The sequence below is a fragment of the Orbicella franksi genome, chromosome 13 (genome assembly GCF_964199315.1).
Source record: "Orbicella franksi chromosome 13, jaOrbFran1.1, whole genome shotgun sequence".
NCBI classification, from domain to species: Eukaryota; Metazoa; Cnidaria; class Anthozoa; order Scleractinia; family Merulinidae; genus Orbicella; species Orbicella franksi.
Genome location: NC_138157.1, coordinates 5504642 through 5648820, shown reverse-complemented (window position 1 = coordinate 5648820; position 144179 = coordinate 5504642). Strand labels below are relative to the sequence as shown.

At 38.8% G+C, this 144179-nt stretch overlaps 8 protein-coding genes and 1 pseudogene across 14 annotated transcripts; 4 read left to right on the top strand and 5 right to left on the bottom strand.

Moving 5' to 3' along the window:
- Window positions 1-18036: 18036 nt before the first annotated feature.
- On the top strand, window positions 18037-21084 carry LOC145465790 (melanopsin-like). Of its 2 annotated transcripts, XR_014041699.1 has the most exons (3): window positions 18037-19251; window positions 20268-20887; window positions 20967-21084. XR_014041699.1 is itself a non-coding variant. In XM_081449548.1 (2 exons), exons 1-2 carry the CDS (start codon window positions 18638-18640, stop codon window positions 20644-20646), a joined length of 993 nt encoding a protein of 330 aa, XP_081305674.1. In that variant the 5' UTR covers window positions 18037-18637; the 3' UTR covers window positions 20647-21084. The 2 variants fall into 2 exon arrangements, 1 of the variants encoding a protein (XP_081305674.1); XM_081449548.1 differs by having other exon boundaries at window positions 20268-21084.
- A 14849-nt stretch (window positions 21085-35933) lies between these two features.
- On the top strand, window positions 35934-39199 carry LOC145465888 (melanopsin-like). Its single transcript, XM_081449646.1, has 2 exons — window positions 35934-37417; window positions 38238-39199. Exons 1-2 carry the CDS (start codon window positions 36777-36779, stop codon window positions 38635-38637), a joined length of 1041 nt encoding a protein of 346 aa, XP_081305772.1. The 5' UTR covers window positions 35934-36776; the 3' UTR covers window positions 38638-39199.
- Window positions 39200-43332: 4133 nt separating this feature from the next.
- LOC145465408 (uncharacterized) lies at window positions 43333-76010 on the bottom strand. 2 transcript variants are annotated; one of them, XM_081449190.1, is made up of 37 exons: window positions 75319-76010; window positions 73274-73338; window positions 72105-72343; window positions 71554-71605; window positions 71136-71230; window positions 70249-70398; window positions 69751-69846; window positions 68116-68208; window positions 67614-67734; window positions 66891-67166; window positions 66406-66513; window positions 65842-66034; window positions 64750-64797; window positions 63865-63979; window positions 62614-62708; window positions 62204-62336; window positions 61603-61659; window positions 60785-60851; window positions 60312-60357; window positions 60151-60214; window positions 59704-59769; window positions 59145-59330; window positions 58507-58584; window positions 58074-58184; window positions 57490-57565; window positions 51421-51493; window positions 50553-50595; window positions 50133-50207; window positions 49762-49841; window positions 48750-48803; window positions 48432-48507; window positions 48163-48282; window positions 47062-47206; window positions 46192-46334; window positions 45795-45873; window positions 44937-45000; window positions 43333-44470 (listed from the first exon to the last, which is right to left on the bottom strand). In XM_081449190.1, the coding sequence occupies exons 1-37, from the start codon at window positions 75753-75755 to the stop codon at window positions 44449-44451; spliced, it is 4041 nt and encodes a 1346-aa protein (XP_081305316.1). In that variant the 5' UTR covers window positions 75756-76010; the 3' UTR covers window positions 43333-44448. The 2 variants fall into 2 exon arrangements, with proteins under 2 accessions (XP_081305316.1, XP_081305317.1); XM_081449191.1 differs by lacking the exon at window positions 64750-64797.
- LOC145465411 (beta-2 adrenergic receptor-like) lies at window positions 51502-57479 on the bottom strand. The gene has a single exon (XM_081449193.1). It carries the CDS (start codon window positions 55110-55112, stop codon window positions 54138-54140), a length of 975 nt encoding a protein of 324 aa, XP_081305319.1. The 5' UTR covers window positions 55113-57479; the 3' UTR covers window positions 51502-54137.
- Window positions 76011-76075: 65 nt separating the features above from the next.
- Window positions 76076-81851, top strand: LOC145465412 (glutathione peroxidase 1-like; annotated as a pseudogene). 3 transcript variants are annotated; one of them, XR_014041593.1, is made up of 3 exons: window positions 76076-76137; window positions 77999-78160; window positions 80168-81851. The product of XR_014041593.1 is annotated as a glutathione peroxidase 1-like, transcript variant X3 (transcript). The 3 variants fall into 3 exon arrangements; XR_014041592.1 differs by lacking the exon at window positions 76076-76137 and adding an exon at window positions 76149-77898; XR_014041590.1 differs by lacking the exon at window positions 76076-76137 and having other exon boundaries at window positions 76151-78160.
- Window positions 81852-82589: 738 nt separating this feature from the next.
- Window positions 82590-117735, bottom strand: LOC145465406 (CCR4-NOT transcription complex subunit 1-like). 2 transcript variants are annotated; one of them, XM_081449185.1, is made up of 58 exons: window positions 117400-117735; window positions 116852-116959; window positions 114367-114534; window positions 112795-112849; window positions 112585-112641; window positions 112134-112280; window positions 111672-111747; window positions 110680-110716; window positions 109856-109911; window positions 109481-109557; window positions 108495-108544; window positions 108178-108285; window positions 107852-108019; window positions 106933-107060; window positions 105056-105188; window positions 104812-104919; window positions 104198-104314; window positions 103907-104029; window positions 103610-103758; window positions 102946-103099; window positions 102050-102518; window positions 101215-101399; window positions 100410-100534; window positions 99154-99264; window positions 98861-98996; window positions 98081-98315; window positions 97467-97639; window positions 97034-97213; window positions 96827-96943; window positions 96571-96621; window positions 96297-96434; window positions 96067-96123; window positions 95897-95984; window positions 95519-95670; window positions 94787-94927; window positions 94211-94366; window positions 93384-93524; window positions 92304-92408; window positions 91945-92097; window positions 91261-91446; window positions 90826-90974; window positions 90300-90408; window positions 90072-90167; window positions 89650-89714; window positions 89151-89328; window positions 88795-88887; window positions 88605-88709; window positions 87809-87940; window positions 87255-87418; window positions 86884-87001; window positions 86559-86660; window positions 85867-86040; window positions 85463-85546; window positions 85309-85377; window positions 84678-84858; window positions 84208-84340; window positions 83391-83525; window positions 82590-82829 (listed from the first exon to the last, which is right to left on the bottom strand). In XM_081449185.1, the coding sequence occupies exons 1-58, from the start codon at window positions 117505-117507 to the stop codon at window positions 82751-82753; spliced, it is 7392 nt and encodes a 2463-aa protein (XP_081305311.1). In that variant the 5' UTR covers window positions 117508-117735; the 3' UTR covers window positions 82590-82750. The 2 variants fall into 2 exon arrangements, with proteins under 2 accessions (XP_081305311.1, XP_081305312.1); XM_081449186.1 differs by having other exon boundaries at window positions 95519-95667.
- A 47-nt stretch (window positions 117736-117782) lies between these two features.
- Window positions 117783-118673, top strand: LOC145465413 (actin-related protein 2/3 complex subunit 4). Its single transcript, XM_081449194.1, has one exon. It carries the CDS (start codon window positions 117786-117788, stop codon window positions 118395-118397), a length of 612 nt encoding a protein of 203 aa, XP_081305320.1. The 5' UTR covers window positions 117783-117785; the 3' UTR covers window positions 118398-118673.
- A 2778-nt stretch (window positions 118674-121451) lies between these two features.
- LOC145465410 (PC3-like endoprotease variant B) lies at window positions 121452-135598 on the bottom strand. Its single transcript, XM_081449192.1, has 5 exons — window positions 134985-135598; window positions 131084-131309; window positions 127231-127469; window positions 126566-126871; window positions 121452-124971 (listed from the first exon to the last, which is right to left on the bottom strand). The coding sequence occupies exons 1-5, from the start codon at window positions 135364-135366 to the stop codon at window positions 123866-123868; spliced, it is 2259 nt and encodes a 752-aa protein (XP_081305318.1). The 5' UTR covers window positions 135367-135598; the 3' UTR covers window positions 121452-123865.
- A 5315-nt stretch (window positions 135599-140913) lies between these two features.
- On the bottom strand, window positions 140914-143540 carry LOC145465322 (uncharacterized). Its single transcript, XM_081449101.1, has 2 exons — window positions 143233-143540; window positions 140914-142559 (listed from the first exon to the last, which is right to left on the bottom strand). The coding sequence occupies exons 1-2, from the start codon at window positions 143538-143540 to the stop codon at window positions 141452-141454; spliced, it is 1416 nt and encodes a 471-aa protein (XP_081305227.1). The 3' UTR covers window positions 140914-141451.
- Between the last annotated feature and the right edge of the window lie 639 nt (window positions 143541-144179).

The following is a 144179-nucleotide window of genomic DNA, read 5'->3' as shown; positions in this document are numbered from 1 at the left end:
GTTAAGTCCGTAGTTATGAGACGAAACAAGCGGGAGAACTGAAGTTTCTATGTTTACAATTTTTTTCAGCCAGGATTTCGGCATCTTCTCGATTAAGCTATTATTCAGCGTAGGTTTTATGAGTTTCATAACACTTTTGATCTATATCTATGACGTTGATCCATTTTTTCACCTTCTCTTGTGTCTGACCCAAAAAAACGTCTGTAGAGGAGACTGGTGTCTAACTTGAAGTGTGACAGTCTACTTCTCCCCGTGAGGGGTGGCACTGGTAGAATGTGTTTTGTGGAGATAGTTTCGGTTATAACCTGAGAGACCCCTAAATTGAAAGAGAGTGAATGGTTGAATTTAATCATTTGTCTAAAGCGCGGTCCAAATGAGGACGAAAGTGTATATACAATTTTGCAAAAATGACAGAAAATAAAAGTAAGTGAATAATTACGCAATCGTCTCGCTCATTTGGCCAAAGTCAAATGATTGGAGGTGGGGTCTGTTTTCAGATACATATCTTGGCGCTTAGAGGCTTTGCTACTCTTAGATTTATTTATCTCCCAGTTTTGGGCACATGCATACACATATCCAACTCAGTGCTACGTGTGTATAAAAAAGGTTGATTGTTACACCTCCCAAATACGTTTTCTGATTGGAGGAAAACATGTCACGTGTCATGGGTCAAACCTTACTAGCTCCCCAGGGCAAACAAAGCTCACTTACTCCCTATAGGGAAACAACAACTTAAACTTTCAACGCGCATGTGATCAGGTCGTCCACCTTGAAACCGCGGAAAAACAGATTTCGCCTTACCCAACCTTTCAAAGAAAAACATTTTATTTTAATTTTTCTCACTGATAAATATATCTAATACGACTAAATTCTATAAGACAATTGGAAGGATTTTTTGAAGTCAATTATTTCCAAATTGGACTAGGATGCAGTCATATTACCTGTTAATTATATTGTGTACGGAATTGTCCAAATAACTTGTTAATTTGGACCTTATCAAAATTAGGAATTAATTTAGGCAGTCTCGAAATCGTACTTAATAGAATTTTGAGCGACAAAATAATTATAAAAATTATTAACCTGGTGGGAGGGCTCGGAGCTTTCTTTAACCGAGCGATCATGTGAAAGAAAGTTGTCCCCACTATCATAGCCATTTTTTAGAGTTGATTTTCAATTATACTCTCAGAATTGTTTTGTTGGAAACATCGTCACGCTACAGATAAGTAAAATCTAAACCACGTAATTAAAGAAGTCAAGAATGAAATGTAACAGAGGCTAGATAAATAATTAACTTCTCCGAGTGTTAGGCCTGTGAAATATTCCGTACTCCAGTTACCCGTCACAAAGTCTCTTACGAATTTATAGAGCCCTTATGGAAACACAATATTTGTGCCACTCGCACGGGGCACAAACATGGCGGCCGAAAATCATTGAAAGCATCTTAATTTACTTCTGTTATTTATAGCGGTCAGTTCATCCTCATGAAGCAGTAAAACTTCACATAAACACTTTTCCTAAAATATAAAGTGTCCAGACGGCAAAAAATCACAGCATAAGTCATTCTTTTCAAATTACGCGACCGCCCTCTCGGCAGCCATCTTGGTGTCGAGTAGTGTCAAAACTTCGATTTTAAAACTGCTCTTCTTTCAAACCGAAGGATGTTATCGAGCTAAGAGCTTGCAAGAAAATATATTTTGGAGACCCGTCGTATGGCAGATAAAAGCAAAAACCCCCGAGGTTTTTTTTTTTATTTTAGAATTTAATGACGTCGCGTGAAAACAAAGGGCATCAAGTTCAATTTTTTTTTTCTTTCGAGTGTTTGCTAAATGGAAATGTGATAACGCTATAAAAAATGTGGTGACCGAGACTGAGGAAGTTGTTTCTTTTTGTAATTGATCGTGACACTAGCTTTATCCTCACGGAATTTGTCGTCTGAGAGAAGTCATCTGCATGGTGTAAAGTAGAACTCGGCTGACTGGTTGAACGAATACTTTCTTTGGTAAGTTATCGCTTTAGTGTTTAACTCTCAGGGAAATATGATACTGAATCTGTGGTATTTTGCAAACAAGCACGCGACCTTTGTATCAGCGAATTTCGTATTCACCGAGGGCCGTGACAATTCATTCTATTAAACAGGTCTGCATCATATTTTAAAGTTCAAATTGAAGTGTTGAAAATAAGACGTTGCTTTCATTATGGCAAACTTTCTGGGTTAATATTGCATGCTACGACATACCATTAAAAACCTTGACTTTATTATTTCTCCGATCTAAAAGACAGGATAATTTCATAAGCACTAAAAACGTTTTAGTGTGTGCGGTTTTTTTTTGTTTTTTTTTTCATAAAATGAAATGTCTTTAAAACTATTTTATGGCACGAACAAAGAACACAGTCCTTTTTATGCTTGACACTATGACAAGGGGTGTCGAAAAACAATTGTACTTAGAGGCAGAATTTGTCACCTATATTGTGCTTCAAGAGCTTTTTGCTTCCTAAGTACCAGAAGTTTCATATCAAGTTTTCTTCTTTCCGGTGCCTGAATGGTAAATGAAATGTTGAAAAAAAGAACATCTTTATTAATAAATCGAGGGTTCTCATGCACTTTATCAATTTATATATTCATTCAGTTTCTACATAAATCGCCGTGATGTTACATGTGCCACTCTTTTCCTTTCATTTTTGATTGGTTCATTTCGTGCTTTAATAGTCGAGAAGGGACCTTATCTTAGCCAGAAATCGAAGTCTTATTTACTACCACAAAGCTTCTTCTGTTAGGTTTCTACTGGAACAAAGATTCGCAGGCATGATTCAAGAACTTCTTCAATAAAACAGTCATGTCACCATTTTTGGCAGTTTTCTCTGTTTCCTATTAATCGAGGTCACACCCTTTTCTTGAAACTAGAAAGTTAAGGCTAAATATAGATAAATATAAAAATCGCACGCAGTTTCTTATACTTACTCCATGAAGTCTCATTACTCGAATAGCTTATGCGGAAGTTTTACAAAAAAAGATAACGAGTTAAGCAAAGTATTGTCAGCCTACCGTAAAATCAACACCTGCAATATTCCCGCAATTTACTATTGCTTGAGGGAAGTATATTTTTAAATCTTCGTTGATTGCAGCAGTTTTTTTCTGGCTCTGTTTTTCAAGGCCATGAATTTTATTCGCTGAAGAGCTTATTGAATCGCGCCTCTGTGAACCATTGTCTATTTTTGCCTTTAAAAATGCAGTCGTGTTTCTTCGTAATTTCGAGAATAAATTTCGGTCGATAGCATTTAAAGCGTGACACTGAAAGGTGATCGCCACCTTTTTCATGGGAAAATGTTTTTCTGAAGTACTACCGATTAGCAAATAAACCTAAGAGGCTGTCCGTGTGAGAACCACCCACTCGATTTTCGGCCGAAAACAGAATTTCTTCAAATTTTCTGTGCGAGACAATTAGTCCATATGATAAATAAAAAAAGAAAACATCAGGCTTTTAATGCTATTTTCAATATTTCTGGCAATGCTTTTCGAGGAAGGTCCAAACCCGTTGAAATCGTTTTTGTTGTTGTTGTTTTTTTTTTCTTTTTTTTCGAGTCAAATTTAGGCGTTGCGCTGAAGGCGCAAAAAAATTACTCTGTTACTCAAATACAACAAAACTTACAGGTCATTTTATTTCACCTTCCATCTTTTCATTAATTAATTATAATTTTTTGAAAATGCCCCACAAAGAGCCTTCACAAAATTTAAGCAGACATGCCGCTGGTTGAAGGAGTGTTTCTCAAAAGTATAACGTGATCTGGTGCCCTGACCAATATCCATGTCTAGTAATAAGATTAGTGTACCGGGAACAGGAAAAAATACTTTGGGCTCTAACCTTTGTGAACTACAGGAGTTCGATCAACATAGCTAATACTCAGCTGCGAAAGCGTGCGTGACACAATTTTGCACCGCTTATTGTTCCTAAGTATCCCACATAAATTTTTAAGTTTCCCAGGTTTACCTTGAAGCAGATATTCTCAAAACGTGCTCTTTGCTCGGGATAAGGCATGAATAGCCTTAAATTCATCAAAGAGTTCTCCAAAACTGGGAATTAAAAAGCTAACATGAGCGGCTGCAGTGTAAATTACTGTTATCTTCTGTCTGGCCTAAGAGCTGCTTCGGCTGAAATTGGTTTAAATAAGGTTTGGTCTATATGTAAAAGAACTCTCATATTTAAAAATTAGAACCATTAATCATATAACTTACTGCCTAACTAGAAAGGGAAATTATTTATCGGACATTTATCGCTTGTGTACTTCAGCTGTAGCGAGATCTAAAGAAAATGTAGGTTTCAGCCGTCTACATTGTACGACGCTAGAATGTCTGAGTTATTTTTAGCCTGCCACGGACATTCTTACCGCGTTGTTAAGTCGTGTTAAGTTTTAATAGTAGTGACCGCTAGAATAGCCATGCTGAATTGTACGTTTCTATCTTTGGTTTCATTTTGTCTAAAATAGCGTTTATCAAAATTTGGTGCAGGTTTATACAACGCGATGTATCAATAGAGAGTTCAAATTTCCGGCGAGCAAAAAACAAAACAGACACTGAAGAAAGAAAAGGAATTGTCGTCTGGAATACAATGTTTATTCTGCTAGCCTTAGTTTCCGATGGCGTGGAAGAAAGCAAATAAAGTTGAAAAAGCTACTAATTTAACTCAGCTACACGAAGTTCAGCGATTCCGCTCAATATATTTACAATCATTTCACGCTGTTAGTCACGGGTCCCGTGGCAATACATGTCTTATAAAACCATTTTCGTTCACTTAGTTCATTAAAAAGAGAAAAAAAAAAAGTTAAGCCGTATTTATCACGCCCAATACGTTCTGAAACTGAGACAGTTCGTAAACTTGTTTTCGTAACGGCGACATTCACATGCCTAGGAATGTGGATAGGTTCACTACCAAATTATTATTTCGATCTCTTGAAACAAAGGGAACTTCAAAATATCTAATTAAGTATCTACTTCAGGATAGCTATACTGAAACTGTCTGTCTGAGACTGTTTCTCGTCTCGTGAGAGGTCGCACAGACAGTAGGAATCATAGCAGATTGGATGTCTAGGACTGAGTTGGGCGGATGCGTTCTCCAGTGCCCCATATGCCTTTCTTGTTCTTCCTCCTCTGCGTACACATTCTCTATCTACACCTTTTAGTTTCCCTGCCTTCTAGCTACGTTTGGCTGGCAGTCTCGAGAAGCCTTGCACTCGGCTTGACTCTTCGTTAGCCAGTCTTTTCTTGCAAACATACGCGAACTATCTGGGTTCCTCGCGGTGCTTGCCAAGATGAACATCAAAATGACTCTCAAGCTCACTGAGTATCTTTAACACCATCTGACATCCAGGCTCAGAGTAAAAGGAGAGATCGCTGCTTTGTTCGTTATCACTTGACATAGCTTTATGGATTCTAGTCTCCTTGACTGAGAAAAAGTCTACATCTACAAAAGATCTGTTGGATCTTGGGGCGTTACGATGATGTCTTAGTAGGGAAAATAAAGTTATGATACCTACTGAAACCATCTACTTTATAATTATTTACCTCGAGTAACTTTTGAGTCTCATTTGCTGAGCAAGCACAGCCAGGCAGCTGTGCCTTGATCAGGACATTCGGAAAGCGCTGTACACATGTCCTTTGCAGAGAGAATGTCGTTTCCCTCACTGCAGTATCATCGGATCGCTGATTTCATCGGACAAAGGATCCTGGCGCACACATCTTTTCTGTACTGTGGCTCGGAAAAGTCATACTGCGTGACAATAAGACCAACTCGTTTCCCAATATCTCTTACGGCCACAATGAGGAAATTGTTGAGGTGACAGTCTGCTTTGTCACTCCTGAGACTCACTCGGGTAAATCTGGGGGTGATCCTTTTTTACAACCCGGCCACTGTGTTTTCGATGATTGAGCAGACTGCATACGATCAAAGATATGCCCATATGCTTTCAGCTCAACCTTGCCAGTGCTAGCATCCTTAGTTATGACCGTTGATATTTGCCAGCTAAGGCCTTGTTTTCCGAACCAATCGGACTGCTTCTCGCGATATTTCATTTGAAGAAATTTCATAGCACATTTCATTATTAGAATAGCTGACGTGTCGTCTGCTGTGACCCTATTTAGCCTCTTCCTGGTTCATCGAACATCTTGCTTTCCACAGCAAGATGTCGGACTTTGCGCGGTCAAAGTCAACATATAGCAGATCTTCTCGTTGCTCTGAACTTCCTGATCCGTGTTTGTAAAGTACCTAGAATCTGCGGCACGAAGACCACACGATTATATACCACGCCCATCAGCCCCGTCCTAAACGAAAAAATACTAAACCTTGAACGACCCGCCGGTAGTTGTATTGCTAAGCAACTTTGTAAAACAATGAGCAATTTTATTAATATGCTGTTGGTGATGTTTTAAATTTTGTGTAATATTCTGGAAAAACTATTTGGGTGTCCGATAGTCTTTAAACAATGTACTCCTGGATACGCCCATAGCGCTGTCGTGCAATGACTCATGGGAAAATGAAGTCTGTATCAACTTTAGGGCCTTCAAAAGTAAACAGCAATATGTATGCAGTGGTTACAAAATAAAATCTTCAAACATAAAAATTACGTATCACCTGTAAACTGCCGAGAAGGAACACAATCCCGCCATTGCAAACAGCAAAAACTACGCAAAGCGCAAAAAATAACTTCTCTAGCTCTAACGGAAACTGAGTAAAATACTCTCGACGCTAGCTGTCGACAATTTGCAGAAGTTAAATTTAGCACAAAGGGCTACGCAAAAACAGCAATTCGAAAAAAAAATTTGAATAAAAAAAGGCAAAGCTTGAAAGCCAGATCTAAAATCAAATATCAACAGTAAAATAAGTTGTTAAACAAAACGTGGATAAGGAGAGCTGCCAAAATTAACTTTGACATTCTAGCATGTTTGCCGATGGAAATCTATATCCTCTTAGCTGTACAGCTGAGGTACATTTGCGGTACATTTTTTTTTTTTTCTTGGCACTTTATCAAATAACAAACGCTTTTACTTGTTCAATATGTTAAGTATGGTATTTTTTCATAGCGGAGCCCCATACTCATATAGGAAAGAACAAGAAACCCATGAGTTGATTTTCTCATGGTTATTATGGCTAGCGGTATTGCTCGTGGGCGCGTACGCACGACGGCGACGGGGCGACGGAGTCGCGCAACATGGCGGCCATACTCCAAATAATAGGTTAACAGAGACATGCAGCGTTGGTTTACTGTGAACTTCTTTGATATTGGACATCCATGTTATGATCAATTGACACCTGTCAAAACAAGGTATCCGCTGACCAGTATCACGTGACCATATCACGGGCCAGGAGCCATAATCGGGGACGGAGACCGAGAGCGCGCGCCATTTCTAGTATCGGGGGTGTCCCCATGATATGGGACAATAATTCTATTTTTAGAACAAATTGCGCCATCGCCTGCGGCACACGCGCGTACATACTGCGAGGATTTTTGCGGATGTCGCGCGGGGGGAAATAGCGTCCGAAATTGCCGAAATTTTTCATGTTTTTGGCCCACAACTCAACGCGTTTACGTCTATTGGAATTTTGCTAAAGTATTTTCGTCGTAAGCTGCTCCAGTTTGAGTGAAGTAAGTCAGTGTCGAATTTAGGTATGTTCCGCTGTAAGCTTATATATATCGCTGACCAAGTTGTGTTCCGACGGATGCTTCTTTTACAGAAGCTGTACATTACTCCACTTTAAATTTCACATATGTTGAAGATTAACAGCTTTTCCATTACACAGCAAAAAACTAGCGGGATATATTTAGATATAGCAGAGCTTCAGGACTTCATAGTTTCCTAGCTCCTCTTGCCACACGCTTGCGAGGAATTTGCCAGTCTATCGCGACCGAGAAGTAAAACACAATAATTGCTAGTTTGATTTTCGCTTGAACTGTAAGTAACGCTTGATGTTTCATCAAGGCCCAATAACTTTACGTCCGTAGATACTGCTCAGTTTTATTCGTGTAAAAATCCAGTAAATTCTCTGTTGTCGATGAATGAGAGCGCCCGCCGAGGCGTGTTTTGTACAGTCAGTAAACTTGACAAATTGTACTTCCACCGCACTTTCGTGTGAAAGCGTACATCGAACTCAAACAATAACTCTATAGTTTTTAAAAATGTTTAAGATTGATAAATGTTTGAGAACATATTAAAAGCTAAGCTGAAAATATGTGAATAAAGCAGAAATAATCAGCAAAGTTACGATGACGCTTTCTTTAATCAACTTCGAATAACGATTTCGATTTTGTTGATCGAGTTATCAAAACTCCTTGTCTATTTTCATTTTTGCAGTGTAAAACTTCACTATGCTTATAGTGAAGAAACACACATGATGTTAGTAGCCTTTTTTGCGTTCGTGAAATTTGTTGCAGCATTTCAGCACTAAAGATAACGAAAGAAATCTTTGTCAAGATTTGTTGACGACCGAAAACACCGACTCGGACTTGAAAGTGCACGGGCTGCACTATGCAAATGAGCTAATTGTACGCGTCAGACTTTCCTTTCAAAAACTTTTGCAAACTCACCAAACAAGCAGAAACAATAAGAAACCATCAAAACAGGTTTTGGTTATGATTAACCATTGTCTGAGAAACTCACAAATTAACTCGATACCAGAGTAGAGAGTTTTCTTGCTATATTCGTAAGTCAGAACAAACGCAAAAACATACGCGTAAGCTTACAACTAGCGTGAGCAGATCTTATTATTCATTCCCAGCGCGAGATTGAAGTCTTGTTTTCGACCCTAAAAAAACCCACCTTTTCCGTTAGCTCTGAGCATAAAACTACACATAAGCGCCCTGGTTCGTATTCCCTGCCTTATTCCCTGCCATCGCTGTAAAAAATACGCAAGAGAATCTCTCAACTTTCACCATTTGATCACGCAACGTGACAACATCCACGCGAGAGCCCCCGACATGTGCGTGAATCCGCGCGGATATATGACGTCAGGATGGCGCAATTTGTTCTAAAAATAGAAAAATTGTCCCATATCATAGTTGCGCGCGAATCCCGAGACTTACGGTCTCCGTTCCCGATTATGGCTCCTGCACGGGCTCAAGTTTACAGCTCATCGAGATCACGTGTTTTTTTTTAAGTTGACCGCTGATCAAGTGCTGGTTTTCGATTGGATCGCGGGCTCATGTCAGGTTAGCTTGTTGAAAACAGGGCAGGATTGTTCGGAAGCCGGTTAACGCTAACCCAGGATTGAAAGTTAACCAAATTATAACTTTTTCTTCTATGCAAATGTTTTTTGCTGCTTTGTTTTGTGTATATGGTGATTATTAAAACTCGAAACAGAACGCCAAACAATATACAGAAGACCTCACCGCAAAGTTACAAAACTCAAATCAAAATTCTACCTTTTCTTGGATTAACTTAATCGGGCTCTGAACAACCCGGCCCAGGAGCTACGCTTGTAAGCTGGCCTAAATCAATATATTAGTCCAAACCTTATGTTGACCCAGGCTGTTACCATTTACTCGGAAAAACCGGTTGGTCGACAGTTGTAGTAAATGGGACGCGTCAAATTCCGAATGGAAATTTCCACTAAGATGCGCTCGTGCTATTTCCACGACTTTTTCCTGCAGCTAGATAGGATCAAAGACGATCCAAGCTAAAAGGCCCGGAGCTAGTAAAAACTAGCAAATGGTACGCACATTTTCCATTCGAAAATTCCGTTTGGGAATTTTGGTCTGCCTTTCAAGAAATCCCGTTTTCCGGAGAAAATTTCCGTTCGGGGAGACGAAAGTAATCTTTCCATTTACAATCTATCCGAAATTTCCGGATTTTGGGGGTAAATAGTAAACAACCCCATTTTCAGCAAATAATTTTATACGGAACTTAGGCAACTCACGTACACGCCGCAGCCGCTCGTTTTAGTTTTTTATTTCCAATTTTGCAGGAATATTTGGTAAATTTAAGGCTATTCATACCTTATCTCGAGCAAAGAGTACGTTTTAAGAATTTCTGCTTCAAGGTAATATTACTTTATGCGGGAAACTTAAAAATTTATGGCAGAAACTTGGGAACAATAAGCGGTGCAAAATTATGACACGCACGCTTTCGCGGCTGAATATTAGGTATGATGATCGAATTTCTGTAGTTCAAAAAGGTTAGTGCCCAAAGTTTTTTTTCCTGTTCCCGGTACACTAGCCTTAGAACTAAACATGGATACATGGATACATGGTCAGGGCACCGGATCACGTTATACTCTTGAGAAACACTCCTTCAACCAGGAGCATGACCGCTTAAATTTTGCGAAGGCTCTTTGTGGGGCATTTTCAAAAAATCATAATTGATTTTTCTTAAGCCCGATTTCCAATATTTTAACGTTAATCAAAAGATGAAACATGAAATAAAATGATCCGAAAGTTTATTGTATTTGAGTAAAAGCGTAATTTTTCAGCGCCTTCAGCGCAACGCCTAAATTTGACTCGAAAAAGAACGATTTTAACGGCTTTGGACTGTCCTCGAAAATCGTCGCCAGAAATATTGAAAAATAGCGTTAAAACCCAAATTATTGCTATTCTTATTTATCATATGGACTAATTGTATCGCACAAAAAATTTGAAGAAATTCTGTTTTCGGCCGAAAATCGTGTGGTCGGTTCTTATTCGGACTGCCGTTTAAAACGTACTTAGCATTCTTGCCACTTCTAGATCCTTATTTTTCATTATTTGCTCTAAAACTTCGCACTTCTAAAAATTACAATTGTGTTCATCAACGGCGAAGGGTGAAAACATGTACAGTTCTTAGTTCCTTTAAACCTTCTGTAACGCAACATCCTCCTTTTCCTTCTCCTTGTCCTCCTTCGTTTCATTCTCATTGTCATGCTTATGCTCATGTCCATTCTCGTGCTCAGGCTCAGACTCAGGATACAAAACAATACAATAACCTTTATTTCACCTCGGGTTTAAAGTAGCAAAATTGCTAATATCTTCGAGAAAATGAATAAATGAATGAATAAAATGAGATGGATATGGAATAATAAAATGAGTATACAAAATTACAATATTTGCAATTACGTAATTAATGTAGTGGCATCAAACCATTTACAACTATATACAGAAGGGACAGCAGTCAGTGTAAAATTCTAAGTTATCAATAGTCGATTTGAAAGTTGCAACTGTTGGCAGTGATCTGGTGGTATTGGGGAGGAAGTTCCATAGTTTACTTCCATAGTAAGGTAGAGAGTGCAGGTCATATCTAGTGGTATTAACACAAGGGAAAACAAGAGAATGTGTACCACTAGTACGTAGATTTATGCTGTGGGCTTTATAACTAAACATATTGGTAATATATTCCGGGACCAGCCCATTAAGAGATTTATATATTAATGTTAGAATATAATGTACGCGCCCATTAAATAATGATGGCTGTCCCATATGATTAAGTAATTCCATATGATTACTGTCGTTGTCATTGAAAACGAAATGTAGGCTGCGTTCATTAATTTTCTCCAACTTCTTTAAATTACGCTGACCACAATGGTATCACACGACACAGCAATAATATAAATGTGGCAACAGCTAGGCATTATATAAGTTGGTCTTGGTATCAGTGTTAATTAGTTTCTTATGCCTTTACATGACCTATATCTGAATGCTAGCTCTGCGTACTATGTCCGCCACATGCTCCGTGAAATTGAGATCTTTATCAGTTGTAACACCCAACAATTTCATGCTGTGAACTATTTATATACACTCATAACACTACTACTAAGACCGTAGATAGGTACATCCGTGGTGTTACCCAACCACATGGTAAGGAATTTATCATGCATGGTTAACCGCTAAACCGTTGCTATTAAACCACTCACACTGAAGCGGTGAGAAGATCGCTTTGCATGTGCCGATGAATCAAAGAGGAATCATTACAATGGAGAAGATTTGGGTATCATCAGCATAAGCGTTGGCTTTGGATGATAGGCTAATGAAAAATACGTCGTTAATGTGGATGTTAAACATTAAGGGACCCAATACTGATCCTTGTGGTATTCCTCTAGGATCAGCCTCAGTGCTCGTGATCTTGCTAGTGCTCGTGCTCGTGCTCGTGCTTGATATTTAATTGGTAAAGTGGGTGAAAAAAAGCGATTTTTCAGAGCATGCCTAGACGGCAATGTAGTGAATTTTAACCTCTGCGAATGGAAGAAGACGTACGCTTTCCTCGACCTGAAGCAGGACGCTTTACCGTGTTCTTCCAACAAAACACAAAATAGTGAGGGAGAAAATAGGATCGAAAATGAAGTGAAAGGACAGGCCTATTCTATCTTGGTATCAGGTTTAAAATCTAGAAATTTTGCTTTATATGCCCCCAAGCAAATAGTGAAATACTTAAAAGAAATACTGAAATACTTGCCTCAAAGTGAACGGGATTTTTTTATGTTCAAATGAGGTCCTTGAGACTTTGGCTTTATTTCTCAAGTTCCCATTTCGGGTAAGGAAACTTCAAGCCAATATTTAGCTTATATTTGAGGGTTCATAGACAGCAAAAAGCCAAAATGCATTAAATCGTATGAAATACAGATGTGAGGTTCTTGTAATTAATTTCTACATCGATGTTTGATCCAGTTACAAGTTGCATTTAGCATCCCTTGCGTTTTGTATTTAAGTTCAGAGCGCCTCTCTATTTGAGCAGGTAGCACATTCTTGATTTCACCTTTCTATTTAAAAACCCATCCGTGGCGAGATCCTAGCCATAGTACTGTTATTGTTTGGGTGTTTAAAATAGTTATTTTTATGCACATGTGCAACGTTAAAAATAATTCATAATAGGGACCGAAATACCGCCCATCAGGACACAAGAAATTTTCATTATTTCGCCGCGTCACCTAAAAGTGCTGGCTAACGCAAGTTAACAATAACGCAAAATATACGGCTTTCTTTTCAAATTCGTGATAGGTCCAGGAGCCTGGTGCTTAGTGTGTTACCGGACTTCCAATCAAGGTCATTGTGTTCTTCTTTTTACTAAGACACTTTACTCTTGCACCGCCCCTTGATCTAAACACGCACGTTTATAAATGGGTATTGGTTAATTAAGATACTGGGGCTAACCCTGGGAGAAGAAATACTCCTACTCTCTCCATACTTATGAAGCCATTACGATAAGCTTCAGGGTCACTTTTGGGCTCGAAATCAATACAGATTGACGCGTTTTTGCAGATGAAATTTTCGATCGACTCTGTCTAAATCAGCTGCAAAGACTTTTGAAAGGAGCGACCAAGGCAAGGAACCAATTAGAGCACACGTAATATCTTGGTTGTTGTGTCACGTGTTTCACAAACAATAAGAAAAGAACGATTGGCTGTTTGATTGTGATTGGCTGTAGACCATTTACCACAACTATATTTTGATCAAAATTTACTACAAGCATTTTATTTACCAAATAAATAGGAAATTTTCTTTCCTTGTTATCTATGAGTTATTGAAACACTCGCCTAAGTGTACTAAATCCCCCGCAAACACGGAAACAGACGTTGCCGACGTTGTTTCCTCTGTTATTACTATTGCGAAAGCAGGCTGTTTTTAGATGGCGAAACCTTTTTTTTTTTCTACCTAACAAAAGTTTTTTAGTTTGCTTGCCGCACCTATTTTTAATTTATTCGACGTGACTTGGATTCGACATTTGCCCTAGGCCTAAGTTTTGATAGTCTGATACACAGATGTGGGTTCAAACTAAGCTTAGTTGATCAAATTGATTTGGAATGAAAATGTCCTGGTCTCTCTGTACCGGAAAAGAATAAATCATTTATAAGTAGCGATGGTTAAATGTAAATGTATCGAAGAGTAATGGCGAGTAAAGTAAAACATGCCTTTCCATCATCAAAGATAACGCAAATAAAGGGAAAAACACAATCACGAAAGGATCACAATCGAATGTTAATCGCCTTTGAAGTACTGCTACTACTTCAAGATGATCATTTTTGAAGATATATATTTTTGCCACCTCTCAAGGAATTCCCCTCCTTCTTTTATTCAACTAAAGGAAGAGTTCTAAGGCAAGTATAAAATGGTCTCTCTATGTCCCCGAGCTGACAGAATCTATTCAGAGCTAGTTTTAACACACATTTGAGCTCTAAGCTATAAAGCTGTCAATTGTATTTGCTTCCGCAAAAAGAATATGTTGACGCTGAGTTTCTTAAATAAAACACATGCTTTCATTTACCTAAAACCACTCGTCAGGCCCCAGGCAATGAAATATATGAAAGACTAAACTAAAGCATTTTAGACATACCAAAGTTAAAACATTTCAGATAAAACAGCAAGATCAGCTTCTGTTTTTAACTCTTCTGATGCACATTCGCCGTAGTGGAGAAAGTTAATTTCGAAAGAAGGTAGGAAACATTAATTTATAATTTAAGGTAGGAAACAATAAATTTTTCGTCCCCCTTTCCTTTACGGATACATTTTGTAAGCTTTTTTGTAAAATTTGTTTCTGATAAAAATTTTTGACAACACTTTTGACATAGAAACCAAACTTGTCGAGTGTAAATTACGTTGAACTTTTTACCAGTCACTAAACTGCAAGTTTAAAACTGAAATCACCCAGTGTCATCTATAGTTCATAACGAAGAGATACTACATTCACAATTTGTTTTTATTTTGATCACGAACAAGTTAAACTTACCATTTCCATTAGCATCGAAAATTAACAAAGCGAATGTTGCGGATCGGGAATGAGTGCTATGAACGCCGGTCAGTAAAACCCGAGCATGGCATGAGACAGAAGTTGAAAATTTGAAAAATGGCTTCTTCCTTTTTGCTTACAAACAGTTGTTGAAGGCAAATGGACACTCGATGGAGATTGTTTCCACCATAAACCCTGTTATTTCGAGAAAGATCCGGCGGTTTCCGTGTACATGCTCTTGGCCCAATTTTTACCTGAAATTCCCTACCACCGGTTTCTCGATGGTTTTTTTTAACTCTCCTCGCCTGCGCAATCCAGACTGCACAGAGATGTTTAGACGATTGACAGAAACACTCTATCTAAGCTTTGAGCTTTCGAATTAATTTCGCATTGAGATATCTTTCTTTGAGTCAAAGAAAATGTTTGCGTATACAAAATAATTTTGTATTTCAAATGTATATTTTGAGAGACTCTAATGATTTCAAGTACAAGTTTAAAGCTGTTGTAGCCCTCGTTAGAGTAATACTACGGAGCAAAGAAAACCACGACGGCAACGGCAACGGCAACGGCAACGGCAAAGTCGTTAAACAAAAGGTTTAATGAGCAGAGCAATGGCTGTGCACGTGCGTTATAATTCTTGGTACATTTATTTGCCGTCCTCTGCAGGCAACAAAGTGAAATGACCAAATTCTGCGTTGTATGGAGAATGTGAACCACTACGGCTAATTTTTTAAATTTTTATTTCGAATTTATCTGTGTGTCCTAGATCCAGTTTCGTGATAGCTTTGACAGTGATAAACAAAGTAAATGACTTTAGGGTACCGCGACATTCGCAGGTAAATAATGGTAATTGAACTGACTGGAGTGAAATTTGGTCTGAAATCATACTTGTGATTTCAAAATCGAACGAGCGCGCAGCGCGAGTTCGATTTGAAATCACAAGTATGATTTCAGACCAAAATTGTACGACACGAAGTTCAATTACCACTTTATTAGATCCATTTTGAAATCGCGCAATTTTATCGCATTAAATTTTAGATGTTTGGTGTATTGTTCCAGTAGCCGGTTTGTTAAAAAGAAAGCGGAACCGGAAACGCCTTTACGTCTCATTTAGTATGCAAAATGATGTCATGTGATGAAAACTCATTCGAACATGACAAAGAAACAAGCACTCCTGAAGTCAGCACGAGAATAGTCTACTTCAGGTATAAAAGTTCAGTTCTCGTCGCCTGAATCAATTATGGAAGGCCTTCCTTTCTTCTGTGGTTGAGACTGAGACTTTTCATTGTCTTTGGAGAAGGAATTTGAAGGTGCATATCCTGTGTAATTCTGCGATCGATTTCTTTTGAGTTGTGAAACTCCCTCGAGTGCACGATGCCCAGTGGATAGTAAGTTTTTTGCTTTTAAATACTGTTCAATGGCATGATTTTAAGAGATTCCAGCTCGTTATCATTTCCGTTTCTTTTTGTGACCTCGGCGTAGGACTTAATAATAAGGACCTTGTCAAGTTCTTGGGACGAGATTTGTTTTAACTTTTAAGATATTTCCAAGGTGGCGGGACTGGCACCGGCTTCGTAAGACGTTCGTTCATTCACTATTTTGTGTAGTGTGGCGTATTTTGACTATGTTTATTCACAGCGTCAGAGTTGAGCTCTTTTGTTGCTTCGTTTGAAACTACCGGAAACCTGGAAACATCTACCTTCTTGAGATGGCTCTGAATTTGTTGTTGTGTGGTTTTCATTTGTTTATGTTTTACTGGACTCGGTATCATACGGATCTTGAAGGAGCTCATAAAGGAGCTCATAATCGTCATTCATTAAATTCTTCAATTTTTTTTGGAAAAAAACTACAATAACAAGAAAGTTTTGGCAATAGTAGTTGCAAAATTCTCCACACAATGGCTTTTTGCTTTTCATTTTCCTGAAATTTTATTGATTACTTTAAACTAATCTTGAAAACTGATTGGTTGTTTTGTTTTACTGTCCCATTCTCATTGGCTGAGAAAAGATGCGATTTAGAGCAAAAAATAGTGCGATTCGTGAATAAATCGCACCACTGAGAGCCAATCAGATTGCAAGGATTACCAGCGATTTCAACATGGATTTAATAAAATATAAAATCATTTTTTAATCGACGTGGTCTCTTAATCTCCCCACTAGTTTTGTTGCCTAAGAAGTCATTGAGTTTTATCGGCGCGTTCTCGTTCGATAAAAATTTCAGCTTACCACAGACTTTTTCGAAGCCTAAAGAAAAATCGACGAAAATGTTTTCATTTGAAAATCAAGCATACTCAAGTTTGATTTACATTAAAACAACATGACGGGCTGAAAGCAACAGCAACTGACCAGCTGCTGTAGGATGAGGGGTTAAAGGAGGTTCTAGATCACTTGTGCGATATTTATTACGTATATGTAAACATTACGGAAGACATCAACAAAATAACGGTTCATGACGATTGAAACGGCGATTGTTTATATTCCACGAAAATTATGCTGGAAATCACGGTTCACGACTACCAATAAAATCACAATTCGCGAGAAAAAAACTACCATTCATATTCCACGGGAAAATAAAAAAAAAAGGCCATTTATGAATCACGAGAATACCCTGACAGCCAATAACATCACAGCACTCATTCGAGGCTTAAAGTGCCTATGAAGTAAAAAATAATTGCTGCTTATTTGAAAGGCTTTTCAAAGTAAAGAAGAATGGCGTTTTCCTTTTTGGAATATCTATACGGTTTATAGGAGTATTTTACTGTTTAAGCGGAACTATTTATGACATCATCACTTACCTCATTTGCATAATACAAAAACGTGAATATCTCTAAAACAAAAAGAGATATTCCGGAAAGGCAAACGCCATTCTTCTTTACTTTGAAAAGCCTTTCAAATAAACAGCAATTATTTTTTACTTCATAGGCACTTTAAGATGAATCCCGCTCAGATTATTCTGCCTTAAAAGTTGGTAATAGCTTTCACTAGCGTTTGGTAAGGGGTTGTTAAGTGACGCCCTTTGTTGGGAAATCTTCCTAGCAGAAGGCGCCAGTTATTGGCCTTATTATACATTGTAGTCACCACCTATCTTCTCGTTGGCTAAAAGCCTACAGTTAATTCTGGGAAACAGCGCAACCAACAGATTATTCACTAATCTGATCTGCTAACAGATTAGTGAATAATCCGTAGGTTGCGTGCGCAATGCATGATTTCCAAGAGCAATGTCAAGTTCACGTAAGAACATGGCTTGTAGAGAATAAACTGTGTACGGTGCGATAATGCGTTTGTCGTTATTTCCTTTAAAACAATGTATAATAAAACAAATTATGAGATTCGGTTTTTGTGATATCCGAAATAACCAAGGTCTCGGTTAGTGTTACCAGCCTCAGCCTTCGGCTTTGGTTTGTTTATGATTATAATATATAATTCGTACGAACGCATTTAAAGACATCTCGTCTTCGGTATTTCTTCGTCACCCTTAAAAAAGTTTATGAACTGTTTAAAAACTGTAAGATTGGTACTACAAAATATATTACTCTACAACACTAGCCTCATCAGTTGTTCGCCATATTGGATTCCGTAAATGCGTTTATATATGCAGCCACGAAACGTAATTACTTCACCAACTCAGTTTTAAAACATTTACAGTGTGTCGAGAGAATATCAAAGATCAGATGTCTTTAAATTCGTACGAACGTTTTGCTAATTCTTTCTTAACCTTGGGAGTGGATATTGCTCGAGAATATTAAAATAAAAATAGCTTTATTTCTGTGTAAGAATCCCTCCACTAATAGGGTGACACAAAAGAATTATTATCATTATTAATTATCAACATCTTACTGAGGCTGCTTATGCTTGTGCTCATACGGCTAAGAAAACCAGTCTTAGTAACTGAAAATCCGATATTGCATTTATTTTTCAGTTTTACCAAACTTTATAAAGAGACCTATTAACTAAAGCATCGAGCATGCCGACAAACACCGACCCAAGCTTCAACTGGCAGTCGATTTATTTGGCCTATGCCATCGTGATGTTCCTGATCTTGTTGGTTGGTTTCTTTGGCAACCTATTCACCATTATAGTCTTACGGCAGCGCGAGCATCGAAGTAAATCCATCACCCCACTGATGATGAATATCGCCATAGCAGATCTGTTGATCATCGTATTTGGTTACCCGGTGATGATCAGTACGAACCTGAATGGTAAACTGATGTATACAGGAAGCCATTATTGCAACTGGTCCGGGTTTATAAATGGCATGACCGGCCTGACCTCTATTGCTTCCTTGACAGCAATGAGCGGCGTCGTGTATCAAATAGTCAAAAGAAATACTCCGAATTCTCACGCATCCAGCAGGCAATCCATAATTCTCATTGTGGGTTCATGGTTTTTTGGATTTATAACTGTGCTTCCTCCCTTGGTGGGGTGGAACCGGTTTGTGCCAGGTAAAGCCGGTTTTAGCTGTGCACCTGATTGGACAGCTACTGATAACGCCAGCCTCATCTATACTGTTTTGTTAGTCACTCTGGGATTCTTTGTTCCTCTGATGTTCATAGTGATGTTTCATATCTTGACTTACAGGTAGGCGATGAACAAAACGTGAGCTTCATTTAATTTTTTCAATTTTAGCTTTTACGAACGTGAATATCCAATTTTGTTTTTTTATTATTATTATTATTATTATTATTAACGATTCGCACAGCTATTGATGATATTGAAGCTGGTTTCGTCATTATTATTATTATTATTACCATTATTATTGTTATTTTACACTGACTTCTATAATTACTCGGGCTGTGTAATTGTTTGAGTGAAATCCTTCGGGCATCGGTAATAAAATAAGTTTGATACTGAACAAAATTAGTCTTTTTCTCCTGCTCTTAACCTCCTCCAGCTTTTGGTTATTCTTATTCCTATTATTATTTCTTCACCTGCTCGTCTCCTCCTGCAACTCCCCCTTCTCTCCTTCCTTATCCTCCTACTCAGCCTCAGCCCTGTCCACAGTTTTCCTTTCCTTCTCTTCGTCCTTCCTTATTCATTCTTTAGTTCGTTCTTCTATTGCTATTCTATCGACGATTTCATCTTAAGGTGGCTGGCAACAGTTTCCAGCATCAAGAATTAGATTTTGACGAGTGATTATTACCACTATTTATCAGGTGATGCCATAATCATAGTATCAAAAAAACTGCCCAATTATTGGTGAACACCTTTTTTATCATTTTCGTGACACAGTAGGTTACCATTTAAAAATAATAATCAAAGTAATACTTAACAACGGAACCCAACTCGCCATGGTGGTTTCCAGTGGGGCCCTCAACAAATCAAATTAATTAATTAACTAAATCCAAATTTTTACCATGGGAACAGTATGGCCTACTAAAAACACCCTTAATTTTAGTTACTTCCTCTACTGATGATTTAGTCTCATCAGAATGAACTTAAACCAGTCCTTTCTTTCGAATTTAATCATATGAACCAAGAGAATATAGAGAAATAGAGAAATGGCTGATCCATTTTTGTAGCCTCCGTATGTTATCTCTTTAGGTGTAATAAAAATTTCTCTGAATTTAATCCTTACTACATTTATAATTTGCCAGATTACTCAAACGTCCACCGGTGGCAGGAGATCCCTTCATCCAAGCTCGACGCAGAAGATACAAACAGAAAATGGCGTTTATGACCACAGCAACTATCTCAGCTTTTCTGCTGAGTTGGTCCCCATACTGCTTTGTCAGCTTCTCGGCAACCATCACAGGACGTAATTTGCTCACACCCGCAGAGGCAGAGATTCCTGAGCTAATGGCCAAAGCCTCTGTTGTTTATAACCCCATTGTTTATATGATTATGAATGAACGGTTTCGACGGAAACTCTGGGTCATTTTGTCTGGAAATGGGGGGCATGTGGTACCTGGCTCTTCAAGAAACAGGACGGACAATCTTGCGCAGTCAAGGATTGAGATCTCGACGAATATGTAAATAAAATATCATAGGCCACATAGCGAGTGCTGAAGAAATGGCAGGGATCGAGTGGGCACGGCCGCCGTGCGAGAGCGAGAGGAAGCACTCCCTTGGGTACAGTACAGACGCAAGGAAAACTTTGGTCTCCTATTTCCGCGTACCTACCGCTTCAAGTCGCTCCCTATTACTGAAGCATATCGAAAACATTCGTCTGTGGGAGCGAAATGTTCTTGAAGTAATATATCAAACACGAAAGACCGTGTTTGACCACATTTCCAAACACCGGGAAGAGAGTTGAAAATACGGCGCGTAGCGGAGTATTTTTGACCAACCTCGAGGTGTTTGGAAATGTGGTCAAACACTGTCTTGAATGTTTGATATATCTTCTCAGTCGAAAACTAAGGTGAAAACGGGGAAATGAAAAGTAGTATGCCAATTAAGATCAGACAACCAAACACTGCATGTCGCGGTCGTGATTTCCTTTGGTTAAATTTGTGAATTATTAATGAGTTTCAGAAGAGAGCATCCGTATTAGAACTTGAAATGTAAAAATGTATATGTGATTTTGCATTTACCCGAGTAACAGAAAAGTAAAACGGCTCTCAAGAACTCGTCATAAAGTCTGCGTGCATTGAAATCGAATCGCCTTGTGGCACATTTCCATTTTATCTTGATGCATGAACAATATAACTATATAATATGTTGATTTATTCCCGTATTTTGATTGGTGTTACTTAAGATCAATTGGAAGACAGACAAATAGATGACGTCCTTAGCATTTTTTGTTGTTACTTTATTATATAAACAAACAGATTCCATATTGCCCTGCGTCTGTTCAGGAATATATCACAGATGACGTCAAAATGTGGTAAGAACATCAGTGACACACTCAGCTATGGTCTTGCCTGCCACGTTTTTGTTCTTACCACATTTTGACGTCATTTGTGATCAATTAATGAACGTACATACGGCGACTTGGAATGTGTTTGTTAACAAGCTTTCAAGATTCCTTCCGTGAGTACCTGTGTTGTTTCATGAAAATCGAGAAATGTTTTACACGCAAAATTCCATCTGCTTAAAAGCTTAACATGTGCTTTTATGAAACGGGAAAGGTGATGGGGTGAGGCCCAAAACGAAACTTTTGAAAGGAAAACATTGGAAGTTGGGTTTTAACAAGCAATGTATTGATTATACGTAACGCGCGAAATTTTTAATATAATTACCATGTAAAAAAAGAGGCACGTAAAAATTAAATACAATTGTTATCCAATATGTGTGCAGTTAATACTTATATTTCCGCTATTGGAGCTGACCTTGCAATATTTCACTGGTTGGAAATTGTAGAGCACCTATATCCCGAGCTGGTGTTGCGCAGGCAACCACAACCCCATCTCAGATGTAGATAGGGACCTTAAGCACAATCACGAAGGCAACGGCAACGAGAACGTCACCAAACAAAAGATTTTATGAGCAGAACAATGGCTGAGCACGTGCGTTATCAATCTTGGTACATTTCTTAGTCGTCCTATGCAGAACAACAACGTGAAATAGCTAATTTTTGCGTATTTTGAAGAACGCGAAAGACAGCGGCTAATTTTTCGCATTTCCGTTTGGAGTCACGGCAACGCTGGCATTTCATATTTAGCTTGAACAAGGTCTGACACCAACAGGCGCACTGAACAGATCTAGACAACTGCGAAATTTGAAGGTAAAATAAAAATGCATTTTTTACTAAGCGTTGTCATTAAGGTCGCCATCATCAGCTTAAAAGCTCCGTAATAATTAATGTTTCGTTTTTTTGCGCTGTACCATTCTAAGCCAAGTACAAGATTGTTTCCATGTTTTCTAAAAAAAAAATTATGCACTTTTGATGCCTAGACAAACTGCTGAACGCACTCGAGTTGTGCTCGTACGTCCACTAACAGTTTTTTAAGTCCTCGAGGGTGCATTGTGTTATTTTATAGCAGAGTTTCGTTATAACGCGCGCTCAGATTGGTTGAAAGAGCGTGCTTTATCAGAGTACAGATGCACGGGAAACTACAGAAAGCTGAATTTGTTTAAATTTTTGCTTCGGCATTTTTAAGAATTTGAGCCAAATTAAACGTGCCCCGCGACTCAGACAAACACAAACGAAACGAGGTCTTTGTCTGCAATAGACCATTTTACAGTTGTCTGCTCGGTGAGCTGGCCTTTGTATGGCAGCGAGGCTAGAGTTGACCTTGTTTTGATACAGACCTCACTGCTTTTGTCATGTAAATGCACCTAGTTAGCATCAGAACAACTTATCTTACACAACAAGGCCAAGTCAGTGAGCAGACAACTGTAAAATGGTCTATTGTAGTTTGGTCTAGACTTCAACGGTGCATTATTTTCTTAGGGCATGGAACATCATCTTCTATTTGGTAAATCAGGTGATCCAGAATGCTTACGCGTAAAATTAAGCAATTGTGAACTGCACGGGTTGCACAAATAAGTACTTGTAATCATAAAATCATCGTTTCTTCCAGTTATATACCAGCAACAAGTAAAAAAGAACTATTCAAAAAATGAAGATGTAATGCAAAGTTGTTGTGAAAGCTTGTGGTAAAGTTTTATTTTATTGTTTATTTCATTTCACAGTATCTCCGTTCCTGTAGCCAGCAGCCATGCAAATTCATTGGGGAAAAAAAAGACAGTTTTTTTCATAAGAAAAGAGCACTTGGCCACCGTGTTCAAGTATCGCGTTGGGACACCAATATGGCTGCCGTGACGTCATGTGAAAACACTCTATACGTCCTGGGCGTTAAGCATACTACAAGTACTTGTATTTCTTTGTCCAAAAGCTGTCAACACTGAACGCTCTAATTACTTTCACCAATAAAATCAACGGTTCTTGTCACAGGTAAGAAGAATGTTTCAGGGGGTGGGTGGTAGAGAATATGGTGTGAAACGGTAGAAGATCTATACATCAACAAAATCTTTTATTTAATTTCGCTGGAGCAGAAGGGCGAGAGAAGGGAGAATGGTGGGAAGAGGAAACAACCTGGTTGTTTACCGTTTACAAGGAGAAACCGGTTCGTTTGTACAAGTGGTAATCCAAAATGCCTGATGTTAAGTTCCGTTTGTAATGGCCATTTACCATTTGCTCAAAAATCCCCAATTTACCGAAAGACTAGGACAAGTTTAACCTGATCCTAGTTCCAATTACAGGATGGCAGCGAAGAATTGCAAACGATAAGCGCATTTTCCATTCGGAAATTAAGGTTGGAGGTTTTGGACTACCTATCAAGACGTTCCGTTTATTTCGAAAATTTCCCGTTCGGTCGATCCAAAACTGTCCTACCATTTACATTCTGACCGACACATTTCCAGAATTTTGGGGTAAATGGTAAACAACTCCTAGGAACGACGAGGCTGTCGAGACCCTTGAGTTTCTTAATTTTCGGTACGAGCGCCATTTAGGCAAAAAGGAGCTGAAGTGTAGGTATACTCTAGCTGAAAAAATATTAAATGATATAATGAGCATGACTTTAATAGTTAAAAACTTTAAAGTAGTACCATGATCAAATTTTTATCCCTTGCTTTTTTAGGAGTATCACATAGAATTCCATGAAAGAATAAAAACGCCGTTTACCGTTTTCAAATATCTGCATTAGTTCCGGAGATATTTAAGTTTGAAAAATGCGTATGATATGCAAATGAGATGACTGATGACGTCATACACTCAACCCAATATTATATTAAGTATGTAAACTGAGCTATCTCGGTCAATTTGCAGCAGAATCCATTGGCACTTGGTAGGCTAATAGTTCTACAGGAAACACACCTACGGCTGTAAAAAAATTCTGTTCCCATGGCAACTCACTCTTTTCCAGTCCCCACCCACTTGATTTCAATATGTTAGTGATTTTCAGTTTGAAAAACATTAAACAAGGCCACGAACTTGAGCTATCATATTTATATGCTTGCTGGATCGTGCATATGAGACACCATTAGCTAATATCAGAATGGATCGCCAAAGGTGGCCAGAAATGCCTTTAATATTGGGGAGGTCTGGAACCCAGTATGTTGCCATGGTAACAAAACTGTAAGCTCGTTTTGTGGAGCACATTTAGTAGAGTGTTACTGCAAAGAATCAAACATTTCTGATACAAATTGGCTGAGATATCTTTCTTCATCATATTTGATCAAAATTTGGTTGAGTGTATGACCTCATCATTTGGCCAATTTGCATATTTTAAAAACTTGAATATCTCATTTGAGATATTCGAGACTACTTGTTTTTGTTTTAAAATGGCTTAGACAGGAGAGATGCGATTTTCGTCATAGTACTACTTTAAAGACATATATTAATTCAAAGAAACCTTAAAACACTGCATGACCTCAAGAAGTAAAAAAACCCTCTAAGACGACATGTGGTTACTGGTCAGTGATGATGATGATGATGATGATAACCACCATGGTGCAAAAAAGAGTTGCAAGTATTTGTTTTACTGCAAAGTAATGTTTTAAAATTTGAGTGCGTGACATATATATGAAGCAAACATCCTGATCTGTCAGTATTTAATGAAGAATCCAGAATTTTCGTTTGAAGAAATTATGCCAACGATCTTATCAACCCGGTTCAGATGCCTTTTTGCCAGCAGAGCGTTTTAAAATCCTGTTGAGGAATCCTGACTTTAGGTGAATATTGTACAAGAATAATCGTGGAGGAACGATATCCTCTACAAATTGAAGACTCTGTCTTCATTTTATCATTCTTCTTTATTAATTATACAGCAACGTTATCTCTTACAACTCTTACGCTTCTGAACCTGATATTCTGCTCTCGCTCTTTTATGGTGACCTGGTAGAAACTGTCAATCAAGCGAGTCAAACTGACACTGCCACGAAACCCAGACTTAAGTAAGGGCTTGCGCAGTCCACACTAAGCAGTACTACGCTTGCGCTCGAGAACCATTACCATATATTTTCCTTCGATCGAATGACAGCGTCGAAATCTTTTTCATTTTAAATAAAAAAAATAAATGATATTTGTATAGCGCCAAATCCATTAATTGTCTATGGCGCTTTACATTTTCTTTATGATTCCAAGGGAGTCCAGCCAAACCAAAACAACGAGAGCAATATAAAAATTACAAGAATTGTTTTCACAGAATTAAATTAAGATATTAAAATGAACAGAAAAATTCAAACAAAGATTGTTGTGCAATCCCTATCAAACAGCAACTCAGGCTGGCTTGTTGTAGAAGAAAGGCTGTCTTACTGGCGGCCCTTTTTCAAAATTTTAATATTTAAGTAGTCATTAATTCCAATAACAGAAATTAATTCACGAAAGTGTTGACGTACCTATTACCAGAGTTCCTTTGAAGGAAACCGACTTCTAAAAAGTTTTTTTTTTTGCGAATAACATGTACACCTTTTTTCTTTTTTTAATTAAAGTGTTACTGAGGGATATTTAGAGTTGGCTAAAATTGTCCTTCGGCAATCAAGAGTGTGAGAAAACGAGTCTGTAATGTTCGTTCCCGTAACTCTTTCTGTTAGTAAACTCGCATTTTTTTCACTACAGTCATAAACTGTAGAAGCAGTTATTTTCATTAAAACTCGCGTTTTAAACGTGAAAATCGATTAAAAGAACTCAAATCTAGAGGTGTTTTCGGTCTCACTTCGTGAGATTTCTCCGAAAGCTTCCAACAAGTCATTTTACTCACTCGATGACATAACGGTAACTGGCTAAAGCCGGGTCAGTAACCACAAAAACTTTAAATTAAATTGAAGAAATATTTTAATTCAAAGAAATCTTAAAACTTTGCATGACCTCAAAAAGGGAAGACTTTTCATTCAAAGAATAGGGTAGGAGTTTGCGTGTCCGGCTTTGCCGCATGTAGGATGCTTTTTGATGTATCTCTTATCCACTTTGTGGTAAGCTTAAAGTCACAATTATGCCTCGACCTTTGAGTGTGTTCGGTGGTGTAGTGAAGCCAAAATAAAAAAAATTCAGACATATTTTCATTCATAGCAAACTAAAAACACTAAAGGACCTCAAAAGGTAAAAACTTCAAATACATATTTTCATTCATAGTAACCTAAATGCAATCCAATTTTTCTCGCATTTTGATTGGTTCTTACTTGTAATATATTGGAGGACAGACGAATAGATGACGTCATTAACGCTGAATTGTTTTTGTTACTTTATTATTTAAAACAGATAGATTCCATGTTGCCGCGCGTCTGGTCAGTAACTGAGTACAGAAAATGTGAAAATGTGGTCAAAGCATCAGTGACACACTCGCCTAACGCCTCGCATAACGCCACTTTTTTGTTCTTAGCACATTTTGACGTCATCTGTGATCAATTTCTGAACAGTCGCACTGCAACATGGAATCTATTTGTTAACTTCCTGGAACATTCGGAGACGAGAGTAATCGGTCATAATTTTAGCACTGTTTACGCCAAAAATGCAAAATCACCGTAATACTCTCCTTTCGAGCATATCTTCTCCATGGATTTTTGGCTCGTCTGCACTGTTTCCAAGCAGTATTAATTAATAATGATGTCAAATGTTTGTGTGGGTGTTTTATAAGTCAAAGGTCACGAGGTCTTCAATTGACTTCATTAAGAAAAATCAAATTTTAATCTTTAAATATACCAATATAAATTGATGTCTCTGTTAACCGAGAGATTAAAAAATACCGAACAGCAAAAAATTCATAATGAAAATCTATTTCTGTGCCCTTTCAAGCCAGACGAGAGGTAATAAATGGACGTCCGTGATTATCTATTTATGAACAACCCGCAAATGTAAATTTTCTTATCCGGATTTAATTTTTCATCTCAAAAATCATAGCCTTCCCAGAGCGGCCTAACTGATCAAAAGGTATGTTCAGAAGTTTGAAAAATCGAATCTTGTTTCCTTTCACTGATTTTTTTAGAATTGCTGGCTTCATTTTATTAAATAATATTCAAATAGGGGGGAAATGTGCAAATATCAAACGATTTTGCACTACAGTAACAGAATGCTGTGACTGGAAATGAAAAACCAGAACTCTGAAACCTGGTCCACTCCTCGAAATCGGTCTAGATTTCATTCTATACGTATTTCAGAGTATTGAATGCGGAATCCAAGATACTTGCGGATTTCGTCATATGGAGCGATAATGGTCAGGATACCTCTTTATATTTGCCACCGAGCAAATTTTTTTTGCGGAGCATAATGACAGGTATCTTAATGCGCTACCAGAAGATGAAATCCTACTAAATCGATTAATTTTAATAAGGTATTGCTCTCGAAGTCGTCTTCGTCAGTTATCTCTTAAAGCATGATTGTTCAGTTCAAATATTCAAGTTAATCCAAATACATTTATCCCTCACTTCATTAATTCATGGATAGAAGTAAAACCCGAAATTGGCCAGTTCCAAGTGTCCTCTAATTAAACTCACTGATAAAGCATTTGCACGGAAATCATAAGGACTGTGCGTTCAGCTTCCCCTCAAGACTCTGAAGACAGAACTATCTTCTTAAGCTCTCTTTTCATCGGTTTAAGTTGAAATATAACTGCGAACATCTGATTATCCTTTATTCTTTCCATTAAATTCTAAACCTCACGCATGGGTCGCTTTCCATTCGACTGAATATATTGCTTTGCATTTTCGAAAATTTCTAATGGCGAATGAAATATCATGTTCTGGTTGACTGCAGTGGTCTGTAGAATAGAAATATCTTTCACATTATCTAATTTCACACCTAATACACACAAAAATTCGAAATCTTCTTCCTGGAAATTTCCATTCCATTCAATGATATTTTTAAAATTTCCGAAAGATTTGACTGAGTTCGTAAATTCGTTACGGCCCTTTCAATTTGGCCAAAGATTCCGGTCTGAATTTCCGAAAACATTCAGTGGTGAATAGAACAGCCTTTTCTTGAATTTCCAGACAAGACCGTGAGATTTGGTTAAAAGCGCCCATAGTGTCTGGATTTTCTGGAGACATTTTCCCTGGAAATTTCCTTACCATTTGCTTTCGCGTCAAATGTAGCCCACTGTTTATTTCGTATGAGTATATTTGATTTGTTCGAGACGTTTCCTCTAGTTTCCAGTGAAATTAATGTATGCTATACAGTTGATTAAATAAATATATGTTATTATATGTTTTGGTGTTTAGTATCGCTGTATATTTTTACGAGTTGTGCCGTATTTTGACGAGCCCGTAAGGCGAGTCAAAATACAAACAACGAGTAAAAATATACGGCGATACTACACACCAAAAACATCTAATAGGAGATTTATTATCCAACTGCTGTAGTCAATAAATTTATCAATGAAAGAGGGAGAGTGTGACAGTTTCGCGTGCGCGCGCAAACCTGTACGGCAAACAGGGTTTCTACTGTACAAATACGGCAAACAGGTTTTCTATTGTACAGTATCGCTGTATATTTGTACTGTTATTTGGACGGTATTCGCTGCAGTTGGATAATAAATGACATAACTTACCGAGAGTTAAGAGACGTGGTCAGTTTTTAAACTTGTCTCCCGCTAGTGATCGTAAGTATCGTAAAAAATAGTCAATTTAGTCGAAGCCAAGTAGATACTCAGACTATACTTCAGTAATGAAATAATTTGAAATTCAAAGAGATTAGTTAGACAAAGAGACGGAAATGGCACTGGTATTGACAACAAAAACTGACCAATGAGCGCGAGCAAAATGTGATATTATTGTTAACACTACTTTTGCAAAATTATACCAAAAACTGTCGGCAGGAGATTGATCTCCGAGTATTAGTGTGACAGGAGATTTAGTCAGTAAATCATTAGAAATCTGGCTTGACTTCATTTATCACCTGGCAGGTGTGACAGCAGATTTAGAGAGTACATAAGACGATTTCAAGAGTGTTACAGTTTTGGCAGCGAAGTGTGTCAAGAGTAGTAAGTGACCTTTAATCCTGTGTACATTGTTACCAAGCAAAATTAACAAGCAAGGAAGATACAACTAGTTTAAGTGAAATTTTTGGTGTTCGATGAAGCAAAACTGGCGTTCCCTTTAGCAAACTCGTCTTAATAGAGGCTCTTCAGATCAGTACCAAGAACCGGGACATTTTGAAGAACCACAAACACGTTTATGGCGTTTGCTCTCGCAATTCAGATTCAGGAAGCATTTATTAAGCTTTTACCCTCAGTCAAACTGCAATCAGGATTTTCTGGTTGGTCACAATTTTGAATGCACTTATTCAGAACAGACAGACCTCGGATGAACGCTGATCCAAAACCCGCGGACTCGCGCCATTGCATGACATGGCCTGGCCAGTTTAGTTTCTTTCGATAAAGAAAAAATGTATGTTTTTTGGCGAACTCTGGAAAGGGAAGGGAAAGAATCAAGTCAGGATTTGCCATTTTTTTAAGAAAACAAGTTTTGAAGAAGGGACTGAAAACGAATTTTTGGTATGTTAGTGTTTTGAACATTTTGCTCATCGATAAAGAAAATATGTCGGGGATAGTTTGTGAGACATATGTTTGGTGTTTGGAGATTCAGTGAAGAGAACAAGCCTCAGTTTAAGTCATTTCACTTTGTTTTTCATCGACCAGACAACTCGTGTTTTTCTAGAGTGTTTGATCAGGATCTTTCTTGGTTTGATATGTTTGAAACAACCTGGGTGTTTTGCAATTTTAATTCACGAGCTTTCTTTACAAAGCTACCCAGAATCTAACTTCGCACACACTGCAAATGTCTGGAAATTTACTTTTTCGTTCGGAACGAACATCTATCAAAAAGAAAACAAGCTGTCTTTTCTTCTTCTTGGAGTATCACGGAAAAAGCAACATAAATTATTCAGCTGAATCAGGTGAATTTTCTTAATGGAGTCAATTTGATGCATTTGACAAGTAAAGATTTATTTCTTTGAACTTTGGCATCATTTCAAGAAGAGCAGTTTACAGTTATTGTTCAGAGTTGCCTCATCGTCACAGTAATTTGCAATCAACAGGAAAGGAATTTTACCCATAAACTTATGCCTTTGCCGGTAGGGCTATATTAATTTTTCAGGTTTTAATATCCGGAATATCGCCCTTTCAGGCTAAATATTTTGCTTATTATGCGGATATGTTCTCGCGACTCAACAGCGCTGATTGCGACCAGATGTTTACACTGAAAAGATTATATTTATGCAGAATTTACATCTGCAGACGACATTTTATTAGCCCCGGAGCTAACAACACCCAATGAAATATTTCGAACGAGAAAAAGAGCTAAAATAATCACTCGTGATAGTTCTGACGATCGTTGAAAGAAGAAGAAAAAAATCAAGCCAGTTTTTTTTTTTTTTTTAATGTAAAACAGCCGTATCAAGGAAAACGACTAATTATAAGCGTTGGAACAGTTCCGAATACGCAAGCTTAGCCTTTGGCGACCCTCTTACCTAGCTAAAATATTTAAAAACATGCTCCGGGCGCGAATAGACGAAATTGAGATTTTAAAACCTCGAAGATTCGAGTTTGTATTCCGGCATTTAACATTTAGCCCTTCGAGAGCGGCCCTTCTGTGTTGTCTCAAAATTCCATTTTTGCCAATTAGCAAACTTTTGTGGCGAGATAAATTTCTCACTTAGTTCTGTTTCTTTGTAGTCAGAACGAGGCATGAAATGAAGTATTTACTGCCCTTTCAAATTAAAAATTGATTAACATTTGAACTGCATGTTTTGGTAACCTTTGAGAAAAAAGAATATGACCATTGATTTTTGAACTGACTCAGTTAATTTGCAATCAGTCATGGATTTTTGAAGGAAAGAAGATAACGGACGTCAAAGTTATACTAATCTAAATCACATAAATGCTTCACAATTGTTTTGTATAATCTATGAACCTTTATTTCATTTTTCAATTACTGCCAAATACACAAGCTCGCCTGATAAGGTGGGGAACTTCAACATGAATTCGCTATCAGTTTGTAATTTAATTTTATTACTAGAAACAAAACAGTTCACTGTCCGCAAAAATTTCCATTTAGAAACAAAAGCTTGAAGAAAAATTAAAAAGCCGGTCAACAATTCACTTTCTTCGTAAGGTCCGCGGCAGCTGGCTTTTAAAACCCATTGCATCATGCGTTCTCAAGTGCTCATCAAACTCAGTGGCGTTTTTCAATGAAATGTCGTCTTCTGTTGACAACATCGACTGGCAACTCTTGCGATATACCCACGTGCATAATTGACTATTAGAAGGCTTTAATCGCGCATTATTCACAAGCTTTTAACGTGCAATTCTGCCATTACTCGACCATCATAAATTCACAAAACCCCTAAGGGCTCTTTAGGTTTTTAATTTTAAACTTGTTATTGTCGCATTCGATCGCTGTAAATGAAGTGAATTGAAACCATGTCCTCAAAACCAGTTATCACTTTCAAAAGAAAAAGAAAAGCGACTCTTATGGCTAGGAAGAATCGACAGAGCTTCTTCATCCTTAGCAACGGACAGACAAACTAGGACATTTTCCAGCCCTGTTAACAAAGTCTCTTTGAAACAAACCCTTTCAAAAGCAGTCGATGCAAATTGCCATTCGGGTTTGGAATCCTCGCATCCTTGAAAACAAAAGGGAAATACACAGTTCATCTCTTCTCCGATCCAATTATCTTTTCAACAAAGGTGAGCCACTTCGAACATTAGGTCCACTGTACTGTGACTTAAATCTTATTGCGAAGAATTGTAGAGGAGTTTGATCCATATCCTAATGCTGTTTGTTTGTTTCAGTTTCTTGTTTTCTTTTTTGTTGTTGTTGTTTTTTTTGCTTTTTTTCACTTCCATGGAAGTAGTGCAAAATGTCGAAATTGCTGCTGACGGAGACACGTTTCAACACCTTCAGATCACAAGTCAAACGAAGGACTTTTTCTCTGTTGGCCGAGGCACTGATTGATTTACAAGGTGAATCAGATAGTCGATTACTTACTGAAGTGTGGTCAAAATCGAATTTTCTTTGTTGAAATGATCTAATTTCTGTTTCACCAGATAGTTTTATCTTGCAAATAGTATCCAGTGATTTGTATTTTTCGATGGATGAAATAGAAACTGATGACTTTTATTTTGTACTAGTATAAAGAACATAACCGATGTTTGAAAAAAAAATTAATAGTGAACTGTCAAAAGTCAAACGAAAGACCTTTTCGCAGCTTGACTGAGTTACTAAGTGGCATTCAATGTTCATTTTAATCGCCGAACACTCGAGCGTGGTCAACATCTTCTTTGTAACGTCGACATGTTTTCAAGCAGACGGGTAAATGATTATTTGTCACTATACGGGTCGCTGAAGGCCGGGTTAACCGTAGGATTAATCCACGATAATAAAAGGTAGGATCATTCTGAGCTAAAGATTTTAGGATCTTAAATTTCCAACTGAAGGGCTACTTAAATGCTCTCAAATTACAATAATATATTTCTTTGATTTGTCATGAGCTATACGAAAAAAAATTTCTTCAAGTAGGACATTTTTTACCCTGTTGTAATTTCCACTGCTGCATTATTTTACGCGTGTCAGCGAGCGTGAATTTTAATTGTTTCGCTAGCGTAGAGTATAGCGTCGCTTTTTGCCAGTTAACGAGAGTGAATTTTAATAGCTTTACGTGCGTAAAATAAAAGAGGGACTTAATAGTAAAGTTGCGTGTGCGGAAAATGTTGAACCAGAGTCAACTTTTTCGCAGAATATATATTTCCTTTTTTTATTCTACGCGCGCAAAACCATTAAAAATTACGCCCTTTCACGCACTTAGAAAAACGCGACAAGAGAAATCCCGTTTATCAGCTGTGGCAAAAGCTGAACCATACTTAAGTTTTTCCGTAGAATGATAAGCCGTCTAATGCATCTGGTGTAATTTATTTCACACACGCAAATTCGTTAAAATTTATGTCTATGTAAGGGTGTAAAATGACTCGGCAATGAACAATGCAAAAATGGAAATTCACCTTGAACGTTCGAGAAAAGTTAAAAATGCGGTTTTCAAGGCATAGATGAGTGAAATTAAAATCGCTCAAATATCTTCCGGAAATTCTCAAAAATTCTTCTAAATATCACAAAAAAAAAACCCTAAATATATCTTATTTTTGTCATAAAAATACACCGATTTTGAATCGCTTAGGCCAAAGTTTTATAAATTTGCCTCATCAGCCATTTTGGAAATTGCTGCTTTAGCGCTATTGGTGATATAGAATATATCACCAAGTGGATTGTTTCTGCCACAGAACTGAGTATTTTTTTGAGAGTATCGTAGGAAAATACGGAGTTAAGCCCAAAAAACCTATAAATATTCCTGAATATCCCTAAATTTTCTAAACATTTTATAAATATTTTCTAAATGCCTCGGAAACTTCTAAATATCCCAAAAATTATTCGGATGTTTGTGCAAAGGTTTATTTCGAAGACTGGGTGTGTTCTCTGTGCTTGTGTTATCATTCTAAAATGAATTTGTGGACAAAAAACGCTTGTGAAATTTACGTTCCTTTTACCAGATCGCGATAAAAACACGCAAAAACCGTAAAACACGAGCTAAATTTGTGATTTCCCGCAACTGCGCGATAACTTCTTAACCGTAAACCGCCAGATAAACTGATGTGGACGTACCTGCAAACCGGCACTGTTGCGATAATGGACCCATAATGGTTTTCAATGCTCGTTTAAAACTTTTTCGCGCGAATAGAACCACCAAAATATGTACACATCCATTAATTCATTAACACTGCTAATGTATCATTTTGTCATTTTCCAGTTCCAGAACTGCAATATTCATTGAACACCTTATAATTCATGAAATATCACGAAACTATGCACCTAAATCTTGCCGGGATTTTCACATGTGGTAGCTAGGCCAGACCAGATTAAGAGCTGAGGGAGTTGTTTACTAAGACCGAAAGCCAAATCGAAAATATGTGGCACATGGTGAAAAATCTTCTTCATATTTCGTCCTATGGTAGTTCCATAAATGTGGCGGAATTTTTGTCTTGAAATATTTTTCAAGTGGATTTTCAACCCGCCAAAAGAGATCATAGTTAATACAATTAACAATTTCAATTGCACAGATTGAATGTCGGTCTATAAACGAAAAGATATGTCTTACAGACGGAAAATTGTTGGTGCTCGCGTTTGAAATCTTTTAAAATTTTCCTTATAATTATAAGGGTCGAAAAGGCATGTTGGCATTAACGTTTTGTTACTAGTAAATCTTTCGATTTATTATTCTTTTTTTTCCATTTTTGGTAACGTGTAATAAAACCTTTCAAGTGACCATTGTGTGGTAGGACAATTTTAGTCGACATCGGACGTCACTGCATTCGACGCGCAAGAGCAGAACATGCGTATTTCGCTTTAACGAGCAAGGAACTGACGCTAAAAGGTTTCACTTCTTTGATGGATTGCTGTTTTAAAACAAGGGATGTTAAAGTAATGGATTATCTTGGAGTCATTAGCTGAATGTCAATATCAGTAAAGGAGATGCTGCACTTTGCCTTCCTACGCGTAGAGATCGCTATCGTACAGAATTCTGAATACACCAGCACTTAATATTTGAATATAACATCGTACAGAAGGTGAGCTAAACTTGACTTTTCTGCTATGATTTAAGTCCAAATACCGAGGAAATCAAATACAAGAAGAAATTTTCACGTTTCTTTTGATTATCTGGTCAGAGGCACTCGCCTCAGTATTGTTTCAGTTCCTAGAAGATTAGTGCTGTGATTATAAGGATTTTTAAGCGTTAATACTCAGTGCTCATAAAAAGCCCGAAATTAATTTCTTTTATGAAGTTTCACAATGAAATTTCTTTTCTCGAAATTTTAGAATTTCAGCAAGTTCGGTGTTTTTACTGGGTAGCGAATTTGCCTCTTGAAAACGTTTGCATAATTAAGAGGTTTGATTTTAATTACAGTGGAATCCCAATTTCTTGAACCCTCAGTTTTTCGAACCTCCCGATTACTCGAACCAAACCTCGTTTCCCCTCCTCAGTCAACGCTGGAATTTTACCCCCGATTTCTCGAACTATCCGATTTTTCAAACCAATTTTCGTTCCCCTTGGGGTTTCGAAAAATCGGGATTCCACTATAATTTTAAATGGTGATTTTAAGCGACTCGTCATGACGTTGAAAATTTACCCAGAGAGGTATGATTGGCCTCGAACGAATTGCCAACCACTCAACAGTAAATTTTCAGGCTCAAAGTGGAGTATTATGTGATGCGGTTTTAACAGAGCGAAATTCAATATGAGAAGGCCCGATGGGTTACATTTTGTGTCTTTTTCACGACAGATGGATTTTTGTTGGGCTTTTTTTTTTACCATAGTTTCGTGATGTTTCATGAGTTATGAGGTGTCCCATAAATATTGCAGTTCTCCTCCGATTTTCACCCGGAAAAGGACTCAATGATACAACAGCAGTTAAAAGTGTCAATGAATCAATTGATATGTAAAAATTTTGCGTATACGTGTTTTATACGTGCGAAGTCGATTTGTAAACGAGCATTCAAACCATTATCGCGATTCATAAAATTAAGAGGACCTTTTCACGGCCGGCTGTTAAACACTAGTGATCGATAAATTATCCCAAATGGAAAGAAATGCTTTTCGGATCATTTTAATCGCATTTTAGTAGTATTAAAGGATGGATAAGTAATACTTCTGGTAGAAAGATGATGAAAATCTATTTTGGCGTCCGTGATCAAGTGAACCGTTCTTTGTGAGAAAGCCTCTATTAAAAATACGGATTCCGACTCCGACTGAAAACCATCCTTAAACACTTAACACTTAACGACTGGCCCTAAGTGAAACAGTGAGTTTTGTTTCCCCGAGATCCTCAATGTTCCCCAAGGCGAAGCCGAGGGGAATATGCGAGGATCGCGGCACACAAATCGATTTGCCGCGAATTCAAGGTGCACAACCTGATCACGAGCGAGTCGAAAGTTCAAGTTGTTGTTTCCCTAAGGAGTTAGCGAGTTTTGACTCAATATGACACGTGACATGTTCTCATCCAATCGGAAAACGTATTTCAGTTGGGAGGTAAAATAATTACATCTGTCTCTTTTTTCCACAGGGAGGTGGAAGAGAGAAAAGTATTTCAACAGCAGTGCCGCGGAAAATATTGACCTCAAACTTCAATCGAGTTTTTTCAGAGTGATCGACCTAGCAGCTTGGTTTAAACGGAAAATCGATGGATAACAATACTTCGGGTGAAAACAATACCTCGACCGAAGGAAAGCCATTTCAATGGCAAACGGTGTACCTGGCATACGCCACTGTCATGTTCTTTGTTTTGACTGTCGGTTTCTTTGGCAACGTTATAACTCTCATAGTTCTTCGTTACCGCGAACACCGGAGAAAGGTGATCACTCCATTGATGATAAACCTCGCCGTGGCCGACCTTGTAATCATTGTTCTGGTATACCCCGTGATCGCCGCTACAAACCTGCTTGGACTACCGCTCGAGGAGGGTTCCTTTCGATGCATGTGGTCCTCATTCGCTAATGGCGTAGCTGGTATCTCGTCTATAGCATCTCTGACGTCCATGATCGGCGTTATGTATCATGTCTTTAGGCAGACTGTACCGCATCCAAAAATCCACACCAGGTACATGACTTTGATAGTCACTGGCACGTGGTTATACGGGATATTGCTCAATCTTCCTCCTATGATTGGCTGGAGTAGGGCTGTACCCGGTAAAGCCGGTATAAGCTGCGGCCCTGATTGGGCCACTTCAGATACCGAGGGCATCGTCTATATCGTCTTCCTATTGATGTTTGGTTTTTTTCTTCCCATCACGATGATTGCTACCTTCCATTACTTGATTTACAGGTAATCACAGTTATGTCCACTGGCGACGCCTATAATGGCACATGAATAACCGAAATTTTGAAGTAACTAAAAAAAGAAGAGAAATTAGTATAGGTAATCGTATGAACGCGAGGGTAGTTAATTAAGGATTTACACTACGCGTGATGTTTGAAAATTTTCTCACAATTGCGCGAACCCCTAGGAGAGTACAACTTGATAGAATCACAGGCATACGATTACTCTGCATTTGTTGTATGATAGGCTAGAGAAAATTACGAACGTTAACGCGCGTGCAATTATTTTCACTTCGTGCAAATTAAAATCAATGATAAATATACCTGCTTTCAACCAATCACAGTGAAGTACTTAACAATTAGTTCAAGTGACTAAGATTGACCTCTGGGACGTATAGAAAAGGTTGGGCAAAAGGAAAGGGTGTCAACAATGTCAACCTCAGTTTTCCTCCAGTTTTAATCTTCGTGGATTGTACCATTGACACATTTCGGCTCATCAAAAAATGTGATTCATGATATCAAGCAAAAGTGGTTTTGAGGTGAGCTGATGGGCGGTTTTCATTTGGGTGTACAAAGTAATCAGACTATTACTTTAGTTTTGGCTTTAGTTTTACTACGGTTTTAGATAAAGAGATGAGCTGAGTAGTCTAATTGGTAAGTAATTTAGTGGTTTGGTTTTGGTTTTACGACGTTCAATTGAAAACCGCTCTAGATTTTCGTATTGCTCTAGATTGTCAGAGTTAAGAGTAACCTGTATGGGTTACTGCAAAAATATAAGACTATGTAAGCTACTAATCTTTTTCCGTTTTGGTTTTTCCTTTGCAAAGGTTGATCCGTAAAGTTACACTACCAGGCAACCGTATGATCCAAGCCAGTCGAAGAAAGTCCAAACTAAAGCTAATACGCATGACATGCGTGACGATAGCCGCTTTCCTAATGAGCTGGTCGCCATATTGCTTAGTCAGCATCGCTGCTCTCATTAATGGTCGTCATGTGCTTTCATCCGGGGAAGCAGAAATTCCTGAACTGTTGGCTAAAGCTTCTGTCATTTATAACCCCATCGTGTATGCTGTCATGAGTGGTGCCTACCGAGCCTCGCTGTGGAAAATGGTAACTGGCAATAATGCCCCACGGGTGAATCCTTACATTGTGCGGAAGAGTACGACAAGAAGCAGCTATGTTAATTCCGCAGCGACCAATGCGAATTTTGAAGATACAGCTTTTTAAGTTTAATGGCATATCACAGTTCTTTAAACATTCCCAAACTTATGAGGGAGCAGCTTGTTAACTCAAGACATCTCACAATGCTTTAGAGGCATTGCTGTCTTTGGTGTTAAATAACAGCTAAGCCAATGATACGGTTGAAGATAGTTTAATGTCAACCACCTTACCTTCAATTAATGAACAGATGTCTCAAGATTTATTGTCATGGAAACGTCACAAAAAAGAAACAAAAGTACTATAGGGCGCTTTCCATTCGACCAAAAATTCCGGTGGGAATTTCCGGAAATTTCCATGGGCGAATGGTACAGACTTTTCCAGTGTGGAAAACGACAAGCCGCACAGTTTTGTTCGCTTGGAATTTTTCAATGACTTGGAGGTTTAAATAGCAAATATAGAAGTAAACAGAACACTGATATGTCGACATCGTGACTTTTTATAGACCACAACAGCATGGACCTTATACAAACCACAACGGTGGGTAGCGAAAACGTCTCAAAACAAAGGGTTTAATGAGTCGTACAATGATTCTGCACGCGTTAGAAATCTTTGTACATTTCTTAGCCAACCTATGCAAAACAAACAAGTACACTACTGGGGCATTATTTTTAAAAAACGCTTTCTTCACGAATTTAGCTGTAGCTAGTATTTATCGACATATAAGTGGAAAGATTCTAAAGTATTTCAATTTTCGAATACGCGTCGCCGTCATTCTTGCGTGAGATGTCCAACTCGCTGTCATCGCGGCCAAAAGAACTAGCGCTGAATAGAAAATTGCGAATTTGCATAATTTCCGAGAAAGATGGCAACCTCGTGAGGTATACCCAAATTTTCGAACATATTTTACTGGAAATTTCCGTTCCATTTGATTTTCATCCCGGAATTTCCAGAATTTTCGGTTGAATGGTTCGCTTTTCGGAAATTCAACAATTTCCGGATTTTCTGGAACTTTTCCCTAGAAATTTCCGTACCATTTGTCCCCGTTTCGAAAATTTCGGAATTTTTGGTCGAATGGAAAGCGCCCTATGACGACCATGGTGTTTTTCACTGGGAGAAAATTGCATTTCAAAATATAATTGGTCATTCAACTTCGTTGAAATACTTCTCTCTTTCAGTTTAAACGGCATACCTGAGAACTAGCTTGGTGTAGCTAAGCGCATTGTCCACTATAAACAACAACATTTGAACATTTGTCGACAATAACGACCTTAAGCAAACCACGACGGCAGTGGCAATGAGAACGCCACAAAACAATGGCCGTGCACGTGCGTTATAAATCTTTGTACATTTCTTAGCTGTCCACTGCAAAACAACAACCTGAAATGACAAACCCCGTGCACATTACGCCGGAGGAATTTAAAAACGGAGGTTTTACACTGAAAACAAATCAAATGTTTTCCGTCCAAACTACGCCGGATGAACGTAAAGTAGGGGTTGACACATTATGCCGGCATAATTTCGAGCATAACACTATATGTGGAGCATCGAGCATAATGCCGGCATAATAGTGCATTTTGCCGGCATAATAGTGCTTTTTTGGCGGCATAATAGTGCCATTTTGCAACATAACAGTTATTTCCTTTTTTAGAGCTACTATTGTCCATTTATTAAGTTAAAACTACAAAATTTCAAGCTATTTTAATGTTCTACATGGTTTCCATTACTATTATCGCACTTCACGGGGGTCCCGGAAAAAAATTTTTACGGCACAATTATGACTCACCGGGATCCGGGAAAAAATTTTTTACGGCATAATTATAACTCACCGGGGTCCGGGAAAAAAATTTTGCGGCATAATTACGATTACAATAGTTACAGTCGAGCATAATTTGGAGCATAATAGTCCGTTTTGGGGGCAGTGCCAAAAAGCATAATGCTCGATTTTAGGAGCATTATGTGTCAACCCCTAACGTAAAGGCGAAACAATCACCGGCCATCTTGGATTTGTGTTTGAGGAAATCTCGGTCAGGGAAGTCACATGATTATCGTGACATCATCGTTTTCGAAAAGCTCCGTTTTCAAAATGTTTGAACTCCACACGAAAACGAAAAGCCGGTTTTTTAAATTCCTCCTGTTTGAAGAGCGTTTTGAAAAGCTCCGTTTCCGTGACGAATTACTTGTGAACGGCAGGTCTAATCGAAGAAATAAAGCTCCGTTTTAGGATTCCTTTCGAGTAGTGTTTTGCGTAGAAAGTTTTCCGTTCTATTTAATATTGTGCTGCTGTATTTTTTATCGATATCGTGAGAATGCTACCAAAAATACCTCTGAAAATCTTTGAAAGAAACTGTCTCAAGCCCTTCCTTTTGCCGTAATCGATAGGAAAATGCTTAGCTTGATATCATATGAGAAGACACACATGGCTTGTATTGTAAGTATCCTGGGGAACTCCATACAATTCCTTATATTTTTAGTACTTTTCTCATGGTATAAGAAATTTGGAAGGACGATCTGAGGCCGTTCCGGGTTTCTTCACCTATGATACCGACGAGGCATTATAATCCGCTATTCTCTATTTTTCAATTGCCCGTAATTCACTCTGTTTGCCCCCCCAAATTTTGCATAAACTATTGTTGTGAAATGCTCTTGGGAGGTCTGCATATTCCCAAGAGCATTTCACAACAATAGTTTATGCAAAATTTGGGGGCAAACAGAGTGAATTACGGGCAATTGGAAAATAGAGAATGCCGACAACCATCTGTCAGAATTCGAAAAATATTTTTTGAAAGTAAACCTGAGACAAACAGCGGCGCTTATCGGCATGTAAAGTTTTATAAGTTGTTCGGTCAAGTCGACCCGCTCTCAAATGATAGTGGACTCCGCCGACGTCCAAATCTGAAACAAATGCAGGTCATTATTAGATCATGTGTGAGGAGTGGGGAAACAAATGGAAGGAAAAAAGACTTGAGAGAGAAAGGGCAACGAATGTTGGAATTACGGCGGATAGGACGGAAATCCTACCCACCATCCATACCATTCCATATTTTTTGATCGGGATCATTTGCGGTCCAAAATGGAGGTCATTTCCGATCCGGGATCATATGCGGTCCAATTTGGGGATCATTTGCGGTCCAATTTGGGGATCATTTGCGGTCCGGGATCTTTTTCGGTCCCGGGATCATTTGCGGACCCATGCCTGTATAGACAGCCCGTGTCATTTTGTTTACATTCCAAAGGCGGCTCTAGAGCAACATTTATGAGAAACTCAGGCAAAGCCGGCCTACTTAAAACCAGTTCCCCAGAGACAATTTTTGTAACTATATGTTATTGGCCGGCTGGGAGGTCCGTGTAGAGTCCGGATGAACTGCCCGCTCCAGGAAGCAATCAGATCGCAAGAATTGTTAAATTCCGCCCGTTCACGAGCTGAGAAAGAGATAAATATCCTAACAGGCGGGTGTATAGTTAACCCGTAGAAAGTGTTTTTATGGCATTTGAAGTTATAGCCCATAGAAAAATATGGCTATATTCCAGTGCTATAGTTCGCTTGCAAAGCATCGCCAAATTCTGCGTGTCTGTTCGATCTCGTTTCGGGCTCAAAACTAACTTCGATTTATTTAGTTTTCGTTCAGTCATACCATGAGGACCTGAGTTGAATATAGAAATCATTGAAAGATTCTCAAGTAGCTGCTTTCCGGTGCGCAATGCGATCAATAATTCGAAAATTTAGCATAACCGGAAGTAGATTTTGAGCCCAATAGGGGCGAAATCGTTTTTCGCAAGAAAGCTACATTAGCAGAAACCAGTAACTGTAGTCCGTTTCTTTTCTAGCTAGGGTCTGTCCACGGGCAAAATATGAGCAAAATCGATTTTTCGGCTTGTGCCGCAATTTAGTCGATTTTAATAGGAAGTGGCTCTTATGACTCGTGCTCAGTAATAGGTCTACATTGGGGTAAAAAGCATCACCTATCGATTGTGTTTATCACTATTTCTTCAGCATGAAGTGCTTAGGTCTATTTATACTCTCTCCTAAATGGAATGTACGTCCATCGCGGGGGTATTCCCGAGAATTTTATTCGTCACTACTAAGAGATTATCAAGGTAAGAGAGTGAATCCCCCATATAGGCCTTCTACCCAAGGTAATTCCTCTTAACTTTCTCCACACTGAGACGAAATGGCGGGAAATGTGGTCAAAAGTAATTTGCTTTGTTTTGATTTCCAAACGAAGTTTCATAGCAGAGATGTTTTCTGCACTCTTAGCCTCTTTTTTGTTCGCCTGGGCTTTCGTTTGTTTTATTTTTTGATTTATTGTTTTATTATTTTTATTAAGCGTGCGTTATTTTTTTTTATTTTATTTTTTGTATTTTTTGTATTTTATTGTTTTTAAGCGTGCGTTATAATTCTTTGCTCATTTCTTTGCCGTTCTTGTCAAAACTAATTTTTAAAAATTTCTTGACCGCTCGATCTGGAGGCGAGTGGCCTAGCCTTCTAGCTGCTCCGACTCTGAACAGGGGCCGATATTTTATATACTCAATCAGTTGGCAAGTAACAGAGGAAACATGGCATCAATAGCTCAAAACAAAGCCCTCCCTTTTTATGTATGGTCCACAACTCAAACACAACGCGTTACTCATTAACATGTTATTTATTTTCGCAACGTTAAACAATTGACCAATTTCGATATATTAAAATTCAGCCTAACACAATAACCTCAGCACGAGGCTCTGGGGAATAAACCCCCACAAACGCTGTAGTTATTCCTCAGAACCTCGTACTGAGGTCTATTGTTTTAGGCTGAATTTTGATATATCGAAAGTGGTCTATTGCCCTTCAAATTACCCTGTGAAATGTTGTTATACATTGTCGATAAAACCACTTATTACTACTTTCTAACGTGTTGCCCTCTGTTAAACGACACTCAAAACCTCCGAAAGGAATCCTGGAGATAAACAACTTTTGCTTTCGTCTTTTTAAAATCGAGCCATTCATTTACTTTGCTGGCTCTTGTCTAACAAGTCGCACAGGCGAGTAAAACACCTCGTCATACTCATTACAATCATGACTACCACGTGTCACGATTTAATACCACGTGCTCTCACGTGCTCAGTCCACTAAAGCACAAAATTAAGGTGGCAGAATTTGGCCGTTTCCGAGTTGCCTTTGCCTTTGTTTCAAAGTGATATCGAGACCCTGACTAAAACCTTTGAGCGAAGATTAATCTTGCATGTAGACAAAAGCCATTTTTTACGTAATAGGTTTTGTGCCAGGCCGCACTTTTAAACCGAGGTAGAAGCAATTCGCCAACGGCGCACTTGCTAAATACATTTTTTAACTCATAACTGCTTCCAACCAAACATCTTTTGCAGGTTAAAAATATGTTCATAGTTCTTTCAAGTGGTGTAATTCTGACAAAACAAGGCATCAGCAATAAGCCAACGGCCTATGACATTTTCCAACAAATAACTTCGTCCTATATGAAGCATTGTTTTCAAGTTAAAAATATATTCACAAAATTTCAAAGTTACGATCTGGGCAGTCAAGTTTTGGGCAAAAAGGTTTGTAGTTTAATTCACCAACGTTTTGTACAATAATAATTTAAAGGAGAATCTGCCTCAATAATTGTTTAAAATGAGAATAAACCTCAAACTGACAGAACAATGATTCTCCGTTATGTCAATGAACATTGTCAATGGCAGACATTCAGTGACAATAAATATGGCAAACTTTCCCTTTCCACCGAGGCTAGTAAAGCAGCCATGCGAGATTTGGGGAAATGCCATCCATTTAGCTTGTTCTATTATCTCCACACGAACAGTCATTCAGTTAGGAAAGTCCAGTCACTGCAGGTATTCGGAACCGACGCTGTTTTCCTCGCGAGACTGTCATCCCTGGAACGCCATTACGCTTGGAAAATAAGTAAAAAAAAAAGTTCAATAACATATTATGAGAGGTGATCAAAACTATTCAACTCAGTTGCATGTACAAATTTCATATATCTAGTGGCGAAAATTGTGTGAATTAAGAGGGTACAAATAAAGTTGCTGTTATTGTTGTTGTTGTTGGTGTTGGTGTCGTCATCATCCTCATCGTGGTCGTCATGTTGTTGTTTTTGTTGTTGTTGGCAGTGGTGGGACTCGGAAGTTGCCTACCGCTGACTCGCCCGAGGATAACAAAACGTCAAACAAGAACTACCTATATTCCAATCAGGGATTAATCATTTGCAAAGTTGAAAGGCTATTGCGGGAGTACGCTATTTGAGAATGTGACAGTAAATGAGAAGTAACATGTCTCATTTACAAAATCAATTCATTTAAAAAGACGGGTCTGACCTCTACTTGACCACAAAATTAAGTTTTTAAACTGCACTTACTTCGCAATTGCCTTCTGTTCTGTATCTCCACACCTAAGCAGTTCTTCTCGAAATACAGAATTACCTAGAAACAATACCACAAATATTCAACGGAGGGTCTGGATAACAGTTTAAATTTCAACCATAGCCTAGCTGTCAATAAACTTTGCAGATCTCGGATCTCATCTATAAATTTATAAAAAAATGCCTCGTTTCTCGGCTTCGACTAAAATTTTGACTGAAACAAATTGTATCCTATCTAGATCGTGTCAACAGGTCGCAAGAGCTCGCTATTTAACTTTAAAAAGTTACAACTGTTCCCCGGTTGTATGCATTATTTTTATTAAATGACTGTTTATGTTTCTCTGTCAAAATAATATCAAGTAAACTCTAAAAGGCATTCTCTATCAACTATTTCGTTCTTCTGTTAACACCGGTTAAAAGGCAAAAGCTGGTCTGCAAAGTTACACTTGCTCCCATGCTCCAGCGACTGTTTTCCCCAGCTCCTCACATACTGCTGTGATTACGATACCTTTATCGTAGGTCAGTTTTACCGTAATCAAATTCGAAATTAGCCAATCACAAGCCCTGTCCACCGTCCTGACATCCTGCGATATCAAGTCACTGACCTGATATGGCAAGTTTTACGGCCGAAATTGTGACGGTAAAATACCTAGCAGTGCCTTTTCGCTGCGATTCGGCGAAATATCAGGCGCATTTGGTGTCACCAAAATATGAGCCATGGCTCGACCAAACTCGCCTGATATGCCGCCGAAGCTTATCAAAAAGGCCCTCTTTTAATTGTGAAAGAAGTCTCTTTCAAAAGAAGTGTTTTAATTGTAAAACACAACGTACTCATTCAAATAAAACATCTCTAACCTTCGGCGCTCCTCGACTGGTATACTTGATTAATTTGACGTAAAAACTCGGAAAATAACGTCATTAGAGCAGTTTCATTCTAAAACAAAAAGAATGAGAGAAGTCGTTGTGAGTAAGGATACTATTACACCTTTTTAGAATAACTTTCGTGTTCTAACCACGAAGACAATGTTGAGATCGTAATACGGTCTTGCAAAAGGAAAGCGACTCTTTTAAGAGTGCAGCGAGATTCTCTAAAACTAACTTCCCTCGTAACAGAAGGATACTCTTGAAAATATTACTCTTAAAATATCTTTACAGTTGTTCTGGAAGGAACGAGGTACATGGAAGTTAAGCATAGCTCAAGAGAAGTCAAAAGCTTTCCGTCCAATTTACAGTTTAATATTAACATTTGTACCTCATTTTCACCCTCCCAGCTGTCCCAGTCAGAAAACTCTTCATTATCAGCGTTTAGTTCTGGACTAGGTAGCCGTGTTGTGCCCCGACTGCTTTCATGTGACGTGTCCAGAGCCACTGACTCTTGCATTAAACGACCAGCATCTATGGACACAGCAAAAAGATAAAGGTCACGCGTGTCTCAAAAGTCACCTCGGGTTTCTGTACCATGAAACAACTGACAGTGTTTTTACTTCACCCAGACAGGAAACTAGGAACCTCCAGACTGAAGAATGACACGAGTGCAAGAAAAGCTCTTAAAAATCTAAGGCGTGTGCTATTAATCAACAGGTGTCACACCAATTTCGTTCCCAGACTGCAACTCATAGCTTAGTGGCAGCTAGGAGCGTGGGTTCTGGGAACAAAATGGTTTTGAGAGAAGAAAGTCGTACTAGCATTCATTCTTGCACTGTCGCGCTTTGATCGCAAGGATTCCCCCTTAGGTCCACTCCAAGACTTTGCCACGTTGCCTTTCTTATGAACAATTTAATTAACACAGAAGTTTTCATATGCCCAATTATGGTTCTATATCTTCAGGTTACTAATGGTCAATTCCTTCTAGGAGACGCATCTACAGGGAATCATGGTAGTTGTATTCATCAAAACAAATATCCAGTCAAGGATGATGAATTCAACTAACATGATTTCCTACAGGTGCATCTCATACAGGGAACTGAACACTTATTTTTTTTTTAATGTTTGCATTTCATTTCTCACTTTTGTTTCGTGAGACCCAGTCACCAGCCATAATCTCCAAGTATTCATATGGTGTGGGGCCTCATGCGCTCCCTGGCGCAAAGAACATGCATGCATGGTGCATTGCAATACTTACCGGGGTCATCTTCCTCTTCGCCTGTTACAACAAGCTCTTCCGTGGGACTGGTGGGGATATCATTGGACAGAATCAACAAGTCCGGTGTCTCATTCAGTCTGCTGCTACCTTCCTCTTCACTCATAAGACGGACCAAGTCAGGCTCCTGAACACGTGACAAAACAAAACAAAACAAAAACAAGAACATTTATGCCATTTTACATAAATCTTTGCTGATAACTCGGGAGCATCTTGAACATTGTCACATAAGTGTGATGCAGTGCAACTCACTAATCACTCTTCTATCCTCTTTCGCTTCACTCTCTTTCTGTTATACGTAAACGAGACGAATAATACACCAAATAGTGGAGGGAGCCGCCAGCAGTCGAGTTTATCACCTCACAAGAATACGACGAAAAGACATGCTGAATACCGTTTACAAAACAGAGAATAAAATTATACGTAAAGTGCTATTTTACACAACGATAATTATAATAAGGAAAGAAGAAGGGCCTCGAGTGAACTGGTCGGCGTCAAGTGGTGTGGTATTCACAAGGTGAAGTCTGCATACGAGCCAATTGGCCCATCAGGCAGGAGCTTATCCCGGTTTCTGTAGCATGAAGGGACTAGGAGTATTTCTACTTCCCCCTGGATGGGATGCTAGTTCATCGCAGGGTTACCCGTGCATTAAGGTCGCCGGTACCCATTTATACCCCTGGGTGGAGAGAGCCACTGTGAGAGTAAAGTGTCTTGCCCAAGAACACAACACAATGTCTCCGGCCAGGGGCCCGTTTCTCGAAAGCCCCGGAAACCTTTCGGGCCCGAAAAGCCATTTTTAGTTTATCTGTATCTAAAAACAGCGAGGTGTATAGCCTGAAACTTCTTGTATGAAGGGAACCTCTGTTCATATTAAGAGCATGTGAATAAAACAGTTCTGTAATCAAAAGGTTTGAGATTTTGCTACGGCTTTCCGGGTGCGAAAACTTTTCGGGACATTCGAGAAACGGGCCCCAGGACTCGAACCCGGACCCGAGCGCACTAACCATGGGGCCACCTATTCACAAGGAGTGGTATATAAAAGAAATACATTTTATGTAAAGGAACCACATGTGCGCTACTTACGTAATCGAGCCTGCTACTAATGGCTTTGAATACGAAGCTGAGAAACATGGGTTGATCAAGAAAGATACACACTCTAACAAACACCTCCAACACCTCCCGAACCACTTGTAACTCCAGCTCCTGTTGACAACCAAATAAAACATATCAAAACTTTTGTGTGCTCTATAAAGACATCCCTTAGACAAGATCAAGGAGAATTCTGCTCCTTTTTCATTCAAATTCTTAACGATCGTTTGGAGAAAGAACTAGAAAAGCTGTTAGTCTAGTACCTTTGTATTAATCACGTCTGCTAGGCCAAGAAGAGAGAAATCCAAATACGACTGCACCAGTGAATGCAATTCTTCTCTGAAAATCACAAGAAATAGATGATTAAAATCAAGACCGAAACAGAGATCATTGAAAACTGATGAGCGGCGAAATATTTTCAATTGCATACATTCCAGTACTCCTTCCCCTCAGGATAGTTCAAACTTCACCGTCGTTTTTCGATACCACTTACGGGTTTATTTTTTTAATTATAAAAATACTTTCTTGGCTGGCAATTAAACATGAATTTGATATTTTAAACATTAACAAGGCATTCTTACCCTGTATCCCCTTGCATGTGTACTTCCTCCACCCGGTATAAAATGATGAACAAGCTGAGAAGACAATCATGACAATAGAATTACTAACAGCCAGAAATAAGCATGAAGCTCATAAGGGAGGGGCATTTTACAAACTACTGAGTCATCAGTAATCAATGTTACCCTCGTAAAATAAAGTGTTATTGTATTATTAGCCACTTAAGAAACAAGAAGAAAGAGTCTCATCGCGCAGTCCCTTGTGTTATCGTTACTCGCATATTAACAAAAATTAATCAAAAAATAACTATTTACTTAACAGAACGTAACGCCTTGCTAAACAGTTCTCGTCAACTCATCAACTACTTCGACGAAACAGTAAGGTACTATATGCCACCTTTATTTATAGAGCTGTCACATTTAAGTGACCCAAAATATCTGCAGCATTTCCACCGAAACTCATATTTTCAAAGACAGCGTTGCAGCCAAACAACAGAAGATTCATGTGAAATATTTAATTCTAGCAGTCTTTGAAGGAAACGTAAAATAGAACACTTCGTCAAACCATGTACATGAAAGGATCTACGTTAGAGAACAGGGATGGCGCAGTGTTGTGAGCGCTGGCCTCCCACCAATGTGGCCCGGGTTCGAATCTCACCCCTGGCGTCATAAGTAAGCCGAGTTTTTTGTTGCTTCTCGTCCTTGCTCCACGAGCTTTTCTCTGAGTTCTCCGATTTCCTCCCTTCGCAAAAACCAACACTTTACAAATTCCAATTCCATCCGGAAACAGTGGAAGTGCCATTGATTATTCCCATTTAATGTTATGATTCACGAGAAGATACTTCTTGCGATGACCAAACTTACGTACAACTTAAATAGAAGTTTACTAAGACAGAGTAGCTATAGACAGATTAAAACAATCGAAAACGAAACAAGGATGGTTAAGATTGGGCAAGATTGACATGGATTGCGAGCGAGAAACAAGAAAACTACACGGTATATTTTAGCGGAAGGGCTCCTGTGGTAACTAACTCACCCGTCCAGTAGCGCTCTGCATATGGTAGAATCTTCAAAGAACTGTCCGATGTGATGAACTAACACGGGGAATATCATTATCTGTTTGGACAGGAAATAGTTTGTAAGTGTTAAAGTCTTCAAGATATCTTGATGGCTTAATAATGGTCTTTCAGCTTGTAGCATCAAAGCAGCATAATAGAGACAGCAAAAAATTAAGGTAGAAACACACATCATTACAAGTAACTATAAAGAGTGTTTTTTCTGGAATTATCGTTCTCTGTTTTGGATCTTTAACAAATCTCCCCAAGTTTGTATTCCCTCCGCCCCCGGGGATAAAGAAACCCTAATAATTTGAATCTACCCTCCTTCCACTGACACATTTTTTCTTACCAATTGATCCGCATCACAATCTTTCAGGAACCTTGCAAGGACCGGGTGCACTTCAGAGATTAGAAACTTCCCAGCCTAAGGAGAGAAAAGATAGCTTTTAACAGCCCTCCTTTCAGTTTGAGTGAGAACTAGCTTGTTGCAGCTAAGGCTCGGGTTAAACGTCGAACTTCACACCTAAATAGCAATTTGAGTCGATGCAAACGGGTAAAGCTCGACCATTGGGTCAAACGTTGAACTTCATTCGAATTTAGATCGACAAACGCGATCTATCATCTGCTTTAGTGGAGTCAAATGTCGAACTTATCATGATCTTAATTCGCTCAGTTTTAGTTCGCCTCATGCGAAGTTCGACGTTTGACCTGGACCAAAGCGGATTGACCGCCATAAACATTCAGCGTTAAACAACATTCAACAACAGACCTGTTGTGCATGCTGCTGTGTGGTACATGCTCTCGCTGAAAAACTGAAAGCAAACGAGGACAAAGTCAATAAATTGTTACCAAATAAGTCAAATTATCCTCTCATTTTGATTGGTTCTTACTCATAATCAATTGAAGGACAGACGCACAGATGACGACATTAACAGTTTTTTGTTTTTTTTGTTTATTATATAAAGACTAATTCCATGTTGCCGTGCGTCTGTTCAGTAATAGATCACAGAGGACGTCAAAGAGGACGTCGCCTCATGGGTTACTGATGTTCTTACCACATTTTGATGTCATCTGTGACCTATTACTGAACAGACGCACAGCAACATGGAATCAATTTGACAGTCATCTGAGGTAAACAATTGACGGTCAATTTTATAGAAGAAACATTTCTAATATACTGCGATTATCAGTTGAGTAAGGCGGGACGAAAGTTTGGTCACCAAGTTTTAACGTAAAAATCGTGTTGTCACGAGCAACTGGCTCCGTATCCACTGGCAACTTGTCGGCCTTTGACGTCATTGGCAGCAAAGCGCGCGAAATTGTAGGCGACGCGACAGGCGATGCACGGCTGTTGATATTGTTACCAACGGAAACGAGGTAAGTTGCCCGTGACAACACCATAATTTTAAGGCCAAAACTTCGTAACCAAACTTCCCTCGTGCCGTACTCAACTGATAATCGTAGTACCAAGTATTTAGCAAAATGCATTTTGACAAAAATCCAGATAGAATTGAGCTGCAAATCATTGGCTAATCCTAAAGTAGTTGTGCGTTGAGTGATACTCTCATAGGCCCCATATCATGGCGGCTAGAAGCGGGAATAATACTTCCACATCAACAATGACTGTGGTTACGTACCTAAGAAAACCTTCCGACGGCGGAATAAAAGGCGAGTGAGCCTCTGGACTTAATTTTTTTCTCAGGACAACACCTATCAAATTAAACAGATACAACATGTAAGGTGAGAGAACACAAGAAGGAGAACACGTTTATAATCTGTTTTGAGAAAGGTTGTCCAGCGACAATGTCGATCAGTATTATACGTACATACAAACTTTATTTATTCCAGATGCAAACTGGCTATACAAATTAAAATTAAGGAAAAATAAAATGAGGGAAAAAAAAGAAAGAAAGATGCATTAAGAAAAGGTAGTAAAGAGGTTATCCCTATGTGAAAAATCAAAATTAAATTCAAAATTAAAATCAAAATTAAGACCTTTATGGGTAATGGTGGTTCACGGTTGCCTTATTGAAGCTCAATGTTTTTTTTTTTGGTTTTTTTTTTTGGCGTAATAAAATAATAGAGAGAATAATAGCATTCTATTCTCTTCTGTATGTGGGCATTATACTGCTACTTTGTTTTCGTTCGCGTGTAGTTTTTTCTATTGTTTATAGGTACCTTTTGTAATTTTGTTGTAAATTATCATTACTTTTTGCCCTGTCCTTTTTAATATAAACTCTTGCCCCGGTCTCCATTAGTTCTGGAACTGGTTGCGGGGCCAAGCAATTGTAACTGTATGCAAGAAAACAATAAAATAAAAGTTCAAGTTCCAGCTCAAGGAAGTAGCAAACACATGTATTCATGATTTCTCCTTCCTTCATGCTGAAACACCATGAACTTCGATCGCGCAAGCCAAACTCTTACGACCCATAACAGTAGCAATCCGCATTGTCGCATTTCTTTACGCTTTTGTGAGGCAACCTCTGTCGAAACAGCTGTACAACTTTGACATATTCGTCTGTAAAGAGTAACGCTCTACAGATATTCAGACGTCGAATGGCAAACTACAATAGTTTGCTGAGAGTAGTATTAAAGCGAATCAGGTGAAAATACATGCTTTGGTTCATTTTTACCGTTATGATGGATTTAATCAAGGTTACTGATATGAAGGAAAGTAAACGCTATCATTGTTTATTTTCCGGCACGGAGTGTATGTATTATCTGCCTGTGTTGATAACGCATTCCCAACGGCTAGGATGTGGAGATGCATAACGCTGAAAATTTGCCAAAATGACTTGTTTCAGCTGAAACTACAGATATGCTTGTACTCTGCCGGAGGGCGAGTGACACACTCTTGAACACAGAATTACGACAGTTTTCGATAATTTTTGGCTATCTCAATTTGATGGCCTCCGTTTAATTTACCTAAGCTGAAGGTTGCTGTCTTATGCGTTTCAAAAGAAATCGATATGAGACGACAATGTTCTTATGAAATGAAGATGCGACCATCGCACTCATTGTAATCGCAATCTGGACTCACTACAGTAATGCTGTGAACTCAATAAAACGGCCTGCTTTCAATGTCTGGGTCTTCATAGCTCAGTTGTTAGAGCAATGCAGCACCAACGCAGAGACCACGGGTTCGAATCCCGTTGAGGCCCTGAAAATCTTTTCAGGGCTTAATTTGCAATGGCTTAAACTGCGATTACAGCTGCAACAGTCATATCTGCATTTCGTTTGTATTTCCGCAGTTCACACCATTCTCATGTTATTGAAAAAGTTCTTTATTCGTCATGCAAACATCAAGAGCTTTTAATCGTCTAACGCGAAACAACGTACAATCACAGAGAACAACGGATGGTTCAAAATCAGAAAAAAATTATGCCGGTTTTTAAGATCGAAATCTGAGTAAGCCTATGGGCTTAAATTTAGATTTAAGATTATATTTGCATCTCATATCTTTTGGTGTGACATTTAAATTAAAACTCTTTCCGTCTAAATTAATTATGGATTTAAACGATCTTGTAATTAGTAGCGGTCGTTAGAAAATGAACAGGTTGTTTTACAATTCATTTATGGATTGCTGGTTGACTGCCAAAGATTAATTATTTTGGGGCGATAATGGACAAAACAGACCACATTTACTGCATTTAAATCGAAATTTCCTGTTAAATGACACACTGAACTTAACATTATATTTCTCTCAGCTCAACATAATGATGGCCGGATATATCGCTCTACTTGTTTTTCTTTTCTAGTTTTAGTAGTATAACCCTACGCGCTTAACCTATTGTGTAACGTCTTGATTAAAACAAAGCGCAGCGGACTAAGGGGAAAAAAAATACGTCCAGTTGTTTAAATTTAATACAGCACCCATTCTGGCACTAATGCAACAGTTTTCCTTTTGAATGTGGTATAAACCCTACGCGCTTAAACTATGGTGAAACGTCTGGGTTAAAACAAAGCGCAGCGGACTAAGGGGAGAAAAAATACGTCCAGTTCTGTTTACATTTAATACAGCACTCATTCTGGCGTTGATGCAACAGTTTTCCTTTTGAATGTGGTATAAACCCTACGCGCTTAACCTATGGTGTAACGTCTGGGTTAAAACAAAGCGCAGCGGAATAAAGACAGGAAAAAAATAGTCCAGTTGTGTTTACCTTTAACGCAGCACTTTTGGCCTTGATGAGACAGTTTTCCTTTTGAATGCGTTACAAACTGAAGCTGAATTCAAATAAATCTTCGATCTCTGATAACAACATTTATCTACCAATCTCTGACTCTCTAACACCTCCCTCCTCCTCTGAAAACGTCAGCCCTCTCAATAAACTCTTGTGTGAGTTTTAAATGTATATTAAAGAGAAGTCGTGAATTCACTTGAAGTGCGGGCCCTAAACCTACGAAAGGAGACACTTCTGCGGCGCCTAGACATGTTCCGCAGTATGTCCATGATAGCGTATCGAATGTGTCTCATTTTCCAGCAGTATATTATCGGGTTTAACGATGAATTTAGAAACACCAATGTCCACGAGTAAATCAAAAACGCTTTTAAAGCTGTATTTGGTTCAGAGATTGCAGTTGCAACTAAGCTAAAAGCTCGAGGCATATAACAAAGCATTAACACGACATATATGTAGAATATACCGAATGCAGATTTCAAAAGACTCGCCAAATTCGCCGCGTCGCTATTCTGTGCTCCTTGCCGTACTTGAAGCACTTGAATCTGTTCTTGGTGGTGTCGGAAAACTACAAAAATCCTGCCAAAAAATAATGTGGTAAAGAAAATGCAAATAATTCCTACAGCAAACACAGTTAGAGAGCTCTCACTCGGATACCACACCGTTATCAAGGACAGAATTGCACTAACAATCCACACAGAGATCACCACAGCAACAACTCGATTGTGGGTGACGAGTTCCCGGTATCTGAGGTGCAAATGAATGGCCAGGAATCTGTCCAAGCTTATGAGAACAACACCAAAGAACGAAGCTAAGGCGAACAAGCTCATAACCATGAAATACAACTTGTAAGCCACACAGCCTGGATTATCTCGCTGCAACCACTTGACCAGAAGCGAGATACAAAACGGTTGCACCATTAAACCAACACCGAGATCAGACACAGCCAGACTCAGAAGCAATGTTTTCAACGGCTTTGGCAACCACCAAGTTTTCCTTATCGCGTGGATAGTTACAGCGTTCAACGAAACTGCCGTGTAGGATAGGAAAATGTTGAATAAGCAATTGACGAAAAACGTCCAACGAAGATCTTCAAGTTCCGTGTTTGAGGGTACATATTGCCGCACGGCTTCACACGAAGACTTCTTCATGACAACGATTCGTGCAGAAGATTATTCATAAAAAACAATTCCCTTTTCTCAGCGCACGGAGGGGAACGGGATTCGACGTCAAGATTTTTTCCACGCTGCAAATTTCTGATCAAATAAAGAAATCAAAATAATATTCCTCGACTAGGCCTTCCCAATATCTTGCACACCTGATTTCTAAGGTTCAACTGCTATTGTCGATTGATTCGTGATCGGCGCAGAGGAAGTCAAACAAGTTCTGTCTTTAAATACGTCATAATTTAAACAAATGGACAAAAACGTCTCAATACTGCTTTAACATCGAGTAAATGATATTAATGTCAGCATCAAATGAAAAGTTGCAAAACCCAAAACAGGAATCTAAAACCGGGGTATTTGAAGATAATCAATCTCGAGGCAATTCAAAACACGTAATCTAGATTTGTTTTGCATGAGAGTATTAATGAAATTGTTGAATTTGAAAACAAAACATTACGCATGCTAAGCCGAGCAGCACACCTGCAACTAAATAAACTCTATTACAAGTCATTTTCATTTCCTGTGTATGTACTTTTTCCTAAATTTGAAATATTACGTTCTTTAAGTAACAATATGGTTGACAATGACTAAGTGGAAATGACTTGAAAAGCGCTGTTAGCTACGATACCATCTACAGCAACTACTAACGAAAAAAAAAAAAAAAACTGCCTGCGAGCAACATTTAAGCACCTGCAAGCATGGGAAAACAAGAAAAGATATTCCGAAAATTACGTTTCACACAAGAGCCCACGTTGGGAAAACGAATTTGCTTATGTATATTGAGATAGGGTATTTCCAAGTTGTGTACTGCCTCTGTTTCGCGACGAATCCTGCCGAGATATCCGTATTTACTTAAAATGTTTTGATTTGCAAGAAAATAAATTTGGCAGAAAACTCATTTTCATATGACAAGTTTTGCACTCAGAGGCAAAAGGAGCTAGAAAATGGCCAATCGCCTTAATTGACATCAGTATTTCAAAAACGTTGTTATCAAATGGGCCTGCCCGCGGTGCAAAACTTGCGTTATCGTCAAAGTCCATCTTTGACCATTAACTGAAACGCTACCGTAACTCGACCTTTTTTTACAATTAAAATGGCCAATTAAATACAGCTGCATTGCTGTCGAGCTATAATTCAGCGCAAAAAGACACTTGTCCTTGAGAAATTCAGATCAACAATCTACACTTCTAAATTAGCATAACGTATGTAAGTTCGCCTCAGGGACGAAAACATGTATTGACAATAAAAACATTTCTGTAAGTCTCAGCAACTATTTTTTTTAGCCCTTTTCAGCCTTCCTCGCGCGAAATATCTTTTGTCCTTTCACCTCCAACTTAAAGACGTATGCATCCATTGTTTCCGCGCATCCTTACTACGCACGAAATTCACGTTGCAACGTCACGCCACGTTATACATCAAGCGCACGTAGGGCTTGGTACTGGTTGCGTTAACTTCACCTGCAGTTTGCTCTCTTTGATGGTCGGTGACCTCCTCTTTTCTTTCCATAGATCACTTCCTTTACTGATTTTTCCCATTTTATCAAAAAAAAAAAAACCTGTACGTGAGAAGTTACAAATATTTCGCCTTTTCTCCTCTCGTGCGACCGACGTTTTCTTCGAGTGTGGACGGGCAAGGCTAAAATGTTCTCTTTTTCAAGGCCTAATCTACCTCAAGGAACTTCACCAGCTGCAAATGTTTACTTGATCTACTTAGTTGTGTTGAATTGAGGACATTGACCTGGTCTAAATTTCACCACTGTAGCTCCTTTATTGCTGATAGTTGTAGGCTTAGATCATCTTAAAATAACGCACGCTTATAAAATCGCATGGTCTTCAACGCGCCTTATCTCGAAAACGAGCCCGGTGACTCCCCACTTTTATGGCTTTTTGGTAAGAGTTGACCTTTACCTTACTGCATGGCAAGTTAACAAAAATCTGTACGCGGGAACATTTTGGGAGCGAACGTCCTTAACATTGCAGACATCTCGCCTCCATTACGATCTCGCTGTTTATTCATGAAATACGAAGTCCGGAAATCTTTTCCGCGAGAAAGGCTCAAAACGATGGAGATGCATATGAACCTGACTCCAAACACTTTCATCTTCTCAGCCATTTGTTATTTTTTCTTTCTTTCTTTTTTATCCTTCTTCTTCATGAAAAAAGCCAATGTTAAAACAAGACTTTTAGAGACGCCACTCGTGGTGGTCGATAAAGCAAAGTTGAAACACTATCGTTTGTTGTTTGTCTACTTTCTTGTTGGTTCACTTGACGCGCCCGCACAGTCAGATGCAGGATTATCCAGTACAAGAAATTATGAGCTAAAATATAGTCAGAGACAGACAAAATAAATAAATGTGACCTACCTAGAGGACTGTCTGGGTAAGAATACATGTAAAGAAACAGAATCTTGTTTAAAACTATTTCTTCTTCCCTAAGTTTCTGTAAGGAGAAGAAACGTATGTTATACATATTGCAATTCATAAAAACTCCACTCAATCAACATTTTTACTCTATGTTAGAAATATTACAATTAATTTCACTTCCTGTCACACATTTGAATTGAAGAATTCTGTTAAGAATTTGGCAATTTGATGAGATGACTAAAACATATCTGTGAATTTAGAGTATTACAACAACTGACCTAAAGAGGAATGGGAAGTTTAAGAACAACGTTTAATAGGGCCACGTTCGATGCATCAATAGTCCAACAAGGCTCCGAGGCTTCAGGAAAAACTTCTATCTTTGGTGGTGTTTTCCTTGTATCCAAGTCTCTTTTGGGAATTGAGGGACAAAAGAAACTTAAAAAAACTTTTGTCTTGAATTTTGTCGTGAAAGCCTCGGAGCCACGTTAGAATACAGTCTTGATATATCGAACGTGGTCTGTTGTAAACTGAACAATGAATCAAAGTTCAGAATGTACTGTATGTAGGTATACATGAATTGTAACCTGTTCATAGTCATCGGGGTCGCGAGGAAAACAGATGTGGGACATCATGATGGTTTCCATAGCAACAACTGATAGCTTATCAAAGCAAGGATCTTTCAGTAAATCTTGAACCTGCCAAAATGAATTTAACAAATGATTAAACGAAATGATAGAATAGCTCAGAATATGCCCGCCGGAATTCTTTGTTTAGACAGAAACAAAGCTAAATCTGTCATACGTTTAGAAGTCTACACTAGTAAATGTCTTGCTCAAGAATCAGACAACATAATGACACAGGCCTGAGGTAAAACACTGCATACGTCAACCGCAAGGCAACCGACATTCCCACACATCCAGGTAGCATTGTTGCGCTATTTAGGATTTTAATTTTCTGTGGGAACACCCTGACGTTTTACTCCAGACAATCTTTAGAGCATTGTTCTTACATCATTACCTGTTTTAGCCATCTCTTCAGGCCTCGCTGAATCTCTGCTACAACTGTCAAAGCAGCGCGACCACAGCTCTCTGGATCCTAACAACAACAACAACAACAACAACAACAAAACAACCAACAGATCAACTTGAAACAAAATTTGAGGCAAATGAATACAAATGAGAAAAAGCCTGACTCTCGTGTACCTTCAAAACCTGGTTGATATGAAGTTTATGCAGGACTCTATAAATCACAGCTACGAACGACCCCTAGTTCACGGAATAGAGCGGTTTTCAACCAAGTCCGGTAACGCCAAAACGAAAGTAATCACTCTGGAAGCTGGTAGTGAGTGGGGAGCACGCGCGCGGGGAGCGATGGGAAGGAGAAAACTAGAGAGAGAAAGCTTCCCATGCTTCCCTACGCCCCTCCTCAATAGTAAATAGCCCATTTTCGAGTTGTCTTAAGCCTCTCTATCAGAGCGAGGTCTGGTGCACAAACAGAATGACTTTAATTGGCATGTAAACGAAATCTCATTTTCATATGAAAGGATAGGCACCAAGGCTCGCTTTGAGAAAGAGGCTAAAGGTAATTCGGAAATGGCCTAACTATATTTTTTCCTATCGCCCGGGCAACTGGGGACGAGGCAGGGGCAATCGTACCTTCCAGCTCGGTGGTGGCTGTTCCAGGAAATGCATTAAGCGGCCAGCATGAAGGATGGAGTATCTAAGAGCAATACAGCTGCCGTAACACAACAGTGTGTGCTCCCGTGACAGATAACTGTCCCACAGGATTTCCAAGGGCTTCATGTCAAACCATCTCACTACTTCTGTGGCAAGTGGAAGGACCTGAGAGAAAATGGAAAAGGCCAGTCGATCATCCCAAAATTATATCTTTCTAAGTAAATGCAATGTTGCTTCACGCAACACTGATATTAGAAGCAGCTGGAAAATACTTTCAAACCATGCTACGAATTACCACCGTAATTACGTTGAGCTGCTACTGTCTGACCCCGTTGCTCAGTCGGTGGGGCAATGGTGGTCTTATAACCGTCAAAGAATTTTTCTTTACCTCGTGTGATCCTCCATTTCTTTTCGAGATATAACGTCCAGGGGCAAGTACTTGAGTGTTTCCAGCATTCCAAACATTCCATTGCTATACTATTAATTCTCTACTCAATTTTTGTCAATGAAAAGATAATGTTACACAGTACCGACTTACCTGCTGTCCCATCCTTCGTAGTTCCCACCTTGTATCCGCTAAACATTCGATTGTTTGAAGCACTACCTGGTAAATTAAACAGCAGAGGCAAATTTTAAAAATATTCCGGTAACAATGATTTAAATTACTAGAGAGGAAAAACCGCTTTCGACGTAAAGCAAAGTCATCAAGTCATTATCAATGACTATTTTCCGTTTTCATGCACAAGGAAGGAAAAAGGAAATTGCCAACGATAACTAACTTAATGACGTCTTCCTTAAAGCGGCATAGTTTTTAATTGAAACTGACTCATTAAAAAAGAGGTGGTAGAAAATTAAGAACTAGGGAAACGCCTTATTTGTAAATAGCAAGTAAGCAACCTATTGAAAAAGGAATTCACATCATATGTAACCACGCAATGCACTGAAAGTTAAAAGTACAGGACTCTTAAAAACGATGCCTTCTTACTTGAGATAAAACTGACGACAAAGTCCCGATCTGAAGAACATTTGTCCACTGAGGCACGTCGTCTCTGAAAGTTCAGAAAACACAGTGTAACATGTACAGAGGTTTGATTCAAAATACTGCTACTAGTGTTCAAAATGATCAGTAAGGAAAGTGAAACTCACTCCAATGTGGATAAACTCAGTGACACATTGTTAGATGGCTCGTCTCCTAAATGAAAAACAGAAAATGCTGCCAATGAAATAAAAAGTGTCCGAAGACTATTACCAAACAGGCTTACTTGCAATCGAGTGCAAATAAACGTTACATTTGTAAGCTCTCAGCCGATCTAAATGGAGTAACGTTTTCAATCGAACGTCACAGTCACTAGCTTTCTGTCATTATCTACGCTTACGTTACAACAAAGATGTCAACACCCTACATGCAATAACATGATATATAGCTGTATAGCATTCCTCATACCTTGTTAGTAGACTTACATGTAGCATTTTTGTTAACGTTATCTACAGCAGACTATCTTGCAAACATGCTGTAACCACATGTGCATTTACACGTTTGACAATCAGCATTTCAAACACAAGATACATCACAACACCAAATAAGAAAAGAAGCAACGTGAGACTTCAGAATCGAGTACCAGATTGTGAGCTGCTCCATCCAAACGGTGATTTTAAACTCTGGAAGATAACTTCATCAGTAAGATCCTGCAATTAACAAAATGTAAATAATGTTAGTATTATAAGTTTTGTTAGTATCGTTAAATTGTAAGTTACGTTACCATTGTAAGTAGAGTAGGTAATTTTTTGTATGTAATGTAATGTTATTGCAATAAAAAAAAGTAAGAACCTGCAATAAATAATAAGAATCATCACATCATATAAGCAATCACCGAGCACAGTTTACTTCCCCACAGCCGTCCGTACACAAAACTTAGTTGGTAGAATTGTACACTGTATACTAATGCAAATGCTATAATCCGATTGGCCGAGACATCGCACACTATCACCCATTAGTGTGCAGTGGTTTGATGTGGTCAACAAGCTGGAAACGTTTATTTTTTTCCCTTTCTCCGACGTTTTGATAGGCTCGATTTCCGCTTGACAGTTTAATGAATTTAGAAACTCGAAATTGTTGAAACTGATTAGCGTGTGTACACAACTGCAAATTGTAAATTAAAATTCAATCTGTGGGATTTTTCTAGAGCGTGAAGTTTCATACTAAGACGAGAACTGACTGGGAACCGTTATCTGAAGAATATTAAAGTTAGAACTCTACTAAAGCAATTAAATTACTCGCTCTCGATTTGTATGAGGTGATAGTTGAGTCGACCCTCAGCCTAACAGAAATCTAAAGCTTCTAATCTAATTGTTGATTAGTCTGTAATACATGTATATAATTATATAGGGATACGCTGTATAACAATACATTTAAAAGTTGAATTTGATCTCATTGTACCTCATTAGACGACTGTTCTGAATCCAAAGATTTTGTCTGATTGAGTAATGAATTCCCCTGAAGAAAAAAATATTCAAGTCAGTAACATCTGTCACTATTTACCAATAAAAACAAATATAAACATGATAAACATAGATAAAATTGAATATGATAGCAGCAGTATGGCAGGCAAGCTGACATGTAAAAAACATACACTTACTACATATATAATAAATTTCAATCTATGGTTTCATCTATAGCTCTCTGCACACATTAAATGCCTATAATATTAGAATTCTAGCCTTTCAGGAAATACGGTATCTTATTAGTGGTACAGTGGTGATCAGTCTTTTTTAACAGTGTGGTTAGCTGTTTCAATTCTCTCACCAGAGAAAACGCGCTCGTTCGTGGAAGACTAAAATTAATAGTCTCTTGGGAGAGATCTGTGGTTTGGCTACAGAGTACTGTCTTATATGTATCTTGTTAGTGGTAAAGTGGTGTTTAGTTGGTCAGTCTTTTTTGACAGTGTGGTTAGCTGTTTTAATTGTATCTTGTTAGTAGTATAGTGCTGTTAGGTTGTCAGTTTTTTTAATAGTGTGGTTAGCTGTTTCAATTCACTCACCAGAGCAAACGTGCTTGTTCGTGGAAGTCTAAATGGTCTCTTTGGAGAGATCTGTGGTGTGGCTACAGAGTACTGTCTTATCAGCTGCTTTGTATGTGTGTCAGCATCAACAGCAGCACAGGAAGCTGCTCTCCTGTGTCATAAGTAAAATAACGTGTTAATCATTTAAAAGCACAATTGTCACTGGCCTATACTTGCTGGACTAAAAATACAGTGAAACCCCGTTAATCCGGTCACCAACGGGTCACAAAAATCTGGCCGTATCAACGGGGCGGTCGTATTAAAAGGGTTCTGTAAATAAGAAAATGACTGACTGTGCCTTTTTTCGCGCCAGAATAAAGTGGCGGTAATAACAAGGTAACCGTATTAACGGGGTGGTCGTAAGGCGGGGTTCAGCTGTAATGACATACATTGGTTTCTTCCTCATTGTAAAGTTGCTTTCTCTGCTGTAATGAATCGTTTCCGTTGGTGTGTGCTTGTTGTCGGTGACACCACTCTCCCCTTCCTAAAAGAAAAAAAAAAGAAAGCACATGAAATTTACCTTGTTAGCCCCTAGAGAGATACGTCTTTCTCAGGCCTTCCTACAGTGGTTGATACCAGGCTTTAAGCCAGGATTTGAAAAGTGGCCATCCAAAATGTGCTATAGGGTCTGCTCTTGAAAATGAACAGGTTATAAAGCAACAACTGACCCTGGCTAAATGCCCTTAAACATTACCTGTTCACAAAGGAACAGATGAGAAACAGATACCGTCCAAGGACAAATATGCGTAAATATTTTTGATAAATTTCAGAGCAGTTCTGTCACACAAAGTTTAAATTGTAGGGAATATAATTCCGGAGATATCACCAGATTTATCCCAGTTTTGGCTGAATCCTGTCACAAGTTTGGAACAATTGTGCGCTTGAAATATAATAGCCTCTTCCAGGCATTCAATTACTTAAGGCATAGCACAAAGAGGCTAGAAGTATAATATTACTGGATTATAATTAGCAATGTAGTTTCTCTCGCACAAGTGGGATGCCACTCCATTCCTGGTTAACCGTCCCTGGCCGGCATTTTCTCAGACTACTCCAACAGCCAATTCACCAGTACCCATAAGTTCAAAATCCTACAACAGAGGTAGCCCCTTCCTGTACCCTTTACTGCCAGCTCCTACCAGTTCTTAAATGGTTGCCAGGCTTGGTGCTCTATCTTTTGAAAAATATTATCATAGTTTTATTCCTTTTTTTTCTCTTGGTTCCTCTGATAGTTCTGCCACATTGGCAGGGTGAAAAGAAAACAAATTTTCAGGCTTGCTCCTCAGGCAAACTCCAACCATGATGTACCAGCCTGAAAATAAAATCCTCATCACTAGTCCCCCCAAACGTTTGTCTCCTGCAGTACTTTCCGTTTTCCAAGCATTTTCCAAGAAAGTGGACAGAATTCACTAGCCCAACTGGAAAGTCCACAAATCCTGGCAAGCCTTTCTTTGTATGCTGCCTTAGGAATACTACTTCCTGCCTTCTCTTCTCCCACCTCCTATTGAGTTCCCACTCCATATACCCACTAGTTTCCCCTGTTGTCACCCCTCCACAACAGATGATGTCATCTTTGCTTAGCAAGGCATGGTTCAATTACTGTAGACACTTGCACATAGACATGGCAGTAACCTTCACCATACCTTAATAGTTGTTGTACTGTAGAGTGTACCAGATGTAGTGGAGTTAATGATGCCAATACTATTGCTCTTTGCACACAATGAGTGTGTATTAGCAGTTAAGATGTCAGAATTGGACCTATAACAAAATTGATCTTTCAGTTTTTGAGAGATTAAAGTAATAACAAATTCAGAGTTACTTAAACATTGCAGGTTTCAGTTTCCACCTGTTACAAACAATGTATTAAAAGGAAAATGAAACTCGGGTTAATGAGCATACAACAAATGAAAAGAGAAAGTGGACTTTTACATGTTACAACAACTCTTATAAATTGGGTTTTTATCCTTACAGGTACTGAAAACAATGCATACAATAAATAAGCTAGGCAAGTTACAAGATCAAAAACAGAAGATAAGACGACCGAACAGTTACTTTTACCTTTGCCATTAATTAGTGAAAGTACAATTTTTCACCATTATGGCAGTGCTGGAAATAATTTTTATTACGTAGCAGACATGTGCTTTCAAATCTCTATTTTGGCTGGACATACTGCCAATTTGGTCAGACATTACGTAATTTGCAAACAAAATGATGACTCAATCCATAGGCATGCATGAACCAATATGTGCCCTTAGCATTGCATTTTTCAAAGCAAATGTTGTTATGAAAGCAAAACAACCCATGGATCTGTATGATTTGTGATTTTTAACATGTTTCAATGTAAACATACAGTAGTCTAGGAACAAGATCTTCACGACCAAAAGCTAAATAGTTTTGGTGCTCAGCCTGATGGTTGAACAATGTCCGAGGACCCGTTGTCATGTCCAGCACTGCCGTTAGTCCCTTGTTCTCTGTGCCAAATAGTAACAGGAAGACTAGATACATATAATTTATTTGTGTTTACTTACCTGTCTCTAGTAAACAAAGATTGATTAGCAGCACCTTTGTTTGACAAACTAGATGCAAAAAGATGTGCAAGAAGCATTAAAGGTGCAAGTTAGATGGTTACATGCATAGAAATGGTCAGCATGTCAATATGTAAAAGGCACTGTGCATCAAAATTCATGCCTAGCATTTTCGTCAGGGAAAATACTGTGGACAGTTAGAGTGCATCAATTAGAAACATTACTGGGAAGAAAGCTAACATCAACAGCAGAGCCTTGAGAAATTCATTACATAACAGACCTTTTCTCTGATTGAAACTGAACAGTACAACTTGATGACCCAATGCAGATGTGTATGTATTACTGTAGCTACACAAATTAGCATGTACAAAATATACAAGATTTAAAATGTAACCAAATAAACAAACTCATTAAAAGCAAATTTCAACTAGAAATTGCTAATTGATTAACAAAACCACTCAATACTACAGTTATTTTTAAAATTATTGTGCTTTCAATCTCACAGAGAAAAAAATTAACACATTTAACAAAATGTTCCAAACATTGACTAAACACATTTCCATCCAGTTGTGGTACATGTCAACAGAGCAGATTTCAGTTGCATATCATAAAATCAGACTGTCCAGTGAACCAATCAATACTCCAAGAAAACACATGACTTGTACAGTTGAAGCTGACGAGAAGCACGAGAAAACGTGGACCGTGAGCGAATCACAGTTGACGTTGGTTTCACTACTGATTGAATGACAAGGTGGTGGAAGTTTTCTAAGCCAATCACATTGTATGGTAATGTAAAAACCGAGCAAATATGAATTACTTTCGACATGCAAGTGAAATCTGCTCTAATGCACATTTACATGTACATGTAGACATAGATGCACGAGCACACGTAGACGTTCACACATGTGGTCTACATGTTTGTCTTTTTAGGACAGACCTCAGTTTCTTAATTTCACTATTTTATTAAGATTTTTGGTCTCTTGATTGTCATTTACTCCAAGACAATTCATCTTAAATACAAAATGTTAAAGCTGATGGGGGTTTATGTAAGAAAAACCACCACCAACCCCAATTTAATGATTAAGTCTGTCATACCTACTAATCAGGGTTTCGTCGACTGAAGATGATGTTGCGGAACCTTTAGACGTTGGTAGCACATACGTGGGAAACACATAGTGGATGTGGTTTGTTATTAAAAACTTCAATATGAGCTCATAAGCCAGAAGTCTTCCTTCTCTCCATTCCCAGCTCTCTGACATCAAGACATCAGCAGAGGAAGAGGCGCCCTCTGACCGAGAAAAGAAATTATGTTGCTCCAAAACATACAATGTATGTTGGCGCTAATCATAAATTTAAAAGGCGAGTAAATGTACAGAATGTACTGAAAGCATGATTCTGTATACTGCATCATTCACAGCATCTTTATTTTTAGCATTGAAGAACAAATGCATGAGAAACAGCAAGCAGAGCTGGCAGACTCGTGAAGCTCAGGGGAGTGCGGACTTTTTCACTTGGGTCCAGGTTTTTCATGATTTTGTTTTTCACACGTTCAACAATCAGTGAGAAAGATATGAGAAAAATACAGGCTGTCAACAATCTAGACAAGACAAAATGTGCTGCATTACTGTGGTTCAAACAGAATAAAACGTTTACATTTACCTGCAAGCGCCTTTGCAACCTGACGAATGCTGGTCCTTGTTGATTTGTAAGATTGTATTGGTGATGTTCTACTGTGACCAACAGATAATGCTCCATGGACTTCAGTTCCTTGAAAGCCAAAATCAATATTAGCATTAAAAATAAGACCTTCATCATCTTGAAGCTGGGTTTTATTAAAGTGCTGTTTAGAGACCTGAGCCCAAGTTTTTCTCTTTCTTGAGTGGGGGCACAAAATTATATAATAATGTCAGTTTTCTGAAGACCAGTATAATGAAGCCCTAATACTTTATTTTCATTCCAGAACTCTGGAGCCCTTTAGATCTTTCAGACAGTAACCTATCCAAGGATGTGAATTCCAATGAGACCCTTTTATGTTAGTGAATACATATAATATGTAAGTGTGTGCAGCAGCTGCTTGATAAATGACCAAAATCAACAGACACTTTGGACTAGGCAAACAAGAAAGGACAAGATGCATAGCTCACCAAAACTGCTTAAAGAGTCAGCTGAGACATAACAGAGATCAGGACTTAAAGCTGGACTTGGACTGCGCTGAAATGGAGCTTGGGTTTCAGATGATACATGTTTGCCAACGCCATCATCAGAGCTGTGGGAAATGTTTGATGTAGATGGCTTGGGTTGGGCAGAACCCTGAGACGATTTTAAGTTTGCCACTAACAAGTCCTTATCAACCTTCCAGTCAGCAGCAAGACCTTGAAGGACTAGCTTTAGAAACACAGGATTACTGCTGTCTTTGGCAACTATAAACAAGCAAAGCAAACAATAATAACTATTTCTCACCACTGGAACCAATCAACAAATCTGATCAAACTACAACCAATGAAATGTACATGTAACTGTTCCCACGGTTAACATCCCAAAGCCAGGGCGAGTTCATGAACATAAGCATATCATCTCGCAACCCTGACAGAACAAGCCATGTTTTTGCTGATTTCCACTGTCTGGAATCATGACTATAAATGAACCAGAGACAGAGAAACCAAAACTGTCTAGTATGCATGTGCTTCGAACAGTAGTCATTTGTTTTTGTCCCTGCTGTGGGGAGGCCAATTTTGCATCCCAAAATCAACCATCCCATAAAATCTCACATGACTCCATTCTGCATTAGGACTGCATTCTCCTTTTTGTCAAATGCAATTACAGAATAAAGAATATGTTAATAATCATAGGAAATGGGTCAACCTTACCTAAATATTTAAAAGCAACACTTGTTGCTTGTCGCACAGTGGAGGCTGGGTGCATCAGATAGAGGTTCAGTGTTGAGAAGTAAAGAGGCCACTTGGGTAACAGAAACCCTGGAGGAATGTGCTGAGGATAAAAATATTCAACTCTAAGATGATACCTCAACACCTGTTAGAAGGGAACTATTAATCACCAAAGTACAAGTAGAGTTTGCAAGAGAATCATTTGGTATTTAAACCCAGAAACTTACCCCATAACTGGCTAAAATAACCCCATAACGAGAGTCATAGCTTCTAGCCACCCAGGTGTCTAAGTTGGTAGAGGTGAGTTAAATGTTGGGGTTACAATCTACATATCAGACATACAACACTGTGATGGACTAGAGCAGGGGTATCCCCTAATTGTAAAACTCCCAGTTGAAAAACCAGTAAGGACTAGTAGAAATAATCTTAGTCACTTCACACTTCAGAAACCAGAGATAACTGAATTGTTGGTAGTAATGCTCACCTTAATCAAGAAAATACAGACCCCTAGCAAGCCTTCAGCCTCATGAGCTTTAAGGAACTTGAAATGTTCTCTAAACACAGCATGGTGAGGTAGCTGGAATTAGAATAAACTCAACGTTTTTAGGCGCTACAATGTAAAATTCAAGTGCAGCTGTATCTTGCTTGAATGTACAAAATTTGTGTATTGTACTATAAAAGATGATGTTTAACACTAACACATTTACCTTAATGTGCTTGCATAGCAAGTTATAATATAGTTAAATGAAAATTTAACATAGTTAATGACTAGGAGCTAGTCTGGTCAGTAGCGTTTTTGTAGGTGGTTGTTAGCGTCTTGGCCATCTGTTAACGTTTGTTTAGTGTTTAGTGCGTTGTGTAGCGTTTGATATAGTAAAATAAAATTTTACATAGTTAATGACCAGGAGCTAGTCTGGTCAGTAGCGTTTTTTGTAGGCGTTTGATAGTGTCTTGGCTGTCTGTTGGTGTTTGTTAAGCGTTTGGTGTGTTCTGTAGCGTTTGCAGCAGTCATATGGTCATGGGAGCCCTGGGGCTGACATTGTCCAGCCGTATTCTTGGTTAGTACGTGCGTTGTCGTCCCATGTGCTTGCAGTGTGTTCGCTGCTCTGTTAGCGTGGCATTGTGGATTGAATTATAGTAGTTTAGCAGTTCTCGGCGTTCCCTCCCTATCCCCCCCCTCTATTCAGCATCTGGCTTGAGTGTGACGGGTGCCTGTAGGGGGCCTGACGCGGGGGAATGGTGGCTTGCTTGCGGGTTGGGCAGGCCAGTCGGGTGTTCTAGCGCCTTGGGGATGTGACTGCAGTTGCAGTCCCCGGGCTTCCTAGGCACCTTCCCTCCACTAGCGACTTGGGCGTTGATTTAAATTATTTACATGCTACTGTTATATACAGCATTTACTTGAAGATACATTCAAAATTTAAATGTATCTTCAAGTAAATGCTGTATATAACAGTAGCATGTAAATAATTTAAATCAACGCCCAAGTCGCTAGTTTAATATTAACACATTTAATGTGCTTGCATAGCAAGTTACATTTTTATTTAGATGCTACTGTTATATACAGCATTTAATTTAAGCTATTTAAAATTTAAATGGAAAAACACTTTCCTTGTTTCTCTGAAGTTACATGTACAAATTTAATAGAACAAAAGCCATAGATGAGAATTTCCACAGCTTTCTCGAATTTCTTCCAACGGTCACAATAGTTATTTGTGTTCTATTTTATATATTTTGAATTCATTGTGCATACATGTAGTTTATATCTGTTTTATACTTTTATTTAGGAAAATGCCATAGGGTCAACCTCTAGTTTTCCTTTTCAAGATGCACTTTTTCATATATTTTACTTTTGTCACCTTGAATAAAACACATCGTCATCTTGTGATCATCAAGTGAAGAAAGCATTTTCTTCTTTGCTATGCAATTCCAATTCAAAAAAATACAGAAATAACACCCTTTTGTGATAATCAAGATGTACAATGTAAATTCTCGTTTCTCAAGACATCCAACCATTTTGTCAACAGCTTGCACTACTTCCGTGTTTTTATTACTAGCATGGTTGAAATCATACAGATGTATGCGCTATTTTAGATCATGATAGTTTCTAAAATAATTTTACCTTGTCGATGCCTTCAATGACTTCCTGACCCTGGCCATCCCCTTGTGTTCCATGACAAAGTCTGTTAATAACTTCTTGGAACGAAGACAGTGCAACCTTCATGAAAATAATTTGAGTGAACTTTCAGTTTTTGATACCTTTGAGTCGTTTTCCTATTATTGGGAGACTCAAAGACTACATGTAAATGCTATAAAAACTGTTATGTACAATGTCTTTTTTCATTACTCCCTAGCTTGTGAACAACTGTAAATAAATTAATGCTACACTGCTTGCAGCTGGTCTTTTCTCTGACATGTAGGTACATGTACATGTATAACAAGTGTTTATCCATGAAGGAGAATGAAAAAGGGCAGTATGGACACAAGATGGGATTGCCCAAATCTCTTCTTGCCTAGAGCCTCTTGCTCAAACTTCTTTACTTAAGAGAAAGACAGATTACAATCTAGTCCACATGTGGCTCATACAATCCATCATGTACATGTGTAGTGACTGCCTCACCTCAAACTCGCATCTTGACAAGATAGCTGACAGTGCTTTCGTAGCATGTTCCCTGATACTCAGCTGAGGGTGTGCGAGCAGTGAGAACAGAACAGAGTGCACAGAGGATGTAATGAAACCTGGCAGTGCTGTCAGTGCTTTCAGGCCAAACTGAAAGAAGAAATGTAAAATATTTCAACTCAAATGTAAACTACCATACATGTTATTTTCACGATTAAATCCTGGGCCCCAAAGCAAGTACCAGGGTTCAAATAAATACAGGATCACAAGGCCAAGTGTAAAACAAACACATCCAATGCTTACATTAATAAATTATTATTGAGAAAATACTAGAGAGACATTACAGGGTACACATAAAGGAGAGGTAAACTGTATCCACTTTGTACGAGAGATGTCCACTAAAAGAATAAAAAACCTTTAATTACCAGAAGTGATCAAAATGAAATTTCTTGTTACAAGATCAATACATTATCAAGCAGGCACGTGAAAGGGTAAATGAAAATCATCAACTCAGTGATACTGTCGTAATGTACAGTCACCAAATTATCAGAACTGACATTAACAGGTCTGCATGGCTGTCACTACGAAAAAAACAAAATTTTGAACTTGGGACTGTAAGGGTTAAGGGAAGAGTTTGCTTAAAGAAAGCCACACAACAGAGAAAAGTTTTAGTTACAATAACATGTACATTTATATCCATGTACTTTTCCCCTCAAAAGTAAACTTACCAACATCTTGCGAAAAATGCTACACTTCCCAAGGAAATTACTTTTATGCCTGGGGAGAAATGTTTCTTGTTTCTGTAATCGTAAAATATCACAGAAGCATATGCACATGTATGTACATTTACTGTATATGACCCAAAGCTACAGAGCATCGCAACTGACCTTGAGCATGTACTGAGGTCCTGTAGACTGTGACTTGTCCTCACCAGATGGTGCTATTCCACTCCAAAGAAACTGGCACACTATAGCAGTCATGCCTGTTGAATGTACAGAAAACAAAACAAAAACAGCAAAACATCACTGATACTCTCTTTTTTATTACGCTGATGTATGACTCTACAACAAAACGTCTATCCTGCAGTTCCATGATTGAACAATGTACAGTATGGTTAAAAAGAGTGTACACTGCCCATGGGAAAATGTCGTTAATTTTTTATAAAAAGCAATTTTTACTTTTAAAAGAAACAGTGCATACTTATTATTAAGGTAAAAAACGTAAAAATAAATAATGGATAGTCTGCCCCTCAGTACAGTCCGTATTGTGTCAAAATGATGAAAATGTGTAATTCTAAAGACTTACACATGACTGCACCCTCTTTGGCCTGCCAGGAAGTTTCCTTTCCAATGCACATCTGCAACCAAAACAACAAAAGTCAACCACATGATACGGCTCCAAAAAAGTGCTGTCTAGTCATCCTGGACAAGGAGAGTCAGGCAAGTAACTTTTCATTCTCACTTGCCCCATGGGCAAGGGCTCAGGCAAGTTGTCTGGGAAAGCAACATTTGAGAGCTGCCTGTCCAAAGGGCAAGCCAGACTTCAAGTTTTATTCGAGTCCTGCATGTACCATATAAGAATGATGACCACAACACTTTATGTTGTACGCAAGATGGAAACATTTAGGCAGCAAGGCGTGCACGACCTATTTTCAATGTTCACTTGAATTTCAAAGACAGTTTAATTAGATTCTCTCACCCTTGGGGCCTATGGAGTAACCCACCAAACAAGCTAGAAACCATTAAAAAAAGCTGTGTAACTGTTACACTGACAAAGCGAAACATGTTTCTTTAGAAACTAAATAATAACTTTGCACAGTTTATTAAAGGTAGTTAATGGAAATTACATAATAGTACCTTAACCAAGCTTCCATAAAAATCCTCCAGTTGAGGCAGTGTGAACAGTTCCAAAAGCTTTGACAACTTGGCTACACATGTGTTTCTGATAGCTGACCAAATATCAGTAATGCCAGCAATAATAATGTCCATCACTAGAGGAAACACTTTACTATTAACTCCATTTTCAGAGCTAGCCAGCTTCAACCAGTCCATAATGTGAACAAATGTTTGATTCCTCACCACTGGCATGTTGTTTGCTGAAAAACGAATTGGATACCTTTGATATGCCTGTATGCACGATACTACTGTGATTCTCCCCACTTCACTGATGCAGTGACTGTAATAAGAGCTTATCTCGCTTTCTGTAGCTTGAGGGAATCAAGAGTATTGCTGTACACCCCTGGTTTTAATAGATGTCCATGTACAATGTACACGTCTGTTGCATGCTACCCCTTGGAAGTATTTCTCAGCAGGGTTGTCCCAAAGTTTTTTTTTAACTCAAGTACAGTGTTCACAGGTGGCTTTATTGTTGGAAGTACACAGCTTACTTTCCAACATCATGAAGTACCTGTATACCATAATTTTCGTCAGCTACTGTTAACTTTTGACAACCATGCTCAGATTGCCCTTTAGCTAACAGTTCACTTGTAGCTATTTATACTCCAAGCTAGAGACAAACACTGTGAGAGTAGGGTTTCATGCTCTTAGAACTCGATACAAAGGTCTTGGCCTGAGTGCCTAAGTCTGAACCATGGATCATGTGTACTAAAGGCATCTGTGGTCGAGTATTGATCAATACCTAGATCGACCCTCAATCGACATCTCGATCCACATCTCGACTGACATCTTGACACACCCCGACTCATATGTATCAACCAACACTCGATCGTGTATCTGTGAAAATTAGTCAACTCTGGACTGACTGTCGACTGAGATGTCAATCAAGTATTGACCAAGAATTGATCGAGATATCGATTAAGGGTCAATCAATGGGTATCGGATGCCATGATTGCAAATCCTTTGGTCACCTTGCATATCAAGTGCCTCTTAGTGACATCCTGGAAGTACATGTAATTTATTCTAATTTAAAACTCAACATACAATGCGCTAGCCTCTTTCCAAACTCTAAATTTACTTTCACAATGGATGGCTGGTGTCAGCTAACCAATTTTTCAGACCTTACTTACCTTTAGCAACTGTATATTTAAAGCTTTTCAGAAGATGTTCAGTTAGTTTAGCTTGAGCAAGGAACCTGGTGAAAAACAATTTCATTTTAGAATTCATTTTACGCAAACAGCAAACATCTTGCAATGTCTGGTGTTAATTACATTGTATATGCAGTCTAACTAAACCAAACATTTCTGTTAGCTTTGCCCTGATGAACTAGCCCTACCAAGATTTGTGCAGTGTCTGGGATTGATTGTTACTTGTGTGAAACATTTTCATACCATGCAACAGCCTGAGGCACACTGCTGTCTGTTACTCAAAGAGCAAAATTCATTTGCGCAGGCATGTGAAAAAAACAATATTTGCAGACAGTGGCTAGATAGACGTAAAGCTTTTTAATATGACGTTTCTGTAGCAAGAGCCTGGATCAGATGCTAGTCCATTGTGGGTTTCTCCCCATCATTCTGTAAAGTTGTCTCAACAATTTGCCGGTGCCCATTTAAACTCCAAAGTGAGAAAACTTCAGACAGGGCTCGGGGGTGGGGAGGGAGGGAGGGGTGGGTACTCCCTTATTTGGGCTACATATATGGGGATGTGCCACTGGACAGGGTATGGTGTTTTAGCCTACCTGTCCTGAACAGGGTATACAATTTTACTCGCCTCTGTCCTAAACAGGGTATGGTCTTACGAGCCGAGAGACATTAACTGGCCATTACAAGGTTATCAATCAACATCAAATCATTTCTGGACAAGAATGCTATTGTTGTCGGTATCCTTTATTTTAAATAATTTAGAGCTTAACGCTTGAGGGTCTTTTGTTTAGTTCAAGTGTACAGACACAATAACTGGGTTTTAGACATATCAAACACGATTTCTCTGATTGGAATGGCTTATTAAACAGTTTAAATTCCTGTGAAATGAGAGTGTGTTTTTCATCTCCTGTCCTAAACAGGGTCTTAATAGAGGATGTTGTCCCACACAGGGTAGGGTTTTTAGAGTATTTTTGTCCTAAACAGGGTCAGGATTTCAAACCCTCGGCGGCACCCCTATACCCAAACATGGGTCAAGAAACATGTCACATCAGCGCCACTATTCAGCCACTATTCAGGCTAAGTGCTAATTTACACATTTTGTGGTGGTGTCATTAAAGACACCATGTCCCGTGGTTTTCCTTAGACATTGTGAGAAACATGTGGGAAAATACGGAATGCACATGTGATCAAGTGAGTGAAGGCAAACTAAGGGTACAAACGTTTGAAAATTTATCAATTTTCAACTGGTAAATAATACCTGACTTAATGTAAAGGTCCCCTCTCTGGTGCTAGTATCGATTTTACACTCAGTTGAGTTTAATTTTGAGCCATTCGAATTTGCAACCACCATTTTGGCGAAGGGTCTACCCTGAAATACCAAAATGTCTCAAATGTCTCTTACCTGTAATTTTAATTTCTAACGACAAAAAAAAAAACACTTTTGTCAGACCAGACTTGCTTTTTGTCAGGTCAAAAACTTGTCCTTGACCTGACAAATGACCTGCTTAAATAGACAAAAAATTATTTCCAGGCTTGGGTGTCTGTAAACTGCATTTGGTTAAACCGTTTTAATAATACAGCCGTGAAATGCAGATGACGAATAAACTGGTACAGATTGTGTTTGTGTACATCTAAGAAACACGCACTCTTCATGTATAGTAGCAAAATGAATGAGTGTCGAACTATTTAGATGTACTGTGTATGTAAAATGTTTAAATTATGCAGGGTCGATTCAAAATGTGTAGTAAATCAAGTTACATGTAAATCGAAGTCGCTAAATGAACATGGGGCTTATCTATCAGATCGATGTCGCGGTCTGTTTATCACAGACTTACCAGAACAACCCGCTCGCTCAAGCTAAAAATCTCAGATGTCAATGAACTTATATAGAAGACCTTGATAACCAAACCGATCATCACAGGACAAAATAAACTAAAGGATTACTCTAGGTTGATGATGTTAAAGATACTGAACAATCTTTTGTCACCTCGAACGCTACTGCTATGAGAACCAAATATACAAACACTACCTACCACTTTAGAAATTCGTCCAGCAACTCATTCAACTTTCCTTTAAATTTGGATTCATCCTGCATTCGTAAAGAACCTGATGATCCTCTCCGACCTAAATGTTCATCTGCTACAGAATAGTAATCATCCAAATTCGCAGTATACTCCGACCAGCCAAATCGCCGTTCGAAGAGGTAAAAGGTGAATGAATCCAGGTCTTCTTGCAAAAGGATAAAACTTTCCGGCGATTCACTCGGGAAAGGATTCCTAATATCGTTCAAACCTTTCCGCAGCCATTCTTTCTCACAGTCGTCCTCATCTGAAGACGCTTCATCGCCAGCAGGAAGGAGGGCTTCTCTCAACTTTTGCAAAGCAAGAATTTCCTCTTCCGCACAAGAAGCATTTTGCAAAGTGGAAAGTCGAAAAGAAAACTGTGCCGAAGGGTCTTCGTTGTCAGTCATCGTTGAATGTTTACCCAGATTGAAGGCTTGGTTTTCATTATTATTAACCAACGGGAGATGTCTACAATAACCAGGTGTCTTAATGCATCCTAATGCATATGTCACTTTTGTCTCAATATAATTAATAGAAAAGCAGAAAACCAAATCAGACAAAATAACAAAATACCGCCATTTTTCGTACCAGCGAAGATTTATTTTGCCACGTGATCCGATTCGTAACGAATATTCACGACAAATAATCGGCTGTTGCTCGTCTATTGTTCGGTTAACGTTCGAAACAAAGGTGCAGACAGGGGTGCTTCCTTACGTAATTATTTCCCCGAATAAATAACATTTCCGTTTGAAAAGCGAGAATAATCAATAATTGTCTTGGCTCAGAAAGGTAGGTTTGTCTTTTGTATGGAAAACTGAATTGCCAGTAGCTCGGTTCGTATCTTTAATTGTTCAAGATAGAAAGAAACCTAGGAGGAGCTAGAAACGACCAGTACCGAACCTTTTTTTGCCCTACTGCTAGTAAACAGATGGCCGGTTCGTGAAATTTGAGATGACGCTTGAGAACTGATCTGCGCGACGTTACAAGTGATTGCGTAAATTAAGTGCTGTGTTAAAATCGATCAAGCTCGATCATCGAAAAGCTAATTGATTATAAAGCTTACTATAATTCCAAAACCGAACGCAGTGGATGATTATTGAGTCACACGGGAGTTTACACGCTGCTTAACAACCGAGGCGCGAAGGCAGCTGTAGAGTGGTTGGTTCATGTTAGAGTCCAGAGATCGGCCCTGCTTCATTGATGAAAAGACAAATTTTTTCGAAATGTATAGTAACGAAAGACATCACTGATCTGTTTTCAGTCCCTGCAGAACGTATGTGAGTTTTTAATGTGCAATGAATAATTTTGTCTTTGTTCCGTTATTTAGGCTGCTTTTGTTGTACCTTTGCAGGGTATTTTCTAATAACACTTTTGCTGTCAAATTCTTTGAATTAATTGTGTCATTTTGACAGGAAATGCAACTAACAGTTATTGATTTTAGCCATTATTTGAGAACAAATTTTGTTATTGGACGAGCAAAACTTTTCGCTCATGTCTTTTTTCTTTACTTAGCCAGTATTTGAGAACAAATATTGTGTCAAAGGACGAACAAAACATGACGCACGGTCATTGTCTGTCATAAAAACAGACAGGGAGCTTATTGCACACTTTGTGAAAAAATAGCGCATGTTGAGAACCAATCAGAATCGAATATCTTGATAAGTAAAATATTATCTGATAATTCAATCACAGCAGCTGACGTGACACGCGGAGACTACAAAAGACCTTGCTCTCTGCACGTGATGTTGGCATGACAGTTGATAATCTTTGGAAGTTTGAAATTGAAACAGACCACCTGCAGAAAAAAACTCACTCACATGATGTTTGTTTCAAGGTCTTACAAGTTTCTACCCTGCAGCTGCAAGCAGAGGTCCCTTCGATCTTCCTAGAAAAGTCGGGAAGAGGAAGAGATCTCTTCCCGACTTTTCTAGGAAGATCGAAGGGCTCTGCTTGCAGGGTAACAAGTCTTTACAGCCATTACCCTGGAGATATTTGACAGCGCAACTGATAAAACATAAATAAAACGCAAGTTAACGTGCTGACTTCAACAATTCACTAAGGGTGCGTTCCTTTGGGGTGATCTGGATCAGGATCAGTGATCCAAGATCACTCGGATCATGGTTCATCTAAGGAACCGATGAATCCGTGACTAGAGTGGATTCATCGGTTCCTTTGATGCACCATGATCCGTGTGATCTTGGATCACTGGTCCTGATCAAGATCACCCCGAAGGAACGCACCCTAAAAGATTAACGATCATTAACACACTTCATTTAGATTAAACCGCAAAAAAAGTGCAGTCAACCAATCAGGTCATTTTTCACTCGTTCCCGGCAACAATCACGTGGCATTGAACACGAGCTTGCTACAATATATGTCTCCATATATGACGTACTTACAACGAGATCGTTTTGCTCTAGTTAAGGATTTTGTTCGTGTCAAATTAGTTTGTAAGGGCGCTATTTTCAGGATTTTCTTACGACCATGAAATTTCGCCGCCACTTTCAGATCATCGCTTCTTTCGGGGGTCATAATTTTCGAAACCTTACGGTGATAAATGCTACATTACTCTCATTTTCTCTGTCGCTTTACTCTGCAGTCTATGTTAAAGTGCTCACAGGCAAGTTTTGTGTTGTCTGCTTCTCGACAGTGTCTTCAGAAACAAGTGAGAACAATGAGTCAGTCGATTTATGATTTCACCGCTAAGAACCTGAAAGGGGATGAGGTCACCTTGTCAAAGTACAAAGGGAAAGTGGTGCTGATTGAAAATGTGGCCTCTCTCTGAGGTACAACTGTCAGGGATTACACCCAGGTATGTCATACTACAACATAAACCTCCTTATGAGGTAAACTACAGAGTACAGGGCTATCAGACATCTCATTGAATCACAAAAGTGCCTACTCTGTTTTGCTTCGTTCTACAAAAGGTTTTGACACATGTAAATGAGGCGGTCCAAAGTGACCCTGCGTTTTGTACTTTAAACCAGTGATTTGTTGGTACTAATACTCTAGTTTTTCAGTACTTGACAGCATAGTTAGTGTCCCCTCCACTAACTATGTTGATAGTAACAGGCTCATAGCTAGACTCAAATAATGGGGTCAGTGGTGAGTACAAATGGGTCAGGCACCACCCCACTGCACCCTGTAACAACACTATTTGCGTGGTGGAGTGCTAAATAACATGAACAGATACTGGTACATACCAGTGAAAGATTTATGTACTGCGAAATGTCATCGCTATTTTCAACAAAAACCAGCCATCCTAGGCTTGCCAGTCAATTTGAAATTTTTGTTCCCCACCCCCTCCCCCCCCCCCCCCCCCACTCACTATTCTCACCTCCACCCAGACAACACCCAGGTATCTGACATTTTGAATCTCAGGTGGTGAAATTTCCATCCCTTGGACCAAAAATGGTCTGCAATTGCCCTACCTTAGAGTTGTACGGTTGCTCAACAGACAAATATGAGAAAAGGAAAAGACAAAATTCCACCCTCTGTTCCACTTTGTCCCAAATTTTGTTTTTGTATATTATTAAACTCAGAAGTGATAAGTTTTCATTGGTAAAACTTAACGTTTACTTTCAAACCGAACACAATGCTAGTGAAGGCCTTTCTTTTCAAGCCAACACTTTTCAAAGAACAGTGTTGTCTAGAGCTACATGATATCTTGGTTCACTCCAGAAATGTCTACCAGTCAGTGGCTGGTCAGGTTTTTCATAGAAAAAAAAAAAATCAAGGTAACAAGTTATGCTATGATTGGTGCAGCGTATACAATACATATGCACTGATTGGTCCATGTAGAAAATCTGGCAAACATTGGGAAAGGAATGTCAGTCTGAAGAACCCACATATGGATAAGGAACATTCTTTCTGGGGTGTAGACAATTCCTTGATCTTTATTGACGTGTTATTGAAATGTGTTAGGTGCCTTCAGCATATTCCTTTGTTCCCTGTCTTGGAATTTTGCTACCCAAAGAGTCACTGTACTCTGGTCACTACAGGTGACTGTATTCAGCAGGAGAAGGAGCCAATTTCTTTTGAAGACCTAATTACCAATACTAAACTAGTTGTGTTCCCTTCCAAATGTGAAGCAAACTTTACTTAATTGATCATTTTGCTTATCGGCAAAAATGTCCCACACAGGCACTAATGTTCATTACCCCCTGCCCCATGAAAGTCCAGTTGACATTAAGTGCCGCGAACAAGTGAATATAGTAACGGCCTTTACATTCCTTGTCCGTTAGGGACACTTTGAAAGTTCCCTGGTAGCTGAGCATTGATAGTCTGTCCACAGATGTTTATTTAAATACTTTTGCTTCCGATCTCAATTTTTACGATAACTGCAGAAATTCTTGCACAGTCGTTGGCTAATTTTCATTGTCGATAAGCAGACAGGCACATGTATTTATAATTTATATGATGTGTCAACAAGTGAGAGCATAGAATTTGACAATTTGTTATCATAAAAAACAAATTGACATCAGTTGTTCATGCGTCTGTCCTGTTATTGGCAATGAATTTCATCATAACATTGTCAACTGAAGTAGTCCGCGGATCCACTCAGCTATCATCTCATAGATCCACAGCTACTTTGGCAATGTTATGACGAAATTCATGATCAATAGCTAGCAGGACAGACGCATGAAAAACAGAGGTTAATTTGTTAACTTGACGAGTTCAAGACAACATAGGGGATCTGTAGACGGACTAGAGCATTGAATTCTCCAACACCAACATTGCCATCATAATTTAGCAAGTGATCTGCTGAATGAGCCTTTTCTCTTTCATTAGTTTTTAAATATATCTGTTTATTCTTCAGATGAACGAGCTTATGGATAAGTACAGTAAGAAGGGGCTCGCTATTCTGGGTTTTCCCTGCAATCAGTTCGGTCACCAGGAGAACTGCAATAACAGTGAGATTCTCAATTCCCTGAAGTATGTACGGCCTGGGAACGGGTTCGTGCCCAAGATCGATCTGTTCAGTAAAGTCGCAGTCAATGGCAAAGACGCACATCCTCTGTTTGTCTTCCTGAAGAAGAAACTGCCACACCCAGTCGATGACGAGGAACATCTGATGGGCGACACCAAACTGATAATATGGAATCCAGTACTCAGATCTGACGTGTCGTGGAATTTTGAGAAGTTTCTTATCGATTCAAATGGTGTACCTTTTAAGCGATACAGTAGAAACTTCCTCACAGCGGACATTACGCGTGATATTGAAACTCTATTGTCCAAGAAGTAGCTTCCGAGATATAGGAACGTACGTTAACCTGAGAATGTTGTGAAAAAAAAAAAAGGAAAAAAAAACACCAGGGAGAAATGACTACTTATCAGATTCAAAATATTTCCATGTCTGTTATAAGGCATTCAGGATAATTTTTGCGGAGCACAAACGTTTTTAGGCAAGCATTTAGTAATTGTGTTTAGAACATATTCAGTAGGGTCAAGACGAACAAAAAATTGAGGTGAGTCCGGCGAGCGAGGCTGTAAGTCGCGAATCAGGGATCTGGATACCAGATATTTTGCCCACCAAAACTGGATTCGGAGTGCTCTGTGGCACTTTCGAGAGACTTTATTCAGACACAGCACGTGCATTCAGGGATGTGTTGCCAAGAAACGTCCACATTTTGAGCAAGAAGTTGACCTGTACCAGGTATCTGGCTCATTGAGGAGCATGCAGCATGAAAAACCGCAAGAGAAAAAACAGGGAAGGATTGCAGCGCGCTTTTTCCTCCCCAGAGCCGCCTGTCCCTCTTAGCCGAAGGGGCTTTGAGCAGACCGTTCTGGGGACAAGAATGTGCAATGTTGGAAAGGTTTTCGCGCCGATCCCCTCCCTTATTTTCTCTCGCAATTCTTCTTGCTGCCTGTACTAACCGAACATCTGGGACAGGCTTGCTAGAAGTCATCCGCCAAGTTCTCTGATTACTTTCAGAACTTTCTTGATTACCTTCAGAACGCCATATTCATTCACCCAACACGTATTTACGTTTAAGTTTTTTTTTCAGCTTTAGCAAGAGATGTACCTAATACATTAAGAAGTTATTGGCAAAATTGTGTTTAAAAATGAGAAAAGGGAATACAAATTATCTGGAAGTGAGTCATTACTCCCTCTTTGACATTCAGTGAAACGTTATGGAAAGATGTATTGTATCAGGTTAGAGGTTCACCACGTAAATTGCGGGAAAACACGCCCACTGGCATTGGTCATTGAAGATAAGAGAATTGAAGTTCACTGTTAGGGTTTGTGTTGTGCATGACGGCTTACACGTAAAAATGTTAGTGTACGCTTGATGTTAAAACACACCATGTATGTTTAGAGCGGTTTTAGAGAGCCTGACGCCAGCAAGTGTACGCCCTTGCGTGACATTATGATGGAGCTGATAGAAAGAGTTTTTTAAAAAAAGTTGTCAGATCTTGAAGGAAAGCATGGACTCGTCCGTTTGGGGTGAGGTTGGAACTTGCTGGGTGAAAAACGAAAAGTGGGCGTGTCAGTTCCCCGTAGATTGTAAAAAAATATTAAAGAAAAGTTTTGGACGTTTGTGTTTGCCTTACTGGATAAAAGTTTATACGCACTGTCGATCGAAAGATGTAAAACGTTTAAAGGCTAGGAAAACTCCAAACTCTGGTTGACTTGTCATTAGGCTATTTTCCCGCTCTCTTATGTTCTCATAGACTGTTCACAGCCTCTATTTTTCAACGCACGCGAAAGAAAAAGCGAGCCCGAAGCACGCGGGGATGGTGGTAGCCTGTTCCAGGCTCTCGGTCAGTGGGGACGATCGAAATAAAGGGCGGGCGACGAGCGGGATCAACCACCCCTCTTGTCGCCCGCCCGCTTTTTCGATCGTTCCCACTGACCGAGAGTCTGGCACAGGCTAGCGTGGTGGCGCTTCAATAATTACCCTGTCAAGTCTCCCGTTCTGCACTGGCATCCATTTCTCTCGCGATTTTATCCGCGCGTTCAACGATTGAATAAAAATACGAGAAAGCAAAGGGCTGTGAACAGTCCAATGTTCTCATTACGTTGACCACGAGTAAATTACACCTAATGACAAGGCAGACGTTGGTCCGGTTGCAGGTGATGCCGTGAGTTCTGTTTGAATACAAGGTGGTTTCAAGAGACTTTGTTCATGCTGCTTAGCGACATGATTGCCACTTCCAATTTTAAATTACACTGAAAATAGCCAGCGCGCAGACAACTTCAATACAGTAACTAATGAATCTAACGCAAAAAACTCAGAATGCACTCCAAGGCGTTCGTTTATTCCACGATAAAAAATTATAAATTCAGCAAAAATTTTTCATAACAGTCTAACAGCTAAATTGAAGTACTTGACTGCGTCTGTTTACTGGCGTTCAGCGTCGTTTCATGTACAAATTTTACAATAAGATACAAGTGTCTTTACTCTCTGCTTTCAGTGGTTTCTCTGGGAGGCGCCTGTTTCTGTTGCATACAGCTCCGTGCAACAGACTCGAACAACCTACAAAGACAAGGCAAAGATAAAGCATGACATGGTGGGAATTAGCTCAGTAATTTCTACTTGAATTACTTTGCTAAAGGAACAAATATCACATTCTCCTTTTGCCCAATCATCGGTTTAGGATTATTTTGCCCAATCAGAAACTTGCACGATGGCTCGCATTCAATTGGGTTTCCAGAGTTTCCTTTGAGGTAGAGAGAAAGGGCCTTGAAAGCGAGGGTGTTTCGCACTTGAAAAGTTGTGACCATGAGGTAACGTCAAATTGTGTGCTCCGTCAATTCTAGCCTGCGAGCAGGTTCACCTTTCAGTCACGCACGCTAACAGCGAGGAGCAAAGAAGCGATCCGGCGGGAAGGAGTCTGGCGTTTACATGCCTTCTTCTTTAACTTTCGTTACAGGTCTAGAGTCGAAAAGGCAGGAATGGCTTAAAGAAGAATCATTAAAATTCTAACCCGCGAGACTTCAAGTTTTGTTCTGCTTCACAAAGAGAGCGTTCAATGTAATCAAATGAAGTAGACCGTGGTGTTCACCCAAACATTTCAGCAAGGCATTTTGTACTTACTTTTCAATCTCAGGAGCGCAGTGGACGAACTCGTGCGTCCAAAACTTGTATTGATGATTCTTGATAAGCTCGATAAAGGTGATGAGAAGACCCCACGGATGAGGCCTGTTCACAATCAGTCGCTCTAACAAAACCCTACAAGAAAACATATAACGACAGTCAGAAATGGCAAGATGAATGAAGAGATAAATTTACCAATTCCCAATTCTCATAACTACCATAACAAATTCAAGTCAATCTTCTGGGAGAATTAACATTCTGAACTTGGAATTTTAGTGGCATTAAGGCCTCGTCCACAATACGCCAGAGGAATTTGAAAACGGAAGTGCATCAAATGTTTCCGTCCACAGTGCGCCGGAGGAAGTTTAAAACGCAACAATCACCGGCCATTTTGGATTTGTGTTTGACGAAAACTCGGTCAGGGAAAAGCTTCGTTTAATTTTCAAAGTGTTTTCCGTCCACCCGACTACGAATAGCCCGCGTTTTCAAATTCCTTCAGTTTGAAGAGCGTTTTCGAAAAGCTCCGTTTTGGTGACGGATTAGTGTGGACGATAAGCCAAACCGTAGAAATAAAGCTGCGTTTTCTCCGGTGTAGTGTGGATGCTGCCTAAATAGCCTTGTGGAGAGTAGGACATTAAGAGTAGGTCATTCGACACGTAGCCGAGCAGTACATGCTAAACAGGCAAAGACAGCGGGCCGAGACCAACGCGCGATTCGCGAAGCCAAACCAAAATGTGCAGTTTGTTGGGTCAGAAGCCCGATCTAAGTGAAGGTGAAGGACATTAATTTTTGGATTTAAACCTTATGGACGCCTTACCTTGTGATCTGTTCCTGAATGGCTTCTGTGTTGGCTTCCGCAAACAGGTACAGCAGAACACAGCTGAAGTAATGCGTGTGGCTATTTGGATAGCGTAACTGGTTTGCAATTGCATTCAGGAACAGGTATCGCCCTGGAAATGACAGACAATAAGGTCGCTGAAAGAACCATCAAGGCTTCTCGCTTCTCTCTTACCATCCTTTTTATTTAACCCTTTGCGGCTGTCACTTGGTGTAGAAGACACAGTTGACGTAAAACAATAGAGAACAAAAGGACAAAAGAATGAGGAAAACAATGACAACAATAGGTTTGTTGGACGGTATTTTATTGTGACTTGTCCTGTGTCTTCTACACCAAGGAGTCCCCTTTGCTGAAAGCGTGGAAATGAAGCGGTACTAAACGTCGAAGATATTACAAAAGACAACAGTTTAGTCGGCGCTATTTTGCCAGATTTGTTGGTGACTTTGTACCTTCAGTATCCAGGTCCACAGCCAAGTTCTGGAAGATGTCCATGTGAGACGAATGAGTGATGGTCGACATGGAGGGGGTGCCGCTCTTGCTGTGTATGTAGGTGATGGCCTGTGTGCCGACGTACAGAACTAACGCGTTCATCAGAGGCACGTTGTACCGTGTTCCAGGTTCATTAGATACCTGATAAAACGGAGAGAACATTAAAAATTAACATGAGAACAAAGATTGAATTGAGGAGAAAACTCATTCAGTTGTTCATGATTTTAACGCTAATTTGTCCATCTGCTATCAATGCGTATTCAAGCAGCCGAAGAGCTGAAAGAAAATCATGGACAAAAGCACCTTTTCCTGACATACGTCCAAATTCTCGGAATTAATTTAAAAGAAATACATGATAAACGTTCAGGAGAATTACTAATCCAGTTAAGAATATGAAAATAACTATCACTGCCTCACTGTAAAACATCAAAATCTGGTCGCCATCATGACAGGCTGGTGAACTGACCCCTTCGTCTCTAGAGTAAAAATCTCGTTCAGCACGCTTAGATTCTACATTTATGATCTCGCTTTTATTTTTTTCACTTGAAAGAAGAAATAATGATAACAATAAAAAGAAACAGCACAGTTTACCTGCAAGTGTGTTCTCAATTCCGTCAGGAACGTCACTGGAGCGCGAGTCTTCAGATACGAATCTAAATCCTAACGAAAAATAAAAAGAACACCCGTTGTTCTACTACCACATTCACGTTTTGTTGTGTCGATCGAGAGCATCACTGAACTGTACCTTTTTAAAGCTGGCGGGCTGGATAGCCGACGCGAAGTTGGTCAGAATGCGCGGTGAATGGGCGATGTCGGTCAGCAAATCAACCTGGGTTGGAAAAAAAAAAGTCATCGTCGCCATTGTTAACTATCAATATTGGTTAAACGAAAATGTTTTACCAGTGAATATATGAAAGATCATATATATATTTTGTTCATAACAAGCATTTTTTCCATGGTTAACTGCACGTCCCTGACAAGCGTAACAATAAAATACACGACCCTTCGTGGAAAAAAAAGGAATTAAAAGATGCTTTGGTTGGAAAAAAAAAAAAACAAAAAACAAAAAACAAAAAAAAACAAAAAAAAAAACCCGAGATAAATGCCCGGTACCGAGAAAATGTAGTTTCAATCAGTCAGAAACCGTACCTTGAGGTTTGGCGTGAAGGGGTCTGGGAGCCTCATGTTCCGTGGAAAGGCACTTAGAATTAGGTTTCGCATCTGAATGCAGTTAGGAGGAATGACGTCACAGAAACTGAAGTGATAATCACACAAGAATTCTGGGAAGTCGTGGAGTAGCACCAGTAATACGCGCAATGTTCCCTGGGAACAAAAATCAACACAACAGGTTATGACATCGAAAGTCTCAATCAATCCTTTACAAAAGTGACATCGAACTACAAAACTAGTTATGTAATTCATCAATGCTAGCATACAACTCTGATATCTGCAGTACGTAACGTATAGTAGTAGACTGTTCTTCTTACTTCCCTGATCAATAAAGTGAAGGGGATGCTTACGACCCAGTGTTTAAGTCAGATTTCTCTAACAACTCGCTCGTACCCATTTACACTCCTGGGCGGAGAACACAACACAACAACCCAACCAGGGCTCCAACGGCAGGATTCGAAGCCTAAGACGCCAACTCACAAAGCATGGAATGGTGTCCCACCAAATTTATAAAATTGACAAAACCAAAGCCAAAACCCTGCACAATTGTGCACCCTTAAAGCCTTCTTTCTGCTCTAAATCTGTTCGGCTTTTGTGTCTAGAAATAATACGTATTTAAAAGGTTAGTTTCTTTTCCTTTTTCCACGAAGACGTGCAAGACTGCTACTAACCTTGTAAAGCAAATGTGTCTGTTTAGCCAGCTCTGCGTTCCTCAGGAATGGAGCCAAAAACTTGAACAGGTCGATCAACAGCTGTTGAAACAAAACCCAGCCCTGCAAAAACAAAAACTGCGGATTAGTTGGGGGGTTACCTTCGATCTGGAAAAAACATTAAATGAAATTGAGTAACTGCCACAAAGTTACAACGAGAGGATATGACGTGCTTATCATTTTTGATCGCCCTGTCCGATACCCATTGTGGCCCTACTTGCTATGAATATACGATCCGTCCCTGTTTAACCTAACCTATAAAGCGGCGGGGTGAGCACAGGCTTACCTTCTGCTGAGGTGTGTTCAGTAGAAGCTTGGACATCAGGAGACGATGCGAGATCAGCTCGAGCCAGGCGTACGCGAACCCTGATGCACGGGAAGGCCGAAGGGCATGGAACACAGTGCTGCAAACAAATCATGCACTAACAAGTTTAGTTAATGATGTCTTGAATTTAATTATCTAGTGATGACAGGTTGCAAAAATATCAATTAACGACGTCTATATCAATTACAATAGCGAGTTGCATGAAAACGCCCTGCATCATCATGTAGGGGTGTGGATGTTAACTTTATGCACTTGCAAATTCTCAGTATTAGCATTGCAAGAAATGTATGGTAATCAATAGGGAGAATTAACATTTTGAGCTCTAGTCTCACCTAAATGTCTGTAGGACCTGGAAGTTAATGGCTTCTAGGATGGGTTCTGGTTGGTTGAGCTCCACCAGCAGCATAATAAATATTCGGTGATAAGGCAGCTGTTGAAACTCCGTGTGACGAATCTCGTGATCTTGAAACAACACGGTGGCGACTGTACCAAGGACCTGTAACACAACACAACGTACGCGATGTTATTGGTCACGCTACAGTGGTTTAACTGATTTTGTCACGACCCAATTCTGTCACGGTAAACATGTTTTGTGTGCTATGTTACAGCATTTGTCGCGCAACTTTAAGCGACTCTATCACAACCATGCAGCTAACACGATAAATCAGCTGAAAGTCGAGTCAAGTGAAACTACGTAACAATGTTATAACGAACGACAAAGACAAAAGGATAATATTGAAAAACCTTAGAATAACAATATGGGTATGGACATCACACTTACGAAAATAAAACGATTTCGTGACAGCGCCCTGAAGTGTTTTGCTCAACGCCCTGAACCATCTGCGTATCTGTGTGTACCAGCAGGCTAGACAGTAATTATACTCACCCTACTGAGGAGATTAATCTTTGTCACGTTATTAGAGGCATCTCCTGAGTGACGCACCAGAAGAGCTATTAACCGACAATACGCATCCAGGGTGTTATAACACTTAGCACGTGCCATGGTTGGACTGTTGGGCTGAGGAACCAAAACACAGGAAAACAAGTGCCAATCAGTAGAAATCGCGATAATATTACTCATAGTTGATACCAAAGGGCCAGGTTTCTCCGCCCACCCCGACTACTCTGCGAGAGGCAAATATCTTGAAGGAAAGAGGACAACAAGGATGGGTTACGAAGGCACCACCAGATTCAAAAGGCCAAATCCACTACAGTGGGTCTAGCTTTCAAGTCTGTGGACAGAACCTGGTGTTGAGCTATTCAATGAAAGCTACTGACCGACACGTTCCTGCGCCGTTGGCTGGGCGCGGTTGTTCACAGGGTGGATAACACTATCCAGTGGCTAAGAGTTGACAAAACAAACTACGCTATCCACTGGATAGTGATTTACTCGGTGAATAGCATTATAGACCCTTTGGACAACCCGGGCTTAATGTTTCTTATGCTCAAATTTGTACAAAGAAGCTCTTACTTAGAAGTCTATTCATGAAGTCGAAGTGTGTGCCCATTTATATAAAAGTTATTGAGTGGAACTTCCAAGTAGCACCAAAATTAACGGGACACGCCAAAGTGTCAGGAATCAGGAGGATACAAACGCTGGGACTGACAATGAAAACCACATATAGCGAGTTGAAACTGAAAGCCGACAGTCATGTTCCCGCGTATTTAATCTATTAACTTACGTGATCTCCCAAAGCTCTGTATGAAACCTCCACACACAACTCCGTGCTGATGCGGAAAAACCTCGTGATCAGATCATCCGTTCGAAGAATTCCCTGCTGGTGAAGCTGAAATGAACACAAAAGAACACATTAGAACATTGCATCAAATGCAGAGGTCCGACACACGCACACAATATAGAGGGATTCTCACCAGAGCAACGAAGGTTGAGAAGGCCTTTTCGCTTTCTTTTCCGGCTCCAGGCTGGTGGCACAGCCGAACCCATTCTCTCAACAAGTACTCAACCTACAAAATAAATCAATAAAATAATTAGTCAACGATCGATTAACGAAAGCACCAACAAGGAAATAGTAGTCACAGGTTATCCAACAGATACCAACTCCCCGAGAACTCTGAGGGATTTGTTTCTGCGAGTCGAAGAAAAATAGATTTAAAATGCTCTAACAATTAGTTCCCTTTATTTTAACATTATCTTTCTCAACCTCAGCTCCAAGCATCAATCATTATCATTCATTCATGACAATCGGAACAATAACTGTCCAAGATACCTTCTCGTGCAAACCAGGTGGATCCTCGTAACCATGGAACGTGCTGCTGACGCCTGAGGACACCCCTGACGTCAGAGATGTGGGCCCTCCAGGCGCCTTGTTGTCACCCATTTCATGGTGTGCACCGACAGACTGCGACACAGGACCATTGTGTGTGGCTTCCAATAACGACGACAAACTAAAGATTGCGATAAAATAAAACATTATTGGAATACTTATCTAACAAGGATAGTGTCAGGAAACAGAGAGTTGTATGACGAATCAGTGAGCAATTTAAGGAACACGTCTCACTTCAAACTACCAGAGTACACACACTTCAGTTTGTTTTCATTTGCAGGCAAATAGTGTTAAATATGATGGATTAAACTCATCCACAGAATTCTAGAAATTAACCTAACAATGGCACTACCCCACAACTGTGTATTCAGACGAGACCGTATTTTATTCTAATATTCAGCAACAAGCAGACAGTACAAATCCTGGAGCATGCTGGACGTACCCTTCAGAATTCTGCCTGCTGTGAGCTATTCTCGTCAGAGCTTCAATGGTGTGATAAAGATCATTCTACAAATAAAAGGAGTAAAAAAAGCACATAAAAACACACTTGATCCACTTTAATTGAACAAAATCGAAATCCACATGAGCAGAAAAAAAACAAACTCCCTTGTTTCTCGAAGCGGGAAAGGAAGTTAAGTACACCAATGGTCTACGCGATAAGCAGCCAATGATTTTCGTTTCAGAAGTTTGATATATAATTTTGCCTTGACAATATCGATACATTGCCAAGTAGAAAAGTGAGGAGAATAAAGAAATTCATCAACCAGTGGATGTTGTCCTCATGTAATAGCAAATTCTCAGAAGTAGCATTTAATGAGAAACATAGGTACTCAGTGAGGAGAACTTATGCATCGAGCCGCTTACCTCTGTGACATGTGGACTGTGTTTTTCGTCAGTCACGTATTTAGCAAGCTGGATGGCAAAGTGAAGCGCCTGCAGATTGTGCCCGTTGTCTATACACTGAAAACGACACAAAAAAAGCACACAATGACAAAAAGTATTTAACAGGGAACACTGACGAATCTCTGTGTCTCTACAGTGGTAAACGCCAATGGGACCAGGTTTAGAGATAAAAGGCACAAAGTTTCATACCTGTACGAGGTGAAGATCAAATTCTCTCATGTTGAGCAAATGACTGCGAATCATAATGTCAATGGCGTCCACGTTAAACTTCAGCTCGGGTGGACAATCACACACGAACCTAGAAAACAGAAGATATTTATTGATATATCACAGGAAATATAGTGAAAATTAAACTTCAGCATTCAGCGAGTTAAATGACCCCCGACCCCGATCCCCCGTTTTCCCCCGCTAAGCATCCGTTTATGTTTTCCTGTTCTAATCATCAGTCACGTGTTTTTCCGCACTTGGTATCGGTTACGTATTTCCCGCCCTTAGCATCAATTACGTGTTTTGCCGCGCTTGACATCGATAATGTGTTTTCCTCCTCATCAGACATCCATTTTTTTCCGCGTGCTTCTGCCGGTCACTTGTATTGTTTTATCACATGTTTTGCCTTTTTATTTGTACTTTGGTTTATCATGTTCTAGGTGGAGGTCTTGGTTTGCGAAATGAACAACAGCGCTTTAATTTCACATTCTCATGTCTTGTTACTAACTTGGTCACGTGTCTGGCGGTCCACATGGGTCCGTATCCCCTCGGGTCCTGTAGTCCTCTCAGTACTATCAGGTGACAATCACGATATCTCAACGACAGCTCAGCATCACTAGCCAGTGGGCCAACCCCTTCAAGGAGACCTTCAACAGCCTAGGGTAGAAACATCAAATAGATCAAATTCAAATACAAGGAAATGAAATCTCATTTTACGCTTTGAAAGTTCTCCACAACTGACTGTAACAGATAAATAGCAACTGGAAAACGGCAAGAAAGTCGTGTTGTTTTTACTAGGTTTTACACAAAATAACAAACGATTCAAAAGCATAGTTATGGTGAATGATAATGGCAATAGTGTCAGACTACTGAACAACTAAACGAACGAACACCAACAACGTATTAACCGACTCAGCTTTAAACGAACGACTCTTCCACTGACCTTGTGTAATAGTCTCAAGGCAGCCATGTTGTCTCTTGATATGCGCGCCTGCACTACAGCGTCCAGCAGACTGTGTATTGTGACGACATGTTGGTTGGTAGGAGGTGCGATGATAGCGTGAAGATGCTGTTCAATTTCTGCTGCGCACTTGCTGAGAATCTGTACCACTTCCTCAGGCATGAAGGCCTGTATTCAAAGATAACAATCAAATGTGGGCCTTCAATAGATAGTAAGGCTCTTTGTCTTTTAGGGAACAAGTTTAAGACGTTAATGCTGAACAGGTTCGGATATCTCTTTATAAACAGTGTATACACAACACTTATTGACTAGATTTACATACAGGTCATTTCTGAAACACAGCACTAGTATCAGAAAGCAGGTTCCCTGATACCCAACCAAAATCCGGTCTCTTACTGGCTATGCAAATGTACGATCCCTAACATAAATTATGACCATCTGTTCTGTAGTTTTTTTTTCTTTGAAAAAGATGTTTCATTTCATAAAATACTTGTCTTCGATATACCTACATTTGGCTAACGATTTTTTCGTGGTTTCTTGGCACTTTTTAAATTGTCTTATTTGAATGACAAAGTAAAAGGTGTATCACGTCCTGAGGCAACTCAGGAGTAACGTTACTTTACACAGAACATAAGTAAATATAATATCAGAAGGCAGTCAACTCACCTCAGCATTGCCCAGTATTCCATGTTCATACTGGACTGGTTTTGGCAGGGGTGGGGTGGTGATAGCCTCCCCTGTAGCTGGTGGCTGGAAGCCAGGAATACTGCGAGCAAATTCCTCATACACAGCTGTCTGGCTGGCATTCACACCACCAACCTGTCATGGATGAGTATCAACAGTTTAAAAGACGCTCGATCCAAAATGTTCTCGAGTAAAAAAAAAAATGCAACTACGCGTTCATAATTTATACTTTCCAAAGACACGTTGAGTTTTACTATGGTCTGCTAAAATGTGCTTGTTGATTAGGCTTTGTGATCACAAAGTTTCGCCCAATCTGAAGCGCGAGAGATAAGAGAACTCACCTTCAACCGGATCTGTTCAGGCATGCGCTCTGCTTGGTATGTTAACACCACTGGATCACAGTACCGCCGTCCTTCACTGCGGGCATGGCGACGAACATCAAACTCCTAAAGACGCCATCAGCGATATTTAGTTACAAACTTTAGTACTGAACTTAGTAATAAAGATCCTTATTCTTGACTACCACTGCCATCTTAGATACTAAAACATTTTTGCGGTGAAACTACTGTATAAATAAAAATTTAAGTCGTTCTTCCATCTGTGAAGTGAAGTGAAGTGAAAGACTTTATTTAATGAGGGTGACCCGTGACAGTAACTTAAGTTACTGATAAACTTGGGGCCCTCAGCTTAAAATAATTAGAATGCTAAAAATATATTATTTACAATAAAATACTTAATTAAGTTACTATTAAAAATGGTTACAAATAATAAACTGGACTTACAATTTCAAACATACTACGAATAATAAGAGTTAAAAAATTCCATTAGTTTTCTTCTCATAATTTTCCCTGAGAAAGGAGCGTCTCAGAGATTACAATTTAGTTGCAAAGTCCACCAATAAATACCATCTTTTAGGAATTAAATTATCCATAGCTCTAGGGTCTTCCTAAACGACGAACCACTGTTTTAGCCCACTCCGTTCTTCCAACCTCGTTTTCTTCTCATAATTTTCCTTGAGAAAGGAGCGTCCCAGAGATTACAATTTAGTTGCAAAGTCCACCAATAAATACCATATTTTAGGAATTAAATTATCCATAGCTCTAGGGTCTTCCTTATCAAACTTAAGGTTTGGAGAAGCAAATATTTTCATGTATCTTTGAAGCGGAAAATGCAATGAAAGACAAAACTGATAATACCCTTTACAAGGCACACACAATAACCCGTCACACAGAGATTTAAGTTCGTACAGTGTGATCGTCAAGGTGAGGGTAGATCTGATGTCACCAACTACAGTTCTTTTCAGAACTATCCTCACCTAGACGATCACAATATATGAACTACTGATACTCATGGGTTCAAACCATTTACTATGCTACAGACTTTGAAGCGCAACTGTTCCTATAAATCTACGACCATCTTACTGTAGTCAGACGTTTGTCCATCTCAGGTAGCGCCTTTTCCACAGCTGTTTTCTGAATGAACGCGCAAGCCAGTTCTGTGTTATCCTCACTGATAACTGATGCAGCTTGTTCAATCATATCCTTCTGCTGCGGGTTTGCACCCTGGAGAAAAACGTTGAGAACCACCGATTAGCAAGCCATAGAAAGCCTCTTTTAACACCTGGCCGGGTTTTTCGAAAGCCGGTCAACATAGGATTAAAAGTTAACCGAAGTATGAATTTTTCTGCTATAAAAATGTTTTTCGCGCTTTGTCTCGTGTAATTTGAGATTATCCAAACTCGAAAGTGAAGGACAAACAACATAAACAGAAAACCTCATCGAGGAGTTACAAAACTGAAATCAATGTAATCGCTAATTCTGGGTTAGGATAATCGAACTTTGAACGACCCAGCCCTGTTGTAAAAATCAACACCTTAATCGAGTCCAGGGAAGGTAAATAACGCAATGAAGACCTGTGGTCACATTTTAGACCACGAAACCTTGCCACTTCTCATTGTTTTTTGTTTTTTGTTTTTTTTTTTTTTAAATTCGTAATGTAAACATAGCTTCAGTTCGGGCTAAAACTCCGTGACGTTGTCTAGTATGGTGTAAAAATGTACTGTTTCATCGTTTATTTAAACCTTCATCCTGTTCAGGAGTTGCCTTGCGTTGCATCATTTCAAAGGCAAGGGAGGTAGGTGCATATGTGAAACAAGGCAAATATTAGACGGCTGCATGCAGGTCAGAGTTCAAGGCTTACTGTCAGCAGAAATTTAATTTAAAAAAATAGTTATTTATTTTCTCCTCACCCTGAGAGCGGCCAGGAAGTTCGATCTTAGATTGTTGTTGATGCTGATTAGAAGCGGTTCTCTGCACGTGATCAGCGCCATGCCAGCTGTCATGAAGCGTACCATGTGATGAGCAGCTGCTCTCATACGGGACTCTTCAGGATCCAGGGCAAAGTCCTACAAAAAGAAAAACCAAAACGATACGTCTTTGAACTTGATTATACTAAAAGAAAAGAGTAATCTAATGATAGATTTGCTTCAATTTGTTCTAAAAACGGTTAGCTGTAGTACACTGTTCACATTGTCATTTACACTTCTCGTTGTGCGTAAAAACTCCATTTCTCATACTGCCCTGACAAGTACGTCCCGAGATTCAAAAAGTATCCGCTGGAGACGTTGGAGTATATAAAGATCTGTAAAACGCTTAGCCATCTGATGTAAAAAATTTCCCATACTCTCTGCAGTAATTACGAACCATCATGACTTGAAATTACTTAAATTCCCCTTGGTGTAAAAAAAAAAAAAGATTCGTCCGCTGGTCGCTATACTTAGCTAGTCACGCAGAAGCGTTTTAGACTCTTGTTGTCAAAATCTCACCTTTTTCACAATCATCTCTGCTGTGGTAAGGCAAATCTTAATGGATCTCTCAACTACAGGATGAACAAGTTCTTGTACAGCTCTCTCAATAGCTGGACGCACAAACTGCTTCAGATGAGGATGTTGTTGAAACAGTGGGATCTGCAGAAAAAGATATAAAAATAATGTTCGCACCTACCTATTTGTGTACTTGAAAAAATCGTCGTCATAGTAAACACTATAGTGATAGAGTGATAGTGCGAAACCATATGAAGACATGATTGATCATCGCAATTATATACGTGTACAGCTTAAGAAGTTGTGAAATTAAAGCCTGAAAAAAATTCGGGCTTGAACGCGATTTGAACCCATGACCTCTGCGATACCGGTGCAGTGCTCTACCAACTGAGTTATTACGCCAACTGGGAGCCTGTTACATTGTAAGTTAGTAATATACCCGTAGATGGTGAAGATACTAGTGAATATATGAAAGTTCATATATTTGAACGGCGGAGTGTGAAACAATGTTGTGAGGTTCTTCACAGGAATTGCTGTATGATAACCAAGATCTACCAAGTGACGAAAAATTACAAGAGATAAGCGGCTGCATAAAGACTGGGGTAGGGCAAAATACGTTGCCATTTTTCTGTTACATCTGATTTTTTCTTTCGCTCAGCAATCACAGCATGAAAAGTGCAGGATCGCTAACGTACTTGTTTCTTCTCTCACTGTTTTATAGCCCAGTAGACATACCTGTGAATTGACTTGAATGTGAGGTGCCAATCCAGCTAGAGAAGCTACATTGATTTCTTGATACGAATACTGAGGGGGTGGAGGTGCCACGGGAGGCTGTCCTTGTTGGGAGGATGCTGTGGGGGTAGGGGTGGAGCTGCTGCTGACAGCTGCTATAGGGAAACAAACATAAAGAACTTCTTAGCATGTCAGTTCATACCATATTTAATTATAATTAGCTTCTCGCTCAAGGTTTGGACTAAATTGTACTAACTAACTAACAGACAAAACGAAATGTAAGCACTTGCAAACCACGGCAAAAGCAAAAAAAAACAATTATGAATGATCCCTTGATATTCTGCAAGTGGCAGTGTGGCAAATAACAGAATGGAAACTTACGTTGCTTGTCTTTCTCTGGGGAAGATAACTGGTGAGGAATGTGCTTCAGTTTTTCTGGATCCTTCAACAGTTCAGATGCTTTGATTTCCTTGAAAAAAAAAAGCGAAAATGTTGAAACATCTCTACTAACAAATTGCAAACAAGAGAAGTTAGATTGGATTAGCTTTTACCTTCATCTCAAGTGACAGTGTATTGCACAGGACTTCAACTTCAAATTTGAGATTCAACTGCAAGAAACAACGTCAACGAAAGAAATTGAGATTAATAGTTATGTTGATAGGAAATAAAACCCTGACGAAACCAAACTGAGACGGAAACAAATAACTCGACATTTTATTGTAGGGATAATGAGAGGTAGAATAGCAAAACACAAGTAAGTAGGCTAAAGATGTCAACTTACCTTCAGGTCAGGCACTTGATGCAGCTCAACTAACACAGCCATGATAGCCATGACCCAAGGGTTGGGTGGCTTGAACACTTTACTCTTAGCTGATGATTCTATTACTTTAGCAACAAATGGAACAACATACAGCATCTCCTACAAAGGGAGTGACATAAAATGTCTCGTAAATATAAGAGAGAGATATTCACATTTAGGAAAATTAATCAAACGCTGCCAAGATCCTTGTTCAGTGTTAAAAGCAGTTATGGCACTAAAAAGGTTAATGACAAACCTGCTGCCCTTTGAAGTAAGCTTCAATAATAAGTGACTTCAAATCAAGATCCTACAGGAAAGATAAACGACCTTTCAAGACCATACGCAAAACTCAACATAACTTGTGCTGCAATGCTATGCTTGCCAGCAGAATTACCTGCAATTACCCGTAAAGTTTCCTATAAAGTCCTAGAATAAACATCAAAAACTGCAGTTTGCTTTCAAGAGAGCATGTATAACCTTCGATAATCATCAAAACAGACATCGTTTCTTACCTTCATAAGGATCGGCTTGTTCCTTGCCAATGTCTGCAGTCCCAGCCAGTGACCAAGGTTCTTCAACAATGAGCGATCAGAGAAGTTCGCTGGAACTTTGTCAGATTGCAATAACACCTGAGACGTCACCAGAAGAAACATAAGAATTATGACACACTACCGGTACTGATATATTTACTATTTACTCAAATATTCACATCTACAAACCTTGATATTTCTGTAGGTTTCCTTCATCACTTCTCTTGCAAAGTTTGTCAGCTCTAGTGATTCCATGAACTCTAGGTACAGCTGGTGAAAGTTAGGTTCAATACTGGCCCTCTTCATGACAAGATACTGTGTCACCCACATGATGTGCTCATTTTGGATGTGACTTTTTAATTCTTCAGCCTTTGGTGAAAACGAAGAACAAAATTCAACATTGGTACAGGCAATATTTTTAGCCCAGAATTTGGTGTACGTGTCAGTTTATAGGTACTTTACTCTGGTATTTTCTTGTTAAGAATTTATGTTGCTCTGGCTTGCAATACCTACCTCGCCTTTGTTCAGCACATAAAAGCTTTCGATAAGCTACTCAAGGCCTTCAACACGCTTGCAATAAAACGTGACAGACTAACTCTAAAACAATTTCTTTTTATCTTACCTTTTGCTGTAGATTCGTTGAAGAAATGTTGTTGAAGATGAAGTGTATTTTATCTTGAACAGCTTCTGGTGGTTGAACTATCTCACTGGATTCCGTCGCACCTAACAATGTGTCAATATTGTTGGCAGTAGCGATGGATGGTTCCTTGCCTCTCACAGGCGATGCTGCTACATCTGTGAAGGAATGATGAAAAAGACATTGCTTTGGTACATCCCAGAAATAACGTACTTCATAGAAACATGAAACGAATTACCATTGTCACATCATTCAAAATTAAATTCCAGTTCAACCTGGATGGAGGACCTACGTGAAAACCAGCCAGGACTGATGTGGCTTCCTCTCTAAATATTGTAATTTTTAACCATGGAATTCTGATAACAAACCCTGGGCTTTTAGGTTGGACATAACGTTGGAAGGATTGTAGCTGAACTGCTTAGGATCCCAGTTCACAGTTCCCAACGCTCGTCAGTTGGCGATGAGGTTAAAGGAAAAAATTTACAAAGAACTTATGTTATGGTCCACAGATGTAGCTGAAAACAAACAGTTCCTTTGTCTCATCGACACCCAATGTCTGGAGTTCAAAATTTAAGTGAGAAGCTTCCAAGAACTCCTACCTGTTGTCGTGGTGGTTTTGGCAGACGACACTGCAGTACTGTTGGAGGTGACAGTAGGAACCAGAGGTAATGATGAACCCAAGGCAGGCACGGAGCTTGGACCCAATGGAATGGATGGAATAGAAGGCCCAAGTGGGACAGGTCTGCTCACTGCCGTGCTGGTGAAGGTTGAGGTACCTGATACACTTGTCAGAGTTGGCGTAGCTCGGTTCAGCAATCGTGATGTCAGAGGGTCCTGCATAAAATGAGAAAATACCGTAGTTTCTAATCCATTTTCATTTGTTGGATAATTAATTATAAATATACCCTTACTGCTGTTGATGAAAAGAGCGTTTGTTGACTTGGTCTGGTGGACTTTTATATGCTAAACACGATTTTCTGTCGTATGAAGCAACTCAGAGTATTACAACTCCCCTTGTATCACATACTTAGATCCCAGTCCTTAGTCAAAGAGCACCTTATTACTTTTATACTTAGCTATTTCTCAAAAGGTAAATTAAAGTTTCCAGCATTACCCCCGGGCTTTCATTAACGTTTTCAGCAGCAGGGCAACTGATTTTCACAGGCGGGCAAAACGTTTTGAACTGAACTTCTTTATATGAAAAACTTTCCATTCGATGGTCAAACCACGCAGGCAAAATCATCCCCACAGCTGGTTAATTTGCCCAGTGCCTGGTCCTTAATGAAACTCCTTCAGGATTACCCTTTGTTAGAGCAAAGTGGTTGGCGCAGCTGTACTGTACGACCCAAGGAAATATTTCCTTTCTTGCTGTTACTTACCTGAATATTTCTGCCACCTAGAATTGGTTCCCTGGATTGTTGACCATATTCAATGTACTCTATCAAGGATGGTGGAAACTCCATGAAATGAGGGATTGAAGCAAGATGCTGACAGTAGTGTGGATAATCTTTGAGCCTGTGAAGAAAACAGCCACCATCACATCAGCAATGAAAAGATCAGAGGAGAAAATACTATACCCTCTGACTCAATAACAAGCTAGCATACTCAAAATTGTAGTTACACTTGGAGAAAAACTCTGTTAATTCAGCCAATGCAAACTAAGGACACCTACCTTGTCTTGAATCTATCCAGTGCAGCTATTCCAAACATGTACATCTTGGATCCAAAGGGTTTTCTCAAAGCTTCTAAAACGTACCGCAGGGCAATTCCAAGGGCCATGTATCTAAAAAGATGTTAATAAACGTTTGCGGAACCAGTATGAAAAAAATGTTTTAAAAATGCATGTTTACAGTTTTTTATTTCTTGACAGAAATAAACAAGGATCTACTTTTAAGAGTTTGGTGATCGAGAAATTCTCTACTGCCATTGTTGTTGCTACTCGACTGCTACTGTTGCTGCTACTGCTACTGCTACTGCTGTTACTACTGTTGCCGCTACCGCTACCGCTGCCGCTGCTCCTGCTGCTGCTACTGCTACTGCTACTGCTACTGCTACTGCTACTGCTACTGCTACTGCTACTGCTACTGCTACTGCTGCTGCTACTGTTACTGCTGCTGCTGCTGCTACTGTTACTGCTACTGCTACTGCTACTGCTGTTACTACTGTTGCCGCTACCGCTGCCGCTGCCGCTGCTCCTGCTGCTGCTACTGCTACTGCTACTGCTACTGCTGCTGCTACTGTTACTGCTGCTGCTGCTACTGTTACTGCTACTGCTACTGCTACTGCTGTTACTACTGTTGCCGCTGCCGCTGCTTCTGCTGCTGCTACTGCTACTGCTACTGCTACTGCTACTGCTACTGCTGCTGCTACTGTTACTGCTGCTGCTGCTACTGTTACTGCTACTGCTACTGCTACTGCTGTTACTACTGTTGCCGCTACCGCTGCCGCTGCCGCTGCTCCTGCTGCTGCTACTGCTACTGCTACTGCTGCTGCTACTGTTACTGCTGCTGCTGCTGTTACTGCTGCTGCTACTGCTACTACAGTCTACAACATGTACTACTTCTCCTACTACTGCTACTGTTACGTTTATTGACATAAAGGAAGAAAACGCACTTTTACCAACCCGGTGAACCAGGCATTGGCAAAAGTACTTTAGGTTCCTGAATGTTAGAACCAGCACAAGTTGTAAATCTCTGTCATTATTGCTATCAATACCATTTCCTTCATTGTTACAAATGTACTTGGCTTGGTCTAGTGAAATTACATGCACTGTACTTGATAATAAATGGAACTAAGTTTCCATCCCACTTCCTTACAAGGTAAAATTCTCCATATTACACACACAGTTTCAATCCCTCATACAAGCAAAAAAACCTTAAGTTTACAACTAAGTTAGACTTGCAGTATAAGTGGTTATGTTTCACTTACGTAACAAGTCCCTGTTCAATGATACCACCAAATAGGCAAGCAGTTGTATGAAGCTCTTTGTCTGGATACTGAGGAAAGAATCTGTACTCTTCGAACAAGTTACGAAGCATGCACAGAAATATGTCCTGAAAAAACAAGTCACATTGAAAATGGTGGATGTATGGAATAAATAAGGTAGAAAAATATCTAATAAAAAACGATTTCGAAAAACATTTAAGCAAGAAAATTAACGTCAGTAAAGTTACATGACGTTTCGAAGACTTCAGGTCATCATCGTCGGATGAATAAATTAAAAATAACGACAAGGCATATTTATAGTATTTAATATGTGAGAAAATAAATTAGCAAACAGGACATGAAAACATTCAGGTAAAGAGTTTTGCGCAAATGGAATCTGCTTGCATGTTCAGTTTCTTTTTCTTCAGAAAAAGATCTGTCAATTATATTTTGGTAACTTTAGATTTCAGTCACACTAATTTTGATGATTCAATTGCAGACAAACTGACATGTAATAATAGTCAAAAAAGTCCTTGAAACGCATTAAAAACTATCACCTATCAATCCCCCCCCCCCCCCCCCCGCACTCATCCTTTCATAAAAGTATGTTAGGCATGGGAAGAAAAGGGAGAGGAAGGGAAGAGGGGGGGGGGGGGGGCAAGCAGAGGCAAAGATCATTAGTTGGTAAAAAGTTGAAGTGTTCCTAGCATTTGAAAAGAAATCTTGTGCAATGTACATGTATAATCCTTTGTCTTGGTGTAAAACAAAAAAATATTTTTTTCTTCAGCTGTATGCTACTGTTACTTACCCTCTCCTTTTTTACAGGTGAATCTTTGAATTTCTTCAGCATCTCCAGCACCTCATCAATACTGATAGTGGGATTTGGTGGGTGATTGTAAATCCTCTGGAAGTACGAGTTTGCCTCATCTTCCACCTCTTTTGTAAATGACTGGTCCATACCTGGCCACACTTGAGATACATCTGCTGTGGAAGCTGATAACAGGAGTTAACAAAAGTATACGTAGTGCGAAGTATAAAACTACAACACTTCAAGCTGAAGTTTCCTTAATCTTAATCAGTTAACAATGAACGATTCATGCTCTCAGTACGCATGACTGAAATATGATGCATGCAGGAAGTTTGGAGAGCATGAAAGACCCAGCAGAGTTGCTTGAGGAACAGCCGAGAGCAACTCTAGCTTCCTGTGGCAGAGTTGGTAAAGTGACATATCAAAACCAAACTGGACATCAGTCAACACTGTCTGGTGCTAGAATAAACTGATGATACTTCAGCCATGTGTGGAGGTGCCGTAGGCCTCACAGTTAGCGTGCTTGTCTCCAGATTGAGCAGTCTGGGTTTGAGCCCTGGCTAAGGACATTGTGTTGTGTTCTTGGGTAAGAAAATTTACTCTCATAGTGCCTCTCTACACCTACGTGTATAATTAGGAACTGGCAAATTTAATGCTGGGGGGTAACACCGCAATGGGCAAACATCCCATCCAGGGGGGAGTAGAAATACTCTTAGTTGCTTCATGCTATTGAAACCGGAGATAAGCACGAGCCTGATGGGCCGGTTGGCCCGTTTTTCTTACTTCATCCATGTCATACTCTTGAGCTGAAAGTGTTTGTCTCGTGCTGTCTTACCTTGACGCAGTTTGTCAGCTTGATTCCTAGACTGGGACAAGAGTGCTGTTTGCTGTTGCTGTTGTTGTTGCTGTTGCAATAAAGAGCCCCCAAGCTGTTTGTGAATGCCAAGACCAGCCAATAACCTAGCATTGTCCATTGCTGATCCACCAAGTGATTGTCCTAGCCCACTTGCTTGGTGAAATTGTTGCAACAAGGGGTTCTGAGAGGAGCTGAAACTTGGCGACTGCATACCAGAACTTGAAGTGGCTGGCGTGGTAAGAGGAAGCTGTCCGAGCTGAGATTGTGGCTTCTGTACTGCCTGTGACAGACCTGAGCCTATGCTACCAACAGCTCCTAGGTTGTTTGATGGTCCCAGTACAGTGCCAGTGAGAGGATGGGGTGGGAAGGAGGGTAGCTGGGTCGTCGGTGTGGCTGGTGTGGGTGGCAGTGAGGATGAGGGAATGTTCAGTCCTGTCAATGGATCAAGCTGGAAAACAAAAAAAGACTTAAGTTAAATTTCTTAAAATCAGTTATGTGACCTAATATTTTAACTTAGGACTTGAAAGGATTATTAGGTGATGTTCGCCTCCTATGATGATGAACATACTCAAATGCATTCCAAAGAGCACCCAAGTAGTGCATCATCCTTGTACAACATACGAAACAGCACCACATATGAATGGTCGCATACTTGACTTTTTTCTGCGAAATTGTTACGTTAGACCTTTGTTACACAGAATAATAAACAATACTGCATGAAAAAGAAAGACAGTAGCCTCTACTTGAATGGTCACATGCATGGGTTTCATCCACGAAGTGTAATAAATTTGATGTTTGTTAGAAAGTGACTAGACTTATTAAGGTGCATTGTAGCATAAGGGGAAGGCTTACACTGTACGTGTAATTTCACCTACCTGGCCAGACAGGCCTGATGGCAGACCTGCATCCAAGCTTCCTTGTCTCTTAAATGGAATTCCCACCACAGCAGCACTGGGGCGAGCCTTAACTAGGGGACCATGGTTTGTCAACATCTGACTGATGGTTTCTGCTAATTCTGGAGATGCTTGACTGCGAAATGAAATTGTAAATTCCATTCCGTTTGTACTGGTGCTTTTACTATTGCCCAACAATGGCCAAAAAAAATCACTCAAAAATAAATTCTGATTGTCTTTTACAACAAATGTGCACATGTAGCAGCAGGTTTTGAGAATTTGGAAAGTGGTCCTAACTGACTAGTCACTACTTGACCACGAACTGACCTTAGGTGCATCTGAGACAGTCGAAGAAAGAAGCACATTTTTATTCAAGGCTTTAATTTTTCATTTTACTCTGGCTGACGTATTTGTATTGAGCCTACTGTTTTCATTTCATGACAAACTATACATATGCCAATCTCACTAGCTGTCAATTCTTAAAGGCAAAAATTTAAAAAGCTATAAATTAAAAAAAATCACCCTAGCTGGACTTTCCATTTTGATATTTTCCACAACAACCCTTATGAGTATTCATCCTTTAAAATGATTTTGAATAAAAATATTGATTGCAGTGTGTTGAAAATATGTCTTCAGAATGTCTAACCTCAGAAATGACTGAAGACAAGAGAGCATAGTAACAACTGTCTCCTGAGGTAACTGGACACTCTTTGGAAGTTCTTTTTCTATGGATACGCCCAGCAAATGGGGACAACGACGCCTCAAGAAGGAGATACAGGCTTGAGCAAAGTCCTCCTAAAAAACAAGATCACACATTACATTACCATGTGATTTATCAGTCAGCCATCAGTTCGGACACTACCTCCCACAGAGAGAACAGAAAATAAGTTACAGTGTATCATCTTGAATATCAAGAATGATAACCTGATGATCTCTATTTTACCTGATGTTCTTTCAGTTTATCTTTTAACCACTTGTCCAGCTTCAGATATTCCCGACGTGAGGCCAAAGCAGCAAGGTCAATCACAAACACAAATGGTGAGCCACTCAGTAACATGGACAAGGCCTTGAATAATAAGACATAAAAATGTTTTAACCCGCACTGCTTACATTGTACATGTAACTTTGGTATTCAAGGAAAAGCACACAGAAAACACTGCAACAACATCCTTTACAATTAAAAACAAGCTTTGCATAAAACTCTACAGTGAGCACAAAACATCATGATCCTTGCCTTAAGGTCTTGAGCAACATCTAAGATTCTGGACAGTCTTCCTTGGTCCATGTCTCCTTTCACATACCATTCTGCCATGGCCTGCATCACAAGTTGACGAATTGATGCTGACTGACCCTACAATAAGTAAAAACATTACACTGTATATCAACAGTAGTGCTTTCAATATCACTAGTGGAAGGAGTCACAGACACAAATTGAAAGCTAAGCAGTAACATCTTGGCAATTTTTGGCCACAGTCTGCCTAGAATTTAAGAAAAAGCACAACACTGATAGTATCATAGAAGACAGAGTGAGGCAGGATTCTGGAAAAGATGGCTGGACAGGATGGACAGACCGACAGACAGATGGATAATTGGGCAGCAGAGGAGGAACTTTTGTGAATGAAATGCCAGTTTTTAACATCAACATTTAACATCATCATCACAGCAATCTTAATGGTGTAAACAAATAGTGAGCGACATTTGTTTACAGTGAACAAAAAGTCATCCCCCAAAGATAGAGATTTCAGCATTTGAGAACACTTTACATATGGCTGTCATTACCTTACCCTACTTCATAAAAAAAAAAAATTTAAAAAGAAACATTCTTGAGTCTCTTAACTTGTTACATACCTGTCCATGCCACACATAATGTAAAACACTGCCAGAGTTGGGATGGTTGGCCAAGAACACAGGGATGAGTTGTGACACAAGCTCATTCCGTAATGAATGCCACAGAGGCTGTGCAGAAAGAATAAAACAGAAATAAGTCTATTTACGACTGATGTAATCCAAGGGAAGTTATCAATGCAGAAATGGCTATATCACAAGAGATGGTTTATAACAAGTAATCTACAAAATCTGTTTTATTACTTACATTGATCTGCAGTAAAGCAAGGAGCAGCACATCAGGGCAATGCTTAAGAGGAAAACTGAACAAGGATTTCACTGTCTCATAATGACCAGCTTCTGCTAACCTTAAAAGGGTTTCTGAGAGGTTGAGAGATTTCCTGCAAGATTTATAATGCTGTTACAAACATTAAATTAAAAAATAATAATAATGATAACAAATGTTCATACATCCAGTACATGTACAAGTATGGGGATTTCAGATATTGTATTTTTAGCATGAAATATGTACTGGGTTACTGTACTATGTACTAGGTGTTTCAGCCTGCAGAACGGGCGTAATTTTTTTTTGCGTATTTTAGGTGAACAGAGGAGAAAGGGAGGCAAGCGCGAAGCGTAAGTCGCACGTGAGGGGAAGAACGCGAAAAAAATAACATCTGTACACATACCATTGTTCAAGCTGTTCTGGCATTACATCACGTGATCCTCAAATGTTTTTCAAATACAACATGGCAATTGCATCATAAAAATAACCTCTGAGGTCAAATTCACTGAATGGAAGTCGGCTTTACAACAAAAATTCTGCCTTTTGTAACAACATACCACCTAACGTTGCCTAACTTCAAAAACATCTTGCTGAGCAAATGGCATTTAATTCAAAACCAACCATTGCTTAGAGAAATATTCAAAGAACCTCCTCTTATCCCATATAAAAAAGGAAAATCTTTAAGAGATACTTGTGAGAGCAAAACTATAACGAGAGGTCACTATAACTAGAGGTCACTCTTCACGCCACAAGCTTATGAGTCGTGTCTGGCCTGTCAACACTTTACTTCACAACAAGAAATCAGATAATTTCTTGGCTGCGCGTTGAAAATAATACAGTGCAGTGAATGACAATCAAAAAGACAAGAAAACAAGCCAGTTTTATTAAGGTGAATCAAATTTCAACCGTGTTAAATTAGTGCCCACTTAGTTCTTTTCTCAGGAGTTCTGTAATAGCTGGATAAGACTCAAACAAATATATTTGAACGAAGCGAAAAAACTAAACAAACAAACCGTGGAGGTCCCCATAAATCAATTATGCAGAAATCCATGTTCAAATAAATTCTCACACTAAAGCGAAAGATTGAGTTTTTACCGACAACTTTTGTAGTCATTTTATCAGCTGTGGCCTTACCCATCATTCCAGAAGTTGAATTCAACTTCCAAGTAATACTGCACATTACTATTTTTGCTTTCTTAAGTGCAGGAAGCAGCTTTAAATCCACAATCTGTTATCAAAACTCACTTGAAAGCGCACCGATTGTCATGCTTTCACAGTGGTTGAAGGAAAAATTCTTCACCAGAAAGGTTTGAGGACTCTGTACACCTTGACATTCCAGTCTGAGGCCACCTAAACATTGATTTGTGTTTTTCCTTTCCATTTTAAGTCCCAAAGAAGTAATTTCTCCGTTTTAGGGATGAAAACAAGACCTTGGAAGTTTGTAGATTTGGCCCACAAAACAACAGGATTACCACTGCTTTTGTAACACAGTGATTGGCTGGTCATTTAGGGTGTGTCTGGGGGCGGAACAGCTTGAACAATGGTATGCGTACAGGTGTTATTTTTTCTCACTCTTCCACTCGCGCGTGACTCGTACTCGTCTCCCTTTCACCTCTGTTTGTCTAAAATACGCAAAAAAAATTACGTCTGTTCTGCAGGCTAAGGTGTTTCCAACATCTTCCATTCCTCTTTCCTGTATTTTCATTTTCATAAAATGCTTTTCCCGAAGCAAAAACAATTAGTTATAAGTGAACTGTTTTCAGCCTACTTTCTTTGTACTTAGACTTTGTGCTCCACAGACAACTCACTGGGGAACTTTAAAAGACTTATGAGCTTATGAGTTACTGAACAGTGGTTACCATGTGGCAATTTCTCTGTTATCATCTTCTGGTGCTGTTTTCAGCAAGTCTATCACTACTGTGTGACAAGGGTAGTCAGCAAAACAGAACAAATCTGGACTGGACAAGATTTGTTGGATCCAGGAAAGCTGAAATGGGGAAAATGAAAGATGTTCAAATTAGCTTTGAAAGAAGATAATTACAGCACTCCTGATGTCCTATGGATGGTAAGTATTGACCTAAATTCAATACCACTTAAAGTCGGACAGGACTCTAAGTCAGTGCTATTCACAATATAAAAGCCCCTTGGGTTCATAGCTCAGTCAGTAGAGAATAGGTTGGAATCCCACCAAGGTCAAAAGGATGGTTTCTTTGCTGTGTGTGGTCACCCATTTCCTTTCTGAGAGCCAATGCTTAGATGGAATTCAGTTATTTTTACCAACCTTACATTACTATAGGGTTCCTATAAGTTACTATAGGGTTGTGCATGCCGTATGTGCTTTGCTTGCCGTGTACTGCTTGCTTGCTGGCTTCATTGTTTGGTTTCCCCTCTCTCTCTCTCCCACTTTTTTCCACACACAGTTTCACCAGTGTTGTGTTGACAGGTGCCTGGTGGACTGTGTCTGGACTGCCATGGGGACCTCCTTATTGCAGAGGAGATTGCTGCTCTTCCTCTCTGTTACTGGCACCTAACCTTCGATATTTCAATTCGCTTAAAGTTTAAGTAGTCATACATACTGCATGTTGCAAGAAAAATAAAGCACTGTCCATGTACACTTGAAACTCAAAAATGTTGTCACAAGGTTTGTCCCCACATGGCATTGCAACTGGATACGAGGTTGAATTTGCATCCTACCCCATTCTCGCTGCACATGTGTCAACTGTTTCACAGCTACTCTAAGTGCAAACTTCTATGTATACCAAAATAGCCTCAGTTTACCTGGCCTTCAGTGTTAGTCCATGTCCTGTAGAGAACATCCACTGGAAAAATCTCCATCAATCCCCTGTGACAGGCTGTAAATAGCAACTGAAGCCCTTCACGAGTTGCGACATGAAACTCAGGGTAGTCCAACTCCTGAATTACTTGACGCCAACTTAGTAAAGGAATCTTAAGGATGAAAAAATAACGTAACTATCATTTTGAAAGATGGCAAGTTACATGTACCTTCTTTACATGTAGATAACATCCAAAAAGAGGGGGCAGAGCCTGGGCTCCTAAACCACCCATGAATAACATCATCAATTGTCTGCTTTTCCAGCACTTACCAATTCCTTCAAAGCCTGGACAAAAACTTCCACATTCCATGTAACTGGCCCTGGAGTTAGCTCACTGAGTCCCAGTTTGTCCAAAGAAACTGAACTAGTTCCATAATTCTATAAAAACAATCTCACCATCAACACTTGCATGCATGTTTTCAACCCTTTTCTTCTAGGGAAATGCTGTAGGGTTCAGATCAGCTATTTTTGTCTTCATTTTCAAGATGCACAGAAATTGGTGAACCTAAAAACTACACACACTACAACCTACAAACTACCTGTCTTGAGGATTACTGGCAGCTGTCTCAACACAAGTAAGAGCTTACCTGTATGGTAACATGTTCACCAAGGCCAAACACAGTTTTAACCATCATACCTAAAACAAACAAACAACGATTTTATTTTTCAGAATATCAGTAAGGATAGTTTTACTGACACTCAATAAAAAACTATTTCAGGTTAAATAACCAGTATACATGTCCTCTCTTGGAGGAAAAGGTACATTTTGTTCTCTCAAGATTGTTGATCAAAGCTAAATGAAAATGAGAAGACTCAACCTTAGAATTATTTCTATTCATTATTAATTTTATATTAATAAATGCGGTTAAGGTTATTCCCCAGTATTGCATTGTGCATCCCTACTGCGCATAATTTCACGTGTGATTAGTGCGCGCACGCATTAAAAATGGTGGCTTTTTCTTTACAGCTGGACCTCGCCATAGAGGTAAATCGTCATTTTCTCACAAACGAGTATGGTGACCTATCATTTTTTTCTGTTGTTTTAAACTGAGAAATAAATTCATCTGTGTAAAATAAATATGGACCAATTCTCAGTGTAGAACAAAAAGCAATCGTTGGAAACGTGAATTTAGCAAGCAATCATGGCTACAATCATGGTGCTATTATAAGGATTTATATGGGTATAAACAACGTGCTATTGCTCCTAAACGAACATGGGGACCCCTCATTGTTATTTCAAAATTTAAGTTCCTGTAATATAAACAATCAACAGGCAAAGTTTCACAAAAATCTCAGTGCAGGTTCTATTTCAGTGGAATGATCTTAAGTCTTGTATTCTCAAGTATATATCATGTGAAAGCTCCCCCAAGAACATAAAGGACAAATGAGATCAATCTTGAACCCTTTGATTGTCACTAGGATTAAACCTTAAATTTCTCAAAACATTCTCAATTACATTGTTTACTACTATAAAGGTGACAAAAATATATTAGAGAACTGTGTTGATCTACCATTAAATTCTCACACCTAGCTTTAAGGGAAATGTGTTGAAATCAGTAAAGAGAATTCTTACCAAGAACTCTAGCCACTGCAGCTGGAGTGATGTCTTGAACACCAAACTGAGCTAGGGTACTTCGACACTCTTCAAAACTGAAGGGAAGAAATAAATGTAAATTGTAAAAAATCTAAATGACAGTTAAACTTCTCTGGCTAGAAACTGTACATTGACTAATAATGTCACAATAATTTTATTACACAATAATACACAAAAAATGCCTAACAATTACAGTGCAAGCACTTGGACTGCTCTACTTGAGACAAACTTAACCAACCAAAGCATTTAAAAATGAAAGAAAAGAGTGGTGTCAGACCTTATCTGTAGACAAACCAATAAGAAAAGTAAAAAAAAGCCCTAAAAGAATGCCAACAAATGAATGTGTCATCCTACCTTGAGCAACTAGAATACCCTATTTCTTGCATAAGATCAGCCAAATCATCTTCCATCTGATAATAAAACAAATAATGATTTTAATTAATGTCAAGAGAAAATATTTCTTTCTCCAGCTACATTTTAGCAAATTCTCTACTGGTTTGAACACCATTTTTGAGCTACAGTATGCAGAACTAAGAAATAGGTGATAATTACTCAAATTATACCTAAAAAACTGTTAGCAAATAGCTACCATTGTGCAGCAAAATGTACATGTATGTCAACAAAACTGTTGTATGTATCTTGGGTTTTGATAGCGATCTTTCCTCACAACAGGTGTTCTATGATCTCCATGTTAGAATGATTTTGAAACAAACAATTCTGACAATTGCAGGCGTGATAGGATATGAAGTATAATTTGATAGCATCTATGCCATTTTTAGTCACTGTACCAAATACTGTAATATAAAAGGCGGGTGTACAATACTGAACTAGATAATTAAAATAATTTATTCCTCTTTTAAAAAATGTCTAACTTACAGATGTTTTTAAGGTTATGGCACATACAGGAAAACAAATGTCTGTAAATTTGCAAATTTTAAATGCATTGTTGGCACAGCCTACTTGACCAGTATCCTTCCAAACTCCACAGCATAAATAAGCTTTGAATGCACAGATTTTAAATCATGTGTCATCATTTACAGGTATCTGTTCTTTCATCAAGCAAACTTCACAATTCAAAACGTACACCATGTTAATAATTGTGTATGTACTGTAACAGAGATTGCTCTTAAATAACAAATCTTTAAAATCTAACAATTACAAGATCTATACCACCTTACCACTATTTTTGAAGGAGTCGAAGGCTCTGGAATTAAGCTGAAAAATATGACAGAGGTCTATATGTTTCTATATTTCAGTAGTAAATATTTATTACAACTTCTTATATAGCACTGCATGCAACAATAATGGAAAGTGAAATGTACTTTGTCTGAGAAATTAAAGCCAAGTCATTTTCTTATTTGATATTTGTTATCAATAACATTATAAATTATTTATAATAATTATTCATATTCTACAGCTTTTATAACATTTTTTTGTGACTGATGAATGTTTACATTATACGTTCAAGTGTTCAGCTTGACATTAAATCAAGTAGGCCACAGTATCCACAGAAGGCATTGTTATTAGGGTACACGTAGGTACATGTATGTAAGTGGAAGATGGTCATAAATGAGCGACTTTGTCCAAAGCAGACATTCTGAGTTTCTTTATAGCTCAGCTGTTAATCTTTAATTAACACCCATTTTGGCTTTCCCCTTTCAGTTTCATAACACCTCTGGTAGAAATAATTTTTTTGATACCGTAACATTCGCAAACTCATAAATATTTCATCAAGAATAAACAAAGGAGACCACAACCGAGAAGGTGTTCCAATGGATACCTAATCTTAGTTAGTAAGAATTTTATGATTTATTTCTCCATTTTCTCCTTAGTTTTAGTTTTGACTGGGACGTTAAGATAAATGTGTATCAAACACTCAAGACAGTGTTTGACCACACTACAAAACCCCTTGAAGTTTGTCAAAAATACCCTGTTATGCGTGATACTCTCTTTTCAGTATTTGGAATGTGGTCAAACACAGTATTTCTTGCTTGATATAATACTTCCTGCAATATTAATGTCTAGCCTCATCAGGTTTTATTGTAAGAGTGCAAAGGATAATTATACTTCATTTCTAATGCTAAGTCAAACTACAAGTGACTTCGAGGGGAATCAACTGTCAACTGTCGACTGTCTTTTGAAAGATACTCTTCAGTTACATCAATCTCACTTTTCTGGTGAAATATCCTGGGTTTCTGGATAAAGCAGTGGTGCAAGAACAACAGGCACACGTTCTTTGGGAAAATCTGTAAAGAGGAAAATTAAAAAATCAACACCCAGAGTCACCCAGGTTTAGCTACAAATCGTACCTGACAATCTATGATACGGTTTGAATTTATTTTTGGTTTAAAATTTTTTGCCCCTCTTTAATTTCACCTTTTTGTATGTCAATGATATTCACTTTCATAATCTACAGTATTAGACATGGGAAGATCACACTGGTTGGGGAAAAAAACATGTCACATATCACCAGATGCAGGACATTTCTAGGCTTCTGTGGCATGAAAGAACCGGGAGTATCCCACCACAAAAAGGTTCCCCTGTGGTAAGCAGTTTGCCAAGACCCATTTATACTCCTGTTTGAAGATATGTGTTGCACATGCATGCACAAAAAGTAATTTACGATACAAACCTTTTCTCAGTGTTTCCATGAAGGCTGACACTTGGTCATCTCCTACTCCAACCTGATCCCTTGCGCCATGGATCACGTGCGACAGAAGACGATGCAACACTTCTATGGCGACGTCAGTGAGGCCTCCTTCCTGAACACCACCAACATCTGACAAAAAAAGAAATGAGATTAGTGAAACTGAAGGCACTAAGTTTAGGTGATGCAATTCTTTTACTTAAAAGAAAACTTTTTCACTGGCTTTTTCTTCATTTTTAATTTGATAGCCCTAAATTTTACAGCTTATCTTTATCTATAAATATATTTCATAAATAATTTACTACAAATTTATTCAAAACATTCAGTCTCTTACAACTGCTGTTTAAGAATGTTGTCTCAATTTTACACAGTCAAAGCAATTCATTATTTTCATTTTTTTACTTAAAACCTGCCACTTTAAATGCACTTGACTTACCAGCATCTATGTATGACCTCAGAAGATCAGGCAACTTGTGCTTCACAAACTGGCCAGCTACAATTGAATTTAAAACAAGAATGGATGTCAAAAACCAATAATGTGTTCACAAATTCATACATGTAAAAAAAACATGCACAGTCACCATAAAAATTTAACGTTAAGTACTCAGAAATCTTCAAATAACAGTGGGCCACATTAACTCCATACCATGGTTTTTTAACTCTTCATTTGAGGAACTCAAAAGACTCAGCCCAAAGATCACCTGCAGAGTAGACAATAAATTAAAGCAAGCATGAGCAAGGCAATCTTTAAAAAGTACATTTAGCAACCAACTAATAAATTATCTTCAAACACCACATTTTATTTATATAGAGGGAATAATTAGTTTGGTGCAGTATCCCCTTAATTCTCAAGACAAGGTGGAGATTCTCCTGGCTAAATTGATGATTACTTCTTCTGGTAAAAAAATATATATATTCCTACCTGACGGAAATAAATAACCTTTACTGAGAGGTTTCAAATTTATAATCAAAAGATCCATAGCAGCTGGTGCTAATGCAAAATTGTCAATCAAAACAATGACTGCAAGCATTTAAATGGTTGCCAGAGACTCACTTTAATTTTATAACTTGAAAGGTTTACAACATATTGAATACTATGCAACAGCTGCACATTAAAATGCATGTTCAAACCTTGACACAACCTTTCAGCACACCTTTGCACTTCAGAAAATAGATTTCAAATCTTATTACTCATTTCTCAACTTTACTCGCCAAAATGGAATGCTATGCTGCACAAACATTTTTCAATCTATCTAACCATCACAAAGTCATCACAAAAAACCATAATAGATCATAGAAATTTGTCTTTTTGTGATTTACAAAGAAACTATTGTCTCAGGTCTGTTTTACTAAATTTTATTTCAAATACATGAAGTTGAACATGCAGTTTCCACTTAACCCTGTACAAAACTTATTTTCCAGAATTCACCAAAAATTTACTTTCCAGATCAGGCAAGTATTTTGGTCTATGACAAAATTTAAACTACAGTGGCAAGTGGGTGCTGTTGAATAATAATTGAATACATGATCATGTACTGTATAAATTAATGTTTATTTATTTTATTCCTGATGTGGTTTACACGTTTAATATAAAGCAATAGATACATGTGCACATGTATGCAATGTAAGAATCACTGAATACTTTCACCAAAATATCTAGTAAGTTACTCCTGTTTGTAGAGTTTTCATTAAGGGTTGGGCACCAGGCACCTAGCAAATTTACTGGCTGTGAGGACAATTTTGCCAACCTGGTTTGACCATCTAAAGGAAATTTGCTATTATACAGATGTTCAGTGCAAACAGTTTTGCCTGCCTGTGAAAACCAGTTGCAAATTTTCACACCATCACTTTGTTTGGATCAAACTGAAATGTCCACGTTATCCAGTTGTGCGAATAATCTAATGAAACAGTTATTCCATCTGCCCTAGATCAATAGGATATGAATTATAGCAAACTCAGTACATAGCACCTAATTTATTTATTTACGGTGTATCACCTTGTATCCAACACAAGCTACACATATTATTTTAGAATTGCAAAATTGTTCTGAGGAATATTAATCGTTAAATACAACATAGATCTATAAACAGAGGATAAAAGATTCAGATTAAATAATTTTCTCAGATTGTATTATTTAGTTTATGTATGACTGTTCAATAATTAAGCACCCGATCTGAATCTTAACTTAAGGAAAATCCTTTCATATCGTCAATCCTACCTCTTGCACTTTGTTTAGCTTCAAAACTCTGCTGATATTCGGAAGCAATTGAGCAGAAGGTCTCAAGGTGCGCTGCTTGTGCTCCGGTGTTTCAATGGCATAACACAGAATGGAGGAAAAGTTGGGTTTTGAAACAAGCATCTGGCATTCTTGAATCAGGAACTGGCACTAAAGGAAGAACAGGAAGTCATTCAGACAGTATTCCAGACAATGAATTTTTCATTAGGTCTTTTACTATTGTATTTATTATCTCTTTCATCAATCCTGTCAAAGCACTGAATAGAAGAAGTTATTCATCCTAACAAAAATGGAATCATTTATCTGAAGTAGATAAAATGATTACCAACTGAATGATAACATAGGGATTCATTGTCTACATGTTGTATACATTTAGTATTGATTGAAGCTATTAAACTGAAGTACTGATTTTAGAACTGATAGTCACAGTTTACATATTTACATAAATTCATGCAAAAGACTCCGGACATCTGTCTTGTGAATTATATCTTATAATACATGTAACAGTGTTAACAGTAAAAATAGATTTAGTAAAAATCTGTGTATCTGAGAGAAAAATTTCCTCATCTTAAGGTTGGAACATTAACCTTCAGCAATTTCAATTTGATTTGCTAAGGATACTACAATTAACTACAACTGTTTGCTCAAAAGCTACCCTCTTTTCCAAATAAATATCATTTTATTCATACAAGTATTATTATGTATACCTCCACATAATTTAACTAGAGATCTGCACTAAATTAATATTATTTTGGTCGTGATAATTAAGTTGCCAAAGGGAAAAGATTCTAATAATAATATCAGCATACAGATAGATCAGAGAAGATAAGTAATGTGAAAACCCAAGAGTTTTTGCAGACCTGTATTGACTTTCCAGTCAATTATATAAGCTCCGTACGGAAGTTACCCAGTTACACCATCAGATTACTTTTTATAGCAGTGAACAGTACAACACAGGGGTTTAATAACATTTTCAACAGGAAGGCAGTTGGTTTTCACAGGCAGGCAAAATGATTTGACCTGATTTCTTTAGAAAAAGAACTTTCCTCTTGATAGTCAATCCAAGGAGGGGGGCAAAATTATCCTCATAGATGGTCAATGTGCCCAGTGCTTTGCCCTTGAATTCATCCCTGCCTGCTTGAGAGAGGGGCCAGGCTCCTACGGAAAATCTAATGCACATCAGAGTCTATTGTGCCCAACAGGGCAACTGCGGGCACATGAAGTATAAATGATATCGAGTCTGTAACATGTATGAATCAGGGATCATGTGTGCTAAAGGCATCTGCAGTCGAGTGTCAACTGATATCCTCTATCGATATCCTCGATCGACCCTTAAATCAATACTCAATCGACACTCCATCGACACTCAGTTGGCACTCCATCGACATCTTCGTTTACAGTTAGTCAAGTGTCAACTAATTTTCAATTAATTTATATGAGGCAGTCGACACTCGGCCGACTATCAACCAACTGTTGATCAAGTGTCGATAGAGTGTCGACCCAGTATCAATCGGGATGTGTATCGAGCATTGATTGAGATGTCGAGCGAGGGTATCAATCAAGAGTATCGATCAACACTCGACCACTAATGCTTTAGTACACAAGATCCCAAATTAGCCCTGTACAAAACCACGTAGTGAAAAGAAGAAGCAATTATTGTCAAAAGGACACTAAGTACAAAACTGTGAAAACCAAGCTGAAAAATGGCACCAGGTTGTTTAAAACAAATAAAGGAATGTAGAAGCCAGTGATAGTAATGCACCTATCAATGGTTTGCCCCAGGATGGGGGGGTTGGGCATCCCAGGGGAAATCTGACATTTTCAGGTTTTCAAATGTAAATTTCCAGACTCTTGGGTCTCAAATTCTCACCCCTGGGGACCACAGACCTTGCATAGTATGTTCAATGAAATGATAAGCACTTACAACAAGTTTATTGCAGCACTCCTCCAGCTGAGGGAAAAATACCTTATGTTACAGAACTTTAAAGACAGAGCACTGATGGGCATGAAAAAAACATTTTTGCTTAAAAAAGCAACACAATACTCCTTACCTATAGTTCAGCCATCCTTGGACATGGGAAACTCGCTCAAATGAATCCTGGGTATTTTCCAAGATGGCACACCACTTATCACCCATTCCCAGATCCTCTCAACTTTTCAAGATGGCGGTCAAGTCAAATTTCCCACCCTGGGGACCGTTGTGGATATCGAAATCCCAACCCACTTGCACTTTACAAAGTCTAATTCCCCTGGGTTGCCCGACCCCCCCCCCCCCCCTCCGATCCCGAAACAAACCATTGATAGGTGCATAAGGTCCTAGAGATGAGATGTATACATGGCACAAAGGTGACTGACCATATTAGTTCAAAAATGCAAAAAAGAAAACAACACGAAAATGTTTCTAACCTTAAGAATGAGTATATAAAGTTGCCCAACTACCTAACCACTTGACCTTAATAATAATCACCTGCAGAAAGTCCTTGCCATTATTTTTGCCATCACCAGCAAAGTCAATGAATGAAAATAAACAACGAAATAAGTGGCGCTCTGCTTCATAACCATGCTTTTCAATCAGCTGCAAAATTAATCAAGGATTAAAAAAATTGGTTTCTTTACAATATTGAAAATGCTCCAGTAATATAGTCACTGTCTGCTGGATAGACATATTTTCAAAATAACTGCTGTACTATATGTGTATCTCTGCTACCTGGGAAGGTTTTTAATACATAATAATTATTAAACTTTCAATTTAAAAAATTGGTGATCTTAAACCATATACTAACTTCATCTTTACTTGAAAAGTGAAACAAAATCCACCCTGTAATGTTCAGCCTTTTTTCTGGCTGCTTTGCTACAGATCTAAAAAATTACTTTTGTGTCCTAAATAACTCCTGACTTATCAACAAATAAGCTTACATGTACAGTATCCAACCATCAGTTATGCATAACAAGCTTGTTACATTATATATGTCACTTGCACGATTAAGACGAGAGGCCTTTTCAATTGAAACTTACCTCGTGTATTTCCTTCAAAGTCGCTTTATAATTTTTCTTTGTTAAATCGCTAACTGCAAAGCTAATTTGCCCAAGAGCTAGAGACAAAGAGTCCACGCAAGTACTCATTTTGCAGAACACCAAATCACACCCTTACGAATTAAATCTTTTTGTGGCAGCTTTACAACAATAACACTGTCATCTTTTTTGGTCATTGCAGAAAGAAAAAGTTAACGTCATTATGACAGCATCTATTGCGCTACCGCCAAAAGAAGTGACACAATTTTACAGGATAGGGTTGACAATACAGAAAACGGAATATGGCCGACAAGCACAATGTAATCCCACAATGCACTACGATTTCCTGTTATGTCAATGCATATTGAGCAGCGGTAAGTCATGTGATTATGCGCACTAGTAAGAGGGAGGAGAGATCGGGAGGAGATCGTTTCCGCCATTGGAATTTGTCTTCTGAATTTTTAGCTGAATTTGTCTTCGTTTTGGACAGAACAATGGCTGCAACTTTACGTCCTTACCTTAACGCCGTACGATCAACGCTCACAGCATCGATGTGCTTGGAAAACTTCGATTCCCAAGTGGTGGAAAGGCACAACAAACCTGAAGTAGAGGTCCGTAGCAGCAAGGAGTTGCTTTTAACACCAGTGACCATCAGCCGAAATGAGAAAGAAAAAGTGCTCATCGAAGGCTCAATCAACTCGCTGAGAATAAGCATTGCAGTGAAGCAAGCTGACGAGATTGAAAAGATCTTGTGCAAGAAGTTTATGCGTTTTATGATGATGCGGGCCGAGAACTTCTTCATCCTTCGAAGGAAGCCCGTTGAAGGCTACGACATTAGCTTCCTCATCACCAATTTCCACACGGAGCAAATGTTTAAGCACAAGCTCGTCGACTTTGTGATTCAGTTCATGGAAGAAATAGACAAAGAGATCAGTGAAATGAAGTTGGCTGTTAATGCAAGGGCGCGTATCTGTGCCGAAGAGTTCCTAAAGAATTTCTAGATTTAAAAACTTGTACTGCATCCATGAAGGTTGAACAAGTTGAAACTTTATACAGAGTTCTTAATATTTAGTTTTGTAATCTTCATGTATACAGCGTAATCTTGTAAAGTTATGGATTGTCTCAAACTTTCAGTCGCCATGGACTCATTACAAGAAAATTAAAGTTGATCTGATTGTTTAGTTGCTATATTGTTGTTGTCAATGTTGTTGTTTTTATTGACTGTCTAGAGATAAATTTGACCTAGAGTTTGTTCCTTTCGATTCTAAGTGTATATTGCACAGGGCTCTCATTAAGCGTTGGCCACCGGCAAAATAAACTGTCTACTTTGATTTCTGAGCTGCCTACTATTTGTGAAATATACATGTGCAAGTTGTAAACTGTAAATTTTAGGGAAAACACAGGTTTTTTGGAATGGGACTAAATCTTGACTGTCTCCATCTCAGGACAGTCAAGGCTTTAGCTAGAGAGGGCCATGGGTTCAGGGTGTGGTGTACATTTTCAATTATGCTAGTGCTGTAGGATAATTTGGAAGAAAGTATTTGTAATCCTTTAATATTCTCTGCATTTTGACCTTTTCCAAAATTGATTTTTGAGGAAACGATAATCTCCAAGGGTAAAATAGCATTTCAGAGCCTCTCAGTTTCAAAACTTTCTGGGGAAGCATGCCCCCAGGCCTCCCCAGACCAGGAGTCTGTTCGCAGGCTATGCTACTTAAGCTCATGAATCGGTGCCAGCCACCTTCTTCATAAAACAACCCATCCACTCCCTAATTTAATGAGGACCCTGATTACATGTAGATGGGTTTCAACAAAGAAAATTTTAAAAAGCCCAGTACTATCAATGGGACCTATCCAAGTTCACAATTAGGGTGCATTCCTTTGGGGTGATCTAGATCAGGATATATCAGTGATCGAAGATCACTCGGATGACGGTGCATCAAAGGAACCGATGAATCCACTCTTGTCACGGATTCATTGGTTCCTTTGATGAACTAAGAACCGAGTGATCTTGGATCACTGATATATCCTGATCTAGATCACCCCGAAGGAACGCACCCTTATTTTAGCTTACCTGAAACTTCTAAGGTGATGGACAAGTTACAAGTTCCTTTGATTGTAAGTGCTGGGTTTGTTTACAGAAAATCGAGCACAGACTAAGTTGGAATATCAAGTGTGGTATTCAGACCCATTCCGAGAAAATTAAGTAATGGGGAAATGAGAAAGCTCTCTTTTAGTCCTATATTTCAGACTTCCTAAGCTCTGGCTTCTCACCACCATACATGTATCAACTGATAGTGAAGCTCTAATGTCAAACCTTTGCCCTTCATCAGGAGCCAAAGCTCTGAGGAGTTTGACTAAATCACTATTAATAGCAGTTAATTTGCCGTAGACAACTTCAAATTGATACAGCCCAACAGTTTCATAAGAAATTACTAGCTTTAAACTCTTGTGGTAAGATTTCCTTTGATATAATAATCATGTTTAAGTAGGTAGCCATAGGTGAAGTCTGCACACAAGCGAAGTGGCCAATCAGGCTGGTGCTTATCTCTGGTTTTTGTAGCATGAAGCATCTAGGAGTATTTCTACTCCCCCTGAGTGGAATGCTAGTCCATCATTATCCCCAGCATTAATTAAATTCGGCAGTACCCAGGGCTCGAACCTAGACCACTAAATACAGAGACGAGTGCACTAACCATATGGCCACCCCATGTGGAGAAATTACACCAATCTGGTGAAAACCAAGATATTGAGTTTGCCTTTTTCAGTATGAACCAATCTACACCACCACATTTGAAACCTTTTAGTCATATTCGATAGGCCTTTAGCAACAGTTAGTCATGTGATGTACTTTTTAAGAACACACTGTTCTAGTCAGATCATTGGTAATGCGTGTTGTCAGAAATGCAAAGAACTTTTACAAGTAAGCTTACATGCAATTCAAGGAATTAGACGTAGACAATTGATAAACCGATAATCAAAATCAATCAATAACAATCAATATCAATATCTCTATCAATTAGTGATAGTAATCAATGAAAATCAATAAAGAAAAAAAGTTGTAAGTTCGATTGGTATCAACTGCTGATAGTAATGCAGGATATGTATGCTGATTGTAATACGGGAATGTCTTTGGAAAATCATCCAGATGTGTATTCCAGGTATTATTTTACGTAACAACAAAGCCATCTTTGAATAGTCTGAAAAAATTGATGGTTAAATGGTTATTATCTATTGTTTTTTTGTTGTTGTTGTTGTTTTCAGTCGATAACAATCGATGTTATTGACAACAGGAATTATCGATTGTCAGTGATTTTTGTCAAATATCAATAGCGATCAATAATTCGTTTTCTACGAGTTCAATTGTTATTGAAAATCGATATCAATCGATAGCAATCATAAATTGATATTGATTGAATCAATTTATTTCCGATATCGATTTTTATTGATTGAGTACGCCTGGTTGTGTGGGAAGATGCTTCACCTCCAGTCATGCTCCAGTTGTTTTCCATACAAATCCTTGTATTTTGAAAGTTTTTAAATGGTCATAAAATCTTTGCCTTTCCGTTTGAGCTAACAATTTTCCATTCTTCCTTATATTTTATCCCTCTTTCTACCTCCAATTGTTGTATGCCAGTAACTTCCTTTGGTAGGTTTCTGGAGGGCAAAACTTCCTTGCGTCCATACATACAAACCCTTCCTATTTCTGCAATAATCAAATTGTCATTAAATCTTAACCTTTTTAAGTCTGAAAATTCGTGTTAAAACAATAATGCTCTTTCCAGTTCTGAAAATCATTTGGCTGTAGATAAAAGTTTAGAAATTATTGGTCATTTGACCAACTGTTGCAAAAGGCTTATTAGGGGTAGTTAATGGTCGCAGAATTTCAGTCGAATTTCAAGGGTCCCCCCATCTCAAAGTGTTCTGTGACGTCCTGAAGTTTCAATTTCCTTTGCAAGAGAGTTGTAAGCTTGCAAAGGTGAGGTTATTCTCGTCATCTAGCAAAGTATTTGATTAACCCTACAACACCTCAGCCTGAAGTTGCATACTGTGATCAACTGTGAACAGATCTCTTTTAATTCTTGTTTATTAAGTTTTGATGAGTGTCAGATTTCTTTTACAGTGTTAAGTTTTAAATAAAAGACAAAAAACACCATCTTACCAAGATGAAAAATTTGAATACATAATTTATACATATTAAAACTGCTAGTATCAAAATCCAGATTGCATAGGACAAATAATAAATTTGGCATTTACGTATTTATTAAACTGCTATTTTAATGATAATAAAACCTCTACAATAACACCTCCAACAAAGTGTGGAGAATTGGTGCCTCATTAAATATAAAATAACACGATCTATAAAAAAAACAGTCTAGCAAAAATTATGCGCAATACAGTTGAATGGGCCATGCTTTGTTGCATGGTGCTTGAAATAATTTTATATTACAATTATAATGGCAGGGATGCAATGTCCAGCAAGTACTCAGATATAAAAGTGAATGGGAGATGCAAATGAAACCAAATCATCAGACCCAAAAAAGGTTCCATCAGGGTAAACAAGACCCAAAAAACCTCTGAAGCCCCTGAACTCGACTCCCAAATCATCCTTTCTTTATCGGCTTGAAAACAAAATCAAGACAGTTCTGCTAAAAGGGAAAGTCTTATCGACATCCTGGTCATTTGCATGTGGTTTGCACCTGTCCAGGACGTCTTTATATGAAAATGACACAACAGTGTTTGCAAGCAAAATGAGAAGATCTCCAAAAAGGTCCAGACCAAAAACTTTCACCCCAAGAAAGGTAAGTCCACAGATCCCATATTTCAAAGCCCCAAAAATTTCTTTAAACCTCCCAATCAATTATACTTGAGAATCATCTTAGGATGCAGTGAAAATCATAATCAAAGTCTTTGAATCTGGATGGAAATTAGAAAACACATAATTTTCAAGGTTGTTCTTGCTACCAGTACATGCGCCTACTTCTCCAATAATCATTATGGTTCCCCACTTAACATAATATGTTTACCTTTTTTACGTATAAAACTATACAAAAAAATGTAATGTCCAATATTTTCACAATGTAAGCTATCATTTCCATCATTCAGTATCACAAAGAAGTGAAGGTGGTGATGTTCTAAAGCTTGGATAATCAAGCTGTATCATTCCCCATGCAAAGCAAGTCGTGTCTGATAGCCCTGGCTACTGGATTTCACAGTCAGGCTAGCTAATGGATTCTGTCCTTTACTGAATTGCATTTGCATTATTACCAGTATTTTTTCAAAAAAGCTATATGTAGGAAGCTACAACGAAAATTATTCATCTCAAACCTACAATGTATAACAAATCTAGCAGGGTATTTACAAAGCCAATATTTTTTACTTATTCCAGAGGTCAACAACATTAGTCTTTGAGGCAATCATTGTCAAGTACTGTAAAGATAGACCTGTAGCGCTTCAGTTTGGAAAGGAACAATTTTACAGACGTTAATTTGCAAAGGTCCACAGCACAGGTTACTCCTCAAGGGTAAATGCGAAATTAAAAGAAAGATATCTTTAAAAAAGTGGCAATGAATGATAGAAAAACCTGTTTCTTTTTAACTTTTTGGAACAATCCCTCCCCCCTCAACAATACCTGTATACTGAAAGAATTTTTAACAGTAACATTTGGAAAGAATGGTCACAAGGAACATCATAGAAGTAAAATTCTGAAGCGATAATTTGTTTCATTGGCTTTGTCACAACATACATGTAACAATGATATTAACCATTTGAAGTGCAAAATCAGTGTTCTCAACCACTGTATAAAAAAAGAAATCACATAATTGCAAAAAATGTTATGTACACCCAAAATAAATGTAACTACAATAATGTCATAAAAGATTAAGTCTATTCTTATTTTTGGTTTCAGGGAAGCAATAACATTGACCACAAACATCAGTCTGAGAGAGGTTTTAACTTGACTTAAACTGTCCCCAAATTTGGGTTTCACTCCCAATCTCAATAATGAAATATTCAAAGAATGTGGTACTTCTGTTGAACTCTGTAAGAGAAGGTAGTGTGCGTGACTATTCAAAGCAAAGATGTTAAGCAGTAAAGTGGAACCATGTTATCTTGACCTAGGCTATGATGAACTCCACCTATCTCAAATATAACACTATCATGCACTTTTCTTTTTCAATCTCAAACCCTGCTTTTTAGAACTATTCTATGCTTCCCTAAAGAATTCAAGATAGCAAAGTCAACCATACTATCCCTGTAGTATTCAAAGCTAAAATTCAAAGCTGAAATTGATTCTTGTTTTTTTCAGTTTGAACTTTGGAAGTCATGGGAGTGAAAAAGTCAACAGAAGCTGAATCTACTCTCAATTTCCCTGACAGTGTGGTTGAATTACTTTTGACTTTCATTCCCTTGCTAAGTACACTGTAACACAATTCAGCTGCTATACAATAATTTGCAATAAAACTAGAAAACTACATTTGTATGTTTCCAAGTCCTTTTAAGTTCTGATTATTCACTTCCGGTGTCACAGAGACTGGCCAATAGCCAACATTTGTTTGGGAGGTTGATCGGCTGTGCTTGGCAATCTTATCGGGATTTGCCCAGCAAACTTTGCGACTTATTTTAAAGTGCCACACGATCAACACAGCAGTTAAAATGACAGCTACAAGAATGAAGATGATGAGCAACTTCATGAATGTAGATATACCCTCTTGATGTAAAGTAACGTCTTTGGTGGGTGCAGAAGTACCAAGCTCCTCATCCTCTTCAAGTGCAAAGGTTAAACTCTTGCGGCATTCCTTTGTTTCTTGATTTACTTCATCATCAGGGTTGCACAGTGGCAAACATTCACCACCATCACAATGACAATACATTGAACAGTTGGGGCAAAATTTGTTGAAAGGTTCTTGGCATCCTTTCTTGCAATTCTTGCTACACAGTTCAGAGTCAGCTGGAGTGATATTACGGTGGTCTTCACAAGTACCATAAAGCCTAATGGACCACTTTTTAAACTCTCCCATTACACCCTTGGTATCAGTAACCTCTATCTTCCAGGTTCCCACTGGGTTTTCACCCCAGCTAAACACAGTCATGAAGGGCCAGTTTTGGAAGCCATCACTTGAATAATCCCTATCCCTAGGAGCCAAGAGCTCCGACCGAGTACCAGCGGGTGATGTTAAAACAATTCGCAATGATCCCCGGGATTTATGATTCAGCGTGACATACACTCTTACATGTTCAAGTTTCATAACACAGTTTGTCTTTCCTGCACAACCGGTGCTAACAATCGAAGATGTCAAAGTCCCTCGAGCAGGAATTTTCAGGTTGTCAGTATGATCTCGCTCTCGGCACATGTGCTGCTCAGTAGCAGTTTTCCAGCTGGGAGAAGTAGCAGTTGTTACCAGAGCAGCAGTGTCTAGAACCCCAAAACCATACTTGTGGTTAACATTGTGCCCAGCACCATTTTTCTGCCAACCTTTGTCTGTGCGATCAGTCATTTGTGAGGTGTTGACTACAAGATGCTGCAGATCCCTCCAGCTTAGTTTTGGATTAGCTTCCAGCACCAAGGCAAATATACCTGAAATGAAAAGAATGCAACTTTGATTTACAATGTGTACAAGTTAAGGGAACAAAAATAAAATAGGACAGTAAATTAGCTTAAGACTTTTGAGCCCAAGCATTAAGCAACAACGAGTATACAAGCTGTTAAATAACTTCTCCCCTGGATGTAATGGACTGTAATTTTCAAGTCACAGATGGATGCATAATGTAAAAAGAAATTCCCACATAATTTAACCGTACTGTTAGACCCCCAAAATGATTTTTTTTTGGATATAAAAATATGATAAATGGTTATATTGAGCTTTGCAACACAGGTAATATACTATAAACATCATACGTGAAGAGATTCAATCAATTTATGTCTTGAGATATGGAGCACTCCATGCCTTAAATTGCAATATCAAGGTTGTGTACAGAAGAAGAATCAGTTTAATAACAAATGCAGTGCAAATGATAAACTTTTTATTCTGACTTCTGAACTGCTGATTCTTAATCCAAAGCTGTTTCTTTATTTAAACTAAAGGCTGAGGATATCAGTGGATGCCTTGCTTTTCACAGTACAGGGCTTTGTTTGTAAGATATTAGAATTTTTTTGACATTTGTGATGGCCTGGCCCTCTATGTTTAAAAAATATTATAGACTCAATATAGTTTGCACTATTTTTAATTTCTGGCACAACAAAAATTTCATCTTACAGTCCAAATTCCGCAGATGCAAGTACTGATATTGATAAAAAAAACTGTTTGAAGCTGTTGTGTTAGAGTACTAATAGAGAATACTAACATCAGACCTTGTACATATAAACAGACAAACATAATGCAGAAATTTCTAATTAGAGTTATAAAGAACACTGTGGTCACAAGAAACAAGCTGATGGCTTCTGTTTTTTTCTAACCACCAGTACATACTTTCCTATATTCTTTTGAGTAACTATTTTTAAGCTGTTTGTGTTCAAGCAAACATTTATTTTTCTAATATTGACAGCAATGATCAATATTACAATACGTTCACTTTCCAATTTGCTATATATTTACCAAGTAACACAATAAACTTGTGGCCAAATTTTGAAAATGTCACACTAGCTCAGAAATGGACTGCAATGAAAATGATGTACACTAAACTCTGAACTACAAGTACATGTACACTGGACTAATTGAATTCAAGACAAAATACAGAACTTTGTCAAGTCTTATCACATTTTTGGAAGAGTCCAGACCAGGAGCATAAACATAAGAACATATCTTAGAAGAACAAATCCTATACACCTAGAAAAAGTATTTTATAGTCTTGTATCTACATGTATTCTTGCAAGAGTATTTCTTATATTCTGTGCAACCTATTGCTTATAAGTATGTTCTTTCCAATTTCTTTTCTCAATCCAGAAAATGTTCTACGTTACAGATAATGGAATGTGTTCTGGCTAGCCCTACTCCAGAGCATATTCCTGTATACTGTTCATCATACAAAGAATACCCCTCCTCCACCCACCCCTCAACTTGAAAGCATCACATACATATAGCAGATGCAGGTAAACATGGCTGATCTGTGAATTCTGAGAGAGAAAAACAGACCTGCATCATAACAGGGTAGACAGTTGGAGAGTGACAAACCTGCAGCCAAAGGAGCAGCGGCTGAAGTCCCAGTGTGGCTTTTTGTGCAAGAGTGATGTAAATCAGTTGTAACAATCTGCTTGTCCTGTCGGCCTTGCGTTTCGCCACTGCTGTAGGTAACAGCAAGAGTTGATGGACAAGGTTCAGCATACCACGGAGACTTGCCACGATCATTGACAGCACCGATAGACACAGTGAAAATGCTTGTGATGTAACCATCACAGCTGCAATAGTCATCATAATGTCCACCATTACCTGTCGCCCAGACAAAGATGGCTCCTAGCCCACCACGTCCTTTTCTGATACCTGTTACAATACAAAAATTTTCTGAGTTAACAGCAGCTGATTTCAGATGATTGTCAAAATACTTTAACAAACGTAAACACATGTAATTGTAATTCTCCCAAAATTTTCAAGTGCTTTAATCCACAACACTGTACATAGACAAAATATTCACTATTTCTTTAAGAAAACACTGCAAGGAAAAGAACAGAAAATCACTTAGTAATTGAATGTGCATAATGATTTTCTTGGCCTCTGCCAGTATTACTGTCAGTACCTATTGTAAAATCTGTGTTTCTATCAATACAGTAGAATGGCCTTTAGCATGAACTTTATTAAAGTACATTGATTTTTTTCTAGCAATAGAATTTTGATTTTGATACCTTCTCTAAAGGCTTTCTTGGCCATAGGGCCAGGGCCATCTACAGTACGGCCATCATCATCAGGACCCCAGCTGCTACTATAGATGTCAATGAAGTCTCTAGCCAGGCCTAACGACCACGCCTCAATGGCATCGGTTACATCACCATCGAGCATTCGCACACCTCCTATGTGCGAGTTATAGGCTACACCTACTCCACACATGTTGTTGTTGACACTGGCTGCGACTTCACCTGCACATCTATCAGACAAGACAAGTCATTAGCATTTACTGTGATATTACTATGTCACAAGTGAAGAAGCTAGTCATAAAAGGGGATAAGTGACGATTTTGGTTGCTTTTCTTTTTTCTTGCTCCAAATTAGCTGAAGTTTTGCATGTGGTCTTCAATGTAATAGAAAAATGTGGTTCTGTATTTTTGTCGCTGGTTTTTGCTTTGTTTTCGAGTTAAAACGTAGGCAAAAAACTTGGCTTTTCCTAGCCATGTCTTTAGGAGTTTATTTGTTGAACAGCAAACAGGCAGACTGTTTATAGTGTATGAAGTCAAAACCAAATCCCACAGCATATAGAGCGGAAATCTGGGAACGGATTGTTTACACCGGTTATTGTGACGTGAACACAACACGTGAATCGATCGAGCGTCAAACGAAATGCCATCAAACAAAAAAGAGATGTGCCGTATTAGAGCTCTGTCAACTAATATCTTAAGCATTGTTTTAAAGTACCTTGTGTGCCTACCTGGTGGTTGAGAGGCATCATAAAGCCTCGATAAACCCGTAAGTCATCAGCACGTTTTAAAGAATCAAAATGTGTTCTGAAACTTCGAAGGCAGCTGATATTCTGTAATCGTGTTATCAGCGTTCGAAGTCAGATCGAGCCAGGTAGCAAAGTCCAAGAGCAGTTCTTGCCCAAGAAAAATACCCTCTGGTGAGTTGTGGCCCATTTGCCAAGCGTTGCTAGCGTCAAAGTTTGGAAAGCGAGAACTGGTTTTAGACTTATAAAATTTGTCTTGTATCGACCGCCATGTCTTCCCGCGCACGAGGTGTAAAGACCCTTCCCGGCATGCATTGCGATTACGTTCTGCGGACGTTTCTCGAACTGGTAACTAGATTTAAACATAATAATGGCCAGCAAGTGGCGATCGATTGTAACAGATCTGTGATCCAGTTTACGTTGATTTTATTTCAAATCGGCATGATTTGTAGTGTTTTGAGCTTCTGGGATCAGGGGACATGCAGATGTATGGAGAGCCGTACGTTGCGCAGAAGGGTTAATCTGTTAATCTGTCAGCCCTATTTATAGAGCATTTTCACGTGGAGTCATCAAATTCTTAAATCCAAAACTAAACAGCCGCCAAAGTTGTTGTCCTCATCAGGCATAAGAGGTACCAGCGCATTTTGAACTTGGAAGTTATGGCGGTGCGTGACATAAAGCTACGATCGCGTTTGTCGAAAACTGTTTTATCTCGTGATTTTTTAGCCATTGAAGACGTTGCCGTATTTGAAAAAGTGTTTATTGAAATGTTTATTTGTTTCATTTTATTTTTATTTACACCTTTTTGTGACCTGAAATCAGCATTTTTGAGCTTATACGTTGCGTGAAATTACCATTTTCAGGAGCCCATCATGGGCTCCTACCATTTTGCTGTTTTCTAAGTGAAACCAACATCCTTGCCGTCACGCATTAACGCGAAATCAACATTTTAACCTATTTAGACCTGAAATCAACATCATTGAGCTTATGCGCCGCGTGAAATTGACATTTTGCTGGTCTCTAAGTGAAACCAACATCCTTGCCGTCACGCGTTAACGTGAAATCAACATTTTAACCTATTTAGACCTGAAATCAACATCATTGAGCTTATGCGCTGTGTGAAATTGACATTTTGCTGGTTTCTAAGTGAAACCAACATCCTTGCCGTCACGCGTTAACGTGAAATCAACATTTAAACCTTTTTTGACCTGAAATCAACATTTTTGAGCTTGTACGTTGCGTGGAATTGACATTTTGCTGGTTTCTAAGAGAAATCAACCTCCTTGCCGTCACGCGTTAACGTGAAATCAACATTTCAACCTTTTTTGACCTGAAATCAACATTTTTGAGTTTATACGTTGCGTGGAATTGACATTTTGCTGGTTTCTAAGAGAAATCAACCTCCTTGCCGTCACGCGTTAACGTGAAATCAACATTTCAACCTACTTAGACCTGAAATTAACATCATTGAGCTTATGCGCTGCGTAAAATTGACATTTTGCTGGTTTCTAAGTGAAACCAACATCCTTGCCGTCACGCGTTAACGTGAAATCAACATTTAAACCTTTTTTGACCTAAAATCAACATTTTTGAGCTTATACGTTGCATGAAATTGACATTTTGCTGCTTTCTAAGTGAGATCAAAGTCCCTGCGGTCGCGGCGGGCCGATCCTTTGTTATGATAAACCGAGGCGAGACTTCGACTTATAACAAAGGCTTGACTTGGTTATTATAACAAAGGATCGGCTCTGTTTATCATAACAAAGGCCCGGCTTCGTTTATTTGCAGCCTCGGCGGGAAAAGGGCGTTAGGTATTTTAATCAAAAGTGAACTTTGTCGAAAACGCTCCAAATTTCGCATAGAGTTTTGTTTAGGTATGTTTAGCAATGTCCCGTAGTTTTTGCGCTAAACCTTGCTTCGTTTTCAGGATATTGTGTATGCAAAAAACCACTCAGTTTTCCTAGCGGCGTCTTTATAAAGCGAAGCAAAAACCAGCGGCAAAAATACAGGAACACGTTTTTCTATTACATTGAAGACCACATGCAAAAATTCAGCTAATTTGGAGCAAGAAAAAAGAAAAGCAACCAAAATCGTCACTTATCCCCTTTTATGACTAGCTTCTTCAAGTATAAATTACATTGGTACAGAATGATACATGGCTGCACATACTGTAGATACGGAATGTCTCTTTGAGTGTCCACCTCAATATCTCAGCAGTGAGTGCAGCAAACGAGTGAGATATAAAGTTGAACAAGAGAACAGATATTCCATGTCTACAAGCAACCATATATTATTTTGTTTAAATTATACATACTGATAACATGTTTTTGATGATTTTCCGAAGATTTACCCAGATTCTCAAAAAATTGTCTGAAGGCCACACGAATGTTTCCGAACTTTTCCAAAGACTTTCATGAAAGGTCAGAAGATGTTTGAATCATAGCCCCCTACAAATTTAAGTGTCAAATATGACATCAGTGAATGGAAAATACGCCACCCGAGTCCCAGATGTGGTTTCATACAAGTTTTATGAGTGGTGTATTTTCCAGTAAAACACTTGTGTCTATATAATAGAGCATGATCTGTTGTAGTGTGACCTAACAGACTAGAAGAACCATTGGATATCCCAAGCACCAAATCCAGTCAATAGAGACACTGCAAGTGTCTTCCCTAGAGCACAATCATGTACTGTACATGCACAGTAATGTTGATGTCCTAAGTTTTTGGTCATTCTATTGTGGGAGTAGGAATGTGATTATGTACTGTACTGCTCAGTTGATCTCCCATTTTTCACGTACATGTAGCTGGTTTTACTGTGGAAGTAGGCAGCTGATTTAGCCGTCTTAGCTTTTTCTAAAAAACTCAAAGAATAGCCAAGCAGAGATATAGTTAACCAAATTTATCACCATCATCAAGTAGAGGGTGATTTTTGACAACATCTGACTATTTTGACAACCCTGACATGTGAGTGAAACAACTTTAAGAAGTACCTGAATTCTTACCACTCTATCCAGGACTCAATGCACTAACCAACAGGCTGCCATATTCAGACCTACAGTAAACACCGACTGTGAATAATTTATAGCTGGAAAACGCAAATACCTTGTGCCGTGTTTGTTGAGGTTATCTCTGCTATAACGAGGCATTGGATCACTGTCGTGACTATTAAAGTCCCAGCTAGCCTTTGCTTCATAATTGTTCCGAAGATCTGGATGAGTGTACTCAATACCATCATCTAAAATAGTTACCACAACACCACGCCCTGTGATGTTTTTACGCCATACTGGACCAACATTAATATCGAATCCTCGTGGACCTATAGTTTGTCCTGCAGAAGATAGAGATACTGCAAATTTATTATTTGGTTTTAATTCACTAAGGAAAAATATGTTATGTACAGTGACATACTTATGTGCATCTTGTAAGTCACTTTGCACACACCAGTACAATGACCCTGTCTCAAGTGGCATAGAAAAAATTCTGTCTGGCATTGTAAAAACACAATGCATGTCTGGTTGTTATTCCAGCTCTTCCTGCCCACTTCAATTTCGGCAAAAACTATCATAGGAATTCACATTGCAGAAATGGATTAACAGGAGAACTTGATTGAAATGAAACAGAAATGGCCTGTGGCCAATCCTATGATCATTTTTACATTGCATGCCTTTATTCACGTGTTCTAAAATTCAAGGTTACAGAAAAATTGAGTTGTTCAAAGGAAGTGAAAGCCACAAGCCTTTAAAAAAATCAGTCATTTTTGTCTGTTATTTCAGTGATGTAAATTAAAATATCACAATACTATGTACTTGGATGCTTACATAAGATTTACTCCACAAACCTAATGTTTTATTACTACTTCAATCTTGTAACGTGAATGAACAAATGAACATCATTGAAAGAGCAAGACAGGAAGCATGAAATTTGAACTTCTGTTAATTTCTTTCGCATTTGATGGACTTAGGCATTACATTTTACATAACTTTAGCACAAGGAACAACTTTAATCCTTCTTTATTATTCAATTTAATCCAGTTTAAATCCAACAGCTCTGTGCGTGATGCTGCTCAGTATTGAAAACATTCTTGAAAGATAAGAGAATATTCTCTTATACACAAAAGGGCAAATATATTTATCATTGAAGCTACATTGTATTTGTCTACTGAATTAGAAATCAACATCAATGCAAATTGCTTGGTTAACACAACCAATCCTTACAACATCAACCCAAATTGCTTGTTTAACATAACCAATGCTTACAAGTAATTGCTGTTACTTAAGATACAAAGCTAGGATTGAAGTGGTCAATTGCATTGTTAGAACACAAACAGAACAGAAAGCCATGAAACTTCTCACTGTATTGACTGATGTTATCTCAAGGACCACTTATTTGCCCATGGCATGTGTACACATGTAAACATTTCACACATCATCCTGCAATATCACCTGAAAGTAATAATTAGCTGAAAAGAGCTGATAAGATGGAAGACCAAAAAACCCTTAGGACACAAAAAAATATCCAGGAATTCCTTTTCTGAGTTCTCCAAACTGTTCTTTTTACTGGGTGCCATTTTAAGATCAACCATCTGAATTGGGCATCAGATAAGAACTGTTCAGGGATTATGAGCAGCACAAATCTCAGAAACTGTCAAAATATGTACTGGCTAAAGCAATACATATTATATTTATTAACCACAGCAATTTCACCAGAAAGCAGTCGGTGCCAGAAAGAGACTTCAAACTCAAGGAGCAGGCGCCTTTTCCACGATATTTAACTGCCTGGTTATTTCAAGAAGTGTTAAAAAACATGTAGCTGCATATAGCTCCCATTCCAGATTGCTTTTATTGACAGGCTATAGCTATGAAACCACAGTGATATTGTTTCACTGGTTGTCGTAAGGATTCACAGTTCAAGGCAAGCAAGATTTATCGTCAATATCTAGCCAGTATGTGCCATCAAGAAGCAGTAACATAATAATGCCTTATAAGACACAAAAATAATAATAATAATAATAATAATATAAAAAAAGAGCAGAATAATAGAGAAAAGAGGATTAAAATTTTTCATTGTGATAACAGTGACTTAGGTACTGTTAAATCGCTAACTTTACTTTTAATTCACTTGCATAATTTTTCCTTTTTCTACATGTGTTTTTCTTGTGTATTAGATCAGACTATGATGTAACAAATTCCCTATCATAATATTGTGCTGTAGGCAAGATAGGTATTTAATACATGTGTACTAATAATCATAAAGGTAAATGGTTTATTCCATAGCCGCATGGATCTACAGATTAAGGGTACATGTAGCTCTATGATTGCAAAAATTAGTTCTCAGCCAAATAATAAATAAGGAAGGAATTCCACTACACAAATATGCAATGCCATACAAAAACAACCATACTTTGAAATGGATTAAGAAAATTCATACAGCACAATGCCTGCATGACTGATGTAAGCTGACAAATACGTCCTGAAGTTAAACAGCTGTTATCTGCCTGAAGTCATCTGCTTATTGGAAAATGTTGCCTGTCACAAATAAGACAACATTAACCAACAAGTTATTATGGGGCTGCCAAAGAAAAACAATTATCCCAGAGCATTGATCCATATCTTCTCAGAACACCAGGGCATTAATTACTGCTAAAGTGCCATTACGAGCTCTCTAAAGAAAATGTGTGCATTCCTCAGAGAGGGACAAATTTGCACATAAAGGCACTTCAAATGAGCTACATTAAGGCTTTGCCAAATGAGGGACATAGATACCATACATGTATAACCACATCAAATTTCACCCTTGAGCCAAGGCCAGGGAAATCTTTAACAAAATTACCTCAAAAGAATTCTTGACATCATTGCTCACATCCTCTAATCCACTGATCACAACTGATTGACAGGACAGTCGTAAACAGAATAGCAAAATGTTACATTTTCTAGGTGAAAACTATTCACCCAGCACTTCACTGGGAGAGAAAATTCATTTTCGAATGTGACAGAGCACAACATTTGACACTCAACTTAAATATATACAGCTGCATTCAAAGGTGAACTTTACATTGGTTTCGGTTTTTGTTTCGTTTTACAACAGCGCAGCTGACAGTAATAGGGAAAACACGAATGAAGATGCTTCGCTGTGTCGATAATTAAATGCTAACAACTCCCTTTGTGTTCTCGAGAGGTTGTGTGAATGTCTTTCCTTCAAGACAGATACCAGCAAAATCCAATCTCCGGTACGTAACTGCACAGCCTCGATAAGATAAAGAATCACAAGGACTGAAATTTGAAGCCACTGACAAAACGCCTGTAAAACACATTTGAATACATGTATGAAATGAAAATTGCGCTATGATCAATTCGTTCTGTAGAAAAGCTCGTACTAAAAAACAGGCAATATAGTAAACGACCGGATAACGACGTCAAAGTTTAAATAACAACTGCATTAACTGCACAGGAAGCAGAATAAAATACTCGTGGAATTTTATGCTTCACCTCCTTTTATATGGATTTTGATCGAAGATGACAGATTTTAAATTACACTCGCGGGATCGCACAAAATTTTTCGACAACTTACAAGCGAGTTCCACTTTTCAAACACTTGATATTCAGTGCTTTCCTGAATAAATGTTCAATTACTTGATTGAATAAGAGGCTACACTAATTTCCAGTGTATTAGAAAGCTTAGAGTCGTCCCAAACGAAATGCGGTGCCTGATTTACAGAAACAAACGTAAGCTTACATCAAAACTCGATAGCTAACGTGAAATTTTCACACAAAATAATTAACAATTTACTAATAGTCGATTTCTTCCCACAGAAGTGAATGACAAGGTTCTCTAATGCTTGATTTTTTTTTACTTTCGTGATCCTTCCCAACATAATTCTGTTGAATACTGCTCCAAAACAATACCCACACAGCAACATCCCAATCTAACTCCACCGTCAACTACGATAAGTCAACCTACATCCCTGCCAAAAATTACCAGAAAATTATAAATGTGGTTCGCTTACCTGAGTTGTTCAAATACCATTGATCTTTATAGTAAGGGTCTAAAAAATATCCCCGTTTAGTTCTTCTCAAAATCTTCTGCTGCAGAGCAAATTTTACATGAGGCTCACGCAAGAGATTGCCTGTGTGTTCCGCAGCATCCCGCCGAAAGCGGCGCCTTCCAAGAGTTTTGTGTTCAAGCAAATAGTGTCCGCTGAAGCCTGCAATCTCTCCTCTGTTTATAAAACCATTCCTCTCAGCTAAATCGTCGACAAATCGCTTTTCTCTCTCGACGTAGACCACCCATGAGTTGCCGTAAACATCTCTTCTACTTCTCGGCTTCAAGGCTACTGAGTTTAAAACAACACACGCTAAAAGTAGCCCTCCCTTGAAAGCAAAAGTCATTTTCTTGAAATACACGCAGTTATATGGCACTTTAGCAGCTTGTTTCTAAAGAGTCATGGTTGATTTGGTGATTTCTGATCGAGAAGAGACAACGAGAGTAATGGTTAGCTAAGCCTCTTCGGCATCAAGCGACAAATAAAATCCTGCGTTTAGTATGCACAAAGAAACCGTCCGCAGATTCGCGACACACTTCCCATGATTCTTGCCTGTCATCTGACACCCACGCACGCAATGCGACATGATATCGTCGACCACGCGTGAGTAATGCAAAACACGCGCGTGTTTTTTCAAAGCGTATAAAAAGCTGAGCATTTTCGTTTTAAAGATTTTAAGGTTGAATTATTGTGACTAAGCTCCACAACAAAACTGTAAATTAATTTTTCGTTTTTGAAGATTGTCAAAGTACGCTGAGTGACACAAATTAACAAACAAATGCGATTTCCTTTCATATTATTCGCGATGCTGTATTTGGTTCGCCGCGGCTCTCTCCACATTCGTCTTCCTAAAACCCGCTCGTCACCCCCGCCAAGCCCGACTCAAGAGAGATCCATGGGCACATAGTTCCAAGCATCAATTAATAGTTGCTCTTACTACTTTATTTATCTTTTTTCGGCTTGGAGAATAAAACGATCTTCATTTGGTTACACTTCCTCTTCTGATCACAAGTTCATCTCAGTTCAAAAGTACACCGACTGAACAAACAAACCGAAAGCGGTGGTATGATCCCAAGAGCGCACAAAACGGCGCTTTTTACAAAAGCTAACATTCCAAACTCTTAGGGATGTGGCGGCACACTTGATCCTTTGTGTGTGCTTGAATTTCGTGTCTCCACTGAACAAATAAACGGCATAACCCTTAAGTCGGCCGGTCGCTGTTCTTATGTGTAATAAACCCAAAATAAACAAGTCAGCGATATCTCTGGGCCTTAGGGAAGGTGCTAAGTGAGATATAAAAGCACGTTTGTTATATTTAATCAGATTTGCCGGTTTTGGAAAACGAGATACGTGCTTTTAACCCCGCCCAGAAGCGCAAGTTATAACTAAGCGGATAAAAATTAAATTCACGCGGTGTAACCGCCAAGTCCTGGTTTGTGTTTCGAAAGCTGGATCTGGACGCACCAGACTGGCGAGCCCAGCGGAAGAGAAACGGGCGTGGGCGGGACGCTCGCGGGTCCGTGTGTGATCCATGGGTACATCCCTGACTCTTTCTCGCGTGTTTTTACCCTTCGGGTCTTCATGTTGATACCACGCGTGGGACGAGGATACTAACCACCGAGTCCAGAGTTTAATGGTGTTGTCATGCTGAAAGGAATCAACTGATAATATACAGTGGTTTTTAATCCTCCCTTCAAAAGAGCGGCGCAAGGTTTTTTCTTACATTTTGTGTTTCCGTGCACGCTAAGCTCGATATCGCAAAATGGAGGCACGAGTCATCTGATAAGAAATTATCGCACGGCGAAGTAACAGTAATTAGCTCAGTCTTCAAACAGTTATTGGCTTGATCGAAGATCACTGCCCGAGGAATTTATAAATTGCTCTTCTTATCTTCCTCATCCAATGTTCTAATGAAAGTTGCGCGCAATACAATATTTCCTTAATGTGGACCAAATTCATTCCATAAAACTCAAACTAATGAGATCAGTGGAAAGCGAAAATAGCAGTTTTGGTGAATGTCATTAAGAGGAAGGGATTTGTACCTTTAAATAGACACTGATGAATTAAAAACATCCATCGACCCATGGCGCAATTTGTGATCGTCACAAGGTCAAGGCCGTGAGATTGCCGGCTAAATTCTATACCTCATTGGTAAGAGATGCTGATACGAACATGACAACCATATGCCTTTCGCATCCCTTTTGCCAAAATGTAACATTGTTCTGAGACCTTTTTGATTTGAAGACGATATGAAAAGGTTTTCATTACCCCTAAAAATGTTTACGTTTTCCCTTTGAAATTTCTCCTGGGCCAGCGCGGGAGAGCTGTTAATTCAATTGTCTATTCAGTTGGGTTCCGATATATGCCTTTCTAATTGTGTTTGCGTTGACTAACTGTTCTTAACGCGCAGAGATTGAAATTGCTATTTCATCGTTATTCAAAGGGGCAAATAAAAATCACGATATTTTAACTACAACTTGAAGTCTTGCGCCTGCTCTTAAATTGAAGTGCCATGCTAAGACGTTTTGACCAATATCTATATTGTGCCTCGGGGTATCTGCTACAACGTTCTGGTAGTTAGTAAACAAGACTGACCCAGCTATTTATTTTTCCCATCAGAGTAAAGGTAGACTTCCTACACACAGCTGGGAAGCTGAACCGAAATGATAACCCACACGGGCGCATCTTACACAAAACTCTCTTGAAGGGAGTTATTCGATGAGGCGATAATTTTGTAGCTCGCAAGAAATATTGCGCATTCATAAAAATAGGACTGAAAAGATATTAAAACTAGCTGAAGGAACTGTCTCTATATTAAAAACAGGAAAGTTTATTTTTGTCTTTGGAGTTTTGATTCGGTTACATGTTACCTTGACGTGGTTTACCAATCTGTTTTCTAAATGAATCAACGCTGCTGAACTTGATTTAACCAAATTTATTTAGCACCAATGTTGCTGAAACTTGGTACGATAAGAAATAATTGACAATACAGGTTTCAATACAGAATAACAGAGAAAACCTGAACGCAGTGCCTGAACGCTACATTGTTCTGGGCCATAATATTTACTCCAGACTTTGTTGAAAAGTTCGTCGGCAGAAAACGAACGTTAGCTTTTTTTGTGACCTACATGGATCTGTGAGCCTATCTTGTAAAATAGAACCCCGAAGAACAACAGGCGTAAAGCGACAGAGCTACACTTTATCACATGCAGTTAAACTTTTCAACGTTTTAAATAAGACAGCCCCATTTATTTTCTCCCTACTCCCTTTATTCAATTATGGTCAATTACGGATTCCAGATCTTAGATTATCTAGGAAGATTTGAATTTTCTAAATTCTAAACAGATTTATCTCAGCACTGATTGTAAGTTTGAATTGTAAAGCTGTTTCGCGTTATCCCTCTCTGGAAATCCCAGAGATGTTTTGATCTCATTTTCATACCCGGAAATTAGCGCTAATTTCCGCGTCTAAAAAGGAATAAAATAAAGATACAGGAGAAGCAAGATCTTTGCCATCACTTTCAAGTCTGATTGGACTAGATTATTTCATTTCACTTTGAAAAAAAAATGTCGAAAATGTAAAGGGAATTAAGGGTGTATTTTGCTTAAACTCAATAACCATGAGCGGGCAGCCTGTCGAGATTGGTTAATTGGCATAGATTATTTCAGTTTGAAAAAATTCGTCGAGGATGTGAAAGAAATTATTATAATTAAGTTCGGATGGGCGACCTGTATCTCAAAATGACACGAAACGATTGGTCAGCGGCTTCCGAACCACGCGAGAAAGCTATTGGTCCGTGACGTCAAACGTCATCGTGAAAATGTTACGTCCTGATACAGTCCAGTTCTAGATATCAGTGATACGAATCTTAAAAAAAAAAAAAAAAAACACTCTGTTGCGATATGGTTGGTACGCAATTAGTCCTTTGTTGTGGAGATGAAATGTTCTTAAGTTGGTTGCTAGGTTCAGCTCAACTTGCTATCTCTCTCACACACACACATAAATAAATCAACGGCTTTAAAATTACTTTGAAAACTCTTCAATATCTCAAAAATATACAAGCAACATCAAGAAAACCAATAATGCCGATGGAACAATCTCTGTAAGTTCTGGTGCTCTCGCACTTCGGACGACAGTCGCTATGCCCCGCTATCAAACAGCCGAAATTTCCAATTTTCTAATTCCACTGATTTATTTGGTTATGAGAATCACAACACAACTGACTAAAATTTGGGCAGATTATTTTTTGCCGCCTGCTCTACTGTTTGCAAGGTTTCTATTGCTTGCCCGTAAACATATTTTGCCCGACTAATTTTCGTTTGGTGGTGTCCGCAGGTTCTCTGTGGGTTTTCAATCAGATAACTTCACTGGAACAACAGGGAGTCAGTATGTCGTAATGATGTTTTCTGTGCAATCAGCATGTGAAGCAATGACAATTGAAGGCTTCAGTGGTACAGTTGACTCACCGATAAAGTGAACTGTACTTGAGGCTCAGGGAATGCGAATAGGCTCTTCATGGTTAAAATTGGCAGCTGGACTGTTTTGTCGCTGAGGGGTCTTAAAGATAGAAGTATTTATAAATACTTTGTTCACACCAGAGTACTCTTGCAGTGATCTACAGAATGTGCATTCAGCTGTGTTTGTTACATCAGTTGTGTGTTACGACTTGTATTTGTTTTTGGTTCCAAATAACTTGGATTTTACTACAAATCTCGTCCGATGACAGATCGACGTAACAAGAGTAAGCTGATCCAATCACTGCAAATTACAATACGAAACCTGTTTCACTGACTAAGCGATATCATTCGAAAACGACGCTTGTGCAATACCGACTGTCGATCACGTAATGTTTTTTCTAGAACGGTCTAAATTGCATGTTTGGAATTTTCTACTATGCTCTCCACTAACACGGATCAAAACCAAAAGACACCATAATCACCTTCATCTATTTCCTCTGGCTCCGACCCAACTAGCTCCTTCTACAAACAAACAAACGAATTCTAAAAGAGGTAACTTCATGGACTGAGGGTATGTTATATATTCAAAACTTTAATCTAATTCACTGTTTATCGACCTTTATTTTGCAGCATATTCATGGAATACATACAAGAGGGTCTAGATAGGGTTCTAAAATATCAGTTATCAGTAAAATTTTCGGTGATTTCACAGATATTCGTTAGTTAAAATATTAGCCCATTTCTCAACTATTTTGCAGATCTCAGGTCTCACCTATCAGCTAATTAAAAAAACCCAACCACGCTAATTCGCAAAGAAATACTGAAAAGAAGTACTGTTAGGGCAAAAAAAAAAGGAAAGAAAAAAAAAAAAGAAAAAGAAAAGAAAAGAAAAGAAAAGGAAACGAAAGATGCTCTTAAAATTAAGTAAGTCAGTAATGACTAAATAGGCAAATTTGTAATTAATCTGGAGTGGACAGCTGCTTATGTGTGATCTTGCCATATCTTTGTAAACGGCTGTGCGTGAAACAATTCGAACTATTTTGGACTTATATTGGCTAAGAATGACCGCTATGCCTTTTATTTATAACCTATTATTAATAAAAAATTAAAACTGCAATTTAATTAGGTCAATTTTACACCAACTAATCATCAAATGATGCATGCATACAAAAAAAAACAGAGGTATTGCTCTATGCCGCAATGTATTCCCGCGCGGAGGGGGAGGGGGGTGGGGGGGAGACTCTCACATAAAAAAGACGGGGGTGTTCGTCATACCTTTTAGGGGTTAAAAACGCGGTTTGGTTCCTCTTCGGGTGTTCCGCCTCAAAAGGTCCACAGCGGTAACTATTGCGGTACCTTTTAGGGTACTGAGCCGAAAAAAATATGACAGAATAATTTGTTGTTTTAGAATTGGTACTTCTGAGAGGTGAAAAAAAAAAAAAAAAAAAATAGCCACGCCCACTAACAAGATTTTGGTACCTCTTAGAGGTTCTTATCAAAATAACTGACGAGTAACTCTGTCCTTTTTATATGGGAGTACCCCTCCCCCCATAAATATATTTTGCTGTTTTAAATAAAACATGTGCAGTAGAAGCTGTTGAGAACAAAATTAAGGGAAACGTAAAACGCAGTGTGATACTTGCGCGTCGTAGTCGAGTGTTTCCTACATTTCGTAGCTGTTCACGAAATTAATGACTGGATTGTTTAATGATAGTAATACATGACTTTGGCTTCATTATATTAGGTTTGTTTTCACGCGTAAAACAGTACGACAGAAACAAATAGAAAGTGATTTTCAGTGTTTTACGGTGTACTCCGAAAGCACTGATTACTTTGAGCGGATGCGATACAGAGCGCGTACGATCCAAACTATGTTGCACATATAAAATTAAACAAAATCCTATCTCAAATGGTCTTTTTCCTCCAGCCTTAGGATGCCTTTATACACAGGTGCAAGTCACAGAATAATTTTCGTCAATCTTCTAGTAAGTCACTATCTAGTAATGTGAATGAGCCAGGAAGCCTGACAATCTGCCTTTGTAGGATTTCTAACCGCCTATCAACCGCTCGAGGTTTTCTATCTTGCTTGTCTTCATACCTGGATCTCTTTTCTGCCGCTATGAACGGCGTTCCGCTGAAATCAGGGGAATTACTTTCTAGGACCTCATCTTTGATCCTCATCTGTTTCTGGAGCGTGCACATGTAGTCGGCGAGCAGCACTGATTTCTTATTGGCTCGCTTGTTACTCTTCTGTGATTGGCTGAGCACTTTCTCTCTTATCAGTTTTTGCAACTTGCCGGCACTTAATGAACTGGGTTTCTCCTCAACCATGGCATTGTGCTCCTCAGTTGGAGGCATCAATGTCTTTTCCCTTATATTTGCTCTCGTGATACTGTCGCTATCTTGGACATAACTATCCCTGCGATCTGAAGCTTGTAAATCCGTTCTGTTTCCACGCCTTGCAGTTGTTTGTGGCCGAAATCTCAACGGCAGAAGGACTTTGTTCTTGACAGCACAAACCCACCTTTTAGCACCATTTTCTCCAAAGGCTTTACCCGAGGAGTTTGGTGTTTTTTCTGAAGTAACTCTCGCAAATTCGTGGCCGTTTTCTCTCGTTTTCGTATCGTTTACTTCGTCGGAGGTCTCCTCTACTGCATCAATTCGCGCAGAAATCTTCTCAAATGTTCCTTTTCGATTTTCCTTCAATTCTTCACAAGGAAGCACCTTATAACCTTTAGAGTGCTCCAATTCCTCTGTTTCGCTATCTTTATAATCACTCAGGTTTGCTGCTTCATGAACCACGTTGTTTACTCTGGGTATTGCTAACCTTCGTTTCACATTATTTCTAGATTCTTTTGGAATAATACTAGACACTTTCTTTACCTTATCTTGCACTGACGGAACAACCTTATGTTTGCTACCATTTGTCAGAAATACTTTATAAGTGCTGTCGCGCAGGTCCCAACCAGCTTCTTTTGTCGACAAGCTCTTTGCAGCCAGCTCGACTTCTACAGAACTTGAATTATACCGATATTTCCAGCCGGATGTTATATACGCACCACTTATTTTGGTTTCATCTGTGCTGTGAAAGAAAAAAAGAAATGATATATCACTTCGTTCTTTAATGACAAGTTAACGTACACTCAATGGGTCAATAAAGTATCAGTATGCAAGTGCGTCTTGACATGCCTTGAGGTCTCTTAGCCCTGTCTAAGCCAATATAAATTTTATTTTAATTCCGTTAAGAGAAATAAACGTTGATGATGACGATTCGTCCATAATTTAAGGAACTGAATTATTTCGCTGGAAACCATTTGTAAGGAGTCAAAGTCCATATTTTCCACGCAGTTACTGCAGTTATCTCATGGACAAGACAGAACTGACTGAATAATGCAAGACAAGACAACGTTTGTTTGCATATCCGTACTGTTCAACTGATAAACTGGACAGTGAGATAAGTGTGGACGCTGAGTTCAAAGACGACGTAAGGAATATTGCTTGTGGGTACGATCCAAACTTTGGTGCATTTTGCATTGGTTTTGTCAGTTTTTCTCCAGATTCCAATCCAAGAAGTCCCTGACCAGTCTGATCTCCCTGACCAACACTGTTCTCCCTTAGTGTTCCCAGTTAGCCACCTAGCTAAATACCCCCGACACTTCAATGAAGTTGATAATAATGATGATGATGACAATCCAAATTTCATCTCAGCGGTGATCATCACAGCTTAAATTGTGAACCTTGTAAACTTCACGTACCTATGTCTCGGCTTTCCGTTGTAATTTAAACTTCCCTTCACCATGTTTATCCTGGTGTACACACCCACCATGTCTTCCAGCTGCATTTCTCTTTGTTTCACGCCTTCTTGTCGCTTCTGGTCTTTGGTTTTCAAACGCATAGTTTGTCGTTTGAGAATCTCGCGTTCGACTGCTCGAGGAATAACGGAGCCCTCCTTGGATTGCAGGTTAGGTCGCAAAGCAGGACTGTTTCCATGATCTCTAGTGCTCTGGGGTGCAAGGGGCCGGCGTATGCTCTTTATCTCACGACAGTCACTCTCAGCTTGCATTCCGCGCGTGGAAGCGAGGCGATTTGTATCACCAGCAATTATGCTTCCCGAAGGGGACAAACCTGTAGAGGATTTGGTACGTAAGGTCAGTTTCAATTCCAATGCTCTTCTCTGTATTCTATGCAGTTCTTGTAAAATTCGTTTTGAGAAATTTTAAGGTCGGATATAGGTCTTTACTAGCGTTCCTGGTTTTGGTACATAGTTATCACTCCAAATTGGCTTGGTAATGAGTGCAATTGAATCGTTCGCCATTTGTGCGAACCATAATCTTGGCCCTAAAATTGAGGTATGCCCTTACGCACCAACTGGAATTCTTGCCAACTGATTAAAAAAAAAATAACTAAACAAAAAATCACGTTGGGCGTATCTTCTGCATGGAATAGGAATGAGGAACAAGAAAAAAAAGGCAACTTCGAATTCCTTACGGCAAAAGGTCACAGAAATAGCTTCTTTAGTTTATCATAGTGAGCTAGTTTGAGGCTCTAGTCTTCCGTAATACCTCGAAATGTTAATCTGTCATAAGCTGCTACTATTCCATTTATTTTCTCCTTTTTCATTTTCTAACCACACTACTGATCAAATCATCCCTGCAGAGAAAGCACGGCTTTTCGAAACATAACATTTCCCGAGGTGAACCGA

What these genes read in the sequence shown, in the direction of transcription:
- LOC145465408 (XM_081449190.1), bottom strand. Translation starts at nt 75,755, where the DNA reads ATGACTGACAACGAAGACCCTTCGGCACAGTTTTCTTTTCGACTTTCC. An exon ending in TAAATATACAGTTGCTAAAG is followed by an intron (nt 72,344 to 73,273) that starts GTAAGTAAGGTC and finishes TTCGTTTTTCAG; the next exon opens with CAAACAACATGCCAGTGGTG. An exon ending in TCATTGAAGGCATCGACAAG is followed by an intron (nt 68,209 to 69,750) that starts GTAAAATTATTT and finishes TTCTAATTCCAG; the next exon opens with CTACCTCACCATGCTGTGTT.
- LOC145465410 (XM_081449192.1), bottom strand. Translation starts at nt 135,366, where the DNA reads ATGACTTTTGCTTTCAAGGGAGGGCTACTTTTAGCGTGTGTTGTTTTA. An exon ending in CTCAACAAACACGGCACAAG is followed by an intron (nt 127,470 to 131,083) that starts GTATTTGCGTTT and finishes CTTGTCTGATAG; the next exon opens with ATGTGCAGGTGAAGTCGCAG. An exon ending in CAAGAAAGCCTTTAGAGAAG is followed by an intron (nt 126,872 to 127,230) that starts GTATCAAAATCA and finishes GTATTGTAACAG; the next exon opens with GTATCAGAAAAGGACGTGGT.
- LOC145465411 (XM_081449193.1), bottom strand. Translation starts at nt 55,112, where the DNA reads ATGAAGAAGTCTTCGTGTGAAGCCGTGCGGCAATATGTACCCTCAAAC.
- LOC145465790 (XM_081449548.1), top strand. Translation starts at nt 18,638, where the DNA reads ATGCCGACAAACACCGACCCAAGCTTCAACTGGCAGTCGATTTATTTG. An exon ending in TTTCATATCTTGACTTACAG is followed by an intron (nt 19,252 to 20,267) that starts GTAGGCGATGAA and finishes ATAATTTGCCAG; the next exon opens with ATTACTCAAACGTCCACCGG.
- LOC145465322 (XM_081449101.1), bottom strand. Translation starts at nt 143,540, where the DNA reads ATGCAAGCTGAGAGTGACTGTCGTGAGATAAAGAGCATACGCCGGCCC. An exon ending in AACGGAAAGCCGAGACATAG is followed by an intron (nt 142,560 to 143,232) that starts GTACGTGAAGTT and finishes TTTCTTTCACAG; the next exon opens with CACAGATGAAACCAAAATAA.
- LOC145465888 (XM_081449646.1), top strand. Translation starts at nt 36,777, where the DNA reads ATGGATAACAATACTTCGGGTGAAAACAATACCTCGACCGAAGGAAAG. An exon ending in TTCCATTACTTGATTTACAG is followed by an intron (nt 37,418 to 38,237) that starts GTAATCACAGTT and finishes TCCTTTGCAAAG; the next exon opens with GTTGATCCGTAAAGTTACAC.
- LOC145465406 (XM_081449185.1), bottom strand. Translation starts at nt 117,507, where the DNA reads ATGAGTACTTGCGTGGACTCTTTGTCTCTAGCTCTTGGGCAAATTAGC. An exon ending in AACAGAGAAATTGCCACATG is followed by an intron (nt 105,189 to 106,932) that starts GTAACCACTGTT and finishes TAAATCTTGCAG; the next exon opens with GAAATCTCTCAACCTCTCAG. An exon ending in ATCAAGTGCCTGACCTGAAG is followed by an intron (nt 96,124 to 96,296) that starts GTAAGTTGACAT and finishes TGTTTCTTGCAG; the next exon opens with TTGAATCTCAAATTTGAAGT.
- LOC145465413 (XM_081449194.1), top strand. Translation starts at nt 117,786, where the DNA reads ATGCGCACTAGTAAGAGGGAGGAGAGATCGGGAGGAGATCGTTTCCGC.